Here is a 140,895-nt window from a genome sequence, read left to right on the forward strand (position 1 = left end):
ATTTCACTTCACTCCCTATTTGCTTGCATGATTTCCAGGAAGTCAGATGTAATTCTCATCTTTGCTCCTCTATAAGGAACGCATTCCACCCCCTCTTCCAAGATTGTTTCTTTACTTTGATTTTCTGAAATTTGGGTGGGATACACCTAGGTGTAGTTATCATGTATGTTTTGCATCCATCCTTAGTGTTCTCTGCGTGTTCTGGGTCTGTGGTTGGAGTCTTGGGTAAAAGGAACTGCAGTGAACAGGCCTTTGGTAATGCAGTGGTGAGATGCAGGGGAAGGGAGCGCTCTGAGCCTATGAGGAAGTGTCAGTCTGTTGGTAAGCCTGTGTCCATGGGCTATGAACTTCACGGGGCAGCTCCCCGCTCCCCGCCTCCAGGAGGCGGGGCAGGATGGCTAAAGGGGTCTGGGGTTAGGTATTCCCCCCGCCCCTCTCCCCGCGCGCGCGCGGAGGGCGGAGGGCGAGAGGGAACTGGAGTTGGGTATTTCCCTCTCGCCAAACTGGTTAGGCTCTGATACTAGTGAAACCCAGCAGGTTAGTCTTTGGAAAAATAATTTCTCCTAAGGGCAAGACTTGTTAAGAACAGCGTGCTCTAGGGTGTTTCAAAATGGCCCCTTTTGGCCGTGGAAGCTACAGAGAGTTTTAGAGAGATGCAGATGGAGAAGAGGTTGCCATAACAGACCACGGATGGATGTGGGGCTGTAGTTGCCCAGATTGTCTGTCTCAGGACTCTGGTGTAATTGATACTGTAGTGCTCCCCCTGGAATCAGACTGAAGTTAGACTTCCTCTGAGCTTGTGATCTCCTCCCCCATCATGATTGCCTGATGACCCGATGGGCTTCCTCAGAGAGCACCAGCTGTGGTCATTCTGCCATTCGGTTGCTGGCTTTTATTATATCGGAAGACTTGGTAATTTTTGAGGGGCCCAGGGTAAAACAGGGAGGAAGGAATATGGCTCCTATCAGAGCTTAAACAAATTGAAACCAAAGTTGGCATGAAGTGTTTAGTCTTAGAAAGTCAAGGTTTCTTTAAGAGATGGTTAACTTCCTCTTGTCAATACAGGCACTAGTAATAGGAAAACTTTATGTGGTTGTTATTTGTTTTATTTTGTCTTAATAAAAAGGGTGGATTTACAAAAAAAAAAAAAAAAAAAGACAAAATGGGCCCTTTCCCCTCCTCCTGCCTGAGCACAGGGCATTTTTCTCTGATGCTCAGGCTGAGGACCTTGGAGGGCTCCTGGAGATCAAACTCACAAGAGTGGGAGGGTTACCCTGGGACCGGTTCCCCGGAGTTATTAACTCTCAGCCCTGTCCACACAGCCTCCAGCAATTCGCCAATCACAGCTCAGGTTGTCCTACCCCAGCCCTGGTTCTGTGGAAGTTGTGATTCTCCTATCCACCTGTCAGTGCCTCCAATTTAGAGAGTTCACTCTTCCTTTTAGTCCTTCAGAGTCTCGTTTGAAAGGTCTTTCCTCCCTGGTGGGCTCAACTTCAATTTTTGTCCTCCCAGCCAGCGAGTCACCTGAGAGCTCTGCCCCACCTCTCAGATGCTGTTTTCAAGTCGGCAAATAAAAAGAATATTAATGTAGCTTTTATAGCTGTTTTCACTAGAACAAAACAAGCTAGCCTATCATTTTCAGAATAGAACCTACTTCACTGGGTTTTAGTTTTGGTAAATATTTAAGTGATTTTTCTAGCATTTCTAATTGCTTATATTTTAAAATGGTCTGATTGTTCCATAGTGTCTTGTTCATTCAATATAGCTTCTGCACTTAAAATATCTCTAAAATTTTAAGCAGATGGTCTTTATTCTATCATTCAGTTTTCTATTGTCTTTGGTTCTTAGGATATTATTTCTCCTCTGTGAAGCCTTGTGCCTCGTGTGTTCTGTAATTTTTGATTGCAAACTAATCTTCACCAAGAATCATTATGTTGGAGTTCTTGTATGGTTTGTAGAAATTTTCTAATAGACAAGTCTGCATTTGCCTCTGGTAACACTGTAGGGGTTTACTATCTCCAACCAATTTTAATGTTAATTTCAGGGTTGTAGGTAGAGGGGGAATGGGAATTGCTGTGCACAGTAACAGGATTTCTTTTGGGTGAAAATGTTCTGAATTAGTTTTGATGCTTGTACCACTTTATGGATAGACAAAAAACCACTGAGTTGTGCACTTTAAAGTGGTGTCAATATTATTTTATGCATTTTTATTTTATTTTATTCATTAAAAACAAAAACATCTAAGTTCATATTACCATTCAAATAACATAAATTCAGACTGAACATTCCCCCTGCCCCAGCCCCAGCCCCAGCCCCACAGCAGATGTTTTTGCTGCATCCCTGGACCTGTGGATAGTGATTTTTAGTCCCTCTTTTAAAGAAAAAGCAATTCAAGTTTTAATTTTAGCTCTTGCCTTATATAAGCCTTAGACATTTGTTCATGTCCTCAGTGGGCATTAAAATCCCAACCTCAAACTCTTATGTCTTAAGTCTAATATCCCTTTTATTCCACCATACTCTTTCTTCCTTCTTATCATTCTAATTTGAATTATCTTTTTATTTTTGGTTCTGGGATTTTTTTTCTCTTGCTCTAGAGCTGTCTCTCTGGGTTAGCTAATTATTTTTAAACATTGTTTAATATAGCCCGACCAGTATGGTTCAGTGGTTGAGTGTCGACCTATGAACCAGGAGGTCACGGTTCCATTCCCAGTCAGGGTACATGCCTGTGTTGCAGGCTCGATCCCTAGTCAGGGGCGTGCAGGAGGCAGCTGATCAATGATTCTCTCTCATCAATGTTTCTCTCTCTCCCTCTCCCTTCCTCTCTGAAATTAAAAAAAATATTTTAAAAAAATTGGTTAATATAGCATATTATCACTATAGGACATACATTGAGTTAACGCGTTCCCTATTTTTACCACCACAAGTAACACTGCAAGAAACATTCTTGCGGAGTCTTTCAGTTTGTTTTTTTTTGTAAGGTATAGTCACAGAAGTGGGACTGTGGTGTCAAAGGCATGTGCATTTTGAATGTCAGTAATTATTGCCAGATAATTTTTCAAAAATGTTGTAGAATTCCCCACTCCCACCAGCATGGGTGAGACAGCACTGGCCAGTGCCGCAGAGTGGCAGCAGCCTTCTCTCAGCTTGGCCTGAGACGGAGGGTTGAAGCGCCTTAACCTGAGGGAGTTTCCGCGGCGTTTATGGGTGGTGGAGGTGGAGGTGGGGGAGATAGAATACCTCAAGAGGGATATATTGTTGTTGGACTGCTTATAATTGGGCAGGTGGTTGAATAATTAATTTTGAAAAGGGAGAGAGGAAAATTTAGGAAGTTTGTGAAGCAGGTCTTATCCGTTGAAGAAGGTCTAATTCATACTAAAGATTAGCATGTCCATCTTTTAAAGTATATGCTGTATGTCAAGCCAATTGGCCCGTAAAGATAACTCCCAGCCCCCATTAAGGTGGTCCCACCATCTGTTCAGTTGTTCTGGAATTGCTGGAGCTTCGATTCAGTTTTGTTCAGTCTAACTCTTCGGATCCACCTCTCAACTTTTATCCCAAAAGAAACGGACTTTGGTAACTGTTCTCTCTGGCTGAACATCTCCCTGTCTCCGCCCTGAGATGCCGGCTTTAGTCTTCTCTTCCAGCCTTTGACTGTTTGGGGATGTGACCTTTACATACTCTCACTTGGCCACCCCTAAGTCCCACCCCTGGCCCACCTGTGATGGGCTGGAGTTGGAAAAGAATAGCCATCTAGTCATTGAAACTTCTGAATTTTCTTTTGCTGTGATGGAAGACAGTGTTGGGAGTTAAGGAGAAGATGCGTTACAAAGATGTGTCATCTTGAGAATATTCACATTTAACACTGACATTGATGTTTTTGAATCCATGGTAAGGAATTGGAGAGAACGGAGTAATGGGTTTTAAGCACAGAGGGTTTATTAAGGAAAAAAGTTATGTCAGGCAATGTTTTGTAGCTTATTTTGATAGCTTTTAAATGAGAGGAGACGCAGTAGATGTAATGTGCTTATGTGTTAACAACACATTTCAGTGTTTGAAAATTTTACTGGTAAAACTTAAGATGCCTTGGAATTAGAAACACAGTCACATGGTTCGCAATCTGTTTGAAAGGCTGTAAATTACAAATGATATTGTTTAGCAGTGGGCTGAGAGGTTTAACAGGTTGTAGAATGAAAATGATTGCTGGAATCTATCATTCTTAAGAAAAAATGTCTAGGAATTTCAGGAATCTCTGAGCAGGATATTTATGGGAAGAGAAATAATTTCAGATCCGTCCTCTTAGAAATCTTGAGGTGCTGGGTGAGCTGACTTTTCAACGAGGAGACAGTGTTTTATGGAAATGAGCATTTTATGTTCCCCTGCGGCAACCAGCATGGCTCACAGCTTGCTCCATAGGAATTCTGTGGTGGTTGGTGTTTTCCTACTCTAAGTGTTGTAAGGATTTAGAAAGCTTTTTCTTATAAATTAGCATTGTTTATATTCCAAAGCCTTATGGTTTGATATATATTATTACATTCATTTTCTTGAATAACTTTTGGGATTCTTTGCCTATTGTTCTGATGTTATTTTCATAAAACCCACACAGTTTTGTTATTCAGGCAGAAATTTCCCCCAGACATGTAAATGTTTGATTGATTCCCCCCTGCCACCCCCCCCTCCCCCGAGAATGTAATTAATCTGGTTAATCTGGGTGTGTTTTTGAAGGAGGTTACAAAGCTTTTATAGATCCTGCCTTAGCTTGGGTCCTACAACAAAATATCAACAAGTGTTTTGTGCCTTAGACAACACGCGTTTATTTCTCACAGTTCTGAAGGTTGGAAGTCCAAGACCAAGGAGCTGGCAAATTTGGTTCCTGGTGAGGCTCTCTTCCTGACTTGTAGTCAGCCGCCTTCTTGCTGTCTGCTCACACGGTGGAGAGAGAGCTGTAGTCTTCCTTCCTCTTCTCACAAGGACCCTCAGGTCATGGGGCCCCACCCTCATGACCTCATCTGAATCGAATTCCCTTCCAAAGGCCCCATCTCCAGTTTGATTGGATATAGAATTTAGGTTCAAAATTATTTTGTCTCAGAACTTCAAAATTATTTCTACACCATCTTCTTTTTAAATATATATTCTGAAATAATTTCAAACAATGAACCATTACAGTAGTCCAGTGGGGCCTTGACTTACGAGTTTAATTCATTCCGTGACGGAGCTAGTAACTCAAATTACTCGTATGTCAAATCAAAAAGTGGACGAGTGAGACACGTGATGCTGGGCTGATGTGGTGGCATTCACTGTGACGTTTGCTGTGCCAACTAGTGGTGGGGTATCTGAAGCTGGCTCGTAACCCCCGAATTTTAGCTCGCAACTCAAAGCAAAAAATCAGCCGAGAGTCGGCTCGTATCTCGAAAAACTCGTTAATCGGGACACTCATAAGTCAAGGCCCCACTGTATAAGGAACTTCATATCCTTCACCCAGATTTACCAAATGTTCGCATTTGTTTATTATTTTATTTTTGTCTTTATCCTTTCCTATTTTTTCTAAACTATTTGAGAGAGAGTTGTAGATACTCATCTCCTTGACTTCTAAATACTTCAGCGTTTTCTAAGGGCAAGAATATTAACTTATATATAACCACAATGCCATTATAAAATCAGGAAATTTAACATTGATACTATACTACTATCTAATCCTCAGACCATATTCAAGTGTTTCCTATTGCCATATAGTTAAATTTATAGCATGTTTCTTTCTGGACCAGGATCCATTTTGCTGTTATCTCTCTTTAATCTTTATTCTTCATTAATCTGAGTCAGTTCCTTAGTCTTTCTTTGTCTTACATGACATTGATATTTTTGAAGAGTATAGGACAGTGCTTCGGTTGAATCTCCATCCATTACATTGTATTCCTGCATCCAGTGTTGTTGGTTAGAATTTGGAGGTGGAAGGACTGAACAAGGGTGCAATTAACATAGCATAACCCAACCTCACTCTTAAAAAGCCAGGGAGATAAACAAGTCTACTTTTGGAACATCCAGTACCAAAACTCCTCCAGGCCTGTTCAAGCTCAGAATCCCTGGAGATACCATTTAGCAGCTCATTTTGGGGAATTTACTGCTCTTTCAAATGGAACACGAGCTGGGAGAGTGATCGCTATGTTTGGTGCTATCTCAACCAATCTCTTCTCATTCCCACGTTACAAATCTAATCTCTGAGAGGTTGTCTACTGACTTTTGTCAACCACACTTGTAGCTGTCAATAGCAACTATGCTCATATCATATAGAAAAATACCAGTGGCCACAGTGTGTCTCCAGTTATCACTGTAGGCCACAGTAGTATCAGAAGAGAGTTAGAGTTTCATGACTTGACTTTATGAAGAAGTAGAAGCCTTGGGAGATGAAGAACTAATGAAGGAAGGCCACATAACTTATTAGTGCCACAGCCACATCTTGAATTAATATCCTGACTTATTATTTAAACTTGAAATGATCCAGTAATCCTAAGGAAATGACTATTTAGCAGTGAAAAGAATACAGTGGCCACATTAATTAAATTAATACTGAAAAAGGGGGAGGGGCATAGTTCATGTCTCCATGACTAAGACTCTGTGAATTTGCCAGCATTAAAAAGGCCAGGTGAGTGATCTGCATAAAGTAATATTGAAGGGCGCTCTAGGAGGTCAAAAAAAGAGAGACCAAGTGCAATTCATTATTCGAAGAGCATCTTAACTGTCAGCACATTAAATTAAGGGGCCAGTAGCAAAGAGGTCCTTCCCAGTTAACAGCCACAAATGTGAGGGGTCAGGGGGTCTCTAATTCAGAGGTAGGACTCTAGCCACATAATCGTGGAGATTTATTGCTCTCCAGCGATGAGTGTTATGAGATCTAGGGTCAACATCCTTCACTACATCTGCTTTTGATAAGCTCTGCAGAGTTAGTTATTTATGTCAAGAGTTCTTAGCCCCAAGCAAAGTGGGGGTGGGGTGGGGTGAAGAGACAGTGAGCAGAGAGAGGGGAAGGGCACCGAGCTCACAGGGGTCAGAAGGTTAATACTCAGATACAGGGCTCCATCAATGTCTGCTCAAGGGTTTTCCTGGTTACACATTTACGAGCGTAATGTATGAATTGAAAATGATGATGGGCTTTCATGTCTGTGGAATAGCTCTGGGAATTAAAGCAGAGCATTGCTGTATAATTGTAGAAAATATTCTTGTGTTTCAGTGGAAAACTATGCCTCATCTATAGCGTGTCCTTCTGAGTTGTCAGATTCTAGATCTGGTCATGGTCTCTGAGCTATTTTACAATGCTTTGTAAGTTGCAGGTAAGTGGTAGATATGTAAATTCCGTCCTGGGTGATAGTGATTATAAACTTTGTTCTATTTGCAAGTCTTTCAACATACCTTTACTCTATACAAATCTGTGCTTTTTTGACTTTTCCCCTGGACTGGTTAAAACATTTTCAACTCATACATTATGCTGCTCAATGTTCTCTCATCATGTGAGTCAAATAAAATATTTAAAATGTGTTAATTTTCATATCTACATGAGAGTCAAGATTTTTACCTTTTCCTGACCAGTATCTTTCTTTTTAAACATAATTTTCTGTGGTTTTCTTTGGGTGTGTTCTTTTAAAAATATATTTTTATTGATTTCAGAGAGGAAGGGAGAGGGAGAGAGAGAGAGCAAAATCAATGATGAGAGAGAATCATTGATTGACCACCTCCTGCATGCCCCAACTGAGGATCGAACCTGGGCATGTGCCCTGACTGGGAATCAAACCATGACCTCCTGGTTCAACCACTGAGCCACACCGGCCGGGCCTGACAGTATCTTTTAACAAAATCCTCCGAGCTTGGTTGTTTGTGGCCCAGTTCAGCCCCTCTCCTCTTCCTTGTTTTTCTGAGGTCGGGTTCTGCAGATCATCGCTCTGGAGATTCCTTCCCTGGAACTTTTAAACATCAGTCATTTAAAACAAAACACAGCTGAGACCTTTATTTTTCTTTTTTGATGCTGTTTTCAGCACTGTTGGGTTTATTGATTTAAAATCACAGGACTACAAATCTAAAGTACTTACCTGCTGAACCAGGTGTGCATCCAGGAGCTGATCGAAGTTGGTGGTGGTAGGAGAGGGCAGTGGGAAAGAAAATGTCAGGAAACTGGAAACAGAAGAGGTTCTTTATATATCTCACCCCAGTGCAGGCATTTCAGAGCAGGAAATGGCACAGTTCATGGCAGACCCAGACCTGGCATCCATATTTCCTGGTTGGCAAGTCTGCCCTTTTCTTCAGAAGGAGAGGAGAGGAGAGAGAAGCCTTAATGTTTAGAAGCCCTCCTGTTGTGAGCAAGGAAGTGTCCCAGGAAGCAGTCACTCACACGTGCTTATGTCTTCCCACAGCTGACTTTATTGGGGGAGACCGGCCCAATAAGCCAATTGAGTCACACACAGGAAACACACAGAGTGGGGGAGCTTACGGGATAGAAGTGAGCCGAGTGAGTTCCAGTCATTGGTGGCATCCGCAGGTGGACAGGTAGGTGCCCCCCTCAAGCCAGGTGGCTACGGCGGTGGCACGTGTCCAGTGGAGTGGAAGTCCGGCAGGAATCTGAGAGTGACCCGTGGTACAGCCACGCTCAAGGGTTGTGTGGTCAGAGCTCTGAGTTCTTATAGCCCAGAGGGGTGGAGGTTCCACTCATACGGGTGTCCAGATGGAGTCCTTCTCCAAGCATCCAGACTTGTGGTTTTGGGCATTCTGGCCTCTACTAAGGTGTTCCCATGTCAAGACATAGTACTTGACAGTGGTCATGGCTGACAGTGACTCCATATTGGTTTGTCTAAAGTGTCCAAAAATTCCTCTCTGCTTTTGCTCCATATACCCCCAGCTAGACCTCCAAACTGTCCAATGCAATGACTGTATCTCTGACGCCTTAATCTGAAGACAACGGCCATAGGTGACTGAAGATGAATGCAAGTTCCCTTTCACCTGCCCACCATGCACACCATCTTGAACAGCAGGAAGAGAGGGATGGACCACAGCTCCAGAGAAGGGCCTGTGGATAAAGGGCCCTCCCTTTGTCCCTCGCTGCTTTTCTCATGAGCTGGAGGAAACATGATGTTGAGTGATCTTGGGTGACTCACAAAAATTCTCAGACTCTTCTGTACAAGACGCGGTGGGTACAGACAATCTTAAGGCTCATTTCTATTCAGACATGGTAGGAGGTCTGATGGTCTGTTGAAGTGGGAAGCAATCAGCTATTCCTGTGGCTTTCTTTGGAATTAGATACCTTCAGTTTGGTCATCCACAAAGGATCCGAGGGTACTGCTCAATGTGATGGAGTTATATGCAGGATTTCCTTGGCTCCATAGTAGTCTGCATGGGACATTCCTTGGGGCTTCTGCCCACTTTAAATGGATTGTCAATCCTAGGTCACTTGATTATATTTCTGATCCAGTAAAGTTTTCTTTATGGGATGTTGGACATCAATGAAGAAATTTTGGTGTCTAACAAAAGAACATACTCAAAGTTTGAATATTAAAAAAATTTTTTTGAAACGTATGTCTTCCCTAAATGCTCTTAAAGCTAATAAAATAATTATTAAGTACCGACAGGAAAAGTTAACTTCACACTCAATTTCTTTTCACTTTGTCTCAAAATAGAATTCAAGCAAAATACAATCTTATATAAAAATGTCCATCTTCCAACCAAAAGACACAATGAAAATTAAGATTAAATAATTCCATTCCTTGGAGTACAGTTTTTTTTAAACTTTCAAAGTATTTTGCAGCTGTTACCTTTTGGATTTTAAAACAACTGTGACAGCTGTTTTCATTTTTAGATGAAGCTCCAAGAGGTTAAGTGACTTAGTCAGTCCCACATCTGTTAATGAAAGAGTCAGAACTAAAACCCGCTCTCCTGAGCCCTAATCTTTTCCTCTTTATATGGCACCATCTTACTTCCATTAGTTAGGAATGAGGGTTTCCTTTAATCATGAAACTCTTTCCCTTCTGAAAGATATTAAAGTAAAGGTATATAATTTCCAAACACACACACACACACACACACACACTCCAAAAACCAAGATGTAGATGATTTATAATTTATTACTTAGATCAACTTCCATTTTAGAAAAGACAGAAACAAAATATATAATTCATATTTACAGTATTTACATTGGAACATATTTACACCATAGATATTAAGTACAAAATAGCATAGAAAACTCTAGGACACAAACAGTAAGGACCACAATTCCAGCAGAGAATTCTCTGGTTACGTTTCCCCTTACATGTCAAAGTGCATTAGACTAACTGTTGCCCAACCATTTCGCTAATTGAGCCCGTTCCTCTTTCATCTTTTTAGCTTGATGGTCTCTCCTACAGAGCCCTTGTTTAGTGTAATTAGTAATTAATCTGCCCACACCACTCTCTTGGGTTCACCTTTGATCCTTAGGATACCTATTCCGTCGCTGTGGTTCAGGCCATTGGCCCTTGTGGGTTTCCAGATGGCAGCGCCTTCTACTCAAAGGAGCCGCTGGACTCGTTTGCTAAAGTTCTCCCCATGTGGGAGCAGTAAAGCTACGTATTAAGGAATAGGCTGATTTGTTCAGCTACATCGATACAGAATATTCCAGTTGTAAAGACTGTCTAGCGCTGCTCTTTATAATGCCAAGGCTCAGAGAGGGTTGACATTTAGTGCACCAGTAGCAGAACTGAGACTGGAGCCTGGGTCTTCTGACCCCCATGCAGGGCCCTTACCTGGTGTCCCTCTGGCTGGGATGGAGTTGTTCAGAATTCCAGGTTGCAGGCTACCTAGATGCGTTGAAGTGGGAGGCAAGCAGTTTCAGAGATATGGGTGTGGGTTGGCTGGGGCTCGGCTCTCTACTTCAGAAACATTTGCCTCTTGTGAAGCTATCTGGCCATAGGTCCTGAGGCAAACCCCGCCCACCTGGGATGTTTTCCCTGGGGTTCACGTTTAGCCTGGAAGTTATTGAAATGAAACGAGACCCTACCATCAAGGGGGGAAAAAAAGCTATCTTGGGCCTGGTATGTTCAGGCAAGGCTAATTGAATCATGGGTAATTAAAAACCAAAGTCAGAAATGGGAAGGACACAATAACCCACAGAGAAACACGTTTTGTTGAAATAGCACCTGATCATGGGAAGAAACGCATAAAGGTGGAACTTAAAAGGACCCGTCTTTTAATGTCCGCATCTATCCGAGAGCTTGCTCCCTGCTTTAAGCAAAGCACTTTCCTGTATCTTCATAAGTAATTACCAGCCTTCCCAATACCAAAGGTGATTAGAAAAATAAATTGAGTGCACCAAAAAAATCCAAAATTAAGAATGATAATAGAATAATAGTGATAATGGTCACAATAAAAAGAGAGACAGTACTTAAAACACCAACATATGTCAAAAGGTATTTACATATATAAAGTTCGCTACAGCACAACATCCATAAAATGGGGGTGTGAGATTTAAACATTTCTGAAATTATCTGGAAGCTGTGAGAAGCAAGGGAAACAGTTCCATTATCAAACTCATTACGGAAATAAAAGGCGGTGCATTTAAACATTGCACCAAATAACAAGAAAATAAAAAAGCTTCAATGAAAGTGTAAAGGTAACACAAATGCATAAAATCCAGTTGCTGCAATGAACTGGCTGGGGAGATCAGCCTGGAATTGCCATGGAAGTTTGCAAAGTACAGTTGGGCGGAGAGGAAGTGTTGGGGATACGGGAATCAGGTACCTTGCCCCTCGCATTGTTTTTCTGGTGAAATATCTTTTCACTGAATCACTGAAATATATGTTTCTTAGGGAGTCATTGAAATTCTTTGGAGCCTTTCTTCAGATCATCCATGGAAGAGGCCGCGGTGCTCAGTGGAGTCTGGCGTCACAGAGGGCTGCTGGAGGAAAGCCATGGTCTGAGGCACAGGGGTGCTGCCCAGGAGGTCAGTATGAGAGACTGAGTCTGAGGGTGGGACCTTGGGAAGCTCACAACAGCCATCATGCTCCTGAGTCACATCGAAGCGGAATGCGTGTCAGAGGCCGGAGGAGAAGCTCAAGACGCCCCAAGAAGGCTTCTTCCCGCCATGGCCAGCCATCTGGTGTGGGCAAGCCGGGAGCTGGAGCCCTGATGGTCAGAACCGTGTGCGTTTGGAGAAGCCAATGTGAGTGCCTCCGGCCCTGGGGAGGGACATTCCAAACAAGAACACTTCTGAGAGGCTATTTCAGAAAAGACACCTGACTTCTGCTTCCAACGTGGGGACATCTCGGTCTAGGATTAGGTTACTGTTTGGGCGGGGCACCAGCCAGCTCCTTTGAGTTTGTGTGCCAGATAATGTCGTATTTCTCGGCCAGTAGGTACAGACGAATGCTGCTCTGTGCTGCCTCTACTCCTACTTGGTGAGGGTTTGTAGGACATGTTTTTGTGAAGTTCACGCACAACCATGTTCCCAGAGACAACACGTCCCCCTGCACGAACCCGTGGCAGTGCCTTCCAGTAGCACATAAAACGCAGGCGTTGCTTTCTTTTCTCTCCAACACAGTTACTATAAACCCTTTCGGCCAGGTGACAGCTACAGAACCAGGTAGATTCTTGACAGTTGGTCATTCTAGAGCACACACTGACTGCCAAGGCCCAGGTGACAGGAGCCCTGCAGACCTCTCTCATTCATGGGAAAGAAACACTGGGCGTCTTGGATGGCCCTGGAACGGGCTTGCTTGGTTTTGGGCTAAGCTATACAGCAAAGAGTTGGTTTTTAAGAAAAAGATTAGCTCCTCTATTTTATGCCACAAATACCTGGCACTGGGTTTCTCTGAAGGTCTCATCACATGTTAGAGACCTCGCCTCAGATTCCATCGATTCAGGAACGGGAGGAAACCCAGCGGATCTCCGAAGGAAAAGAGAAAACCAGCACCGGGAACTCTCGCTCTTCCTTGTTCACTGCAGCTTTCCATCCAGGTTTGGTGGGGAGGGGCCTTTATCAACTCAGGCCTGAGCCAGAACATATCTTTAAATGAGAAATAAGTAGGACCTGTGTGGTGAAAACAAAACCAACCAACCCCTGATAGGCATGAGGAAAAGTGCATTTGACCTACAAAAATCAACGAAAAGTTATTGAATGATAGTATCCCCCTTAGTCTCACCCTTTCATTTTAAAGACACTCTTTGCACGATAGCCCTGGCTTCTGCTGAGATGCAGCATTCCGTGGGTCTGTACGAAGGCGTTTGCTGTGACACATTGAACTTAAAACCAGTAGGAAACCCTGGAGGCTTTGCTTATGACCCTGAAACCAAAACACAAGGAAAACAAAGCGTTTCCTCACCAGTCGGTCTTCATAACAATGTTTTACCAGACTGAGAATAGAAACTAAAGTAAAAGTAGGCATTTCTCTTCTTATGGGGACATAATAAGATAATGATGCATCCTTTCTGTTTACATGGAAGTCACCAGGAGCGTTTGATCGGAAAACAAAACTATCAGAGGAGATGGCAGATCTATCTCCTCAAGGCACTCCTTCTGGGAAGTGAGCTAGATTGATGCTCATGGACTGAACTGAGAGATGGGGACAAGGACAGAGGGAGCCACGTGGTCTGAGAGTGAGAAGTAGATGGGGGGGGAGAACTGAAAAAAACACACAAAAAACAGAACAAGGGCAGATGCAAGATAACGAGGGGAGAAGCCCTCAGGGGGTGCCAAAAGGAGAAGGGGTTGGCCAGGAAGACAGACATCTGAGCTGCTGGCCTGGGGGTCTGAGCCCTCCGGGGTCAGAGATAGCCAAGAGGCTTTGGGAGCCATTTGGGAAAGCACCAAAGCGGCAAGAAGGTAGGCACCTCCCAAACGCTCCCCATCTGCTGGGCCTGGTGGGCGATGGAAGAATGAGGCCCCCTGAGACCAGCCACTGACCTGCTGCCCAGGATAGGGCCTGTGTTAAAATGACCTCTTCTTGGTGACAGGCACCTGGGAGAAAGGGGTTCCGGAGGGGGTCAGGGTGGGACAGCCATGCCTGTTGTGGGGGGGGGGGGGGGCGGTACCTGGGGTGAGGGGTGGGGCTTAGCACCAGGTTGCCTTCACGGGAGGCACTTTGACCAAAAGGAGAGCTCAAGGGAAATAACTTTTTAAAAGTCAGAGGAAAAATATAACAGTTAGCAAAAAGAAGACATCTTGTATAACATTAAGACAGAAATGATAGAGCAACTTAAACCATTAGCAAATTATATGCAGGTAAATGTTTTCTTCCACAAAAAACTCCCCACTGCCCTCAGTATGGACAGGCCCTAACCAAAAATAATTACCTCCAGGGAAAAGGTAATTAATTAGTGCTTTTCTCATCTGGGGATTCACCTGGGAAACCTTTTCCCTACCTCCTACTCCACACAAGCAGACGAGATAAGCTGTTGACCTTCCTTAGGCAATTCTGAAAATTAGGTTCTGACTTACAAAACAACACCAAGAAAACATTTAAACCTCAATGAACTGCACTGAGGTTTCCTGCATGACGATTTTTCGTCAATGAAATAGAACTTTTTCTACTGAAATACTAAGGCGATGATTGTTAAACCCAAGGTGAAAGATGGACCACCTGGGGTCTCGCCCACAGTGTCTGAGAGGGCACAGGTGGGGAGGATGAGGAGGGCGGGAGGCTGCTGGGGAGGGGGAGGCAGGCCCCGCATAAACAGCACACACCCGTCTGATGCTGGAGCCAAAATGGGAAACATTCTCATTCAACCAGAAATACGGATAAAGCAAGATTTTAAACATTGCCGGTTTTTCACTTTTAGGGAAAAGAACAAAAAGGCCCTGTGGACTTGCCAGGGCAGTCCTCACGTCCCGCCCCAGATCAGCCACCATGTGTCCTTCGTGATGCGGGGTCCGCAGTGTTTGTGAACGTGGCCCTCTGTGTGCACACACGAGAGCCCCCTTTGAACCTAATTTTGCCAGAAGTTTTAATGAACCATTTTTCAAGTTACTCCAGTTAATTGAGGTTTGACTATGAAAAGCAAGGCTTTTTCAGAACAGTGAACACGAACCCCCATGTTGTCCAACCTTCGTACAGTACAGTTCTCTCGGGTGTGCCAAGTCATGTCACGGAGATGTTCTCCCATCACCTGTGGGGCTGGGGCCGGCAGAACCTGCCTGAGGCCACAGAGGAGGGAGTGGAGGCTCAGAGCCTGGGAGGCCCTGCCCCAGGTCGCTCTGCAGGGGAGGGGCCGAGGGTCAGCGTGCAGGCCTCCTGCCTCCAGGCCAGAGTGCTTCCCCGCTGGCCGAAGGCACTGCAGGCACGTTTATTTTGGCCAACATTGTAATAAAACACTTAGTCTTTGGAATGAGTGGAGTGTAAGAAAAATCTCTTAGCAGGCGGTTTCACTGCATGTCTTCCAGGGAAGTGAGCCCAGGGACCGGCGGTATCCTCTCTTAGAAGGGGCTGTCTCTTAGAAGATGGATCTGTCTCCCTCGATGGTTGCTGGTTCAGAGTGGGTGGCTTGCTGGCAGGTGATGAAAACCATTTGACTGTATACAAATGCCCAGGATTCTGTGAGTCATCGATAGTCCTCAAGCCCATTCACTTGTGTGTCATGTCATGTAAGGATGTGGGGATGGCAAGGAGAGTTGGGCAGCTGGTTAACTGGGCCGTAAAAAGGCCAGCGGCACCCACTGTGCCCCACGTCATGTCTGGATCACCACTGGATCCATTAGCCATGACTTCCGCCACATCCAGTTATGCACATGCGCCCGTGTCCCCACAGGGGGCTGAGATGGACCCAGGCCGTTTGTCCGCAACCTGGATGAGCTATTCCGACTCCGGTAAAGAGGCTGCCGTCCCTACTTACAATACACGTCCAAGGCGGGAAAGAGGTGGAGTTGTCAGTGAAGGTGGGACTGTGATTGACAAGCTTTGTGAACCAGACACTCTGAATGGGAAAAATAGTGAACTTGTTCTAATGCGTTTTCTGTAACCTACGGGGCTGAGAAAAGATGTGGATTTAAAGTGAGAACGTGGGCCCTGGGGACCCAGCCTCCCCAGCCTGGAATCGGCTGAGAGAGGATCCCTCTAAGGGTGAGCTATTCAGGAACACCCAGGGCCCCTTGTTCCCGCCTCCTCTGTCCCCCTTCCCTTTCCATGCAGGTGTCATTTGAGTTCTGATCTTAACTCCCCACCAGATGAGACTGGAGGTGAGAACAGGGGGTGTTTATCTTTGTTCCCCAACAATAGGCACCTGGCCCCGACTTCTCAGGCCCTGGGTAAACAGGTTGTAGCTCTAGGGAGCCAGGAGTCATTGCTGGGGCTTGGCCTGGGGGCTGGGGGAGGGCTGGTGTGTTGGGTCACGGTTAGTGTGACCTTACCTCCTGGTTTGCCAGGTTGACTTCTGTTGTCAGGGCATAATGATTAGTGCCTCCTTCACTTGCGAAGTGTCCTGGACTGAACAGGAGAACACGGCCACCCTACGGAGGAAGAGGGCAGAGGGTGGTCTGCCCGTGGTGGCCACGGGAGAAGGAAGGCAGTGGGTGCCTAATTTCCAGGCACTGTCCCTTCGACAATCTTGCTAAAGGCAGGTGGTTTATTCGAGATCCTCTTGAAGATACTGAATGTAGATTGCTGCCTCTCCATCGGTGTCAGCTCAGTCCTGGCTGGGGCGTCTCAGGGCACCAGACTGGACGCACGAGGCCCTTGGCTCTGAGGACCAGACCAGGGTTCCAACCCAGGAAAGAACGTTGCGTCTTCCTCTCGAAGACTGATGTTCTCTGCTTTACTAGCTTGGTACGCTCATCCGCTTGTGACATTTGAAAAGCCCAGCGAGTCAAAGGGTCAACGGTGGCAGCACCAAAGGGAGTTAAAGGAAATCTGTTGAGAAGGAGTTGGGAGAGGTGGCCGGCCTCTGGCCCCGCCTCCTGGGGAGACTGCCCAAGGTCAGGACCTGGCAGCTCCTTTGTCAGAGAGGTTGCTCAAAGAAAGGCAATTCTCCACGAGGAATGGGCACCCCAGAGCCCTGAGACGGCAGCAGCAGCAGAGGGCCCAGCAGACAGCTGGGGAGACAGGGGTGCAAGCCTTGCTCTTCGGGCTGGGCTCTGGCTCTTGGAGAGGGCAGACGGCCATGCTCTCCTGAGGCCACCCTCTGGTCACCCCCTCGAGCCAGGCCCCCGGGAAAGGTTCGGCTGGCGACCCTCTGTCCAGGGGCAGCTCCGTCCTCTCACTCCTCCAGGGAAAGGCGCTTCCCCATGGCTCTGGGCGGACTGGCTTCACTTCTTGGCAACTAACCACGGACTCTGGCCCTTGAGGGAGTATAAAGAAGGGAATGTTTCAGACAGAACCCTGTGGGTGATTGGCCCATGGGGGTGCCTCCCGGGCCGGGTGATCCCACAGAATCGGCTGACCTTGGCATAAGTCCAGCACCCGCCCCCCCCCCCCCCCAATTTGGACCTGCCCTCTCTGTCCACTTTCTTCTAACACAATTCCATTTGCCGTCCCCTGATTTGAGGATCATCCCCTGGCCCAGGATCATGCTCCCTGGCAGATGCTATCAGGGAAAGGAGCATGAGGCAAAGGAGGGGACTGCCTGTGTGTCAGCCAGCTCCTCCCTCTGCTTTGTAATCCCTGCTGGCCCACTGGGCTCGCTCTTCACTCTGGCCGTGCTGTGTTCTCTTCATTCCGGCCATGCTGGCTGCCCGTGTCCTCATGAAGCACTTAGTGCATAGTCCTCGCCCTGCTGGGCATCCCAGCCAGCTCCTGTGCCTTAGAGCCCCGTCCTCCCCTCCCCACTGCCTGCACCTAGTAGTTGCTCAGTAAAGTAGGTCGATAATTCAGCAGGTCGTAGGTGTTTATGAGCCCGGACCATGGGCTGGGGGGAGACCAGAGCTAGGTCCACTGGGAGCCTAATGAGAGGAAGTCCCTCCCTCTACGAGCGCACTGTCTAACACGGAAGCCAGCTTTCCCGTTCTAAGGGACTGCGGAGGAAGCAAAGAACACAGAGTTCCTGGTTGTTCCAAGGAGGGAACTCATCCAACCGAGGAGTCCAGGAAAGTCTCCCCAGAGCTGTGGTGTCTCACGGGGCCTTGAAAGGAGGGTGGCATGTTGACAGGCGAGAAGGAAGGGCATCCCTGGCCAAGGCCCAGCATGGCACAGGCGCGGAGGATGGGAAGCAGAGGAGGTCCGAAGGGCCGGTGAGTGGACCCGGCAGCCCCTCGGGGAAGGCCCAGCCGGTGCTGAAGCCTTGTCCCCAGCTCAGTTCTGCTTCTATGTCAACAGGCCTGGGCTATTCTCCAGGGGCCGAGCTCTTCGGGGAGCCAGAGGGTCCCTTTGTGCGGAGAAGCCTGCTCGGAGTAGAAGGCCCAGCTCCTCTTCCTGGCCTCCTGCGCCTCCCTCACCGAGCGAGCAAGGAGCCTGCTGATTCCAGGGAGCGCCACGCTCCAGACTTCTCCTTGGAGAAATGAGCGGCGGTTCCCTGCCCCTGCCTGCCTTCTCTGCTCTCCATCTCCGTGCGCGGCTCCTCCTTCCGATCCACGCACAGGCCTGTCCTCTCCTTTTCAGGGCTGTGGAGTCTCATGTGCTCCACGTCTCAAGTGCCTGAGAATGTGTCCCGGTGCAGGGCAGGGGTGAGGCCCACCGTGGAGTGTGAGGTGGCGATGGAGGGGTGCAGAGAGCCTGAGATGAGGGAGGCTGGTGAACGGGCCACGGCAGCACAGTGGCCCTGACCTTGATAGGAGGTTGGGGACCCCCTGTCAGTCTGGTGGTTAGACCTGTAGCTCAGTCTCTGATGAATTTGGCAGCCGGACACCGATGTGAGAGGCACCCTCTGTCAGTGCCCTGGGGGCGCTGACCCGTCACCTCCTGTGTGGCCAGGGCCCCCGGGGACGCTGCTGGTTAGAGTCAGGAAGCACACGCATGCCGCACAGGTTTGCAATGCCAACTCCATGCATAATAGCATCAAGCCAGGAGCTGTAGGGGAGGGGCCGGAATGCTGCCAGGAGCTGAGTGGTCAGTGCAGTCTGAAGGTTTCGGGGAGTCAGAGGCCACTCAAGACAGCGTCCTCACTGGACACGCTGGACAATTGACACCTGGAGTAAGTTGCCTGCTCCGGGTATAGTGCAGAAAGGACTAGAGCTGAGCCTCCAGCTCGCTGGCCAGTAACCACCTTTTTCGTGGACTAACTCGACTCTCCTCGTGTCCGTGGCACTACCTTCTGCCCGGTGAAGGCAGAGCCCGTGAAGGGAGGCCAGCGTGGGCCTGGCAGGGAGGAAACACAGGGGGCTGAGCCGGTACGTGGTGTGTGTGTGTGTGTGTGTGTGTGTGTGTGTGTGTGTCCATGACGGGAGCTTCCTTTGGCTCACATGACTACAGAGGCACAAGTTGATGTGAGCCACTGTCACCCTCAAGGCACTGGCTCAGTCTTTGTCAAGCCAGGTGTTTGCACGTCTCCAGGTAGAGTGCTGGGCAGCACGTCCCCTGCGCCAGAGCACAGAGCGCGGGCCAGGGAGGGAGCCAGAGGAGGCAGCGGCTCTCAGGGCCAGGGCCTTCCAGACGTCACCAGTCGGGGGGTAATTTGGCCCCTGGGGCAGGGCTGGGCTCATGGCTTTCTCCCTGGGCTGACAGGTCTCAACAGGAGGGACTGCATGTCCCCAGAAGGGCCTGCGTGTCTTTACCTCCATGAGCCCTCTCTGCCCCGAAACCCTGAGCGGCCCTTCCCTGATCCTTCCCTCCGGTCTGCACCTGCACGTCCTCCCAGCACCTGGTTGTCCCTTGTCCACTGGGCTGCTGGCGTGAGTTTGATCCCCACTACTCTGCCAGCTTCCTGCCACTTGCTTCCCTATGTCTAATCTCCCCGAGCCACTTTTGATGCAGAGTGGAGTTAAGGTCCAAGTGGAGAGGCCCGGGGGTCCCTGGAGTCAGGAGGGTGGGGCTGGGGGTGTGCAGCTCGCAGCCTGTGATGGGAGGAGGTCTTGGCAGAGGAAGCACCAGGCTACTTGGGGAGATAAGAAGCTTGTGTACGCAGGGGGAAGGGCCGGGGAGGGGGCAAACCTGTGAACTGCCACCCTCTGTGGAGGGCAGCATGGGCACTGAAACCAAGCAAATCATTTCTTTTTTCTCTGAGCACCAGGCAGCCTGCAGTGGAATGTGCTGAGGGCCTCTCTGCCCCCCACCTCTTTGGGGTTTCCTGCCACTTCCTCTGTACTTACTTTCCCTGACTCTGAATTTTCAACTTTTCTTTGCACACATTTCTATTTTATTAACTATACTAGAGGCCCAGTGCACGAAATTTGTGCACGGGGGGAGGGGTTTCCCTCAGCTCGGCCTGCACCCTCTCGCAATCCTGGACCCCTCAGGGGATGTCCGGCTGCTGGTTTAGGTCGGATCCTGCAGGAATCCCTGTGGATCGGGCCTAAACCGGCAGTTGGAAATCCCTCTCACAATCCAGGACCCCTAGCCTCTGCCTGCCTGCCTGATCGCCCCTAACCGCCTCTGCCTCGCTCCCGCCATGGTGGCTTCATCTGGAAGGACATCCGGAATGATGTCCGGAAGGTCATTCGGCTGTCCGATCTAATTAGCATATTATGCTTTTATTATTATAGATTATTGCGAGGGACTTCAAACCCTCGCGGTATTAGCTGGGGGGTAATAAGCAAATGAACAACGGTGGGACTGAAGCGCAGCTAGAGGCTTCTGTTGGCCGAAGGGGATTCAGCTAACAGCTTCCCAGTGAATGCTGGGGTCCTCAGTGGGTTCCCACCAGGACTGAAAGGGGATGAGGCAGCGGGTCTAGCACAGCCAGATCCTCAGGGTCTCAGACGGGGTGAGGAAGCAGAGAAAGCGGCGAGGAGAGCACTTCAAGGTGGAGAGCTCAGCTCACGGAGCTGAGGGCGAGGCAGTGGGCTGCTCCCTCCGTAAAATAGAAAAGAAATTGTATTTTATGACTGCTCTGATGGGAAGGGGAATCGAACCCTGCCTGGGTTCATGATTACATATTACAGAGTAATTTTTTCTTCTTAAAAGAAATGAAAACTAAAGTATTTTCTCAGCTCCTGAAAGTACTTGGCTGTGACGAGTGGCGAGGCTGGCCAGCACGGGGCCATAGGAGCTGGTCAGTGTTACCCGGAAAGCGCTGCCCCCTGACCCTCGCCCTCGGTAGGAAAGCACCTGCGCCAGCTGGTGGTGTGGGCCTGGGTCCCTCCCTCCTGCCCTGTCACGTGGGGAGGGGCAGATGAGCTCCATTCAGTGCCATGGAGGTCAGCTCTCGTTCAAGTGCTCCACTTCTCAAACGAGGAAGCCAGGACTCAGAGGAGGAAGCTGTCTACATCCGAGTGGACATTTAGAGTGAGAAGGCTGGGACAGTCCCGGCTTCGGGCAGCTTTGACACGAGAGTTTGTGAGTGAGACCTCACCAGCAGCGTGGCGGGTCTCAGGACGGGAAGCCCACCTGTAGCAATCCTGTGACTGTGTGTGGCAGGTGTGAGCTTAAGTTTGCCTGTGTACCCTCTACAAAGAGAGGATATAGAAAGAAAAGTGAAAATGGAAGCACAATGAGAGGGTGTTTAAACTACTCAAGTAGTTTGTTATTGTCAAGACCTTCAGAAGCCCCAGTTTATGTTGTAAAGCGTCTGGCAATAAACTTGTGTGCTGCACCAGTTGATTCTTTTGTCTCTACGATAGGTTTCCTGAGACCTCTCCTAAGCGAGGTGCTATGAAGAGGCAGCAGTAAAACTCTGCTTCTTAAAAAACAAAAGCAACTTTAGATGGACCCAATCTGGCCCAGATTCGTGACTGTTTTCTGCCTGTTCTTTGTTGGAGTGAAATGGCAGCTGAGGCAAAGCTTTCAACTGCTGGTTGTGGGTGGACCTTACAGAGCTGCATCAACTCACGGCCACCAACAGCAATAGCTGATGCTAGTCACAAGCTCAAAGGAAGAAAAACAGAAAACTACCAACAAACAAAAGTAGCAAATAGCCCTTCGTAAGTAAGTCTGGGGGCTGTGGGGGAGCTGGGGGGGGGGAATGGTGGTGGTGGTGCATTCGTCACAACTGAACCCTAAGTGCTCGAATGACACCGTCCCGAACTTGGAACATGTTACAGTGGACATTGCTGAACGGAGTCTCCTCCCTCCTGTCGGACTTCACATCTCAGAACATTACACTTCCGGGAACCCTGCTTCTGGGACCTTCTGCTTTCACAAGAAGTAAGGTATTTAGTTTAATGACTAACCAGGATCATGAACTGCTATGTTTCTTTTTTCTTTTTTTTTTATAATGCAAATCCATAAGAGTTTCAAGGGCACTTAGACACACCTGGCTTGGCAGACACCACGGACCTTCATGTTTGTGTGGGTTCACACATGGGCTAGCCAGCACCTTCGTGCTGGTTGGCTCCCTTTGGCAGCAGAACACAGTAATTTATTAAGTTTCCATACTTAATAAGTGTGCACAAATATCATGCAAACATGTGACCATCTCAGAAAGTGTATTAGAGTCATAGACTTTTGTATAAAACATCTTGTAAACAAAAGAGGAGAGGTTGGTATTTTCTGTACAAAATATGCAGGTTTTTACTTTTTTTTTTTAATAATCTGTAAGATGCATCATACTTCGGGCACTTTCCAAAAGTAAAAACTGTATAAAAATAAATATTCTATGTACAGACACACACACAGGCCAATCCCAGGTTAGAGGCATCACTGCAAAACAAAAACAAACACAGAACAACGTAGAGTTAGTGCCAGTGGGTCTCTGGGTGTTTATCTCCCGTGTGTGAAAGGAGGCAGACCTTGTCCTGGGTGGGATGGGCGTTCTGGATGGGCAATGGGGGTTGAAAACCCTGGTTCTGACCGTCTGCACCCTGAGGGTGGGAACCCGCTTTCGCCTTCCAGTCCCTCCCCTTCCTGGCCACTAGAGGGCGCTTTCTGTCCGTGCTGCCTCTGGAGGCTGGGCAGTTGAATTCCTGACCATCCGGGACTGGAGTTATGATATGAACCAACAGACAGGAGGCTCTCTAGCTGCTCTTCCAAGACAATGGTAGCTCTAGATAGAGGCTGTTCATCGCCTGCAAAGCACAACCATCTCTATTCCCGAACCATCAGCAGCAACCTTGAAGGAGAAATTCTTACTCTTAGAGAGCAAGGGGTCTCACTCAACACATCTCGTACCTGCTTCTGTGGAGCTGTGACTAGGCCTAGGGCAGTGATGGTGAACCTATGACATGCGTGTCAGAGGTGACACGCGAACTTATTTTTTTGGTTGATTTTTCTTTGTTAAATGGCATTTAAATATATAAAATAAATATCGAAAATATAAGTCTTTGTTTTACTATGGTTACAAACATCAAAAAATTTCTATAGGTGACACGGCACCAGAGTTAAGTTAGGGTTTTTCAAAATGCTGGCACGCCGAGCTCAAAAGGTTCGCCATCACTGGTCTAGGGGGACTCGCCGCACGAGGAGGCACAGCCGGAGGGACAGATTCTTGGGGAGGCATCGGCCTGGGGTGCTGAGCTTTCCTCTCCCTGGTGAGGGTGCTTTAGGTACCTGGGCAAGTAGGTGCTTCACCAAGGGCCTGGGGTCTTGGTTTCACCACTTTTACCCAATGCCATGAACGAATGAGATTTGGGCATTCAGCATAGAGGACCATACTTAGCTCATTGTCGGTATGATCCTGCTGCCACGGGAACAGGACCGGTTTAGCTAAGCACAAACTCTGGGCCATGCTGGGGGTTACAAGGAAAAGTCTTTGATGGGGGGGGGAAAGGTGGAGGTAGGCTGTGGGGGGACAGATGGCAGTGTTATTGTTGCCAGGGACCAGGCTAGGTTTCTGGATTAGTATACCGGTGGCCCAGGCCTGGCTGGGGAGCTCTGTGTGTCGGGGGCCGTGGCTGAGTGGGACGGTTGTGTGCCAGGGCACAGCCCTTTGAGGTCAGATGGCTTTGATGATGGCAAAACCCAAGGCAAGTGTGAATAAATGACAGCTCCATGTTAGAAACTCTGGGCCACAGGTCTCACGTGGAAGCATGAAGCTCTGACACTTACATTCAAGGGAAGGGGCGAGCGGTGAGCTGGCCAGGCTCTACGTGGAGGCATAGAAGCCATGTGGATTTATAGTTTAAGAAACTTAGATTTCTTACATCTGGATAAATGTCATCGTATGGCTTAAATGACCTCAGATGAACACTCTGAGAATAGCTAATGACGACTAATTTTAAAACAAGGTCTAGAGCTCCTTGGAGAAAAGGTACTGTATTCATTAACCATACAAAGCACACAGATGCCATCTGTGTGGCTGCATGGAAATTCCATACACTGGGCTTGCTGGTGCCTTATAAAGCACGTTTAAATGTTCTCCCAGTGTGTGCAGTGCGTGGGATGCCCAATGGGCACCCTGCCTTTGGGATCGTCCCCTTTCCGACCCACACCTTACTGCCTCATCTGCAGAAAGGCCCGGATGGAAATGGTGCATGCGTATCACACGGTGGAGCACAGCGCCCAAGGACACCTGTGCCCCAGGCACAGCGGGCCGCTGGGAAGACTCACCTTGTTCCAGCAGCCCTGGACTGGTAAGCCATCTTCGCCCTGCGGTGCGGAAGGAAGCACACGGCTCAGACTCTCCGGACGGCCCATGGAGCAGGCAGCACAGGGGCAACAGGACCACACACTGTGGCGGCTGGTCAGGACCCGGCCCCTGCCTGCTCTTGTCTATTTCTTTTCTATTCCTGCTTCCTCCCGGTCAGGGCCTTGGGAGGAGGCAGGAAGCAAGTCCATCCGTCTTCCCATTGGCTCAGGTCACATGAAGTTACAGTGCGAGCCCACGAGGGGCTGTCCCGGCCTGAGGGTCGGTGAGCAGAGGCGACCTGAGAGCCATGGGAAGAACCCCCTGCTCTCTGCTCTGGCTGCACGAGAGCTGCGTGCTCAGGGGCAGGTCCCTCAGCACCGGCAACCTGCTTCCTCCTCTGTAAGCCTGGGGAAGGCAGGGCTGCAGGAAGTGCCTGCTTAGGTGCCGCCAGCCCTCCCATTCTCTTATTCTTTCCTCTTCCTCAGCAGTGGCCGGAGGAGAGAGGTAGTTCCCATCTGATAAGCAATAAGGAGGAGGGCACAGAGGGGCATGGCTCTGAGGGGCCTCCTGTGCACTGACAAGGGCTTGCAGGGAATTTGGGAAGAAGGTGCAGTGGCCAGATGGGGGTGAACTGTGCACTGCTGCTCCCTTTGCTGGAGGCACCCCCGGAGCACCGGCAGCCTCGGGGTGTCCCATCTTCTGGGGCCCTGCGCCCTGCCTCTCTGGCCACCCTGGGGGAATCTAGGGACCTCTGGGAGACAAGGTGGGAGTGGGAGGCTGAACCAGGCTAAGATCGTGTACTAGAATGGAAACCCAGATTCTAGAATTCCAGGCTCCAGGGCAGAGGAAGAGATGGACACAGGAATTTCAGGGGACCAGAGCCAGCGGTCAGCCCCAGGGAGATGGTGTGAGAGCCCCCTGGGCCCCAGACCAATTTCATCCACCCATGACGGTGCCTACACCTCTCACCTGGCGTTCAGCAGCTGGCCAGCCGGCCTGGAGGCCTAAAGTCTAGTTATCGTGTACTAAAACCCACGATCAGTTGCGCCTCCCACCCCCACACCCATAATCACACCGTGCAGGAGACAGCAACCAGAAGGAAAGGGGAGTTAGGTGCACTTCCACAGCAAAATTAATGCACATGACACCTCAACATGGGCTGTTATTGGAGAATATGCTAGTTTGCATTAAGGGTCAAATAAACGTGACCTTCATTTGTCCCCTCGGGGTGTGGGAAGGTCTGCAGGGGGAGGTGGTGCATTCCAGGGTTCATGACGACCGCATGCCCCTTCCCCAGCCCGCCGCAGAGCGCCGCTGCACACGGACTCTGGAAGGGAGAGGAGCCTCCGCTGGCCACAGTGGCATCCCATCGGCACATGGATGGTGGGGGTGGGGGACAGAGGGGCAGGTGAGGAGAAGGGCCAAGTGTGAGAGGAGCAGGGAGGCCAGGCTGCGGCTGTGGGAGGACGTGGCAGAGGACCTGGCTGATCGGAGGGACGGACATTCCACAGCCAAGAAAGGTGCCCGTGCACGCCGCATGCTCGGGTTCAACAGGCCGGGCCAGTGGGACGTGGGGGCCAAGCAAGGGTTGGAGAAGAGGGGACAGGCGGCATGCTGCTGTGTGTGCTCGTACTGTTCACCCTTGTTGGTGGTCTTAAAAGCTCCTTGAAGGGGCTCTATGGTCATCTCTTAGGTCACACATCGTATTTTAAAAATAATTTTCTTCTTCTGTTCCGAGATAATTCCTGTGTGACCCCAGGTAGGGTGTGGGGCTCCAACCTCCGGGGGAAGCTGAGGAGAACCGGAAGCTTTGATCTGTCTGCTTCCTCCGCAGGAATCGGGAAGGATGCTCTAGCAGGTCCCGCCTAGGGAGGGACTGGGCCCGCTGGGAGCAGAACTGCTGCCCTAGTCTGGGACATGTCTCCTCCCCGCCCCCCGCCTCCTCTTCTCTTCCTTAACTACATTCTCAACCTTTTCTCGCTCTTCCAGATGTTTCACTGATGAACCAGCTCCGATGAAAGAAAGGGGAACCCAGGGAGGGTCTTTTGGGACTTAAGCAAAAAGGACGAGCCCTTTAGGGTCTAACATCCTGACCCTGGACCAACCCCCTCTGTGGCAGTCATCAGGGCAGCCAGATAGAATGGCCAGGGCGCCTCTTTCTCGGTGTACCCTGTGTTTATAGGTGTGCCCACCTGCCCCACCAAATTGTGAGATGCTGGAGCAGGGGGGCTGTGGGCGGACTCGGGCATCTGTCTCAAATGTTGTGCCAGGTGCTCAGCCAGTAACTGCGGGGTGCAAAGGAAGAGAAGGCCCTGTTCCTACGAACCTGCCCAGAGAACCACTCTCCTAGTTTTCTCTCTGGTAGCAGATTTGTCTAGAAGCAGTTGTGGAAGGAGGATCAGGCACAGCCCACGCTGGCTCGGTGGGCAGGGATGGCCCCACTAAGGGGATGGGCTTGTGAGGCAGCTGCAGGACGAGGCCAAGAACGCATCCTGGCAAGCTTTGCATGCAAGAGCGGGTGCGGCGGGAGCCCCGAGGGCCAGCCAAGGCAGGGGACCCTTGGTGTCTACAGAGAGGAGAGGCGGGAGTGGAGACTGGATGGATGGAGCAGGAGGAGGTGGAGGGTGGTGGGAGGCACGCAGGCACGACCACACACGTGGGGAAGCCCAAAGTGGCCATGCAGGCAAGGAAGGGTGATGCCATACCAATGGGCACGGGGCATCCAGTCCGTCCAGCCCTGGTAACCCCGGTTCCCCTTTCTCTCCTTTAAAACCTCGGTGTCCCTGTTCACAAAACCAACCACGATGGTTATTCAGGTCAAGGCTGGCTAGCTCCGACGGTGGCGTCGCGAGGCCCGCCCTACCCTGCCCAGGATGCAGGGCCTCCGCGGTTGATTTGCGTCTCCTAAATCCAACCGTTACTCTTCCTTGGGCCTCCAGGAGACTTGAGCTTTGGAGCATGGACAGCAGCCCCCTCTCCCTTGACAGACTCACTTGGAGAGGACACAGATGAATGTCAATGTCCATGCATCAGGGTTTTTGGAACCTTCAAACGGGCTGTAAAGGCACTCGAGAGGCCGGCCGATGTGCCAGGAGGCATTCCTCACCGGCCTGTTTGGGAGGGCTTCCTGGGGGTGCTTGCTTACTGATGTTGGTCTGCAGATTTTGGCTGGGTGGCTGGTGGGCGTTGGGAGTCTGTGTATTAAACGCCACCTGTCTGGCCTGGCTTTGCCCAGTGGGGGCACAGGGTGCCCTCAGGAGACGCTAACCTGGGGGTCCTGCATCCTGATCGGGCGAGGATTCCACCAGCGTGAACTGCTGGCTACACAGGTGGCCACGGAACGAAGAAGGCAAATGCATGGCTCACAAATGCTACGCTGGCTCCCACCGCCATCCTGGAGCTAAGAGCTGAGGCCTTCCCCCAAATCCCTCTCCTCGGGCCTCTCCACATCCACACATCAATTGTGGTGCGGCTTCAAAGGGGAGGGATTTAGCCGGAATGACTTGCAGCTGTGGCTTTACGGCCACGCCAACGGCCGGCAAGCATTCCACGGGCCAAAGGCACAGGCCGATGTGGCAGCATCAGTGTAGCCATTCGGCTCTCATCCGACTTTATTTGCCTTCTTTGTTTCCAGCTTGCAAACCTCAAGGGAAAACCCAGAACAAGGCAAGTGACACATGCAAACATACCAGCGGGCAGGGGGCGTCTAACCCGGGCGCTCCTTGGTCTCCCTTATCCCCTTTAGGCCCTCTAGAGCCTTTCTTCCCCCTCTCCCCCTGTAAATGATAGTTAGTCCAAGAGAAAAAACAACATCAAAACTTTAGCATCATTCATGTGTTACGGTTAGAGATAGACATCGAACAAATTAAAGAGGGGAAAACAGCTTCTCTCAATTAGGATGGTCTCCCCAATAGGATTTGGGGTCAGAACTCACTGCCACCCCTCTAAGGACCTGAGGGTTTGGCTAAGGCAGGTGGGGGGGGGGGGAGGTGAGCGAGACCTGGGAACAGGGAGCAGGAGGGCTCGGAGGTGGAGGTGGGCGGGGGATGCAAATGGAAGATACTGGTGGGCAGCTTTGCTCATACTGACCCCAGAGTATAAACAGGGGGACTCCCTTCCTTCTATTTGAGGGTCCATTTTGAAAGATTTTGGCTTGACAGCGTTTGTCCAAATTGGTTTTCATCCCTTTTATATCTATTAGGAGGCAAGGTAACTTTTATTTGGAGCGATGTGTGTGCATATGCATGTGTGTGTGTGTGTGTGTGTGTGAACACAGCATGTATGAATGTGTACATGCACATGGTTGTGCGCATGTGCGCATGTATGAGTCTGTGCTAGTATGCACATGTGTGTCTAGGGCTCATGGGTGGCCCCTGGTTCTCAGCGGGGTCCTTCTATTCTGTGTCTCTTGTCCATCCTGGTCTGAAGCCATAGGCAGCTATTTGTAAACAGACAAGTTGGTTCAAGGAATTCATTTGTTTCTGAAAAGCTTCAGTGAGCACTGTCTGTCTCAGTTGAACCCCATTTTGCGTGTGCCAGAGTCACTCTCCGTTTAAAGAAGGGCTGTGGGGGATTCTTTGTAATGAATTAGAGTTTGTATTTTCGCAGGTTGGAGGGCCAGGTGTGCCCCGGCAGCCTTCCTGGGAACGCCTGTCCCCTGCGATTGTCTCATGCGTCCACAGTATTGCTCCAGGGCCACAGACCTCGAAGGAGGGCAGCACACTGGTCAGAGCAAAAGCTTACCGCCAAAGAGGCTCTGCCAGTTATCAGCAGCGTGACTTTGGGAAGTTACTTAACCTCTCTGAGCCTCAGTTTCTTCACCTGTAAAGTGCGGGTAATAACACCTGCCTCAGAACTTTATCTGAGGCCTTTGTGTATGTGAAGTGCTTAATACTGGCACGTGGTAAATGCTCAGTAAACGATAGTTGCTTCGTATGATGACAACCACAATTACTGCTTCTTGTTGGCTGGTGTAAGGTATGGCCTCGTGTGTCTACTGTGCCCCTGTAGTGGAGGGTAAGGGTTTGTTAGAGGGAGCCAGAGGATGAGAATGTTTCTGATGTTTTCCAGGATCTTTGGACATTCCTTAAATCTCTTGGTTCCCGAGGTTCCCTGTAGTTGCCAATGCGTTGTTCTGAGTGAGTTTTCTAAAGTGCAAATGTTTACTTAGAAAATGATAAGGGTTTAAGAGGGCACGTGTGATGCATACCAGGCAGAACTGCATTGGCTCTGAGACACTCCCACCAATGAGAACGTCATGGTGTGAGTAGCCCCCATGCAGTGGACAAGCAAAGCCACTGGCCGTGGGTGGGAAGCCCACGTGAACTTTCTCAGGGAGGAGACTCCCTTGCCCCTTGGGTTGGGCCAGTGGACAAGTGAGCACAGTTTCCCAAAGACTCGGGCTCCAGGTCCCAGGTGATCGGCCTGTGGGTAACGGAGGGTGTGCGGGTCCTGCCTTTCAGGATGGGTGGCTGACTTGCATTATGGGCATCATGTTCTAAGGGCACAAGAAATGGCTTTATATTGAGTGCCCTTTGGAGACACTAGAGTAGTAACTTCGCCTACACCCTCCTGCTCCCAACGAGACGCCGGCAGAGAGAGGATCCCAGCTGGAACAGGGAAGGCAGATAAAGCCAGCTGCAGAGGTTCCCTTACACAAAATTAATGCATATGTAAAACCTGCTTCTAGAGGAAAGAAATGGAAGCTGGGGGAGTGAAAGGGGTAGGATGAGGGAGATGGGGTTGTTATAATGTAGTGCGCAATATAGGGGGGTAAATATTGAGGAAGTAAAGGAAGGAAGGGGCAGGCCCAGGCCAAAAGAGATAGTAAGGAGGCAAGGGGGCTTGGGGAAGCAAGACACGCACACATACACACACATGCACACACATGTGCATGCACCCCCCCCCCCCGAAATGGCACATCTCAGAGAGTGACAGTAGCCGCACTACATGCGCGCAGACCTTTCAGTTGGCTGTGGCTTGCAGGCAGCTCCACCTTCACAGCCAATTGTCCTGGTGCCCAGATTGCCAAATTCACACCCCCTTTTATCCTCGATGGACTTTTTCGTCCTCAAAGTGGCTCCTAGGCCAAATTCGCAGGCTGTGAAGGGACACGAAGGGTGTCCTTAGTGGCAAGGACAGAACGTTCTTTGCACTGGCAGGTGTGAACCCTCAGAAAACTGCCTGTGAGGGGCTCTGAGCCTTGCCCACCACCTCGAGGACCTTCCTCCCCCCACGGATGGGAAGAGGCTCAGGACCGTCTTCTGGCGGACACAAAGGAGCAGCGCTTTAAGGTTGCATCTCAGGCCGCCGTCCGATAGAACAGCGGGCTTCCGGTGCACCCACGGGGACCCCTCTGATGGGGTCCCCGGCATGGGTGGTTGAGTTTGGGAGCAGCCCTACAGGCAGCCACCTTCCACACCTGGTGGGGCAGGGGCTTAGAGCATCTCCAGCAACAATGAGACTTCTAACCGGACTGTCATCTAAGCCCTTCCGGCCTCTGACCTTGACCAAAGTGTTAATTCTGAGCTCCCAGGCATCAGAATAAAAGCTGTCCCTAGCCACGGTGCAGATCCTACTTGGGCCTTTCTTTGTTTTGAAGGCTTTGTTTCCAAGCCCTCACACCTCCCCTCCAAGACCTCAGAGGCTGGTGGCGTAAGGAGGTCTGAAAGAGGAGGTGAGGTGTAGGGGGACCCTGCCAGGACATTCTGGCGTCCAGACAGTCGGATCTCTTGGAGGGAGAGCATCAGCTGATCCTTGATTGCTAACTGAACAAGCCAATGGGCTCTTGGCCACACTCAAAAGAAGGCTCATGCAATTGGACCCTCTCTGGACTTTACTAAGTGACATTTGCTCATTTATATACGGGACGGAGGGAGCGTGCAAAACCTTAGGAAGGGGAAGTGGAGAAGAAATATTTTCCCACTGATTCCCGGGGCTTTATTGCCTCATTTGGTGGCTTGGGTCCTTAAACATCAGCGTCTCCAGCCTCCACCTCCCCTCCATCTGTGACAAGGGCGTCTGCCTGCCCTGCCCCCACCTCTAGAACCACACAGTCGCTACGTAGGCTGGTGCTGCAGCCCTCAAATAGCTCAGTGCCTCAAGCCAACTGAAAGCGTCTTAAGAAATTGGTTTAAGAGGTTTTAATTGACTATAATAACGAAAACCAGAACAGGTTAGAAATAAATTAGAAAGGAGGTTAGTGTGCCAACAAGAAGGTGGAATGATCAATTTTTTTAGTGGCCTAAATTCTTGGATGCCACAGCAATGAAGGTGGGCTTCCCAGCCGGCTGTAACAGGCCGGCACACGTCTGGGAGTAGGTCTGTCTCTTCCAGTGGTTTCTAGACTTGGTCTTCCCACGGACAGTCTGTACGGCAGCTCTTCCTGCTCCCTCGTGTTTATAAAACATATGGGACAAATCGAGTTGCTTTTGGCCAGCTGCCAGAAAGGAGAATTTAGGGATATAGATGTGCTCCAAAAATGCATCCTAAGTTGAAGAGACTGGAATCAGTGCTAGATTTAAGCGTATGGATTCTGGCACTTTCTGTTCATGATCATGATCACCAGTACTCAACGCTCAGCTGGAGCCCACCTGCTCTGCCTTCAGCTCTGTGGGGATCCAGTGGATTTTATCATCGTCCTGGGCCTGTTTCTCCATGTGTTCCTCCCACTCCTCTCCTACCTCTAAGATCCTTGGCTCTTTTGACCTATTGGACAGGGGTGGGGAACCTTTTTTCTGCCCAGGGCCATTTGGATATTTACCCCATCATTTGTGGGCCATACAAAATTATCAACTTAAAAATTAGCCTGCTATATTTGGCCCAACATGTAACTAACTCACCTCTAACGTCTTGGCAGGGCCAGACCAAATGATTTTGCGGGCCTTATACAGCCTGCGGGCTGGACGTTCCCCACCCCTGCACTAGAAGATGCCCTTGGCCGTTAGGGGGTGTGGGTCACACTGAGACTCACTGTGATGGGCAGCAGGTGAGATATTCTAGGAAGGACCTCAAAGGTCATCTCTTGGTCAGACGGAATTAAATGGTCCCTGCTGGGACCAAGTGTGTCATGTGTCATATACACGGCATGTGTCATATGCCATGACATGTCTGTGGGTGCTGTGGGCATTTGGTAACTGGGTCCTGGTGAAGATGGCAGAAAGCAAAGGGAGAGCTGGGGGCCTCTGAAGGCGCGGGTCATTTCCTAGTCCTGCTGGCGCTTTCCAAGAGAAATAATGGCTGTGCAAGGGTTGGCTGCTCACCATAGCTTTCTGCTTGTTCTCAGAACGGGAATTTATTTTCTCTCTCACCAGTGGCCTGGGATGCCTGGCAAAACTGTTTCAGAGGCTAGGACTAGGCAACGCTGCATTTAAAAACATCATTTAGGGGCCCATTATCAGGGCACTGTGGAGAGAGCTGGGCACGTGACCCCCATCACTGAATGGCAATGCTAATCTGATGGCCACCGTGGGATTCTGTCTTCCCTTGTCAGGCGGAAAAATACAAGCTTCAATTTCAGGATCAGGCCCCAGGCTCCCTGCGCGCCACAGATTAAGCCCCTCACAAGCAAGCCTTTCAATTTACAACGATTTATCAGGAAAAACTGTATTTGCCATGTTGGGTCAGGAATCCCCAATTGGTCATTCCACCACATCATGAAGACATTAGTAACCAGAGCCCAAGGGTGAGGGGTCAGACTCACCCGGTTTCCTTTGTCCCCGGGTGGTCCATGTAAACCCTGCAGTAAATCAGAGCCATGGAAACACATTAACGAGAAAGCATGGGATGGCCGTGCAGTGCTTCCTCCCAGGCTCATAAAGTTCTTCTCTGATGCCTAATTTCTCCAAGACAGATTTAATTATCCCCATTCTACAGAAGGGGGATGAAGGGGCTCAAGGAACTTAGCCTCGGGATAAATCATGAATTATGGGCAAAGCCAAGAGGGTGGTTCTGGTTTTCTGCTCCGCGGCCAACGTCCTGCTGTGTTCTTCAAGATCACTCAGGCTGGGGGTGACGTGTGCTGAGGACGGTCTGGGGAGGGAACTCCCTGCAGAGGAGGTGTTTGCATGGCTCTCCAGCCAGGTTCTGGCCAGAAAAGTGGCTGCAGAGCTCCCCAGGCCCTCTCTGCGAGGCGCACGCTGCCCTCCATGTCCTCAGCGGGGAAGTGAGCATAGGCCAAGGCTGGTTGGGGCTACACACTTAGCCAGAGCAGAGCCGCCTGGGCAGCCACGCATGGACCATGAACAGGTAGATGGACAATCTTCAAGTGGGTGGGAAGCAAAATTCTGGTTTTCTCAGGCAATCAACTTTTTAAAACAAAGCAATGGGAAAATCTGCTTCAATCATGAAGCCATCCCTTGGGAAAGCTGCCCTCTCCTTCTTGTAGGATAGGATTTGGATTTGATTCCGCCCCCCTCTCCCTGCCCGCGTCCCCCCGCCAGGACAGGGCCATGGCACATTCACCTGTGAACCCCCTTCCCCCCGCACTGCCCCACTGCATCGGACACGGAGCCTTGTAGTGGATGGGGCTCATGATGTGTTTGCTGCATCCCGGCAGATGGTCCACACAGTTGAGGACCTGGTCCCCCTGCAGGGATGTTCCAGCGTGTCGACCAGTTGGCTGTTGGCAGCTTCTTCTGCCATAGAAGTGCGAATTCTCGCTTAGCGCTGGAGTTCTTGCTGTAGGTGCTGTGACAGTTTCTGGGGGACAGGGTGCGTGAAGAAAACCTTTGACCCCGTGATACTTACCGGAAGCCCAGCTGCTCCCGTTGGTCCTGTCATCCCAGGGTCGCCTTTGCTGCCCTGGAACAGGAGACAGAAGCCACTGAGCCCTTCTGGACGTAGTACCAACCTGCCACCAACTGCTTTCTGGTTTAAACCCGGGACATCTCTCCAGTTCCCCCAACCGCCATCCAGGAAGCAAGGTCTGAGCGAAGGGTGGCGTTACTGGTGTGGACTCTGTCCCGGGAGGCGGCTGGAGGCCCCTCACCCTCCCTCCAGCAGAGCCTGTCCCCCAAGGCCTCTGGGAGGAGGGAGCAGTGTCCTGGGGGTCCTGGCTGGCCAGAGGCAGAAGCAGGGGAGGAGAAGGAGGGAGGAAATGGGCGTGAACACAAAAGCAGAGAAAAGGAAACAGGAGAAAAGAGCTGTGATTTCTTCCTTAAAGCTGTCAGGCCGCAGAGCAGCCACCCTGGCTGAGGATGGCACTCTAGGAGGGACAGGTAAGGATGGAGAATGTGGGCTGAGCGGTGACCCTGGGGCCGTGGTGCCAGGGCTGAGGGCCTGAGGCTGAGGGGGGTTTCCAGGCTCCCGGCTCCCTGAACACTCACCCTCTCACCCTTTGGTCCGGCTGGGCCTGGAACTCCAATTGGTCCTGGAGTGCCCTGGGGAGGCGAAGGAGAGCAGAGGTGAAGGTCCTGGGGCGGGGGAGCCCTGGGCACCCGCCCGACGCCTGGAGAGGAGCAAGGTCCAGTGGCCAGTTTTCAGGGTTGGCGAGGCCAGGCTCGTTCAGGGCAGTCGTCCGACTGAGCCGTGTTCCTGTTTGGGGTGGGGGCCTCGGGGAGAGAGCGCCTCCCCTGCCCCAGGGCCGGATTGAGGAAGAAAAACCCCTTTCACTTCACAGCCAAGCTTGCCAAGGCTGAAAACGGTAGGAAAACGGTTGCTTAGTTTGCTCCCAGAAGCGCTTGGGAGGGAGACGACACCAGCCCAGGGATGGGGGCCCGAGGCTGGCACCCCTTTGCTGTCACAGCTCCACATGCAGCGGGAGGGGCTTCATGCCACGGAGACCGATGCAGACGCGCACACACAGAGGCAGGCGTGGGAGGGTCATTCAGGCATCGCCCACCCACCCGCCCCACTGCGGCCGGCCGGCCTTCAGCCTCTGGCCGGCCCTCTGTCCCCACTCCCGGGCCCCAGGGAACAGCTGGGTTGGAGAGTGCGTCAGTGTGCCTCGAGGCCTGGTCTGCCCACACTGGTGGGAGGGGAGGTGTGTCAGAAGCTCCTCACCCAGGGCCTCGGGGGAGTGGGGGCCGCTGGAGCTATGGGAGCTGCGTTGCTTAGAGACGGAGCAGGGCTTGCTGTGGTGTAATTGAACATCTCCCCCAGGTTCCCAGTCACAGCCGGGCTAGATGGAGTCTGTGTTGCAGAGCTTCCCATTGCTCGGCCTCAGTGTTTGTGTGTCCTGCTCGGACATGAGGGGGTGTGGGCTGGGCCTGTGGACAGTCCCCCGTGTTCCAGGTGCAGCTGTGAAAGGCGGGGCAGGAGCAAGTGGGGAATGCTGATTTACTTTATGGGGAGGGCAGCTGGGGAGGGGAAAAGGCTATTCTCGGGGCTCCCTTTGCAGCTACCAGGGAAGGAGGAACGCTGTGGACATCAGTGACAAGAGCACATCAAAAAAGATCAGAGTGATGGTTCAGCCCAGGACTCCAGAGTCACTGGCTGGCTTCCAGTCCTGCTCGAAGGCTTTGAATTCTGCGATACTGCAGACGTTTCTTGGCCTCTCTGAGGCTCAGTTTTCCCACCTGTAAAATGGGCATGACAACACGAGTGTCTGGCTCTCAAGCCGCTGCCAGGTTAAAATGGATGAACACATGTCACGCATTTGGCGCCCAATAAATATCAGTATTGGCAGGGCAGAGTTACTTTTCCCATATAACTTTGCCTTTAAGGTTGTGATAGTGATTTTATGAAAAAATAAATCCTCAGGTCCAAGGGGACAGAATATATGAATTTGTACTGCTGCCCTCTGTCTGTCATGAAAGGAGGAAGTAGCTGAGAGGGAAGTCTCAGGTTCTCTGAGTCCAGCCACAGATCACCTGCCCAGCTCTGACTGGGCGCCTGGGAAATGCGTGCTCGGGGCAAGGAGGATGGAAATGGAGGACCTGTGGTGGAGGAGCAACGCCGTAATAATGCTCAGAAAGGGGCACCTTCTCCATTTATGAGAGTCTATAATTTTAACTCCATAAACACGAGGTGGGGAGAGGCCCCTGGGAGGCCGGTTGCCGGGGTGATTTGATATCTCCCTCTACCCTGAGCGTGTGTCCTCCCTCCTCAAGTGAGCCCTGCAAATTCTCCTCTTCCCCCAGGTGTCGCTCCAGCCAGCTCATTAGAACCTTGTCTTCTAGGCAGACCAAGCAGCTGTGGCCTCAAAAATGTCCTGCAAGGTCAGAGCTGAGATCGGCTGGCAGGGGCTGGGCACACACGCAGCTCTGGTTATAGCTGCTCCCGAGAGGGAAACCCAGCCTCCTGGCCCCGATGGCCAGTGATCCCAACACCATGGAGAGGGACAGGCTTCAGCTGGGAGTGCCACTGCCCTGAAGCCCTGATGGGAGCTCTGGGAGGAGGACTGGGAGGTGAAGAGGAGGCGTTTTTTCCTGACGCTTCAGTTGTTAAAAAAGAGAGGATTCAGGCACTTTCCAGTCAAGAGTAGGTGATGTGTGTCTTTTGGAATCAGGAAGAACAAAGAAAGGGGGGGCCCAAGTGTCCATCAATTCGCTCTGCATAACCCCCCTGTTGGAATGGATGACTGTGGTGCAACAGGAAGTGCAGCATGCCCACAGAACATTGAGCTGGGACTGGCCAGTGTGCTCCTAATGCTACACCTGCCCCCACCCGTCCATGCTGTCCCCGCCCATTACATCGAACTGGTGGCTACGCAGAACTAGGAAGCCCCTCTGGGCAGACAGGACATGGACAGAGCTCACAGGGTAAAGACAACACGGCGTGACGGGCACATACAGACACTGTTGTGTTTGGGGGGGGCTGGGCTCCCAGCCCACACTCAGCATTCGCTTAGGAAGAGTCTGCTGCTGGAGTGGGACTCCCACTCCACACCCAGGAAATTCGTATGTGAGGCCCCAGGGTGCATACTACGAGCAGGAAAGTTTAGATGAGGGCCAGCCATCTTTGGTCAAGAGGCCAGAAGAAGCACTTCTGAACAGAGCACAGGTGGTACCTTTCTGGTGTCAGTAGTGGGATCAGTCATGACTCACTGGGAAAACGAGGCCACAGTGGGATAGACGAGAGGGAGCACAGGCTGGGGTGGGGCGGGGTGAAGGGTAATGGAGAAGTGACACTCACCGGTGGCCCAGGTCTGCCGTCCAAACCTGAAGCTCCCTGGACAAAGGGAACAGTTTGACCAAAAGAAGGGTAAGGGAGGAGCGGGAGGGAGAAAAAGGGATCAGGGAGGGAAGAGGTGAGTGAAGCAGTGACTCTGGACAGACACAAATGCTGGTAATCAAACAAAATGGGAGAAGTAAGCTTGGGAGGACAGGTAATGGTATTCACATGGAAACCAACAACAACATGGAGACACTGAATGCAGTGTGGCCGACTGCTGAGCAGGCTGGGTGGAGATCAGTGCATGTGACTGTTCTGATCCTCTGTGCCCCCGGCTCCCCTTCCTCCTTGGATCCCCTCTCAGAAACCCCTCCCAAAGGGTGGCAATGCTCTGAGGAGAGGGATATAGAAAGTGAGTTCATGGGAAGGTGCCTGGAACCTGGGCTGGTGCCTCTTTCCCAGGGCCAGTCTCACTGGGGAGAGACAAGCCTACTTGAGGGGTGGGGACCTGGTGAGGGTGGGCTTCCCAGCCATTTGCAAACCTGTTGAGACTGGACAACATGGGGGGACCCTGAGAGGCTCTTCACTGAGTTACAGCACCTGGTTTTGAAACCTGAGTTGATGCTTCTACTAGTACCCAAGCAGGTGGGAAGAGTTGGCCCTTAAATGACAATACTAATGATGCCTGGCATTTCTCTGGACCTTCACAGTTGGCAGATCTCAACACAAGCTCAGTCCATTTGTGTTATCCCAGATGAGGGTTCTTTTACAGAACAGGGCTTTGGGCCAGATCCCCAGCTGATTGGGACAGAGGTCTAAGGCCAGGTATACCCTGGAGTAAACTGGCTGAAGGTGGGATGCTCTTAAGACCCACTCACTATGCAGTGCCCGGTGTTATATGCGGTGGGAATGGGAGCTCTTCCTCAACCATGGGCTATAAATCTACCCCCGAGATCCACCTCGGAGAACCAGGGGAAAATTATCGGATGATTCCAATGCGACAAGCCAGGGAGAAGGAAGCAGGACACTCCAGTTCAGTAAGGACCGAGTTGTTGAAAACTGCTTCCAAATGGGCCTCGGACTTAGGATTTAAAGGTGGAGGAATGCCCCCAGGAAAGAGGGCAGGGAGCTGCTTCCTCCCGGGGGAGGGGCGTTGGATGTAGGACCCTACAGAGCCTTGCTTCTCAGTTTGAGGCCCTACATACTTCTGGGACGATCTTGACTCATAGCCCAGAGAGCTGTGGTTCTCAACCCCAGCTGCAACACCAGAAGTTCCTGAGGCGGATGTGAAATGATACCAGTGCCTGGGTCCCACCCCAGGCCAAGTCAACCCCAGTCTCCAAGAGTGAGGCCGGGGTAATGGCAAGCTAGAAAGTCCAGGTGGCCCCAATGTGCAGCCAGTGTTGAGAACTACTTGTAGAAGGCAAATAGGAAGAAGTCAATAGGATATGCCTGGAAAAGCGTGCTGCTAGAATATGGAACATAATATCGAGGTGAAGCCCCCAAACAGAACATTAGCTAAATATCCACAAACTTTGTCTCTTCATGTTAATACGGGGTTACCTTGAGAGGTCTGGAGCCCGGACTGGAGGTTTTCAAGCCCTGTGTGCGCCACTGACATATTCTGTATGGTCAGTAGTGCTGCAAGTCATTTTGGTTGAATGTAAGAGACTAGGGAGATTTCACATGAAATGCCAGATCCTCAAAAGTAGAAAAATGAAAGATAGACGGGCCACCGTGTCTTTCCTCTGGCATTTTCTTCGTGGATATGACTTGTTTGGTCTCCCTGCCATTTGCATTTTGGCGGAATTCTCCATGTCCACTAGGGCTGTTGGGGCCAGGAAGGTGGACAAGGAGAAATTCATGGTTGAGTGGGGGCAGGGACGCTCTTTACTAGGATGGAGTTCTTAATCATTCCAGATGCAGCTTCAGACATGGGGAAATGCCTGCTAAAGTCATCAGTTTTCTGTAGTCTGTCAAGCGAATCAGCTCCTTAAATGCTCCTGCATTTGATGCACTAATAGGAGGTAGTTGTCTCTTTTGCTCTTGCTTTTCGGTTGCTGGGATTATATTAGCCAGACCTTCAAGCTCTGCCAAGCTGGGGTGATTGGGCTCCCCATTGTCCCCCTGCTCTTTACGGCTTCCTGGGGTGGGAACTGGCCTGGCGCCTGGACAGAGGAAGCCCTAGTGGCCGGAAAGAGCCCCTTGCATTGCAGTGATCAGATGGGTCACTGAAATCCCGTCCAGCTCTTGATAAACAAACCAAGAGCAGTGCCAACCTCACTGGGTTTGAGGGAGGGTGGAGCCCAGGGTGGTGGGTTGTGCTCTCCTGGACAAGGTGACCAGCCCACCAGCCCACCGAAGCTTGGGGCAAAAGGGTTTGTCCAGGCCACACCTGGAAAGGCCTTCCGAGCGAGCCCCGTCCGCTGACCTGAGGCCTCTAGCCCTGGGCAGGCAGAGATGAGAGATTTCAGGGAACTGGGATCCAGGTGGCCTTAGCCAGTGGGGACAGGAGAATCTGACCTTTTACAAGCTTTTCTGCTGTGGCCAGGGCTTAAGAGCAGAGATCAGGGGTGCTCTTGGGGCCCCTCCCGGGAAAACAGAAGGGTGATGGAGCAGATGCCTTTGTCCCGCTGCTCCCAAGTTCTCCAAGTGTGGCCCCTGCGAGGGCACTTTTGTTGCTTCTGAGTGAGGCACTCATAGGGCCCAAGGCTGTGCTTAAGCCACCTCTGGCTCTCCAGCTGGGTGCTCTTTGGGGTCGGGGGCCCTGTCTCATTCAGCTTCATAATCCCCCCCCACTGAGACCAGGGCCTTGCCAGAGCAGGCCTCAGTAAGAGAATCAGAGCCCAGGGTCTCGCCCAGGTGGGAAAGCAAAACCACACGGAGCGCTGGCGTGCCCGGCACCTTCAGGACCCCCAGCTGGGCTCCTCGCAGCCGTCTTGCTGGGCCCCCAATACTCACGGGCAACCCCAGGGGGCCTCGGTCTCCTTTTTCTCCCTGGACACCCGGCTCTCCTTTTGCCCCATCGAGTCCTGCTTCCCCCTGGAGGAAAGGGAGATGCGGGGGGGGGGGGGGGGGCGGGAATTACAGATGGGCACGACTCAGACAACTCATTCCTGAATTCTGAGGTCCTGGGGACAGGAGTGGGTGCAGGGATGGGGAGGGAGAAGGGGACGGAGGAGGAGGTGGCTGGCCCAGGGAAGGGGTCAGCTGGGCTGCCCACCTCTGAAGCACTTGTCCTCTTTTCTGCCCTCACTGAGTCCTCTTCCCCCACCCTGCCCCCAGCACCTGTCACATGACCTCTTCTTACCTTTGGTCCAGGAATGCCTTGGAGCCCCTGCATTTGGAATGAAAACAAGGTGCTTCAGAACTATATTTCTGGTTAAAGTAAAAAACCTTTGTCCACAAGTTGGACCACAGACGTGCAAGGGCTCAGGGTGCAGAGCCTGGCCTGGGTCCCTGCCCCGGGGAGGCAGGAGGTGGTTATGCTTGGGGCTCCCTAGGGTGGGGTCTGAGCGAGGCTTCCCCAACCAGAGACAGAGAGAATCTTTCTGTGTCCCTCACAGCTGAGCAGGAGTCTCAGGAAAGACTGAGAGGAAACACAGCAAAAGTTGAATAAATTAATATATGCAAAGTGCTTAGAGCAGTCTGGTATGTAGTAAGTTACAGTAAATGTTGGCTACTATCGTTATTACTACTACTACTACCTCTACCAGTGACAGCAGGTGACACAGTGCCTGAGAGAGGCATGAACCCCAGAAGCAAGAACGAGCATATGTTGGTTTGGGTGCTTGGGAGTCCTCTAGGTCAGTGGTCGGCAAACTCGTTAGTCAACAGAGCCAAATAGCAACAGTACAACGATTGAAATTTCTTTTGAGAGCCAAATTTTTTAAACTTAAACTATATAGGTAGGCACATTGTTATTAACTTAATTAGGGTACTCCTAAGCTGGCCTTTGCTAAAAACGTCCTCAATCTGAGGGGTCGACCTCAGCGAACGTACCCCCACTTCTTCTAACCCCACTTCTTCAAAATAGACTCGCCCAGGCCGAAAACCGACTTCTGCGCATGGGCCACGAAGTTTCAATCGCACTGTAGGTGCGCGCCCACACGTGGTATTTTGTGGAAGAGCTACACTCAAGGGGCCAAAGAGCTGCATGTGGCTCGCGAGCCACGGTTTGCCGACCACTGCCCTAGGTGCAATGCAAGGGGGTCTTTTTAAAGGCCTTTTCTTATCTGTAACCATGGAAAGGCCCTCCAGTGGGGCTTGTTTTAAATGGTTCACTTTCTATTTTAATCCCAGTCTTCTTACTGGTTGGTGAGCAGGAAGAGGGAAGAACAGGATCAGATGTCTGAGGGCGAAGGTCAGAGCTTAGTGACAGCGACTTCTGCAGAGCAGTGGGACCTGACCCCGGGCCGCCATGCCAGTCAGCTGTTTCCAAGAAACCAGGCAATGCCCAAGCTGCTTAGTGCCACTGGAAGGGTGTCTGTCTGACATGGGAGGGGAAGAGGAGAGGTCTGTGGATGAGAAAAACCCCACCCTGGGAGGAGGAGGTGACTGACCTAGGGCTGAGGTTGAGCCCAGTGACTCCCTGGGGAGGGGACATCGGGGACCCAGTCACCGGGGACTGAAGCATTGATGAGCCCTCCAGACTTACCGGAGGCCCGGGAGGCCCCTCTGGCCCCGGTGGCCCAGGAACCTGGAAGTGAGAGGGAGATGGTTAGCCCACCGCCGCTGTTATGCTCTAAGTGGCCCCGCCTTCCGACATGGCCTGGGGTCTGGCTGGAGACTGCAAAGCCGAAGACGGAACTGCCTGGCACGCAGTCTCCAAAAAAAGGCTTAGAACATGTCACAAACTCATGGCAGCTCATCAGCCTTCACAATGTTATAAACAAACGAACTATTGCTGGCAAATGTCCTTGAAACATCTACCCTCCTTAGATTTTTTTTAAACTAGAAAATTTGGCGGCACTGAGTTCCCGTTCCCGCCTGTCAACAAATGCCTGGAGCTGAAGGGGAGCTTTCCCCTCCAGGTGGGCCATGAGGTCTTCCATCCGACCCAGGCCCCACTGCTCCCTCTTGTATTTAACCCAAACCTCGGTGTTTTTTGTTGCATACCTGGCCCTTGTAGGCATCTGAATTTGAGACCCTTGGCTTAGAGGAGCAGAGATTGGTTATCTGGAATTGGGGGAGGCTGAGATATTGCCTCAAGTCCCCCCAAATATGTAACAGAGACTGCTGGTCTCTGTTTCCCTTCAGGGCAGGTTGAAGTAGAAGAGATGTGGATGGGACAGTGCAGTTGGGGACCCCAGGGCAGTCTTCCTCCATAAAGGGGATGGTATTCGGTGCAGGTTCTGTCTCTGATGAAGATGGACACCCACTTGTCTACAGCAGCCACCCAAGAGGTGGAAGGAGACCTGCCTGCTCCTCTCTGAGCTGGTCACCCCACTTCGGCTTTCGGGCTCTCCTCACCTCCCCAGGGATGGAATCCCCTGGGTGTGACCATGGTGGAGACCCTCTGTCAGGCCACCATCGAGGAAGGCCCCACACTGGGCAGATGGAGACCCTGACATCGCTTGGACCTGTGGCCCTTACAGCTCGAGGATATACAATCTCCTTGCAGGGAGCTCAATCTTTGGAAACACTACTTAGAAAAAATTACTGCTTTTTCTTCTTCTTATAAATAAATAAGTCATGTATCCCGATTGTGGTAGTGGTCATACAAATCTATGCATGTATTAAAATTCACAGACGTGTATGCACACTTCCCCAAAAGTCGACTTACTATATAATAATTAAAATATAAAAAAATTTAAAGTAATGCAAACCCATTAAAGTATTTTATAAATTTAAAAAAAATTGAAAGGAGGTGAAGGAATGAATATCTGAGTACTGCTAATATTTTGCTTTATTTCCTTCCACTCTTTTGATGAATAAAATATATTTGAATATATGTGCATACTTATATATCAATATATATTTCATTTCACATATATACATATATATATACACACATATATGTATATATATGTATGTATAACTTGATTCTCTGCTCTTTTTCATTTAAGACAAAACCCGCTTTTCCATTTTTTGAGTGTTGCCCACAAGCCTCCGTTGCATGTCAACGTGCTATTCATTGAGTGCAGAGTTGCTACTGAGCCAGGGCTCGGAGCAGTGCTTGGCACAGGGACGCTCCCAACATGAGGACTATTATTACCATCAGCATTATTACCAGAAGGTATTTAATCACTTCCTTCTTGTTAGAAATGTAGGCTGTTTCCAATTTTTACTTTAAATGCGCCTGGAAGGAACACTTTGGGGGATAATGCCTTTCCTGAATTTCAGAGCATTTCTGTAGGAGCCTATCCATCTGCAAGTAAGCGACATACTATACAATCAGGTCTGTGTCACTAATGCAGACGGGGCTTGGTGACACTGAAGGTGACAGGAGCCAGGGGACTTCTTCAGGGACTGAGAAGGCGTGGCGGTCTCTCCCTTAGCTCCGTGGTGGTGTCTGGGGGCCCAGGTCTTCCCGCCAAGCACCCTCTCCCTTATGTGTCCTTGGCCTCTTGCTTTCCTGGCTCTTTCCCTCGATGCTAAAGATGTGAACCTGGCTTCTATCCTCTTATGCCGCTGTTCCCTCCTCTTCCCTTAATCACCACACCTCTCAGAGAATAATGCCTCCCTCTCTGGCAAGCCCTCCTCTGCAGCTTCTAGGCAAACTCCTACAGAGTCTTTGAAACTCGGCTCAATGACCCGTTTTGGGCATGCTCACCAGTCTCCCTGAGTTGGTGCCATTCTAGTACCCACTCCTGGGGACAGTTTGCTGCACAGGCTCAGCCCTGGGAATGAAATATGGTGGATGCCCAGTGAATGCCACTGAGGGACTTGATTAATGGGGAGACCGTGGAGCAGCTGGGGGCTCCATGGCTGGCCACTGCGGTGCTCGGTGAACGTTCCCCTCCTCGCCCCTTCCTGAGCAGGGCAGCTCTGAGTTTCATCCTAGGTCACGGAAATTCTGCCCACACTGGAGAGACCAGGTGTGATGAGGTTCCTGCCCATGAACCCCCGGGACACACAAGGCAGAGCAGGCACCACCTACCTCTACTCCTGGGTCACCCTTTTCCCCAGGTTCTCCTTTCTCCCCCTGTGGGCACAAAACACCATGGCGTGGATGCCAGCACTCAGGGGAGCCTGGGACAGACACACCCTCAAACCTGTGACAAACCAGACCGGAGGTAGACTAGGCCCAGGCGTTGGCAAGGAACACCTCAGAGGCTATGGGAGTGGTCAGCCTGAGGGACGGAGAGGGGGCAGGTGGCCAGTGACCCCTGCTTTTAAGAACCTGAGTTTTCAGCATGTGGGAGGAGAGGCTGGCATTCTCTATGGGTCCTGCAGGGCACAGGCCCTGGGGTGGACCCACAGAATATGGCATACGGCAAAGGCGATTATGTGACCAGCTTATGTTTATAGTTTACAAATGATAACCTATGACATATGTTAAGATTATTACACGTCACACACACACAGAGTTCTGTCCTGCCAGCACACGCGGAGAGACTCCTGCTGGCCTTGGCCATGAAGAAACAGGTTGCTATAATGTGAACTGCCTACTGTGGGGAGGGCCGTGCGGCAGCCTCCGGGAGCTGCGGGGCCGGTCCTGCTACAGCAGGAGCTGATGACGCCCGCAGCAGCGAGCCTGGGTGGGGCCCCAGCTCTAGATGAGAACGCAGCCGGCCGACACCCTGATGCAGCCTCGGGAGGCCCTGGGCAGAGGACCCAGCTGGGAGGGGCGTGGACTCCTGACCCACAGAAACCGTGACATCTTAAGTGTGTGTTGTTTTAAGCTGCTGAATTAGTGGTGGTTTTTAAAACGGCTACAGAAATGAATAAGGCTCCAGAGGCAGAGCGAGGGCCAATGGGGGGATGGTGATGAGGGAACTTGCACCCCAAATCTAGGAGCACTGCCTTCAGCGTGGAGATGCCCACCCAAGAAGGGGACGTGTTGGAGGCGATGAGCTGCCTCCTGTTGCAGCTGAGTAGGCGGCCGCAGGCCGTCCCAGGTGGGACTGGTTGGCCTCTGAGGTTCTTCCCACTCGTACGAGGAGGATTCTGAGTCTAAGGTCCTGGCACCTTTGCACTATGTTGGCTATGAAGACAGGCCGTCATGCTGTGGGCCTTGTTTATACTCAACTGCCCTCAGGAAATATCTGCTCATCAAGAGGACCCCCTCCCAGGCGGGGCCGGCTGGGGGTTAGTGCGGCCTCACTGCAGTGCCAGGCACCTGCTAGGCTGCCAACCACGCGAGGGGCACCCCTGCTCAGGTGCCCCTGTCCGCAGCTGCCGGCTGACCACCTGGATACCCAGCCCTCGGGCCTTACTGTAAATCCCGGGAGCCCGATGGGGCCAGGCAATCCTGTCGTTCCGGGTCTCCCTGGGCCACCTGGTTCTCCTTTCTCCCCAGTTGGGCCATCTAGACCCTAAGGACCAACAAAGATCTCTGTTAGTCAAGCGCAAGGTCGTCACGCTGAGCATCTGTGACCAAATGCGGCATGCACGCTGGCGCCTTCCTCCACGGGCCGGTGTCTAGGATGGTGACCATTCAGATGGGAGCCACTGATGCCAGAGAAGGCCCCCAGTCAAGGCAGTGGCCTGGCTGGAGTGGGCTATGACCCCGTTTTTGTACAAGCATTCTCCGTGGTGAGAGGGCTTCTGCATACTTTCCCAAGAGCCAGTGTTCTACCCATGACTTCCTCTCCTTCCCAGCATCCTAGCGAGGTTTGCAGGGAGGCATTCTTAGCCACTGCAGAGACAGGGACCGGGGCTGCCAGGCTCAGGGACTTTCAGGGGGACACAGACAGAAGATGACAGAACAGGACCCAGGTCTCTTGAGCGGGGACAGTGGCCTTGGTAAACCAGGGGAAACCAGGTGAGTCCCCTTCCCCCAGCTCCCAGGTTAGCAGCCCAGGCCGCAGGGCTGACGTCATGCTGGGACAGGGGGTTGGGGGTGTTGGGCGCATGCAGAAGGGGAAAGCTGTCCAGACCGGCCTGGCACTTACCGGTGAGCCTGCCTGCCCCGTCTCCCCTTTCTCGCCTTTCTCTCCCGGGCTCCCCGGATGTCCGTCTTCTCCCCTTATTCCTGCAGGCCCAGGCTTTCCTGGGGGGCCTTGGGGACCAGGAGGGCCCATGTCTCCTGGTTTGCCTCGAGGTCCCTTTAGGAAATATCAACACGACTCATTAGATACACGAGTGGAGGACACAGGAGAGAGAACGTGAAGGAATGAGTGGCCTACAGGACTGGCTCTTCTGTCCTTGGCTGGACCAGGCAGAGAGCTTGTCCGACTCCCTGTGGGAACCCGAGGGGCCTCCGCCCCCAGCCCCAGCCCAGCCCAGCCCAGTGTGGCCTGCTGGCTTCTCCGAGGCCACAGCGTGGGGCTCAGCAGGACATGTGCAGGCCGGGCCTCCCGTCCCCTCCTCTCTCCCTTCCCCACAAGGTCCACCTTGGGCTTCCTGCGGAGCCCCTGCCCATCACCCCCAGGGCCAGGACCAGCTTCAGAGGTTTGTCTGGGGGTGTCTGGTCTCACCTTTTCTCCATCGTGGCCTGGAGGGCCTGGCAGTCCAATCTCCCCCTGGGGCAGAACAACTACAGGTTACTCTCCAGGCAGAGGAGGGTGACAGCTGCCACCGAGCGGCCCTTCCTGTGCCAGGAGTCCTCAGGAGGCACGGACACGCATGGTCTCCGTTCCAGGGTGAGGTCCCCAACACCGAGCGTGTGCTCGGCCCCCCGTTAGTGAGGAGTGGAGCCAGGACCGGAGTCTCAGCACCCTGGCTCCGAAGTCCTCGTTTAGCCCCAAATCACGCTGCCACCGAGGGCCCTGGACACTCACTCCAGGGCTCCATGGGAGGGGCGCCTGCCTCTGTGTTCCCTGCAAACCCGGCCCCTCTGTCCCCGCGCCCCACAGGGCACTCCTCTCACTTTCACACCAACCCATGGCCCTTCTCTAGCTCAGAGAGGGTGATGAGGGGGCGTGGCCTCTGTCTTGGAGCCCAGGTGACAGCCAGCTGCACCACCAAGGCAAAATGCTGTAGGCGCTATGAGAGAAGCGAGGAAAGGACAGTGAATTCTGCCCGATAGATCAGGGGGGGCTTCAAGGAGGAGGTGAGCTTTGGAAGGTAGGGAAGACGGGAAGGGGTTTCAGGGTAGGGGGCCTCATGAGCAGAGGGCAGAGGGGCAAACGTGCAAGGCCTTCTGAGAAAAAACACAGGGGCTGGGGCAGAGTATGAAAGGGAGCCAAGGCAGGCAGTGAGGATGGGTGAGATTGGGGATGAGTTCAAGGCCCTTTCCCTGGTGGCAGGTTGGGGTCAGTGCTGTGGGTGTGGCTGGGGCAGGGTCTGTGGGGCAGGCTCCGCCACATCAGAGGGGTTACAGGTGCCCAAGACAGGCAGCCAGGGAAGAGCGGCAGAGCCCAGGGTGGGAGGAGTGACGGCAGCTGGGGTGTGGGTGAGCCTTGGTGCATTGGGAGGAATTACAGGCCAGAGCGAGGTGGTGCTCTGGGAAGATGAGAGGGTCACGGGATGAGGGGTGGCCACGGGGTCCCACGCTCAGAGTCACATGCTCTGTAGGGTCAAGACAAGCGTTACCTTCTGGCCTGGGATCCCTGGAGCTCCAGGTGGGCCGATCTGCCCGGGAAGACCAGGGGGCCCCTAGGAAAGAAAACAAAGACTCAGGAAGGATGTTCTGAGGAGCAGGAGTGGCCTGTCACCAGAGGGGGATAGATACAGGCTGGCGCAGAGAGAGCAGGCATTTTCACACCTTCTATCAGTGGCAGGAACACTGTTTTTGCAAAGGAGACAATATGGGGACTTCACAATGTACAGGCGATAGGCACGGAGTGTGTCTGGTTAGAGGAGGTGGTGGGATGCAGAGCCGTGACCAGCAGCCTCTGTCCTCCTGCCTCTGAGGCACCGCTGCGGCTCCTGCGCTCCCAGAAGACACATCTGACCTCCCGGACAGTGACTTAACAATGTGTCCAGGAAACAACCAAACGTCAGCCACAGGGGAAGGTCTGGAACATCGATGCGATGGAGCAGTGAGGGAAGAACAAGGACTGCACCCACCATGCCAGGGTGAGGCCCCGACACGCGGCGCTGAGCAAACGCAGCCGGATGCAGACAGCGACACACGCGTGCTCCCACCCCTAGGAAGCTCAGGGAAGACACAGCTAATCCGTGGCGACAGAAGCCGAGTGGTGGCGCCGGGCTGGGGCAGGTGTGGGACTGACCCCCAGGCCCATCCATGGAGGAATTCTCAGGAGTGGCTGGGGTGGTGGATACATGTGTACGGACATGTTGGTCAAAACTCAGCAAACTCTACACCTAGAAGGGGTACATTTTATTGTTTGTAAATGATACAAGGCTGTTTTTAAAAGAAAAAAAAAAAAACACCCACGTGTTTCCAGGAAAGTTTTGCTTCCAACAGCTATTTTGAATAATCCATTCTAATGTTTCCCAATGAAGCTCATGGATTCCAGAATCCTGTGGTTAACACCAGTTTCTGGGACTGGGGCGTCCTGTGCTTGGCGCTTGGTTCTGGGTCCGTGTCGTCCCTAAGCGTGTCTGTGGCACATGGCCACTACAGTATTGGGTGAAACAACACGCCAGGAGTGTGAGAACTTGGAGCCCTCCCCGTCCCCTCCACCTGGTGGTGGAGTTTGAACTACAAGTGTTCACTGCAGGCGGCCACTGGTAGGCGTGTGTGCAAAACCCAGGCTTGGGATGCACTGGCTTTCCAGGTGCAGGTAATAAAATTGATTTGTAGGAAATGCAGAGGGTCGTTACTCATGTTTCAAGGTTATGCACTTTATCAACTGAAGGTGGAGAAAAAGGAGAAACACAAAAGCATCCTCCTCTATACCCCTGTTTCCTTGACAGAGCTGCAACGGGAACCCAGCATTTATACTGTGACAAGTATACTCTGCCTGGTAGATCAGGGGAGGCTTCAAGGAGGAGGCGCACAGCTGAATCAGCGAAGAGCCACTCCAGCAGGCAGCCATGATCCAGGCTGGGGACAGCTCCTGAGACCCCCTGTTCAGACTTACATCACCCTCTGCCCCAGCCCTGCAAGGCCAACCCTAACCCCAAAAAGCCCAGCCTGCCTTGGTGAGGCAAGACCTCCAGGCCTTGCTTCCAGCCTGCCCTTCCCATGGCCCTGGCATTGGTGCCCAGGGAAAGTGAAGGAAGAGGAAGACTGATGGTCAGGGTCAGCATCAGGTTCTCCTAAGAGACCACCACCATGCAATCAGGTGAAGGGCAAGTCAAGAGCCATCTGTCGGGTCTCCTCGGCCCAGTCACGGACCGTGGGAGCTGGGCCACTCTAAGGAGTGGGCTCCGTGCCTCCCAGCTCCACGCACCCGCACCCCTCTCCCAGAGGTTTGTGATCACTGGGCAGGGAGCACCCCACATCTCACTGAATGCTGCGCTGAGGCTGTCCTATGACTACGACAAGCCCTCAAATAGCCTGCGACCTTTGCTTCACTTTGCCAACGAGGGAGGAAGCAACATCCCTTATGCTCTCTGGCCGCTGACTGGGAGCCTCCCTTGCATCTCCCTCTTGTCCCAGCACCTAGATTTCAAGGTTCCGCTGCACCGCCCTTCAGACAAACAGACAGCCTAGCAAACTATAGAATCACTAAAAAAATAATTAGACAGAAATTGTTGGCATTATAAAAGGATGATACAGCTCGTAAATGGAGTCACGTCGTTAGAACGTTTCATTTAAAGGAGCGGCTCTCCACCTGAGGCCGTTTTGCCCCGAGGGGGCATTTGGCAGTGACACATTTTGGTTGTCATAACGGGTGGGGTGCTGCTGGCATCGTGTGGGTGGAGACCAGGCGTATGCTGAACACCCTGTGACCCACAGGACCCACCCCCCACAGCTCCGAGCAAAGAGGACCGGCCCCAGCTGTGGACAGTGCTGGGGCTGACGAGCTCTGCTTTCAGGCGCGGTGTCATAGGAACTTGAAATATGATAAAATTGACGCAAAAGGCAGACGTGTTCCAGGAAGACATGTGAAAGGGGAGTGTGTGCTCTGAAGAAATGGGGCCCCCAAACCCTGGATGGGCCAACACCCTGCAGGGTGCCAGGATGCTCCAGGAATGGCTCTCAGCTACCCAGAGCCAGGAGAACGGGCCAGATGGGCCCAGGTGGGGAGCCAGGCCACCTGGATGCCAAATGAGCGGGCCATTTGCCCAGAGGCTGCGCAGTGGGACCCAAACTGCAGGCCAAAGGAGGGGAACAAGGGAGCCTGGCTCAGTGGCCTGGCCTCAGGGGCATCCTTCCAGGTGTGCAGCTCCCTTCTCAGGCCTCCTTGCAGCAGGAGGCCAGCACCTCCCCATCTCTAGCCCCAGGCCAGCCCCACGCACCTGGAGCGCCTCGTTGATGCTGGAGTTGCACTCCACCGCCTCTCCTTTCCCTGGCTCTCCCTTGGAGCCCTGCAAGACAAACATGACCTCAGCCGCCGGGCCAGCAGGGAACTGACCACAGCTGCCACCCGCTGTCTGTCCACTTGACCGTGGACAGCACTGGCTGTGCCTGGCTGCACACAGGTGGGTCCAGGGCAGCAAGAGGGGAGCCTATCGGAGACCCGAGCGCTCTCAGAGGGTGCCTGGGAGCTGGACTCAGTGAGCGCCTAACTAGATCAACCTGGAGAAGACTGAGCCCAGTCCTGGCTGCAACGCCAGACCTCTTATCGGGGACCATCAAGCTCTTCTCCTCGCCCCTCAAGACCCCAGGGGCCAGCCACTTCACTCTGTGACCCCAGGGAGGTGAGATGCACGTACCTTGGGGCCAGCTGGTCCCTGTTCTCCAGGCGCTCCAGGGTCCCCCTATATTGCACGACAAAACTGGGGTGAAATGGGGATAAAGCTGGGTACAGAGAACCTGATGCCTCCAGGTGGGCCACGCGCTAGGGCCACGGGGTGGCCAGGAGGTTCACCCTAGCTCAGCCACGAGGACGCAGAGCTCCCTGTGCCTGAAAGTGCAGGCTCCCCTCTACCTGGAGGCACCCCCCTCCTTCCCAGCTTGCGCTGAGAGGTCTTCTTTCTGTCCTGCGTTAGCTGTTAGTGACTCCACCTGTGTCCGTCTGCCACCTCCCACCCCCTCAGCCAGCACCTCCTTGGGCGCAGAGATGAGCCCTCTGGTTCTCCTCATTTCCATTCTGCTCAGGAAGCAAGGGCTCTGAAACCTTTTGCCAATTAATTGTTTGGGTCAGTATTTGCCATGAAGAGCCCATGCAGTACTTTTAGGGGCCCCTCTGTTTGTGAAAGATCCAAACTGCAGGAACACGGGAGGGGTGGGGAACGGAAGGTATTAGGAGCCCCCAGCCTCCCTGAGCGGGGGACGTGAGGGGACTTTTTCCTGTTGGAAACAGGACAGAAGGGTGGGGAATAAATGAAACAGTGCTATATATTGTGAGAACAAACCATACTTCAGTTGTTCTGGGATAATGTTAACATTGAGGACAATTAAAAAAAATAAGATAGAAAGTGAAAATAAAGGAAAAATAAACCCTTTAATGTAACAACTCTTGAGGACACTGGAGGTGGAGCCCATAGAGCGTCCAGCCACTGCCACCTCTAGGTCACCTGCCCTCCGCCTCCCGCCTCAGCACACAGCACCCACCCGCCCCTGCATGGGGAGCAGCTGGCGGGAAGCGGGAGTCCCCTGTACCAGTGCTTAAAAGCTAACAGAGCAGGGGCTCTGGGCCACTCCCAGCCCCCACGTCTGGCCCCTGGGCCAGCCTTTGCATGACTGCTGCCTCGGGGGACAGACAGCATCAGTCCCAGTCGGTCAGCCTGTGCCCGGGGGTCCAGCCGCAGGGGTGGCCACACTGCTCATCTCTGAGCTGGGGCTTGAACTCCCAAGCTGACCCTCATCCTGCAGCTTTCAGATCTGGGGCCTCCGTACCTTGTCCCCCTGCTTTCCGGGGGGGCCGGCCTGGCCATGGACACCAGCTTCTCCCTGGGGAAGGAGAGAGATGGGGTGAGGGCCTGCAGGGCACCTTGGACAGCCGCTCAACGGGGCAAGATGGTCCTGCTGTTAATGTCCTGGCTACTGTGTCTTTGGGCCTCCATGTCTTTCTCTGCTGGATTCTGCAAACTCGCCCCATTCCACCTATCTGACTCCTACCCACGCTTGGGCCCAGCCCGGGCCTTGCCTCCTCCTGGCAGCCCTTCTTTCTACTCCCTTCCTCCTCTGAGGTCTGTACTCACCACTGGCTGGTGTCCACCCCTTGCCACCCACCCTCCCCCCCAGCCAGGCCATCCTCAGTTCTCAATTGACATGCATGTGCTCAGTTCTGTCTTGGCCCCAAATGTGGATGCCAGCAGCCCTTGGTGGGTCATTTTGGAGCCTGAAACACTTGCAAAGGCACAGCTCACCCTGCCTGGGATGGGGTGGTGGTGAGGGGGGGTGAAGACCCTGGGCCTGTGTGTATGTGGGGGGACACAAGGGGAGTGCTGGAGGCCTAGGACAGGAGGGGACGGGGAAATGGGAAGAGGCCCATCCCAAACACGTCACTTATTAAACATGTGCCTGGACTTGGAAAGAGGACGAGATTTCAGGAACAGTCTTCTAGCTTCCCCTTTCTTTTGTCCCAGGGCGTGAGGACAATAGTGACCAGGTTTCTCCGACCCTAAATGAAGGCCCCAAATGTGCCAGCTATTCATGCCCTGTGGGGTCAGAGGGACAAACTCCAAAACGGGGTGTCTGGGAACCTGGTGGCAGGGCCACCTCTGGCAAAGCTGGTGCTCATGTCAGGGAGGCTCTGTCCCCTGTCCTCTGTCCTCTGTCCCCTAGGGCATGGGCACGGGGAAGGGGAAGGCACGTCTGCCTGTGCGGTTCCTCGTGCTCCCTGCGCTGTATTCCTGCGAATTGTGGCTCTGTCTGTCCTGCCAGATTGCAGGCCAACCCTGGGAGATTCTCTGCAGCCGGCTGCCCATGCAGGGTCCACCTTAGCAGCCCTTGATAAATGCCAGTCAACGGGGGGTGAATGCGTGTGCTGCTGCCAATCACGTAATTAATCTTTTCCTTATGAGCTAAGAAAGGGACCCCCTCACCTCCCCATGCTGCTAAAATAAACCAAGGAAGCATCTGCTTTGAGAAGCCCGAGTCTTACCCCTGCAGTTTCCACAAAGAGCAAGGAAAGGGTGGGCAGCCAGCTGTCTCCCGGCCACCATCCTGCTCCCCGAAATGCACCAGCACAGGCGGGGCTCAGCAGCTCGCTGGCCTGAGGCCTATTCAGAGCCCAGCGGAGGGGCCTTTCTGGCTGTCCTAAGGCCCTGCAGTCGCCAGCCCCTGACTCAGTTACATCATAGCCATTTGAGGCAACGGGACCCACCCTCTGTCCTGGGTGACATCTCTCCTGGATGCCAAACAGCTTCTGCTTGGAAATAGGAGCTCAGGCCAAACGACCTTTCCAGAATCCACGGGAAAACCACACACACTAGGGAAGGCAAGGTGCCCAGGACACAGAGGCCCCAAGAACTGGCTGAGGGAAAGGCCTCAGGCAAACATCTTCCGTGAGCACGATCCCAGGGGAAGACTCACCTTTGGCCCTGGGGGCCCGGGGAGCCCTGGGGGGCCGGACTCCCCTCTGCCTCCTCCAATGGAGTTGCCAGAATCGCCTTTCTCTCCCTGGGGGTGGAAAGGAAGACTTATTAGTTCTTCCCTCACAGTTCAGGCTCAATTTGGTAGGAGGTGGGGGTGGGCATTAGGGGGCTGTGGGCTCCAGGGGCCTTCAGAAGCCTGGCCTAGTCTGATCCAGCCGCAGGTTCTGAGGAGAGAATAGAGCTGGCTGTTGAAGGGGAACAGGCCGAAACAAGAGACCTGTCAGAACCTGGGTCTGGAACAGTGTTTCTCAAAGGGTGTTCCATGGGCCCAGTAGGCGTGGCTCAGTGGTCACAGTTCGATTCCGGTCAGGCCACATGCCAGGCTGCCGGCTCGATCCCCAGTGGGGGGCATGCAGGAGGCAGCTGATCAATGATTCTTTCTCATCATGGATGTTTCTACCTTTCTCTCCCTCTCCCTTCCTCTCTGAAATCAATTAAAAAAAATACATATTTTAAAGGGTGTTCCATGGAACACTTCTTCAGGGGGTTGAAAATATTTGAAATGTGAAAAAAAGGGGTCTGGTGGCCAAACAACGCTAGGGAAGGCGGAATGAAATGAAGCCTTGAGAGCTCCTTCATGCAGCGTGCTCCGAGCTCTGACAGGCGACAGTGCCTGTCACTGTTTAAGGGGCCCCTTACCCAGCTCTCCCACACTTACCTGACCTCTAGTCTTTTCTCAAGTGCACTATCTTATGGAGCTCATGTACCACTGAACACATTTCAGAGCTGCTGCAAAGACGTCTGACCAGGTCATAGCCATTGAATTCTTTGAATCTGGGCATTGTTTGGCCAATCAGGGCCTCCCATGTGGTACCTCTTTACCCCCCTCCCCTGGGAGGGAATGTGGGCGGGGATGGACATCAGACCTCTACACGCAGCTCACCATGCAGAGCTCCTCAATACCCACCTTCTGCCCCAGGAGGCCAAGGCCCGCGGCGCCCTTCTCACCCTGCGGAGAAATGCAGACAATGTGGGTTAGAAGCCGATCCTCCAGCATGGGGGTGAGGCCTCACCCCGCCAGCGCCAGGCCTTGGCTTTCCTCTCTCCCACCTCCCTGCCCCTCCTGCGCTGTTTTCTGAAGGCCTCCACTTCCTGAAGGGCCCCCAAGTGGCCCAACTCCTTCTTAAGACCACTTCACACTGGGGACAGCCTGCATCAGTGCTCCCCTCTCCCCAGGTGGGCTGGGCCCTCATCACTCGTGCGAGAGGGGAGCCAAGAGCGCGTAGGCCCTTTTCGGGGGACGAGCAGCGTGGAGCCAGGCATTTGGGTTGCTCTTCCTTTTAACCACCGTGCTCTTTCCATGTCCATGTTCATCAGGACCAGCCACTAGAGGCCCCTGGTCTCCAGGCAGAGCCTTCTGACCGCCTCCTCCTGCCTCTAAAGACAAGACCAGCCCGGCCGGCATGGCTCCGTGGATGAGCATCGACCTATGAACCAGGAGGTCACGGTTCGATTCCCAGTCAGGGCACATGCCACGGTTGCAGGCTCGATCCCTAGTGTGGGGCGTACAGGAGGCAGCCGATCAATGATTCTCATCATTGATGTTTCTCTCCTTCTCCTTTCCTGTCTGAAATCAATTAAAAAATATTAAAAAATAAAAAAAGACAAGACCATCTAACAAGGACATCTCTTTGGAGGAATATTTTGAGAAGCTTGCCTCCTGTTACGGATTGAATTGTGCCTCCTCCTCCCCATTGTATGTTGAAGTATGAACCCCCAGTAGCTCAGAATCTGACCTTATTTGGAAGTGGGACAGTGGAGGTGTAATTACACGGAGGTGTAACTAGCTACGTTATGAGGTCATGCTGGAGTGGGGTGGGCCCCTAATCCAATATGACTGGTGTCCTTATAAGAAGGGGAAACTTGGACAGACATGCACACGGGCGAACCCAAGTGAGAGTGAAGGCAGAAGCGGGGTCTATGAGCCGAGGACCATCGAGGATGCCAGCAAACCTGGAAACCAGGAGACGGGCCTGGGCTAGATGCTCCCTCACAGCCGCAGAAGGAGCGCCCTGCTGACACCTGCACCTCAGACCACTGGCCCACATGTCTGTGGGTTGAGCGACAGTGTTTGTGGTCCTTTGTGGGGCGCCCTCGCTAAGGAACACCCTCGTAGCCAGCTCCTTCCTGAAGAACTCTCCCCCTGACCTGGACCACAGAGCCCGCCTCAGTGCAGAGAGGGAGGCTGTGCCTGTGAGCAGCCGCCCTGTGTCGGCGGCAGAGCTGGTCTCACAGGCAGGTCTCCTGAGGCTCCACCTCCGACCCAGTGTCTCACACCAGGAGCCCCCAGAGCACCACCAGGTCAGCTCCCCTCTCCGCAGCCTGAGGCTGGCTGTCACGTGTGTGGTTACATAAACTGAGGGTCCTGGGTCATAATTTGCTCCGACGTCGCACTGACTGGTCCAGCTGGATCCACACAAGAAGCCACACCAAGTCACTGGGGGTCATCCCCTTGTTACCTGTCCTTAGGGAAGAGCTGAGTGGCACAGGGCCTGGAGCTGGCCAAGGAAGGGAAGGAGGCTGGGCGAGTGCCCACGTGACAGGAGGACAGCAAGTCTTGGGAGCCCAGCAGGCCCGACTCTGCCTGGGCTGTGCCTTGGCGGGCATGCCCTGAAACAGCCGGGAAGGGATGCAGTGCCGTCTGCGGGGGCCCTAGGGGTGGGGACGGAGCGAGGAAGGGCCTCCCTTCTGCTGGGTTCTCTCGGGTAACCCATGGCTTTCAAGGAGGGAGGGTTGCTCTCGAGTGGAATTTCTGCAGCTTTGCAGGCTGTTGCCGCACTGCCCTCCTCCTGGGGGTACATGCACCCATAGCACGCGGCAGGCAGCACCCCAGCCACGGGAGGGAGAGGTGGGCAGGGGGTGGGGGACCAGCACTCTCAAAGGCACAATATCCTACCCTCTGCCCCCTCTTTCCCGGCAAACCTGGGGGCCCCGGCTTCCCTGCTGCTCCTGGGTCTCCCTTTGGGGTAAGAAGAGAAAGTCATCCTAAGAGGATGGAGGTGGGGGTCATGAGGGGGATAATGGACAGCGATCATGGACCGGTGTTTCTAGAACCCTAGTCCCATAAGATGCTCCTCTGAAAAAAAGGAGGCCCTGGTCAAAAAAGTTTGACATTCTTCACAAGATATTACCTTTTCAAAGCTCTCCAATGCACATTTAGCATGTTAAAGGCTCTGAAAAGGCCTGCACGAAAGAAACCCGTGCAATATTTTTAATTCCCTTTTTCCCAAACATACTTGACCATGGGAACTTTTTTCATGTTACATCCCTTAATGAACTAGATGAGAGAGACAGCCCCCAGGTGCAGGGGACAGCTGCTCCTGGCTGCTGGAGCAGGTGTGCAGGCAAACCGGCCGAGCTGTCCAGCCAGAATCCAGGAGCAGGGAGGCACTTGCTGTGCAACCCTGACAAGCAGGCCCCACCCTGGCAGGTTGTCCTCTGCTCATTCAGGTCCCCAGCCCCAGGCCCACCTCAGGGGGTCAGGAGTGAGAAACAACAGCAGCCCCTCCCACCTCCCCTGACACCTGATGCTCCTTGCAGCCCAGACATTCCCTGTGTCAGTACCTTGGCTCCTGGGGTTCCCGGTTCTCCCTGTGTAGGAAAAAAAAAGATTCAGGTAAGGAGATAAGAGGGCCCGAGAGAGCGGGGAAGGAAGCAGGAACCGATGAGCAGAGCTACTCTGGGGGGAGGCGAAGCACCTGGCCAGCTCAGTCTTTCCTAAGCCTAGACCTCAACCACAGGCCAAAGAGGCCTCCTGGACCACCCCCTCTTCTCCACCAGGTGAGGCGTGTGGCTGGTGTGGGTGTCAGTGAGGCCCCGCAGGAGAGGGAGAGGTGCCCCTGTAAGCGGACCTGCCGGAGAGCCACACTGAGCACTGCGCTGCTGGGTGTTTCCACCGTCCGCCTGCCAACCACATGGCAGTTGGGGTGGGTTCAGGAGGAGGAATCCAGCTCCCCTCCCTGAAGCTTTGCAAGCAAGTAGCTGTGAAATTCCAGTGCGAAGGAAAGCTCTGGCTCCAGGGCCTGGCAGGAGGGTGAGACCTGTAGCTGAGAATGGTAACCCTTTCTGCTTCCTTGTAAGCTTAGGTAGACACTGGCTGTTCAAGTTATGTGTGTGTGCACCTGACATTGGCTGTTCAAGTAATGTGTGCGTGCACCTGACATGGGCTGTTCAAATAATGTGTGTATACACCTGACATGGGCTGTTCAGGTTATGTGTGCGTGCACCTGACATGGGCTGTTCAAATTATGTGTGCGTGCACCTGACATGGGCTGTTCAAATTATGTGTGCGTGCACCTGACATGGGCTGTTCAAGTTATGTGTGCGTGCACCTGACATGGGCTGTTCAAATTATGTGTGAGTGCACCTGACATGGGCTGTTCAAATAATGTGTGTATACACCTGACATGGGCTGTTCAGGTTATGTGTGCGTGCACCTGACATGGGCTGTTCAAATTATGTGTGCGTGCACCTGACATGGGCTGTTCAAGTTATGTGTGCGTGCACCTGACATGGGCTGTTCAAATTATGTGTGCGTGCACCTGACATGGGCTGTTCAAGTTATGTGTGCATGCACCTGACATGGGCTGTTCAAGTTATGTGTGCGTGCACCTGACATGGGCTGTTCAAGTTATGTGCGCATGGATCTGGCAACAGTGCTGCTTCAGGAGAAATGTTTCCCAACCCTGTCTGCCCCCTCCTTGGTTCAGGGCCTGTGAAGCCCTAACACTGTCCTCCTCTCTCCATCTCTCCCACGTTACCCCTCCGTGTTGAATGACAGCGTTTCACTGACCTTCATCCCCGCCACGGCGATGCCAGGAGCCCCCTGGCAGAGAGAAGAAAAGGCGTGGAGACGTTCTGCAGTCAGGGGGAGCGTGAGGAAGTGGCCAGCCTCCCAGCCTCCCCTTGGGAAGATGCGAAGGTGGACTGCTCACGCCTGTGTACCACCCAAACCCACGGGAAAGGAGGGGTGCTGAGCTTGGCACGGGGAGGGTGGGCCCGAGGAAGAGGCTCTGTGCAGCACAGCTGGGTGCCCAGGGTCCCACCCACCTGCTCAGCACCTAGGCCAGTGATGGCGAACCTTTTGAACTTGGCGTGTCAGCATTTTGAAAAACCCTAACTTAACTCTGGTGCCGTGTCACATATAGAAATTTTTTGATATTTGCAACCATAGTAAAACAAAGATTTATATTTTTGATATTTATTTTATATATTTAAATGCCATTTAACAAAGAAAAATCAACCAAAAAAATGAGTTCGCGTGTCACCTCTGACACGCGTGTCATAGGTTCGCCATCACTGACCTAGGCTGTGCTGGGGGACACAGTGGGCATCATGGCAGGATGCCCACAGGTGAGCTAGGTGGGGCATCCCTGGGGTGAAATGAGGGAGGGCTTCGTTGGGACAGGAGAAAAGGAGGAGGAGCTGGGGGAGGGGAAGCAGGGAGAGCCCTGGGGAAGGGGAGAAGAGTAGATGGAGATGTCACCACATACAGTGCCCCCAGTGGGTGTCAGCAGGCTTCTCACAGGAAGCTCTCTGGACCTACTTCCTCAGGGACTGGGGAGCAGCTGGCAGTGAACCCCATTTCTATATCAGCTCAAGACCACTGACTTTTGAAGTGCATAGGCTTCCAAACACACTGCTTAGTAAACCCCCCGTGGAGGTGATGCTAGGGGGCGTCTACCTCACATGGGTCTCAGGACTGCAGCCAGAGCTGGGGTTACACAAGAAGATTATTATGGCCCAAGGATGCCCAGAAGGAGGCCTGGCCATTTCAGAAGGGCACTGGTGCATGATGGGGCCAAACAGGAGCCAAACAGGACCAGCCCTGCCTGGAAGGACTGGCTGCACAGCGAGGGGCGAGGGCCTGGCAGGATATGCACCCCCAGTCTTCACCGTGGGACGTGGGAAGGAGGAGCGTGGGAGAGAGGCCGGGGTGGGGGAGGGGCTGCCTGGGTGTGCTGAGGGGCAGGTACCTTCACTCCGTGTTTGCCTGGCATCCCCGGCATGCCCCGTTCTCCCTGAAGGAAGAAACAGAGAAGCGATGAGAAGAGGACCAGACTCAGGGCCCCGAGGATGTCCCTGAGAACGGCTGGTCTGGAAGCGCGGGACCGTTGAGCTCTGGCAGTCAGCGCAGGCCACTCAGCTATCTGAACTCGCACAGGGGCCAAGGCATGTGTCACAGTGAGGGAAAGGCCCCCGGAGAGAGCGGCCACCCCAGGAGCCGAGTCCTGTGGGGACGGGGTGGGGGGCAGGGAGCTGTTCAAGATCTACTGCCAGCGGGTCTGGAACTCAGTGCTGCAGGTAGGAGGGGCCCTGGGCCACGCACCGACTGCACATCCTCCCTCCCGCCCCCGCCTGGCACTTCTTGCCCGTTTTCATTCCAGCAGCCCTGCTCCAGCGGGACCTGGGGGCTGAGCCAGACCGGCTCCCGCATGTCATCTCCCTCTGGGGCTCCTTTTCCTCCAGGGTCCTTGGGTCTAACTCCTCCCACGGGCCTGTGGGCCTTGGCCCCACGTGGCAGAGGGTCTGCCTGTACTTGGGTGGTGGGGGACTGGAGATGAACCAGGCGCCACCTGGCACCTTCCAGAGGCAGCAGGACAGCTGTCGCTGCTCCAGGATCTCATGGGTGTGTGCTACCATCTCAGCAGTGTCTCCAACCGCTCGTACCTCCGTGAAAATGCCACATGGATGGAGGGGCTGAGCTCAGGACACACCAGGAGGAGAGGGGGTAGGGATGCCAGCCAGTGGCAATGGGGGCTGCCGTGTTAGGGTGACCAGGGGAGGAAGAAGAGCAGCTGCTGTCTCCAGGAGTTGAACCCCAACTGAAGCCCCAGGCAGGGCCCAGAATGCCGTGCAGCTACAGGTGACAACGGCCGGCCCAGCTGCAGCTTCCTGTGTGTGAAGATGGCCATGCCCAACCCCACCCAGCCCAGTTTCCTCTCTCAGGCCAGCGGCAGGGCCACAGGCTTCAGGCAGAGGGCGAACCTGGTCCCACCTCAGCTGTCCTCACCCCTCGCTGCCATCTGACAGGCAGTCCCAGTCACCCCATGCTCACCAAGGACAGAGATGCTTCTAACTCTCTGCTCCAGGACTGAGCCCTCCCTGTACGTAAGCTGGACAATAACACTCCCACTCAGAACAGCCGCTGCCTGGCACTGACCGGAAAAGGGGCCGGGATCCTGAGCATGGCTTTCCGTCCTCGCTTCCTTCCCAGCCTCATCTCCTCATAGCCTGACACCTCTTACCTGCTTCCCTGAAAACACCACCCACTCTCATGACTTCCCGTTATTTCCTCAACACCCCACTCATTGATGGTCACACACCATCTGCTCTGTGGAGCCGTTTGCTATGCCCGAGCCCAGTGCTGGTTCCTCAGTGCAGAAGGACCCCATGCATTTGTAATCTGAGCACAAAACCACGTCGGCCTGGGGTGCCTCACCTCCATTCTCTCGGGGACAAGTCTCTGAATTCTGCTAAAGGCTCAGAATCTTTAGCTCCAAACCCAGGAGCCCTTTCTCATCCTCACTCACCAGGATCCCTGAGCCACAGGCAGTGACCACAGCAGATAAGCCAGTGGCCCAGGTCTGCCCTAGCCACCTAATCCTGGGGAACCCCTCTTATGGGAAAGAGCCGAGAAAGGCATGGCAATTTACTGCATCTGCCATGTGTCTGGCACCGGGCTAAGGGCTTTTCATCTTTCTACTCACTGTCCAGGAATCCACTCTGGAGTGGGAGTGGATGTTACTCCTGCTTCACCGGTGAAGAAACTAGCTCAGAGAGGCCGGGTACGATTGTCAAGGTCATGCAGAGCAGGGAAGTGAACATAGGTCTTTTGTCTGCCAAAGCCCAGGTACCCATTTCTCCAGGCCAACCCCTGCGTTGGCTGGGCTGGTGTTCTACCTGCTTCTGTTAAACACCCTCTGCAGGCTGAAAGCAGGCAACGTCCTCTTTGCTGGAGGGCCCTGGGTCTGTGCCCCACAGGCATGAAGGAGTGGGCCAGGCCTGTGAGGGCAGCTCAGCCCAGAGCCCTGGGGTGGTCTTTAACCATAGGTGCCCAGAGAAAAGCACTGGGCAGGGCCCTGCCTGCCAGTGCGGGTCTGCTATGTGGCCAGCAGAGGGCACCCCAGGACCTCGTCAGGCCTCCAACCCCTTCCCAGGAGAACCAGCTGAGGCTCTTGTCACTCTTTCCTTTAGGACCAGGAGGCCCTGCTAACATGCCAATCAACCCAAATGGGTTGACTCAGCCTCTAGGACACCAGACAGAGTCCCTGGGGGGTGGGGTAGAGGTACAAGTGGGAGGTCAGCTTGGGGGGTCCCTGACTACCCAGGGATTTCCCATTTGTCCTGCCCTGCCCTGCCCCTGTCTTTCCCTCCATGCCCTGTCTCCCCTTCCCACCTCCATGTTGAGGAGCTGATGGAGTCAGGAAAGGCTACCTGTGTGACTCCAGATAAACCCTGTTCTCTCTCCGGGCCCAGGACCCCTACCTGCAAAGTGAGATTAGATGCTTTCCAGCCACTCCTGCTCCCCCATCTTCTGCATCGCCCCCAGCCCTGCCTGTGGGAGACCCTTAGGAGGGAGAGAGGCCACGGCCAGGGAGGGGACACTGGGTCTGTCGGCAGGTCCAGGACAGGGCTCCCTGGTGGAGCAGGTTAGCTCTGGGTAACACTGCGGCTCTGGGAGGCTCTCTGCCTTCTCCTCCTGCCCCCAAGAGACAGACAGCTTCCTGTGCCTCAGCAGGGAGGAGGGTGGGCTCCGGGCGCCCGTCTCCCGTCTCCACAGGAGCCATGCAGAGCAGGCGCTGGGAGTGAGGGCTTCCGGCTAATTGGGCTGGTCTTCAGCGCATGTGGGTTTGTCTGTAAAGACATAGCCATGCCCTCCAGGGAAATCCGGCCCCTGGGAGCCTCCTAAGGAGGCAGCCCTCCTCATTAGCGTGGCTGACCTTTGCCCCCTCCCTCCCTCCTGGGTCAAGTCTCTTAATTCTGCAAACGACTCAGGCTCCCTTGATCCCCATTCTCAGGGCCTCCCTCCCTCCCAGCCCTTTGCCGGGCAGGAAGCAGGGGCGCCCTCCGCTGACCCACCCTGCGGGCTCAGTCCACGCTCATCAGCCTCCTTTCTCCAGGGCCTGTCTCCACGGGCGTGCGCCAGCCTGACCTCTGAACTGGGGACGGTGCTGTCCTAACAGAAAGCGCTGGTTCCTGGACGGTGGCCGAGGTGAAAGAGGGGTGAGAGCCACTGTCAAGGACTCGGGGTGGCTGTGGCAAGCATGCCTGTCTGCAGGGAGGAGGCAGCCAGCGGTCCGAGGAGGCCCATGCCTGTGCACACAGCTTTCCCTGGTGGCCCGTCTCAGCGAGGGCACATCTAGAGGGTCCTTTCCCGGCTTTCTTCTTAAAAAAGTTCCTTTTAAGAGGTTAAGTTTGGAATCGTGCTGAATTTAGACCCACTAACTCACCGCTTACCTTAGGTGGGAGGGAGCTCCCATAGTCTGCCAAAGCCCCCCGCCCCTTTACCCCGCTATCTCTGCCTTCCCAGGTCCTCCCAACCGGGAGCCTCTGGGTGGGTGTCAGCCACTGGGTCTGGCGTCCTCCAGCTGGGGAGTGGGTGCCTGGGTGTTACAAAGGCTCTTGCCCCAGGGGCACAGAGCATGGGTGGCACAGGCTGCTGTGGGACCAGGCTTGTGACCCACAGGCGGCGCCGACCCCACCACCTGGTTCTTTAACTGTGGTGCCGAGAACCAATGCCTGATGGCCGGCCTGGGAGGGGTGGGTTCCATTTGTCGTGGCTAAGAAAGCTCTGGGTGAGCACAGGTGGGTGGGTGGGTGGGTGTGTGTGTGTGGGGGGTGAGGGTGCCCTGAATGACCTTGAGGACCTGTCCCAGCCAGGACTTCACAAGGTCACTGACTCTCAGCTGGGCCCTGCCTGCGCTCTCACTGCAGCATCAATAGGTTCTCTATGCTGGTCCTGGCCTCCAGGTGAGGACCCATCCTTTACCCAGACGGCAGGATGGAAGCGAGCTCCCTGGAGCACAAGCTGGCCTTGCTCCCGTCCAGGGGGAGTGGCCTCTTAATTGGTGATTTACTGTTTGTGGAACAAGCGGGGCAGGGACTTGGCAAGAAAACATAGTCTGGAAGGAGGTGGGGGCTTCAAGGTCAGCTCCCCAGCCCAGCAAAGGTCAGGCCAGAGAAGCTCGGGGAGATGAATGGACCTCCCTAACGCTGGGTGGGGGGCCCAGGGCCGAGGCAGCTCCACACACAGACTCTTTGTTCTCTGCAGGGAGGAGAAGACCTGTCTGAGCGGGGAGTGGAGGGCTGGGGGGAGGCCAGCAGGCAGCTCTGGCCTCAGGCCTGGACCGGGCCCTTTCCTGGGCTGGAAGATGCGGGTGAGGAGGGCCAAGGTCTTTCTCTCACCTACAGCGTTCCCAGGACTGCCTTCCGGGAAGAGGGCAGCTCAGTGCCCTGTTCCTGCTCTAGCACCTCCGGAGCAGGGAGGCCCGGGGCCACGGAAATGCCAGGCCCTCCGGTAATTGGGGCTGGCAGGAAGTGATCTGGGGAATTACCGGGTCAGGCGCCCCATCGAAGGCCAGGGCTTTGGAAGGGCGGCTGGCTTGTAATCTCGATTTGAGATCGGGTGATTTTGTAGTTAGTTCCAAAAAGAAAAGTCAGCTCTAATTAATCCGTGGACTTTGGAGTGCAGGAGAAATGGGGCCCAGAGAGCGGAGGCTGGGGCTGGAAACCGGCAGAGTGGGAGCCCGTCAGCCTCAGATCTGGAGCCCATGCCTCAGCTCCCTGATCGGCCTCAATTTAAATGGCCTGGCTGTCCCCACTGGGATTTCGCGGCTTTGAAAGAGTGCTGTCCCCATCCCAGACGTTTCTGTATCCATGGCTTCATCTGGACGAAGCACTCTGCCTGTGAGCCCGAGAGAAGCCTGGGGGTGCGCAGGTCCTCTGGGGGCCAGAGGGGTGCAGGAAGGTTCCGGAATAGCTGCAGTGTGGGGCTGAGCCAAGCTGCCTCCTCCTGGCTCTATTGGAAGCCCCGGGACCATGCCAACTCCCTGCAGGAATCACCGAGGCGAAATCGGTGCCAGTGGAAAAAACACCACACTCCTTTGGTTCTTCAACTAAAATGCACCGCGCACCCCATGCTTTCTGCCGTCGACACTCCACGTACTGCTCACAGAGAGCCGGGGGGCGCAGAGAAAGGCCCGGATCCAGCCACCACCTTTCCTCACAAGAAGGAAAAGAGCTCAACACTCACCTCCTTTTCTCCTAGTGGAGGGAGACCTGCCTACTGGGAACCCTGGGGACCCCCAGCTGTAAGGCCCAGGTGGCAGTCATTCAGAGCAAGGCTTTGGGTGGGACAGACCTGACTCCACCACTTCCTGGCTGTGGACCTTCGAGGGTACACCTTCATGAACCTCAGTTTGTTCATCTGCCAATTGGGGATGAGGATAGAACGCACCTCAGAGGGTTGTTATAAAAATCTAGTAAGCTGATGCGTGCCCAGTGCCTTATTCACAAACTGGCATGTTGAAGAGGCCCCGTAACATAGCTGTAATAATGCTAATCGCCATTCTACGGGAGTGTGTCCACCACATGGCCCCTTGCTCTGACCGGCAGATCAGAATGGACACATCCTCTCGTAGAAGGACTGAGACGGGCCGCGTGGCTGAGCTTCCACTCCTGACAACCCCCACCTCAGTGTCCTAGCCATCCAACCACAGGGCTCATGGGCCTGCTCCCCTGGGAGTCCCTGTTTCTGGGGAGCCAGGAGCCTCCAGGAGGGGTGACTGCAGTTACCAGCGGCTCTAGCACGAGGTTCTCACATCCCGCCTCCTCTGGTCTGAAAACGCACAGCCCACAGCTGTGGAAGGGAGCGTGCCCGCAGCCACAGTCCTTCATGCAAACCCGGGGACTTAACACCCAGACCACCACATGCGTCAGACGCACCCCCCCTGCGGAGACAGACTGACCAGCTCCGATTGCTTAGAGATAAGCCCTCACTGGGTTTGTGATCCACATACGGTCTGACAATCCTCGTCAATCCCCTTGAAAGAGAGCCAGGGTTGTAATGTTTTAAACACACTTTGTGTCTTGCAACATATTTAAAGGAGATTGGCGTCATAAATTTGGATCAAATAGGTACCACATGGGCGCACAACAATACTCGCAGTGTCTGGGCGGCGGGGCTGGCCCTGAGCGGGGCTGGGGCAGCACAGGGCCCTCTGGCCACACCGGGCTTAGATCCTGAGGAGCTGGGGCAGAGCCTGCCCTGCTGGCAGGCTGGCCTCTGGGAGGCTGCCAGGTTGGGTCCAGTTGCTGGGGAGAGGGGGTGGATGGAGCTAATCATTAGCAAAGTTCATGGGCTGAGAAACATCTCTGCTGAGAGCTAAGTTCCACCCCATGCTGGAAGAGAGGCCTCCCCACATGGTGTCACGTCGCTGGGGCACAGCGATCGAAGCAGATGCGGAGGGTCCCTTGGTTACCCCGCAGGTCCCCCTCACAGCCTGGCCCCTGGCCCAGCCCTGTGTTCCCACCTGGAGTGGGGAGCCAACTCGTCTCAGCACCTGTAATCAGGGGCCTCCTTCCCGTGCCTTACTCCAAGCAGAGAGCAGAGAGGGGAGAAGAGAGTAACAGGGAAATGATGGGCAAAGGAAGGATGCTTGGGGGTGGTCTGACAGAGAAAGGAAGGGCGAGGAGCAAGAGCTGAGCAGGGGAAGAAGGGCCTTCTCAGTTCCTCGTAGATCTACAAGGGGTGACGCTTGTGCCCTGGCTAGGTGGCTTGGTTGGAGCGTCATCCATACACCGAAAGGTCCTGGGTTCGAGTCCCCATCAGGGCACATACGGGAGGCAAGTAATTGATGTCCTGTTCTCACGTCTATGTTTCTTCTCTCATCTCTCTCTCTCTCTCTCTCTCTCTCTCTCTCTCTCTCTCTCTCTCTCTTCATCACTTTCTCTAAAGATCAATGAACATGTCCTTGGCTGAGGATTTAAAAAAAAAAGTGGTGATGCTTGTCACAAGCCTGATGCAGGTGAAGAAAGACCTGGACAAAGGCTGGAGGAGATTCACACTCCTTCCACAGCCAGGGGCGCTCTCTATGGAGATGGAGCCGACTCTGTCCCCAGGAAGCCATGGTTTCCCTGAGCAGGAAGGGATTTTAATCCTGTCTCCCATCTGATCTAGAAGCTGCTCAACACATGGCAGACCCTACCCGAACCCCGCCGGTGACAGGGAGCTCCCTGCAAAGGTACCCGTCAGCACTGGGACAGTCCTTCCATGTGGAGCCTCTCTCGCAGCTCTGAGCTGTCTCTCCCCAGAGCAGGCTTCCTGGGGCCAGGAGCTTCCCCCTGTCAGCAGCACCACAGCGGTTTTCTTGCAAATGCAATGCAGTCAGGGTTGAATGATCTGTCCCACCGTCTGAGCCCAGGATGGCTGCCCTCATGGGACCAGGGCCTCTATCATCATGATACCCCAGCCCTAAGCGGAGTCCTCTTAGGACAACAATCCCCCAAGCTCCTTTCTGGGTGAACCAGACTCGCAGTTGGCAGGAGAATACAGACACGGCCATGGCATGGTGTGGATGCTGGATGTGGGCATCACCACGATCCTAGGGCCACCTCTGCTGGCCCTACAGTTTCTCACTCCTCTGCTTGAAAGAACTGGTGTGGCCGCTAATGGGAAAACCGACCCTGCTCTGCACCAGGAGGCAGTAAATTTTGTGAGTCTGTGCGAGTGGATGGAGACAACCGCGGGGGCTATAATTTCCACTTCCTGACACAATGCAAACTTCTCAGTTTATGCAGAACTAATTACAGAACTCTCAGGCCTCGCCATCTCACCCACCAAACGCCCATAAAATGATCCGGATTACGGAGTGTGTGGAATGTGCTTCTCAGGAATGATTCTTCCCTTTCCACACCCCCGCCTCCCCTCCCCACCCCCGTGTGTCCCCCTTTCCGTCCTGCCTCTTTCCTTTCCCTGGATCTCCCTATAGAGCAGCGGTTCTCAACCTGTGGGTCGCGACCCCTTTGGCGGTCAAACGACCCTTTCACAGGGGTCGCCTAAGACCATCCTGCATATCAGATATTTACATGACGATTCATAACAGTAGCAACATTACAGTTACGAAGTAGCAACGAAAATAATTTTATGGTTGGGTCACCACATGAGGGACTGTATTTAAAGGGCCAGAAGGTTGAGAACCACTGCTCTAGAGGCTTCCCAGCCAGGGTCTGCAGGCCGGATGGGCTCCATGTAGCAGGTGGTAGCATGAGAAGGGCCCAGACCTGGACATGCAGCCTCATAGGGAGGTTTTAGGACCAAAATGATGCAGGCCACATTGAAGAACAGCCTGGCAACATGGCGGGCATTCAGTAAGTGGTGACTTTTAGTAAGGTTATTTTTGTTTTCATAGTTACTGAAAAGACCACCACTGGGCCTTGGTTCAAATAGTTTCCCTGTCTAAAATGCCATTTCCCTTGAAATTTGCTGATTGAAGGACCCCAGTGGGGATTGAAAATGGCCACAGATGCTTTGCCACTCCTCCCCCAAGAAGTGGAAGCTGAGTCCCCTCCCGCCGCTCACATGACTTGGCCATGGGACTTGCTCTGATCGACAGGACATCAGATAATGTGAGGCCAGTGCACCGGGACTCGCCCATTTTGAACACTGCCCTGGGCCTGCTGCACTGTAAGGAAACCTGTCTAGTCCACTGGGGGCTGAGATGCCAGTGGAGGGAGAACAGAGGCAGCCCGCCCACAGCCAGCGCCAATCACCAGACATGTGGAGGCGGCCGTCTTGGCCTTTCCATCCGTCATGCAGTGTGGATGTGTGAATGAGCCCAGGGGAGACCAGCGGTGCTCTCAGATGGCCAACCCACAGAATCATGAGAAAGAAATCGTCATTTCAAGCCAGTATGTTTGGGATGGTTCGTTACACAGCAATGGCTAACCTACCCATTCACCAGGACCGAGCTCATAGGCTGTCACCTCCCAGAAGACTTTTCAACTCCTGCCAGCCGGGACGTAATCTCTCCACCACCCTGTATTCACACAGCCCTTTGTGATGGCAACAACCAGCACAGACAACCTTCACCAGGGTTATTGGTGCAGGAATCCCATCTCTCTGGCCTGTGAGCTGCCAGAGAGCGGGGCTGGGACCCTACCCCATCTCCCCAACCCTACTCAACATGGAGCTCTGCCTGGAGAGCCAGAGGCGCCTGGGTACAGATTCTGCCACCAGGTTGGCGGGGGAGACCCTTCTGGGTCAAAGGTCCAGCCAGACCACTGATTTGCCCAAGGCCCTGTCCCCTCCTCAGCCTCCTGCTTCCCCGAGTGGAGACATGACCTCTGTCCAGCCAACCTCACATGCATTACTAAGCTCACGCTGGGTGAGTGTTTGTGCAAAATTATGCTTGTGTGCACCATGGTGAGATCCCACTTGAGTTACTGCTGTGGGGTGAGGTCTTCCCCTCCCTCCACTTCTTACCTTCCGGCCATGGTAGCCCTGGATCCCTGGGTCTCCCTGGAGGCGGTGGGGAGAGACAAAGAGAAGATGGTGAGAGGGGTTTTCCTAATGCCCAACCTCAGCTCCTGCTGCTCCCCTCACATTCCCATCCCTCTTCCTCCCCACGTCTAAATCCTCCGACCTCCACGCGCAGCCAACCCTGGAACAATATCAGAGGCTGTTCTGCTCCTCAGAACAAGTCAACTTGGCAGGAGACCTGAGTTTCAGTTTTGGTTCCACCACCGATTCTCTGTCGAAAACTTGGACCCGTCACTTTGCCCCGGGCCTTCAGCATCATTTGTAAAATGGTTGGGCTTCGCAGCTTCTCATCCTCAGAGGCTGAGGTTCCCCGCTTCAGAGGGAGAGTCTGTTGGACATCGTGAGCTCCCAGATACGGTTTCAGAAGAGACCAGATGACCCCGAAGGTCCCTCCAGTCTGACCCCTTATGAAACACTTTTATTGGGATGTTGCGACAGTGTCCTGGGCATCAACCCTGAGTTTCCAACCAGACTGTAAGCTCCTTGGGGGTGGGACCAGCCATAGGACTTGGTCAGCCGAGCACACAAATGGTCCATCCTTGCCGGACCCAACCAGTTCCCAGGGGGGCAGTGGTTTGGGAGTGAGTCAAGCCTGATCCATCTCTCAGCTCAGCTCCCTCTCAGCTCCTACGCAGAACCCTTCAGTACTGCCTGCCCCTCCTCCTGCGGGGAACTCTCCCACCCGCTCAGTGTGGCACCCCGAAGGGCCCTCACCTTCGGTCCAGGAGGCCCAGGAAAGCCCTGCGGAAGCAAGAGAAAGGTGAGTGGAGGTGGGTTCCACAGGTAAACAGTTGAGGTTGGCCATGTTTACAGGGGATGCCGGGGCGGAGCGGTGCTTGAAGAGCTCTAAGGGGCTCTGGATGTGCTAGCGAACAGATCGGAGGCTCCTGGGAGGGTGTCTGAAACCTGCCGAGGGCACATGGGGACACCAGGCTGGTGTCCCTCTCCAGAGCCATGTGGTGCCGTGGGCATCTTCTCTGGGTTTGCCCACTGGAAAATAGGTCAGTGGCATCATGTTAAGTCGACAGTGTGGTTTGGTCCAGATCCCCACCCGCCCACCTCCTAATTGGGACCCCTCCCTGGAAAGCCGGCCTTGCCCAGCAGTCATGATTTTGCCTTTGGCCCTGCCAGCCTGCGGGGGAGCCCTTCGTCTCCGTCCCACCGGGCGCTGTGACCATGGCAGCCCGCAGTGGGGAGGTGGCGCGGGCCCAGGGCCTGCAGGAGCCCGAGGGAGAGGCGAGGGAAGAGGTGCTGTCTCCACACGGTGGTGGGAGCGGGTCTGGATGGCAAACACGGGCTTCAGAAAACCCTGATGCTGGAGTCTGGGGTGTTTCAATTGGTTTAAAAACACACTGTTTTTTTTTTCCTTTATAAAAAAACCTAACAAAGAAAACCATCTGGCTGGGGTTCAGGGAGTGGGAGCCCAATGTGTTTGGGGAGGGCAGCCAGTGGGTTTTGAGCACTTCTTTGGTTTTCCCAGCTTAGTTTGGTTCAGTTCCCTAAATTTCACTTCCTTTCAGGTTTTCCATTTTCCCATCTAGAAACCCATGAAAGTGAGACTAATCTCCTTCCCTGAGGTCCTGGGAGAAACGATGGAAAAATTTAAAATCCGTGCAGGGGGTCAAACTGGGCAGGAGAGCCAAGCCCCAGCAAGCTAGTTCCACACGGCTGTGCCCCCTTCCGGCCAAGCCGGGTGCCACTCAGCCGGAGCTGTCGCCCAGCCCAGGGGACCCCACACTGAGCCTCAGCATGGGCAGCTGAGGCGGCTGAGGGGCTAGGGGTGAAGCCAAGAGACCCGGATGGGACTGTGCTCATTGAGGGCCATTTGGAAGGGAGGTCGTGACTCAGCAATTTCTCCTGGGGGCTCCTTCCCAGTGACAATCAGGTGTGCAGGCATTCATGTTCAAGGAGACCGATCGCCGAAGGGACTCATTAACTGCTCTCAGTAGGCCCGGCAGCCCTAAGAGCCATGTCCTGGGAGACGCCTGATGTGGGAAAGGGCGTGCTTATGATGGCAAATGGGAAAGTAACAGGGTACAAACTGCTGTATCAGAAAGAACATTATCAACCTGGAAATGTTCAGGTGCAGATATATCTAACACGGAAGGACTCTCCAAAATGGGAATGATGCTGAATTCTGAATATGGGAAAAGAGACCATGGAAAACCTTTTCTTTGCCTATATCCCAAACGTTTCCTGATGAATGTATGAGGTTTCAGTCATAAGAAGGAAACCCAGGTTTTTCTGCGTGTTAGCCACATGGGAAAACATTATTCAGCAGACTTTGTCCTTCACCCTGTCCCTCCAGTAACAGATGCCATTAGTCTTAGCTCTGGATTGAGAACCCATTTTCTCCAAAGAAGTCCAGATGCCTGCTGGGTTGTTCTCCTGCCCTGCTGCTTTTTTTTCGCACTAAATTGGGTTGAGAAAGATCCAGGGCTTAGCCAGGGCTTGGGAATGGATGACTTGGTGGCCACTGGGCTTAAATAGCCACCTGTGTGTGGTCTTGCCTGGAGGTGGGGTGCCTGCTAACCCCCCTGGGCCGCTGCCAGTCCTCAGGCTCGATGCAGGGACCCCTGGCTGACCTGGCATCCAGGTGGTGGCTTAGAAGTGGGAAACCTGCACACACCAGAAAAGGCATGTGTGTTAGGGGTGCCAGCTGGTGGGACAACCCTTTGTCAGAACTCACTGGCCCCAACTCAGGTTCTCCTAAGCCCAGGGGTCAGGGAATGGGCATCAGAGGTGGCCCTGGAGACGTTTTTCCCTTTCTGCAGGGCTGGGGGTAGCCTGTTAGTGACTTCCTCCCTAGAAAGCAATGGCTGGAGTTGAGGACATGGCCCCAGGAGGTGTGTTTTCAGAATCGGAGTGCAGCAGGTATGTGTGGGAGGGATGGGCAAGCTCCTTGCATAGGCCACCCATGTGCAATGGCCTTGCCAAGATCCTTTGGCCATTCGGCTGGGACACAGGTTCCTGTTGGTTATGCAAAGTTTGGATGCTTCCAGAGACTTCTTAGAACAAACCTTGGGAGAAGAGGCCGTGGAGAGAGGGAGGGGGTACTCACAGGTGGCCCCATGGGCCCTGGCAGTCCTGGATGCCCCAGAGGTCCACTTGGTCCAGGGGGGCCTGGAGGCCCTGGTGGGCCTTGGATGCCGGCCTGGCCCTGTTCACCCTGAGATTCATGGAAACGAGTGTTAGAGAGAGACCCCAGGCTGTAGAGCGGTTCCCGCCCCAGTGCCATGCACCCGTGAAGGCCTGCGTGGGCTCTGGTGGGGAGGCGGTGGTGGCGTGATGGCGAGGCTGCTGCAGAGGTGACTACATGCAGGGACTGTGGCAGCAAGGAGACGGCCAAGACATTGGGCCCCTAAGAGGAGGGGCTTCCAGAGAGGACTTGCTGTTCCCAGTGTGACAGCCCTGCTGCGGTGGCAGAGGCAGAGGGGTGAGCGAGGTGACCCCCGGTGGAAGGTCTGCTCTCAGCCTGGCCAGGGCGCCAGAGTCCCCTAGGCAGCCTGGGACTGGGGCCTGCCTCCGCTCAAGCCGTGTGGCAAGCCACGTCCTCTCTCTGCATCCTGGCCTCTCAGCTGCTGAATGAGAACAGCGGTCCCTCCTTTCCTAAGGCAGCTCTTTGCCATTTTGGATGATCTGGCCCAGAGCATCAAATCCGATCCTTAGGTCAGAGGTCATAGACTTTTGTTGGGCTCACTCAACAACTGGGCAAGAGATTTTAAGTAAAAAAATTGGATTGATGGGTTCTGATGAAAAACTGGGAGCCCTGGCAGCTAGGCCCACATTCCCGGGGGCAATCATGGCCTGGGTCGAGGAACGGCGCCCCCTTCAGGTGGGGCACGAGTTCTCCAGTTGCATGAGGATGATGAGGGCCTGGGAGGCAGGGGCAGCTTCATGTTCCCTCAGGAGGAGAGAGAGCCTGGGGCTGGGGACCGGTCAGAGTTATCCTAAGGGAGCGCTCCAGGGATGCTCTTGGCTCAGGTCTTGTGACAAGGGGCCCACCCTGCAGACAGACTAACACAGAACAGCCTGGCAGGTGTGGGAGCCCCAGGCTGGGCTGCAGGGGACGCAGGCGGCCTGAGTTCCAGGCCCGCCCACCCTGCTGAGGGGGATCTCAGCAAGCCTGTCTGATTCCTGCTTCCCGGTATAAAAGGGGAGCTGATGATGCTTCCTGCAAACTCTACAGCGGGAAATGATGATTGTAAACAGGAGTGCACAACCCAGGAGGAGAACTGTCAGATTTTAGCACAGCGGTTCTCAACCTGTGGGTCGCGACCCCTTTGGCGGTTGAACGACCCTTTCACAGGGGTCGCCTAAGACCATCCTGCATATCAGATATTTACATTATGATTCATAACAGTAGCAACATTACAGTTATGAAGTAGCAACGAAAATAATTTTATGGTTGGGTCACAGCATGAGGAACGGTATTTAAAGGGCCAGAAGGTTGAGAACCACTGTTTTAGCAGCTCCTGCTTGAGCCATCTCTTAACTGGGACACCCTAGGGCAGGTGGCACCCGGCAGAGCTACTCTGGGCCCCGGGCTTCATCCTGCCACACCCGGGAAGCTGCGTGAGGGCACTGAGTGCTCCCAGTGGAGGAGGCAGGTGCAGAAAAGGGTCACAGGTCCCACTTTACAGAAAACAGGCTCAGGGAGGTTGAGTTCCCTGATCAAGGTCACATGAGAATTCAGGGGGAAGGCAGGACCCCAACTCGGAACTCCAGACTATGCCTATTCATTCCAAATAAGCCCCCAGCAAACACTGCTCATCGCCCAACTTTTTACAGGTTGGAAGTGACGTCCAACACCATCTGCTAAGCACATCGTCTCTCTTATACAGTGTCCTGTTTCAACTAATATTAGACCCAGTGTTTAAGTATCATACAGAGCCTGTCAAATCAATATTGGTTTATTGATAGGAAGGGGACAAACCTTTTTATGTCCCACCATGGCTGACGGGCCGAAGCTGCAGCAGGCAGAACAGGGGCCGCTACCCGTCTCTCTCTGCTTTGGAAACCAGGCCAGGGCAGCACAGAGAGTTCTGGCTCGCCCACCCCTTGCTCTGGAAAAGGGAGGCAGTAACATGCCTGGGCCCCTCCCGATTTCTTCATCTGAAAGGTGGGGATGATGACGGTTGGACCGCCACGGGCGGCGGCCGGTGTGGGATTACATGAGATGATCCACGTAGAATTCTTACGACAGTGCCTGGAACCAGCGAGGGCTCCACAGTAGCAGCTAAGGCAGCTGAGGCAGCTGAGGCCCGGAGGAGGCCGCTTGGGTTGAGGTGAATGGCTGCTCTGAGAGCAAGGGCTCGGCTCTCCTGGGGTGGGGTCTGGCTCTCCTGGGGTGGGGTCTGGCACGGGTGGGGGTGGGGGACAGTGGGGCGGGCCGGGTGCTTCTCTGAGCTGCCAGCGGGCCCCCTGAAGAGCCATGCTTGGGGTAAGCACTCGGAGCACATGGAGGCTCTCGAGGGTTTGGCTGGTGTAAGGGGATACACAGGCTCAGGCGACACACCCATCACGTGTCCCTCTGTATTTTTAGTTGTTAATTGGAGTGATTTTTTCAGCCTTGTTCTACCAGGTGCCTGACATGCAGGCCTCTGGACTCCTGAGTCAGGGCAGATGGTGGCGCCAGGCCATGCTGTCAGGCTCACAGAGAGCATCTCTGAGCCCTGTCCCTCCCAGCATCCCTGTGGCCTTGGGGGTACCCCCTGCGCAGTGTAAAGAAGGCTAGGGGTGTGGGTGGCAGCCGCGGGCTGCCTGGCCTGGAATCGAGCTGCAGTGCCTTAGCCTGAACCCTGGGTCTGAGGTCTCTCGTTCTGTGTGACCTGGTCCTACCCAGCCTCACTGGGGTGGTAAGGCAGGAAGAAGGAATCCGTTGCCCACAGTGATTACACCTGTTGATTGTGGGCTACATTCCCTCTGCAAACTCCCTCCCTCCTCAAACTCAGGTTACAAGTGATCAGATGCTGAGCAATCTGCATTTCTAAATATAAAGGGTGTAGGGCCAACGGAGAGAGCCCTGGGTGGGTGGGGGGTCTGAAGATCTGCTGCCAATTCCCATCCTGCCTCTTGCTGTCTGGGGCACAAATTCCCTTCTCTCTGAGCCTCAATGTAACCTAGCAATGACACTGTGCTAGGAACTCGTCTAAGTACTTTGCATGCCCAGCGACCCGAGGCAGTGGGAACTGTTATTGGCTTCATTTTACAAATGAGAAAGCCGAGGCGCAGAAAGGCTAAGTAACTTGCCCCGAATCACAGAGCTGGTAAGAGACAGAGAGCCTGGGTGCCCTGCCATGTACTGTGTGGCGTTGGCCAACGCACTTAACGCCTCTGAGCCCTGACTTCCTCATCTGAGAAATAAGGATGACCATGCCCGGGTCAGGAAACTTGAGCGGCTGAAGTGGAACCAGGCCTGTGGCATGTGGACACGGTGGCTGGCAGCACTGACGGCTGTGGTGGTGGCTCCTGTGGGTAGTGATGGGCAGTAGGAGCTGGGGGTCTGCTGGGCCGGGTGGTGTGTGTCTCTGGGTCTATGGCATTGACCGGTCCATTCCTGTCTGGTTTAATTTAACCAAAAGACAGTGAGGTTCTGTCTTGTCTGTAGCCCCCGCTGGCCTCTCAGGCCCAGGGACTTGCAGAGCCCCCGGGGAGGCCCCAGGAGGACTGGGCAAAGGGAGATAGTCTACCTGGAAGGTCCGCCTTTTAATGACTGGGGGTGGAGCCAGTCGCACTGAATTGAGGAGAGGCAGCAGCTGAGGAGAGAGATGAGTTGGAAGGCCAGAGGGCAAAGGCCAAAGGTCGCAGGTGTTCAGGAGGATGCCAAAAGTCACCAGGAAGGCAGGGCGGCCAAGAGGGAACGGAGGAGAGATAGAGAGAAGAGAGATTAGCGAGTGTGAGGCACAGGGAGGGGAGGCACGGACCCAGCACTCCCGAGGCTTAGGGGGCGCAGTGCTGAGCTTGCCCTTGGAGGGTACACCGTCCCTTAAAGGAGGAGCGGCCCTTGGGGTGTTGGCCAGCAGCATCCCCCAACAGGGAGAGCGGTCCTCCTTGCCTGGGCCTGCCCTCGGTGGCCACGCTGGGCCGAAAAAGCCGCCTGACACACAAGCCAACATTGCACTGCTGGCATTCCTGGTGGTGGACAGGGGCTGCTGGGCTGAGGGCGGGAGACTCAGAGGCTCTGGTTACGCAGGAGCCACAGGACCAGCTAAATTGGTACTTGCAGCCAGTCTGGTGTGTGGCTGCCTCTGGGTGCTCTTTTTGGTTGAATGAGAAAGGCCGATGTCAGCGAATCTGGGGAGGTGGTCGAGGGCAGTGCCAAGCCCGGTTCCCGGGAGCTGAACCGACTGAGGGTGTGGCCAGTGTGGGCATAAGATAAGTGCTACCCAGGTCTCACCCTGGGGCTGGCCGGCTTGGAAAATAGAGGCTGGACAAGGATGTCCAACCACTTGTTTGGGAGAGGCAGCTTGCCACCACAGTATTGCGTGTGACTTCCATTTCTGGACAATCTTGCTGCTTTCAATCTCTCTACCCATGCAGCTGAGCACCCACTGGCTCTAGCCAGGGGTGGGCAAACTTTTTGACTCGAGGGCCACAATGGGTTCTTAAACTGGACCGGAGGGCCGGAACAAAAGCATGGATGGAGTGTTGGTGTGAACTAATATAAATTCAAAGCAAACATCATTACATAAAAGGGTACGGTCTTTTTTTTCAATAGTTTTATTCATTTCAAACGGGCCAGATCCGGCTGGGCTAGACCCAAGTGAAAACAAAGATGGCATCTAACCAACCTTTTGTTTGGAAAGCATTTTAAGTCACACGAGGCCCCTGGGATGAGTGTTAAGAGCCAGAGGCCACCTGGGCTGAGAATGTGCCCAGCTGGGGGTGTGGGTGCCTAATCATGGTCTTTCTAGGTCATGGCCGCCTTCCCGGGGCAGCTGCTGCACCCAGAGCCCTGCCCCCTCCCACCAGGGACCCGAGGACGTGCAATGTTGGCCTCTGAGTCCAGGAGCCTCTCAGCAGAGCGGGGCCAGAGGCCGCCCGGAAGAGAACCTACAAACCTTCAGGGTAATTATCTGGTTGGAGTGCAGAGCTGCTAGAGAGCCGCTTAGGTACTCCTGGGAGGGAAGGGCAATGGAGGCGGTGAGACAGGGCCGGAGGCAGAGTGAGTGCCGGGGCCGCAGACACCGCTCCCCCGCTCCCCCGGTCCCCGTCCCAGGGGACTCCATCCCAACCTTCCACCCCTGCTCCCCTCCCTGCAGGTGCTGCAGACTGCAACAGAGGCAGCGACCAGCCTGGATCCCTTGGCATCTTGTGGGTGTGGAGGCCTGCCCCCCACCATGCCCGCAAACCCCCAATCGACCACTTGCCCTAGAAGCCCCCTGCTTTCCTACCCACTTCCAAATAAGCAGCAAGTGCCACTCCCCACCCTGCTCTCACCCCTGCCTGACCTGGACCCCACACTGCCACGGTCGTAATGCTGTGTTTTGCTGCACCCGGTGGCCAAGGTGCTTCTGGAGCCTTCTGCCCTGCCCTCTCCCTCCTCTTACGCTGGGTTTAGGGGCAGAGAGCCCTCTCCTACCCCCACCCTCGTGCGTTCGCCCAGGTCTGACGAGACCCTCCCAAAGCGCCTGCAGTTGTGTTGTCTTCGGTGCAGGGGGAAGCTGTCTTTCTTCCCGGCAGCATGACAATCCTGTGAGCCCATCGTTCCAAATAAACGCAGCTGACCTTCTATTATTGTATCAGGATCAGGCTGGCCGGAACACCAGGGCCCCTGCGTCCCTGGAGCACATGCCACTGACAGGCTGGCTCTGCCCACGCGGCTGCTGGCTTGCAGCCCCTGCCCAGGCCCAGCCCAACCTTGGCCTCCATGCCAATCCTGCTACTCATGTTCAAGGCTCCCCGTGCCTCTTCCTGGCCCAGGAATCCAGGGGCAAGAGTCTGATTGGCAGGACCCTGCTAGCAAGGCCCTCCTGGTGGCCCTGCGGAGCCTGGTGCACTCGAGTCTGGCTTGTGCTTGTCCCCACTCCCTCATCCCCTGCCCGACAGGTGGGCGACCAGTGAGCCACGCCGTGTGTGTGTTTCTGGGTACCATGAGGCTAAGGACAGGGGAATGGCACCTAAAGATGCCTTCCAGGTCTGAGAGCGGCGAGGCTGATCTACAAAACCAGGGGCATTTCCAGGTCTCTGGGCCTCTCACTGGAGGAAGCCATGCACACCTTAGCCCTCCCGCGTCTAGAACGGCTCTGCAGGGCGGCTGGTGCACTCTGCACGCTTTGGGCTGTGCAGCCTGAGGGAGAGCCCGGGAAAGGAAGGAGCTGGTAGGGTGGGGGAGTGGCAGACCACCTCAGCCCCCCAACCCCCACTCTGCTTGTAAAGAGCCCAGCACCGCTTCTTCAAGAGTCAAAGCGGAGACTTCACCCTGGAATTGTACAATCCGCCCCCAGCTAGCTCCTCCCATTGAGTCTGGGTCATCTGAAACATGACTGACCCCAAAGTCCCTCTGATGCGGCCAGGAAGGCAGCCAGACATACACGCAGTCACACGCACACAGACACACAGACTCGCACAGCCACACGGCCTTTCGGAGGCGGCGATGTGCAGAGGGGAGCAGCTGGCGCTCGGAGTCACAGATACACACCTGCTGGGAGACTCGCAGCCCGGACAGCGCGGGGCAGATACACAGACACGCACGGACGGACGGACACGAGCTGGAGACCGCTCTGCACAAACTCACACTGACCACAGGCACACTCCCGGGCCAGACAAACACACGGCTACCCAGGGCCCCACTCCGGCTGCTGACCGCAGGGGGGTCGTATGCTCCTGTTCCCAAGCTCTGTAGGTGCTGGGGGCCCAGGGAGATGAGGCTGATCAGTTTTAGGGGTTCACTTACCCGGTGCGGGTACTCTCCACACTGACCCTGAGGGGAGGGGAAGGAGAGGAGGGTGTTAGGCACTGGCTGGTGGCTGTCCGTCAGGGGCACCTCAGGGCTTGTACATACCACGCACACTCATCACCCACCAGACCCCCTCTAGTCCTGGACTGAGCTCTCTGAGGTGGGAGAACTAACCCCCCTCCCCTCCTCATCCCACCCTGACTGGCAGCATGGAAGAAACCCCGGGGCCTGCCTGGATGTGGCCCCATGGAGCCTGGAGCAGGACTCCACTGCCATGTACCACCTGCCCTGACACCTCAGAGATGCCTTCTCTGAGCTGGGGGTGCCAGGTCCCTGTGCCATCCGCCTGGGCAAGCCCCGTAGAACCTCCATCAGAAATTTGGAGAGTAAATGTAGGGGCCAGGCAGAGGCCAGGCTACTGGTTTACATACTGACACCTCAAAATCCCAGCAGCTCCTGGTGGTGGGTCAGGAGACATGTGAGAGTGGCAGGTGGGAGGGGCTGAGAGAGGCTGAGGAAGGCCAGGCGTCAGGGCCAGCGCCGACCTCCCTTCCCCGACCCCAAGAACAGAGCAGGAGCCAGAGCAGCTTCCCTTTTCTCCCTTCTATACCAGGCACCACGGGGGCGCCCTGGTTCTGATAAGAACTAAAGTTTAAAAATAACCACTCTGGACCCCTTCCTACCTGCTTTTTTTTTTTTTATGTGCCCCACCTAAGATGAAAATTCTAGAAAACCTCCAGCGGGCTTACCTTTTCTCCTTTTTCTCCTTGGGGCCCCTATGAAGAGATGGAGAGGAGAGCGTTAGAAACTAAAGCTGAAAACACAGCGGCCCAGAGCCTCTCTGCGGGGGGACATTGGGGTGAGGTACCAACCGGCTGTCCTCGGGGACCCGCCAGGCCCTGTGGGGAGGAAACACACAGGTCAGTGGGCGCACAGGAGGCAGGCAGGCCGGAGGCGGCCCCGGCAGGGGTTGTGCTAGAAGCCCGGCTTCCCGGCGCTTCTCAGAATGCCCGGGTCGCCAGGGCTGCCCCCCCACCCCCACCCCCACGCCTGGTCTTCCCGTGCCGAGATGCTCTCGGGGTGTGGCCTGTACCCCACATCTCAGCATCTTCATCTGCCCGTGGGCACGGCTAGCTGTGCTGTCCCCACCTGCATGGCCGAGAACAGATGTCGTCCTCATTCATGCCTCCCACCGTCATCTCTGGGCCCCTGGCTAGCAAGGAGGCTGCGTTTGCATGTGACGCCTGCCTCACTCACGCCCATCTATCTCATGGCTTTGGAGGAATCTCTGGCCAAAGAGAGGAAGCAGGAAGTTGACGACTTAAGCCAGGTCCGGGGCCCCTTGGAGGAACATAAGGACCTTGGGGTTTCCTTCCAGGATATCTTGTCAAAGCCTCAGGGCTGAGAAAGGCGCCTGGGCTCAGGGTGGACCCACGTTCTCTGAGACACAGCGTCTAGCTGGCTCGTTCAGGGGCCTGAGAGGAGCCCATGTGGAGGCCTCACGGCTGGCATGGAGGGAGTGGGGCGGACAAGCACTTCCGGCGTTGAGGACCCACCCTGAGGCTGGCTTTCAGTACATGCTGAGCTCACACCCCGCTCCCCCCGCCCCACCCGCCCCCCGGCCCGTGAGAAAGGTGCTCACGTCAGCTCCATCTCCCAGACCAGGCGAGGGAGACAGGTTCGGCATGGGGTGGCATTGGGACGTGAGTCCAAGTCTGTCTGACCATCCGGGTCCAGCTGTTTCCACTCTGCCACGCTCTCTGAACTGGGCTGGACCTCGGGAGGCAGGGCCTGGGCTTTTAGACGTGGCTGAGCCCAGGCAGTGCCCCGGCTACTGGGGCCTGGGGTCCCTTCCGGCCACCATCCTCAGGGCCTGAGGACCCACCCGCTGGGCCCACCTCTTTGGGGCTTGACGAGCTCATGCTTCCCAGGACAGTCCTTCTGGGTGGGAGATGAGCCTTCTCTTGCCCCGGGCTGGCCAACGGGACCAACCAGCAGACTGGGAAAGTCCCAGGTTCATAAGGGGAGACAAGTGGCCTTTAGGGCAATCCATGTGGCACCCCAGCCCATATGGCTGACCAAGTGTTTGGTATCAAGAGCCACAGAATATGATGCATCTGGCAGGAACCAGACTGCAAGTGACCAGGCCAGAGAGAGGAGCTAGATGGGAGAGGGCGGGCCAGGGGCCAAGAAACAAACAAAGGTTCGGGATTACACAGGCTCGCAGGAGTGAGTCCAGACACCCCACATGGTGGTCCATGGGGCAGAGGTATTTGGTTGATCCTACACAGTTTTATTTCACTTAATTGCCAACATTTAAGAGCAAGGAGAGCACAACAAAAAACTGGATTTCAAGTTTCTTTTAAAAATTTCAAGGTCCAATGACACATGACACCCGTTAGCTCCAGCTGAAAGCAGCTGCCCCTTGAAGGCAGGTCACGGGTGACGTGCTGGCTAAGGCGCTTGTGGTGCCTCCTGTGTGCCAGGCACTGTTCTCAGCACTTGGTGAGAATTAACCCTTGCCACCCTTAGACAGCCCTGTAAATGGTGGGACAAGTTGTGAGTTCAAGAGTCCCGACTTTCCTTTAGGGCACCAGTGGGACCCCGATCCTGTCTACACCTTACAGCAAGTTCTTGGGGCTACTATGAGGTGGGTGGGGCAGAGGGGACTGCCTTTTAACAGGTGAGGACATGGGTTAAGCACGTGAGGGTGAGCCTCACCCGCTGTGTTGGGTGCCCAGCAGAGGGAGAACCAGCTGGAGAGGAAGGCGAGTAGGAGACGGACAGATGATAAGCAGACCAAGATAATTACACCAGACAGAGCGTTGGATTAATAGCTCGGCGTCCCCGTGCCAAGTCCAACAGGAGTCTAATAGCTCTGTGGCCTGTCGGATTTTGATGGATGACTATGAGGCAGATAAGGCATCTATCACACCCGTGTGGGCTTCAGAGAGATGCGTGGCCCCGCCCTTCCCTGAATTAGCTCTGACCTCTGAACAGACAGGTTAACTGGGGTGGGGCAGAGCGACGGCAGGAAGGGGAGCCCCATAAAAGGGTCCTTTCCTTCGAGACAAAGGGTCCTGGCAGCAGAAAGGAGGCGTGGTGAGGGGGTAGGATCTCCCCACGTGGGTCTTCGTCCCAGCTCTGTTACTGAGAAGTTGTATAGCCTTGGGCAAAAGACTCAACCACTCTGTGCCTCGAGCTCCCCTTCTGTCGAGTGGGAATAGTAAGTCATTATGAAGATTACAGAACGGTGCTAGTTCATGACCATCATGACTACTTCCTGATGCCAGGACTATTATGGTAGTGCCAGGCCACCAGGAAGGAATGACCCAAACACCTGGCATCCAAACCCCTTAAGCCTCGTCCACAAGGTAACATGGAAGTTTATTCCTGCCTCGGTCTCCATTACTTCAGACATGTGCACAACATTCTTAGGAACAGGGTGAGGGCAACAAGAAACGCATTTGCAGTGGAGATGGCTGGGACAGAGAGGAAAGCTGGCTGGGGGACCTGGGTTCCAACACCAGTTCTTCCACCCACTACCTCCAGTATTGCACTGCCCTTCTTCCGGATATTTTAAGGACTTTCCTGCCTCAGGACCTTTGCACAAGCTGTTCTTCCATGTGCTTCCCATTCCCTTTTCTCTTAGTTAGATCCTCAGGAACACCTCTCTGCCCCTCAGCCTGGGTGAGGTGCTGTAGTACTGAGGTTGCTCAGGGTAACAGGAACTGCCTTTTCATGGCACTAGTTACCAAGGCAATCTGTTAATTAAGTCAGGGATTATTTAAATGTGTGCCTCCCAATTACACTGGGAGTTAAAGGATGGCAAGGACAGTGCCGTCCATATTCCTGTCTGTATCCCTAGCACCTGGCACAGGGTCATGCTGAGGATTAAGTGAGATAATGTATGTATAGTTCTTAGCTTCATGCCACCACGAAGAAAACCACAATAAATGTTATCTGAGTCTAAGTCAAGCGGACAGGCTGAGGTCTGAGGGAGCTGAGTTGCAGGCCTCCCAGCTGACATCCCTCCCTCTTCGTTTCCATCTACGAGGTGATCTGCCTCCCTCAGTGGGCAGGGTTCTGGCCTCCCAGGCCCTGGCAGTGCCCCAAGTGTGGATGGAGAGTTTCCTCACCTAGCACTTGGAGCAAGGTACCAGCCTGAGCCCGCTGGGCAGGGAGACAGGAGCCTGCCCTGTTGCTCTCACACCTGGCACAGCCCCAGGCCTGGCCGCGGAAGCTGGCTGCTCACAATGCAGATGTGACCAACCCGGGAGGCAGGGCAGATCCCAGCCGGGGCTGGGCCCTCTGCTCCTAATGGCCCCTCAGCCCCTCTGAGAACCGGCCCCTCCCCTAGAGCAGACAGCTCCTGCCAGGGGCAGACCTTTTCCTTCTGCAAGAAGCGGCCTGGGGAGGGAGACAATACAGAGAGGAAATTCTGGTTGAAGGCTCTGCAGAGGCAGAAGGGGCTGGAGGAAGGTGGGACCTCCAACGCCTTTTCCGAGGCTGCTTTTGCCCAGAGGGGCAGGACTGCCTAGAGTCTGGAGCAGGCAGAGGAGGCCGGGCATGAGGAAACCAGGCCAAGGATGAGGTGCTGGAGGGCTCCCTAGACCCCCAGGATGAGCGGTGAATGTAAGCTCAACCCCGAGGGAGCGCTACCTCTAACTCCGTGTGACATTGGCCAAGCATGGATTTCCCCTGGGCCTCCCTTTCCCCATTTTTCACCTGGAGAAGCCCCCGCCCACCTCTCCGCCCTTCACTGATGTGGGGCTCTAGGGGGCTGCACCGTACACAGCAGGGGGGTGGTGGTGATTGTGGTGGCTGCTACTTCGCGTCCCTGTTGCCCCGTTGGCCAGGCGGTGCTGGGCTGACGCCCCACCCCTTGAGGGAAGACAGGAAAGCTGGGGTCTTACCATCTCTCCTTTGGGTCCGGGGTAGCCCTGGAAGGAGAAGCACATGAGAGCCCGGCACATTGTTTGCAACCCAGAAGCCCCCTTGCTCTGCCACACGTGGCTCCTCCCTCCATCGCCAGGTCCCGGGAGGTGAGTGGACATGATGACCACAGCCACCCCGTGCTTAGCTCTGGCCTGCAGAGGGGAGTGACCAGGCGGGCAGCCAGGCCCCTCATCTGAGAGGATGCCAGCTGCCCAGGGAGAGAGTGGGTGGCATCTGAGAGCGCTGGAAGGCTGAGCTGTCCCCAGGTCGCTCCTTCCTAAGAGTAGGGAGCGGTCTCCTTTCCCCGTGAACATTGGTGTCATTCAAGCCAAAAGACTGAAATGGACAGGAGAGTTCAGGATGGGAAGCAGCCTCCGTACAGACTCCGACGTGTGTGTGTGTGTGTGTGTGTGTGTGTGTGTGTGTGTGTGTCCACCAGATGGAGCCCCGGGAGGATGGGAGGCACAGGAGGCGCCCTGGCGGTGCTGGGAGCAGCAGTGTGAGCGCGTGCCAGGCTCCTTTAGAATTAGTTGTTGGGCCCTCCCACCGAGCCCCCTTCCAGGAGCACCCAGCACCTCCACATTCTAGGGTGGCTCTCGCTCCAGACGCCAAAGGCCCATCTTGGCGGCTGTGGACTTGTGCCCGGTGGAGGCCCCCTGGGGTCAGGGGTAACCCAATCTAATGGCCCCTCCTCCCTTCCCACCGGCAGCAACTTCCTGCCCCAGGAACGGTCATTCTGTCCGAAGCTTCTTTCCGAGGAATTGGGGTCTTGCCGAAGGACTAAGGGACCCCAGGTTAGTGACCGGGACCAAGTGAGGGCGAGGAGCCTGAGGCCCATGAGGGTCTACTCACCGGTTTGCCATCCAGCCCGATGGGACCCTGAAAGCAGAAAGAGGACAGATGTGAAGGCCCAGCAGCCAGGTCTCCTGCCCAAGAGGCTGCCTGGGCAGTGGGTACGACCCCACCAGCTGGGGTTCGAGTCTCTGCTCGGCCACTGACTGGTGATGTGACCACGGCTAAGCCAGTGTCCCAGCCTAAAAGGGGTCAGACTAATCGGCCTTCTACCGAGGGTCCTGGTGAGGAGTGGGTGAGGTGCTGCCTGGGAGATGCCCCGCACCAGGACCCGCTGCGGCCGTCACCATTGCTAACACAGGCCTCGGCCCCAGCCCGGCGGCCAGCGGGCAGTGTGGTCCTAGGCAGTCTGGCTGGCCGGCATCAGGGCCTGTGGGAGAGAGCTGCTCCTCTGCCCTCTCTCTTGGGGTCGTCTTGGGCTCCCAAGGAGGGGTCCCAGGGCATCCAGACGGCCACCTGACTGCCTCCAGGATGGAGGCTGCCTCCCTGCATGCATCATCTGTGCCACACTCCAGGGCCCAGGGTGTGCCAGCCTGTGACTGCTCTCACGGCTCCGTCCTGCGTCCCTCCTCTCCATGCCCACTTCCCGGTCCTCACCTGCACTGTGCTCTCTCCTCGGCTGCTCTCGGGAAAGGCTGGAGGAGGGGGCCCTATTGACCGGGGTCGGAAGGGCAGGGCTGGCCCCGCATGAAGGTCACCCAGCCAAGCCCAGGGATCCCCGGAGCCACAGCGGACCTCAGCTCTCCCCACTTACCGGGAATCCAGGAAACCCTCGGGTGCCCGGCTGGCCCTGAAAGGAATGGAGAGGAGTGAGGATGGTGAGGAGGAGACGAAACTAATCCTCAGCCCCCTGGTTCACCTTTGCTCCCAGAGGGGCCTGGGCACCCTCCCGCTCCTCTGTGATCATCCACCTTGAGCTGGCTGCGCGGGGGTGGGGGGGGGGTGGGGGGGGTTGGGGGGGATAAAGGTAGCGGCTCCTCCCAGGGCTGGGGGGGGGGAGGGGAGGGCCAGCATCCTTTGGGTCTTCCTGGGAAGTAGCCCCCTGAGCGCCTCGCTGCTGTGGACACCCTGAACCTCAGCATATAAACAGGTGATGGAGATCGAGGACATCGGGGACTCCGCTGGCACGTGCTGAACCCCTGACCTGTGGTTTTCCAGGTCCTTTATTTACGGTCATGACTCACGGCCACTTATCTAAGGACAGCTTGGCTATCAGCGGGTTCAGAAACCTGGCCTCCGAGATGCGTGTGTTCAGGCCGGACTAGGGGTGCTTGCTCACTTCCCTCTTAGCAGGCCTCTTCTAGTTGGGCAATTTTGGATACCCCCATCTTTGCAGGATCAATTCGTGCCCACTCTCCTGGGGGTTCAGAGGAAATAGATAGATACTCAGTTGGAGACTACAAGCAGGTTCACTGGTTTATGGTCAGTCATCAGGACCAGAGATGTGCCCGGCCAGGTGGGAAGCAGCATGAAGCTGTGCAGATCCAGGGCTGGGGGTGGGGGTGGGGGGTGGAAAGAGGGCTGATCGGGAGGTCAAGGGTCACAGAGAGCTAAGACGCATCAGTGCTGTCGCTCTCCTTCTCAAGACCGATAATGGCTCTTGTCTACCCACACGCCATTCATGGCCATCCTCAGATCATCCGCATCTTCCATCCTAGGTCCTTTCCTCCCTCATCTCCCCACCGACGCAGGCAACGGGCTACCCTGCCTCCCCCAGACACACCACCTCTTTCCCGTGTTTAGTTCTCAGCTTAGAGCGCCCCCCCCGCGCGCCCCCCCCCCCCCGACTGAGATGGCCACAGTCTCTTCCCAAGCTTTAGCTCTTGAATCTGGCTGCCTCCACCAACCATGGTGTGTGACTCTGAGCAAGTGGTCTAACCTCTGTCTGCCTCAGCGACCTCATCTGGAGGATGGGGATAGCAGTATAGCCACAGGGACATTGAAGCACGTTCAGTCATGTTTGCGAAGCCCTTTGAAATGGCAGCTGCCACCATCGGCCGATTGTGGGGTTGAACTGACTCTAGAAGCACCTAGGCTGCTTTTGCACCTGATACTTCTTAGGACCCAAGGAGGCGTGTCCTTGCCAAACAGTAGCTTCAGAACCAGACCCTATCCAGCGGAAGATTTCTCCGGACCCGTCTGCTGTGACCCCGAAACATCACAAGCTGCTCCGGAGGCATGGTTGGCGGGATGTGGACCCTGGCCCTGCGAGTGCACTAGCCAGGCAGGGGGTATCCGCAGGCTCAGGACGGGCTTCTGGCAGGCATCCCGGAGGGCGAGCGGGAGGAGATGCCGCCCATCTATCAGAAGGGCCCTGGCTTCTCTCCTCTCAGGGATAAGTGATGCTAAGAATAGCAGCAAGCAGAAAACTCGGAACCCGTGCTCTGCGACCTCTGAAACCTCCCACTGTAAACTTTGGGCTTCTCTGAACGCCGAGAGGAAGAGGGAGAGGTCAGGAGGAGAGGGTTCCAAGAAGCCTCTTCAAGTCCCACTTGGGCTAATGTTTACAGGGTGGGGACGGTCACATGGTTCGCTAATGACAGAGCCTGCCTGGTAGCAGGAGGCGTCTCTCCAACCCAAAGCCAAATCCAGGGCTGACCAAGGGCTTTTTAGGGACCTTGGGAAGAATGTTGTCATTGACCAAATGGAAACTGGGACTCTCCTTACAGAAGAGGTTAGTTCTGGGGAAGGCACTTGGAGAGGCTTGGAACTGGATTTTCATTTACAAATTCTATACTGAGGTTGGACAGCTCTTCCGATGTTTATTGCTGGCCCTATTTATTTGTGAACAGCCTGTTTGTATTCGTTACCAATATTTTCTACCAGGTCAGCGGTTCTCAACCTGTGGGTCGAGACCCCTAAGACCATCGGAAAACACATATATAATTACATATTGTTTTTGTGATTAATCACTATGCTTTAATTATGTTCAATTTGTAACAATGAAAATACATCCTGCCTATCAGATATTTACATGACGATTCATAACAGTAGCAAAATTACAGTTATGAAGTAGTCACGAAAATAATTTTATGGTTGGGGGTCACCACAACATGAGGAACTGTATGAAAGGGTCGCGGCATTGGGAAGGTTGAGAACCACTGGACTAGGTTGCTTGTCTTTTTTCCCATTGATTTGAATAAAGCTCTTTGTCAAGCACAGTGACTCTTTGGTAATCACGCTGCAAGCATTCTTCCCATTGGCATTTGCCTTTCTAATGAACTACTTTGTGCCAGATGGAAGTCTTGCATTTATGTTGACAAACTTATCCATCTTGTCAAACAACAGTTTCTTGTGGCTTCTGGGTTTTATGTTGTGTTTTGAAGGTCTTTCCCACGTTAAACATGAACCCGGCCAGCACGGCTCAGTGGCTAATCGTGGCTCATGAACCAGGAGATCAGGGCTCATGCTGGAGGCAGCCAATCAATGATTCTCCTGTCATTGATGTTTCTATCTCTCTCTCTATCTCTCTGAAATCAATAGAAATATATTTTTAAAAAATGATAAAATGTTTGCTCATGCTTTGTCCTTGAATTTTAGGGTTTTGTGTTTTGCATCTAAGTGTTTAATTCATTTGAAATTTGCTGATATAACAAGTGAGGCAGATACTCAGCTTTTTTCGTTAGTTTTAAATGGCTTTTTATTTTTTTCTAAGAGGCTTGTCCATTGGCCCAACATCATTTTCTGAACAATCTATGTTTCTCTCTGTTATAAAATCAAGCCTTTATCACAGACCAACCTACCGGTGCATTTGGCTTTATTTCTGGCCTCCCCTCTGTTTCATGTGCAGTGATACTTGCTCTGTTTTTATGACACACTTTGATATCTAATAGAGCAACTAGTCCCCTCTGCACTATTACCCTTACTTTTTTTATCAGAATTTTCCTGATAGCCTCACAAGCTTCCTTTTTCCAAATGAATTGAATATTGTTTTGTTGGCCTCTCAACCCCATAAAAATTAACTTGGCCCTAGCTGGTTTGGCTCAGTGGATAGAGCATCTACCTGCAGACTGAAGGGTCCTGGGTTCAATTCCGGTCAAGGGCACATGCTTGGGTGCTTGGGTTGTGGGCTCAATCCCCAGTGCGGGGAGTGCAGGAGGCAGCTGATCAATGATTCTCTCTCATCATTGTTTCTCTCTCTCTCTCCCTTTCCCTTCCTCTCTGAAATGTGTATACACACACACACACACACACACACACACACATAAATTCACTTGAATTCAGGTCATATTAAAGTTATGGATTATAGATTTGTAGATGGATTTATGGTTCAATAGTGTATCCTTCTAAAGAAGAACAATAAGAGGGCAAGCTTTCCATGGCCTCTGAAATCTCTTCCCTTAACTTGAGGTCAGAGAGGAGAGGAGCCATGTGGGTCCCGCTGTTGGGAAGTGGACCTTACACTTGTTGACTCCTCCATTTCTTCCTCCTACCTGCAACCTGTGCAGGCTAACGCCGCATGGACGGCAGGATGTTCTGGTTGGAAAGAGCTACCAGGACTCTCCCTTCTCTTCGATGTGACTCCTGAAAGAGGCTGGGCTGTGGCTCTACCCAGAGCCTGACACATTAACGTTCCTCTCTCCAAGTCAGCGCTGCCTTTCAAATAGACTCTGTGCTGGTAACTGTCTGGGGTGGGGGAGAGTGGCGAGGAGGGCCTGTCTTGTACAGCATTTGCAACTGTCTGTGGTGTAAATGCTCCCACCATGGCTGGTTTCAAGCTCCCAGTGTGCTGGCACTGAACTGGGAGGGGTGTGAAGGACTGGCTCTAGTGAGCCAGTGTGAGCCAGCTCAGAACGCCAGCCCTGGGAACTCCAGCTGCAAACAGAGGGCCACTCCCTTTGGGATAATGCAAGGACATCTCCAACTCATTACGCTCAGATTAAACTCACTTCTCCCAGCAAAATCTGCTCTTCCCTCCGGGTATGGCACCCCATCTACTCTGTTACCAAGTCAGAAATACGGGATCACCTCGGCCTCCTCCTCCCTCAATCCCCATTTTTATTTCGTTCCACCAATTCCACCTCCAAAATATCTCGCCAGCCTCGCACTCCCACCAGCCCCAGGGACTGTGCTCCAGTCCGGGTCTTGACTATTGCAGGTGCCTTCCAGCCAGGCCTCCACCTGCCGCCTCTTCTTAGCGGGGCATCCGGAGATCTTTCTAAACTGCAAATCTGATCTTGTCCCTCCTCAGCTGAACGCAGCCCCAGGGCTCTCGCCTGCCCTCAGGAGAAAGTCCGACTCCTCAGCATGGCGCCCGCCCGGGCCCTTCCTGGTCACAGCCTTGCTCATTGCCGGTCTCACCTGGCTTTGCTCTGGAAGGAACTTCCTCATTTCTCCAGTCGTTTAGAAGGAGCTATCCCGCCTCCGGACTCAGGGCTCCTCCCCAGCCTGGTACCCGAGTCACCTCTGCTCATCCTCGATCACAGGATTTAGTGATTCCTTCCTCCCAGGAGCCTTCCCGGCCTGCCCCCACCCAGGTCAGGTGCCTCCTCCGTGTCCCCACAGCTCCCTAACCGCCCGGGCTGAGCAGTGACTGCATTGTAAACACTAGGGCATTGCGGGTCTCCTGTCAAGGGGCCAGCAGCTGCAGCCAGGTTTGCCTTGTGTGCCCTGCCTAGCATGCAGGAGGTGCCCAACACATGTTAATGGAATAAATACACCACGAAACACGCAACATGTGTATCGGCCTGATGAGGGTGTCTCCTTGTGAACAGCAGCCTGCCCCTGGATGGAGCTGCTGAAAATAGAAGCGGGGACAGCCTGTCTGACCTACCCAGTCTCCAGGCAGCCCGCCTGGCTCCACCTCTCAGCTCCCAGCGCTCACCATCGCCCTGCCCTGGCTGCTTAGCTCATCACAACTCCCTCCCTTGGGCCTAACCTCGCAGTTTCCTCTCTGACCCCTCTCCTTAGACTGTGGGTAAAAGAGAAGACTCCTGCTTTCTATTGTCTCTCCCCGTTGAAGGCAGGAGAGTGGCAGGCTGAGCTTTCCCCATCCATGGAGCTATAGCCTCAGGCTCCCAGAAGCTGTCACCGGAGTAGAAGGTGCAGCTCCCCTCGCCCTCTCATTGTAAATAGCAGGTCAAGAAAAGCACATAGCACAATGGTTCTCAACCTTCCTAATGCCGCAACCCTTTAATACAGTTCCTCATGTTGTGGTGACCCCCAATTTCATTGTTACAAATGGAACATAATTAAAGCATAGTGATTAATCACAAAAACAATATGTAATTATATATGTGTTTTCCGATGGTCTTAGGTGACCCCTGTGAAAGGGTCGTTCGACCCCCAAAGGGGTCTCAACTCACAGGTTGAGAACTGCTGACATAGCAGAACATGGAGCGGGTGGCCTGCTGCTGTGGTGGAAGCCCTGGATGCCAGGGTCCTGGGTTCTAGTCCTGCCCTAGCCTCTATGTGTGGGACCCTGGCCAAGCCCCTTCCCCTCCCTGGACCCGTTGCCCCTTCTCAGAGGGCTGTGCCTTCCACTGCTGAGGTCCTTTCCACCCTGACAGTTGGTGATTTTGATTGATTTTAGAGAGAGAGACAGGGAGAGGGAGAGAAGCATCAATGTGAGAAAGAAACAACAATCGGTTGCCTTCCGTATGTTCCCTGATCTGAGATGGACCCACAACCTGGGTATGTGCCCGACCAGGAACCAAACCCGCGACCCTTTGGTGTACGGATGATGCTCCAACCAACTGAGCCACACTGGCCAGGGCAGTTTGGTGATGTGATGGCAGCCCCGTGGCTCAGGCATTCTTTGAGAAAAGCAGCCAGGCCTTCTCTCCAGAGTCACCGCATCTTCCCACATCAGCACCACGTCACCCGCTGGTCCCTACGGGAGCTTATCTACATGGAGTCCTCTCTGACCTTCCCCAGCCCCAGCCGCTGGGCGGAGGGAGTAAGACACAGGACCAGGCTAAGCACAAAGGAGCCTCTGAGGGCGGGAGGTGGCTCGGGCCTCCCCGGGACAGCAGTGGGTGTGGGATCAGGGACTCTGTGGGTGGGTATTTGCTCCAGGGGCTCCCAGAACCAGGCTTGTGCCCTGGAAACTGGAGCACCCCCTCCCGGCGGGAGTGGGCACGTCCTCCCCTTTGGCTAGAAACAGCAGGGCCACCTGGCAGCTGCTGCAGTTTTGTAATCTAGAGGCTGTAATTTAGGTATATTTAGTCAGACCACTCGCTACCATCCACAGCCGCCCTGAGGCCTGCCTGGCAACCGCGTCACTTGTGGTGTCTCCACACCCAGAGTCAAAGCCTCCACCCCAAGCCCTTTTCATTAACTCCCCCATCCGCCCATCCTCCCCCCACCCCCCAAGAAAAGCAAAGGCCACTCACAGGGGGGCCTCGGGGCCCGATGATGGACATCCCGGCATCTCCTGGGGCCCCCTGTGGAAGAGAGAAAGCAGAGAGGGAGAGGGAGAGGGAGAGGGAGCCGGGCGCAGGGGCAGGAGGGGAGAGGGTGGGAAGGGAAGAGTCAGAGGGAGGGGCTGGCAGGTGGGGAAGGAGGAGCATGCCAGGGTGAGGACAGAAGGGCCAGAGGATGCACGGCAAGAGGGAGGTCAGGGGAGAGGAGGCCCAGGATGGAGGAAGCATCCAGGAAAGTTTGAGGAGAGCAGCGGGCCGGCGGGAGGGACAAAGCAAGAGGAGATGTAGCAAGAGCATAGAATGTGGGGACCAGGAAAGGGCGGTAGGAGCCCAGGCCCAGAAATTGGAGAAGAGGATTCAGTGCAGTGGTGGGCAAGAGGGCAGCACGGGGAGGGGGGGGGGGGCGGGAGGAGGGGAGGGAGGAAGGGGAGGAGGAAAGGGGAGGGAGAAGGGAGGAGCACAGCTCAGCCATGGCTGCTCAGGCCCCAGAAGCCCCTCCCCACCGCCCTCCTCAGGACCTCTTTGACCTGCCCCTGTCCCACCCAAGTGTCCAGCCCCCCGGCTTTCTTCCCCACCCCCACCCCCATCCCCAAATACCCATGGGGCTGCCTACCCTGCAACTGAGGGGCAGCAGCCTGCCCCCTGGATGGAGCTGCTGAAACAGAGAGGGGGACACGACACACACTGGCCGTGTGGGCCCAGCACCCTGAGCCTGAGGCCGAGCTGCCTGGAACTTCCTAGTCCTGGCTCAGGTGACACAGAGGGGTCCGCGTGGTGGGGAGGGCACAGAAGGAGGATGGAGGTGTATGGAGCAGACGGGATGAGAGGTGATGCTCTGACAGAAGGACCCAGGCAGTGCCTGCTGGGAGGCAGGCAGGAGGCTGCATCCCACTCAGAACTGGGACGCGCTCTCCCTGCCTCTGGGAAGGGTGACTGCCCAAGGCCCAGAGTCAGAGCTGCAGGCACCGGCACAGGCAGCCTCAGCAGGCGGGTGCGGGGGAGGGGGGGCGGCGGGGGGGAAGGACCCACTCGCTAGGAGGCTTGGGGCTCAGCCCAGGAATCCCAAGACCCCAGCCTGACGGTGTGGAAGCTGTTAGGAAACGGCGTGAGAGGCTGAGGGCCCGTAGGCCCAGCTGGCAGCTCTGCTCCCCGGGCATGCCAGCGGGAGGGCTGAGCTGGGGCCTCTGAAAGCCCCCAAGAGTCCACGGGGTGGGCGCAATGGCCCGGGCGGAAGGGCAGAGGGGAAAGTGTGGACTCACCTTCTCGCCTGGTTGGCCCTTTACTCCCTGGGGCAGCCACATGCAACACAGGGTGCAGGGGAGAGAGAGGGAGGGAGAGAAAAAGAAAGGATGAGAGAGAGGCGCCAACACAAGAATCTGTGTTAATGGCACAACAACCAAACAAAAGAAATCGCCGTGAAATGAGAAATAAAACAAAACACAGATGCTGACACATGACAGGTCCCGCCTCTGGCAAGCACCGCGTGTGCATGGCTATTGCCTCAGCCCTTGGTCTGGCCCCAGCCAGCCCAGCCCTTCCAGATAACAGAGGCCTTCTCCAAGCCTGCGTGCATGTGAGAGAGAGAGAGAGAGAGAGAGAGAGAGAGAGAGAGAGAGAGAGAGAGAGAACACATAGGTTGGAAAATCTGCCTGAGAAGTCATGGCCCATCTGGGTGGCCATGGGGAGACTTTCCCAGGGACTGCGTTGTGGAGTGGAATCTAGTTGGTGTGAAGGTCTAACTGAGCACCAAGCACAGCAGACACACCAGGAGTCCTTAGGGCTGGCCAGGCAAGATGGCGGGAGAGGAGTTGGAGCAACATGGGAGGACAGATAGTAGGACACACACATCTGGGAGGATGGAGGATGGATCTGAGATGCAGAGGAAACTGGGTAATGGCCCAGGGTCCCTGTAACCATAGTGACCAGTGGATAGGCAGCCCCACTGGACCCTAATCCTTAGAAGCCAGTGGTGCCACCCCTGGTGAACCACGGGACAACTCCTCAGGCATTTCACACCTCCTGGCCACCCTAGTTCTTATCAGGTGGCTCCTGCCAGGACTACTACTGGGCAGCCAAATGGGCCCATTGTCACATTTAAAATAGCACAAGCAGCAGGAAACCCTCAGCTTTGTGGGGAAGGAAATGGGGAGACCTCCTGTGGCTCTGCCTCCAGTCCCACCACTGTGGGCAGGACTAGGCTCAGAGGGATACTGTCTGGGGGAACATGCCCACAGGCCCCAAGAAGGAGGGCAGGAGGGCAGCAGGAGGGGCAGGCCCTGAGGGGCAGCAGGAGGGGCAGCTCTCATTGGCAATCTGCCCAGCAGCCTGGTGGCTGCACTCTGAGTGGAGTTTCCGAAGCTTACCTGCTAGGCACAAAGAGTTTAGAGTCTGACTGTCAGCTTGGGTACAAAAGCCAACTCCACCCCAGCCCTGGCCTGAGCCTCAACATTCCCATTAATAAAGTGGGATCCCTCTTGGAGGGCTACAGTGGAGACTGTGCCTGGCTTAGGCCCACCCACAGCAAGCCCCTGAGAAAGGCTGGCTTCATGTCCTTTCCCTGCTCTCCACAGAGCAGGACCCAGTGCAGCTTGGGGGACTCATGTCTGGAGTCAGAACGGAAGGAGGGAGCCAGGGCCAGTGCTGTGGCCTGGGAGGTGGGGGGAGCGCCCATGGCTGGGCCCTGGGGAGCTCAAAGCTCTGTGGCCTGGAACGCCACTTGTCCTGACCCTCTGAAACGTCCTGGATCCTAGACCTAGGTCCTGAGGCGCCACCCTATGATCAGACCCTCCTTAGAGCCGTGATGCCAGTGTTGGAGAGGGGAAGTAGCATTGCCAGGGTCAAGGGCATAGGTCTGGAGTCAGGCTGCCTGGAGTAAAGCCCTGATCAGCCACTTCCTGGCCATGTGACCTTGGGAAAGACACAACATCTGAGCCTCAGTTTCCTCACCTGAAAAATGGGGGTGGAAACGGTGCCTACCTCCTATGGTTCTAATGAGGACCGAGTGAGCAATGCACGGAGGCTCTTAGCACAACGCCCGCATGCAGTTGGCACTCTCCAGCGTTAGCTGTGGTCTGGATGCCTTCGCTCTGGGCACCAGGCTCCCATTAGCAAGCAAACTTGCACAGGAGGCCATACGCAGGCCCCCAGCCGACCAGCCCGGGGGGTGAGGCGATGAGGAGAAGCACGTGAGTAACAGGGAAGGAGGACAAAGGGTAATCAGGGAGCACCCGGGAGCCAGGCTGAAGGCCAAGGCTGACGGCAGGAGGGGAGTTAGGGGTCAGACAGGGTGGTGGTGAGGCCGGGTATGGCCATCAGGGCCCCGGGCTGCCAGCCCGAGTCTGTCCTGCCCTTCCTAGCCGCTCAGAGGCTGGAAGCCACCAGGAAAGTCCTCGCACTGGGACCTGCAGGCCCAGGGCCGGCCTCCCCACCCCTGAACACTCTCCTGTCAAACACTCCTGTCTCCCTTTCGCCATCTAATTTTCAGCAGGAACCATTAGTGTTTGACTCCCAGCCTCCTGGTGAGGGTTTGGAAGCGCTGCCTGGAGCAGCCCCGCCTTCACCATCTTCTAGGCTCTGTCTAGGGAAGATGCCTCCAGAAGCCGCTCCACGTGGTGTCCAGAGAGCACCTGGAGGCTGCATTTCTCTCCCTGCCCCCCGCCCGGGTCTTTTGCTCCTCTTGCGGGGAGGGGGGAAGGGGGCTGGGGGTGGTGGTGGCGGCTGCAGGAGCTGCTATACATCTGAGGGTGAGCTGCCAGCCTCGGGGGTGGAGAGGGTGGGAATCCTCACACTATCAAGAGGGGTTTGGGCCTCACCCTGTCCTCCCAGGGTGATGCGCAAAGAGCTTTAGTGATGCTTGTTCTTGGGGTTTCCCTTTGCTATGGCAGCTCTCTGGAGAGTAAAGCCACATTGGAAGAGCTGAAGGGTTGAAATAAAACTCCTCTCCTCCTGGCCTGTCCCTCTGCAGCTGACTTGGGCGGGGTGGGGGCGGGGGGAGGGCGAGGTCCAAATCCCCTGCCCTCTCCTCTGGCTGGGGCAGGCAGCATCTTGTCACGGTTTGGAGGACAGGCCAGCGTGGAGAAGCAAGCAATGGCCACCCAAGCAGGTAAAAATGCACCAACTCACCACACGTCCGGGCATCCCAATGGCACCTTTGTCCCCCTGATGAAGGAGGCAGAGACAGTTAGATGCGGCTGGAGCTGGGCCAGCACGTGACGGGCCCCCTGTGCACCCAAGACCTGGTTTGCATGGGCAGCTGGGATGGTGCCCAGGCATCGTGTGAGTGAACTTGCCCATCTGGCCCCTACAGACTGTTCTGCAAGCAGCCACCCTATCGCTATCTGCACGCAGGCCCGGTGCTGCGGTCAGAGCGCTAATGTGGGAGTCTGGTCCGCAGCCTGGGTTTCCCTCTGTGTTCCACTAGGGGTCCAAGGCTCTGCTTCCCTTAGATCAGTGATGGCGAACCTTTTGAGCTCGGCGAGTCAGCATTTTGAAAAACCCTAACTTAACTCTGGTGCCGTGTCACATATAGAAATTTTTTGATGTTTGCAACCATAGTAAAACAAAGATGTATATTTTTGATATTTATTGTATATATTTAAATGCCATTTAACAAAGAAAAATTAACCAAAAAAATGAGTTCCCATGTCACCTCTGACACGCGTGTCATAGGTTCGCCATCACTGCCTTAGATCCTTGTCACACTCACTTCCAGGCACAGAGCAGGGTGAGTGGCAGCTCCCATATAACATGCGTGAAGCACTTTCCTAGATCTGCCTTTGCCAAAGCTGGGGAGCAGCGCCCACACTCCCCGGCTCCTCCCAGGCCCTCTGCCCTTCCACACCCCTCCGCGCGGCCACCGCCAGCACCAACAGGAAGGACTGTGAGCCGTGTGGATGCGGCCGCATCACGAGCTGCAGCTGCCCAGGGGGAAATGCTTTGTTTTGTAGCCAGGGTTACATCTTCTCACTCTGGAAATCTGCTTATTAAGTTTTGTTCCTCCCCCTTTTGGTAAGAAAACATTTTTTTGCAATTACACGTGTGCAGACATCATAAATTCTGGGGTGGGCCTGCGTTTGCTAGGAGCCTGCAAGGATGGAAAGCAGTGGGGGCCAAAACTCAGGTGGTGTTTGTCCTGCTGAGCGGGCGAAGCTGGGCTGTGGACTCTCCTGAAGGTGTGGGCATTTCTGGGTGATTCTGTGTCTGCGGACTGCATGGAGGCAAAATGCCCCGAGGGACAATTAGCATCCCCAAAATACACATGGACGCACCAGAGAGTAGCAGTTGGCTCTGAAATTAGGCTCTGGTGACGTGTGCGTTGTCAAGACCAAGGGCATCTTGAGTGAAACGCTGCCCTTGGCTGTGTGGCAGGGCCGCGGCGTCGGCCTTACGCATGGCCGTCTCCTTAGCCTCCCTGAGCGTCTGCACCTCGCTCATGGGCTGCGGGGCGGCGGCCCTCAGATGTCCTCTCTGGAAAGCTTCCTCCCGGTGCTGGCACCTGGGGAGTGTTGCGTAAATGGCATCCAGGGGGAAAGGCCAGCGGGCCAGTGGATTTGGTGAGCATGTTGATCCTTCCCACGTTTTGCATTTCACAACGGGCCCGCGTCAGCAGGCCTCCCGCGGGTCACTCCCAGGCCCCTTCATGCAGACGCAGGGGCAGGGTCGTGAGCGGTGGCTCAGTGGCCCTTTCTGCCGCGGGCACCAGGCCCACTGACCGTCGGGTGTGACATCCCCGCGGCCCACTCACTCTCGGGCTTTTGAATGTTATTGCAGGATGTGTGTTTTGGTTTCTTTTCATTTCTTTTTTGAAACTAATGTTCTTTGCAGTCCTGGCCATAAAACGCTGGGGTTCGGGACAGGCGCGGAATGGCCAGAGGCTGGAAACTCTGTGCAGCAGCCCCTGCTCTGTGAATTGCCCCCAAATGCTTTTTAAAGGTGGACGTTGTCAGAAAAACAAAGTCTGCCCACGTTCCCCCAGTCATCTGATTTCCCCCGCCTTGGGTTTCATGGGACCGATTCACCCGTCCTCCTCTGCTTCGAGGCTCGGACTTACTGGGCGAGCTTCCATTTTCAAGGCTAAATATTCTCCCACATGCATTTCATTAAGAAAGTCATTGCTGGACATGGATTCTAGACGCTGGTGGATTAGCCACGAGGTTACAGTATAATCCATGTCCAAAGAGGAGTAAGTGGGGTAAGAGGGATGCACACGGGCCTGGAATTCAATGGATGTGGCCTTCGGCGCAGGGAGAGAGGGCAACCTGGTGCCAGCCCCGGGCCACTCGCCACACCTCGCCTCCGCCCCATGGCTGGCTACGGCGTCTTGCCGAGTCCCTCTCCACCCAGGGGCCCGCAGTCTCCAGTACTCAATGCACATGTGTCCCAGCCTGCATCCTACCGAGCAATGCCTGTGAAGACGTTAAAGACGGTTCTCAGACACGGAGCATGGACCACAGGAAACAGCGGTACGGAATGATGTGTGATAACGTGGGCTTCCAAGAGGTTTACAATGGAAGCTTGGCCCATTGGACAAGGGATGTCACCTCTCTGTGTCTTAGTTTCCTCATCAATAAAATGGGCATAATGATACCCATTTCACTGAGTCGCTGACACATCAAACGTATGAAGAGTGATTGGCATAGTGCTTGGCACGAATTAAGGTCTCAATGAGAGCTGACTATTAGTATTATTTCTGCTTTTATTTCAAAGCCTCCATGGTTACTTGGTACAGCCTCTCTAGCTTTCGGATAAGGTAACTGGGGGGAAAACCAAGTTTTTGAGTGAGTGTACTCTCACCAGAGGGCCTAGGACAAAGCAGGGACAGTGGTCTTACTCCTAGCTGGTGTGCAAGAGGCTGCCCCTCTCAGGCCTCCATTGTAGGGCCATCAGTCTGGAAGTCAGATCCAGCGTGGGAGGGGCTGCATGCTGTCACCTGCCTGTCTGGGCCCAGGAGGTACCAGGGAGCTTCCCCCTCAGCTACGGGCCAGAGAAGCTGGAGAGAGGCCGCTCGTCCCGCCACAGCTGGAGGAAAGCAGCCACCCAACCTCATGGCGCTTGGACTGAGGAAGAGCATGTGAGACAGACGCAGAAGAATAAACGAAAGCTACTCACCGGGAGGCCGGGTCTTCCAATAGGACCCTGAAATAAAGGGGGAGAGAGAAGTGTGTGAAGGCCAGGGTATTGTAATACCTGCCCCACCAGCTATGTGACCTGGAGTCGCTTCTGCTCTATGAGCCTCTGTTATTTCGTGAACGACATGAGGGGAGGGCCTTGATCACATTCAAGGATCACAGTCGAGCCAGGCTGACAGCTGGCCATCACAGATTTCCCTATCTTCCTCCAGAGAAAGAGTCAGCCCTTCTTCCCTCAGTCATCTGTTTCAGCCTCATGGTTCCCACCATTAAGAATTCTCTGTTACATCCAGTGCAGGCATGGCCAACAGATGTCAGCATGAGTGTGGACCCCAACGGGCTGAATAAAAACACTATGGTAAAAGGCCTCCTAATTGATTAGCAATGTCTGCCATGGGCATGAGGGGCTGGGCAGTGGTGGCCACACATTTCGTACCCCTTAAATGATTCCTGCTGCTACCGAAAGCCACCTTCCCAGGCTGTGTTCTCCAGCCACTGGCGGTCCTTGTGCCCACAGGAACATGGGTCTTTCGACTGGAGTACAGAGCCACCCCAAGAGGGGTCCCTGAGACACAACCAGGGGGCAGCAGGCAGGCGTTGCGACTAGCTGCCGTCTCCCTACCCCTCACCTCTGGCCAATGGCATTCTTTCTTTGCAGAAGCAGAGAAAACAGGGCTAGGCGGTGATTCCCACCCTGGCCAGCTTCCCATTTCCTCCTCATCCTGCCTGCGGTTTCAGCCCTGCTGAAAGATTCAGGACTCCTCTGTGTCAGGCTGAGAATGTGGGGCAGCTTCTGTGGCTCTTCCCCCTCACTCGATGGCTCTGGGGGTGCCCAGGTGGGCAGGATTACAAGGGGAGATTCAGATGCAACCCTCCCATTTGCTCCTGCACTGCAGAGCCCACAGGAGGGGCAGCGCCCTCTCTGGCTGGGAACAGAGCTCTCAGAATGCTCGGTTCCTGGTGAGGGCAGGCCCTCCAGGCAGACGGGCAGGGACCCCGAGCTGAGCCACCGGGTGAGCCCAACAGTCTGACTGTGGGGACAAGTGAATGGGGAAGTCCCGTGAGTGGGGAGATGAGGACTCTTTTTGGCTTTGTCCAAAAAGGGGGAGAGCAGCCCAGTTCCAGCAGGTGGTCTGTCGAGGTCTCCGGTGGCAGAGTTTATTTTGGAAGATTGATGGCAGGAATTGAGGTCTGTCATCCAAGACATGTCAGGATAAATCACCCCTCCTTTCAGGGAGCGCCACGATTTTCTTCCCTCCCTGTAATTGGGAGGCAGGGGGCTGGGGGCCTCGCCAATGCGGGTGCATGGGCTCAATGCACTGCTCGGGAGCACGTGGAAGAGTAAATCATGTCTTACTACGGACTGGGCCTGGGCCGGTACTCGCGCAGGCACGGTCAAGAGGAAGAAAGGATGGAAATGCCTTCTCTGCGGGGGGATGGCACCGGCTGCTTTCAGTAACCTTGAGAAAGATCTGATGCCAGGGCTGGGCCCTTTCAACTCCCGCCTCCAGCCGCCCCTGTGACCTCGGGGCCTTTTGTTGGGGTATCAAATGCTGTCCTCAAGAAGACACGCTGCTGTTCTCTGCATCTATTACTTCGGGGGCCAGTCTCCTCGAACGCTTCTCAGGTTCTCTGGAAACGCCTAGGCTCCCCGCCCCGCCCTTGGCCTTCGCGACGCCAGGGGAAGGAGCCGAGGTGCTGCCTGTGATGTGTCTCCTGATCTAACTGCCGACACTGCTCTCCTGATAGCAACCACCACTGGTCCAACGTGGCGCGGCTAGAACGGAGCTGCCCACACGGCGGGGCGGACATCACGTCCTCCGGACCCGTCCGCACGGAGAGCTGCTCACTGACCTGCTCACGGAATGGGCAGGAGGCCTCCAAGGACCAGCACTGAATAGAGGTGCTCTTTCTTCTCTTAATACCTGGTGCTTCTTTGACTCCAGTTCTTTAGGGACAAAGGAGCTGGGCGAACAATGGAGCCTGCCAGCCTTTCAGATTGAAATTGGGACCTGCTTTGGGGGCCGCCGCTGTCTGGCCCTGCAGGGGTGCAGAGGTGCGTGGAGAGCAAAACGGCGGCCCTCTCCCCCGTGTCAACCTGCTGGAGGCGAGACAGGCCTGGGAGCCAGGACCAGTGGAACTGGGAACGAGGCAGAGAGCTGAAAACTGGGCAGGCAATTTACAGCAGATGCAGAGGGTCACCTCCTAGAGAACCTCTAGGCTTCAGTTGTATTCCAGCTCCAGGCCCAGAACAGCAGCAAAACCGGGGGACGACGCCAGGACCAGCTGCAGTGACTAAGGAACCCGGCCCTGGTGCCGACCCATCAGTAGAGACCAGGACCCTGAAAGCGCACCCCTGGAACCTGATGCATATTCTGCTGACACCCTCCCCTGAGACCTCCCCTAAGATTCCCCGCCTGCAAAGGAGAGATATAACCCTCAAGACAAAGGGCCCAGTGTGAGCTCTCTCTCTGGGAGCACCCCCCCCCCCCTTTCCCTTCCTCCTCTTCCTCCCCCACAGGCGTGCGTCTCCTAAACTCTAAGGGACCCCAGGAGACTTGCAACCAGGGCAGCAATGGGCAGCGGCGGCTCAATCCTGGGCTCACCCCCTGAACCTGTCTCCAAGGTCCCCTTTTCTCTGACTTCCCAGTGAGCAGCCCCGCCCCCGCTCACTTATTTTCTGTGACATTTTTAGAGAATCAGAGCAGCCCAGCCTAGGTTCTCCTGTGGCTTCTTCTATGCTAGGCCCCTCCTGTTCCACTGCCCCCAGCTGTAATAAATGCACCCTCATAGTCACCTGTTCTCATGCTGTGAAATTTTTCTTGCATGAAGTCAACAACTCACACACTATGGGCCGGCCCTAGGCAGACCCACCCAGGGCCAGGTCCCCTGTCTGTAACAGAGGGGCCCTGCAGACTGCTCTGGAGGGTGTAGGGGCTCCCCGGGAAGACAGCAGGGCCAGCTGTCCGTCCCCCCGCCCAGGGCCCGGTTACCGGCAGGGAGCAAGGCCTTTCGGGTGTGCGAGAACAGGCTGCGGCTGGGGTTACTTACAGGAGGTCCTGAAAGAGAGAGAAAATGCCGGGTCAGTGTCGCCGAAGAAAGCGTGGGGAGGGCTGCCTTAGAAGCAGCGTCCAAGAATCCTTCAGCTGCGGGGTTTCCATCTGGTCTTCGATGCCTGTACTTCCCTGGCCCACTTTCCCAGCCCACTTTCCCCACCATCATCTCTTCTCCCTTTATTTCATCTCCAAATGCTCATTATTGGGTGAGAAACCCAGAGACCCGGGCCCCAGGCGCAGCCCTGCTGGGCCCTGACGTCCCGCCTCAGCTTCCCACCCCACAGAACGGGCGCCCCGGAAGCACCCCAGCTCATCACACAGCCTCTTTGCGGAACACCGGGCGGTGGGCCCCCAGGCCCACTGAGAAGATCAAGGGTGTAGGGAACCAAACGGGACTGATTATCACACGCGTGTCCTCTGCACGCTTCCACGAAATGCAGTGGGAAAGGAGCAGGAAGCAGCAGGAGTGAAGGAGGCTTCTCCTTGTGTCCCCTGCCTCCTGTCTGTCTGCCTGTCCTGGTTTCTGTTCAGCTGTGAGTCAGGCGTCTGCCATCCTGGGTCACTGCCCACTACTCCTTTCTCACCGCCCACCTCTGCGCTCCAGCCCCACTGCCCTCCACGCCCCTCTCTTTTCTATTTCCTCTCCTCTCCTCTCCTCTCCTCTCCTCTCCTCTCCTCTCCTCTCCTCTCCTCTCCTCTCCCCTCCCCTCCCCTCCCCTCCCCTCCCCTCCCCTCCCCTCCCCTCCCCTCCCCTCCTCTCTCCTCTCCTCTCCTCTCCTTTCCTTCTAGTTGCCTCCACAGGCCTCAGCAATAGCCCCATCTCTTACGGACAATGCCCAAGAATGACAAATTCAAATGTTCTGCAAAAGGGGGCAGGAGGATGGGTGGGGCGGGAAGGTAGGGAAGGCATTTCTGCAGAACATGAGTCATGAAAGCCCCAGGGCCTGTGGGATTCCCAGCTGGGCTGGTCCGTCTGCCCAGCCCCTGGCGACCTGGGCACGGTAACACAGCTGCTACTCCAGTTGCTTCTTTCATGCTCGGCCAATAAAGACTCCTTATGTTTCCTTTCCCCTTCTCCTCACGTTCCCAAAGCGGCTTCCTTCTCCCCACCTTCATCTGCCAGCTTCTCTGTCCTGGTCCCCATCCAGGAGGAAACAGCCTCTTTGATGCTGGCCTCTGTCAAGCCATCGTGTTAAAGGGGAACGAAATGTTTTAAATTAAAAAAAAGAAAAAGGCAAGAGGTGTAGTGCCTGGGTGAGGCGGCCCCAGCAGCCCCAGCAGCCCCAGCAGCCCCGCAGGCCAGCGCGGGGTTCAGGACAGCAGCAGGGAGGGAGGCTGAGGAGGAGGGAGCATCTGGGACCCATTAGACCGAGGGGCCGGGGAATGTCACCCAGAATCTGAAAATATCCCCGGAGGACCGCCTGCCAGCAGAGCCAGCCCAGCTGGAAGGTCCGAGCCTCCGGCTGGGGGAAGTGTCCTCATGGGAAGCAGGCTGCTGACAAAGTTCGGCCCACAGCAAGTTTTGGATGGTTTAGCCACATGCAGGCCAGATGCCCCATGCCCTCCGGGTCTGACAGGGCCCTGGTCCTCAGTGCTGGCTCTGGGGAGTCCCTGGTGACACAGCAGAGCTCGGGTGACGGCCCTGCCTGCTGTTGGCCGTCTCGGCTGCATGGGTACCTGCAGATGCAGCCGTGCAGCCGACGTGGGATTTGGCACCCTGCCGGGCCCCAGGAGAGCCATTTGCTCAGTCCCCCCCCTAAGTGATATAAATTCTCTGGAAGATTTCCCGGGTTTTTATATCCACCACCAACATCATCACTGCACACATCTCCACGGCTCCTACTCCCTGTCAGGAAAGTTCTATTATCCTTAGCTTGCCGATGAAGAAACTGAGGCACAGAAATGCTGAGTTACTCCCGCAAGGACCTGCCCTACTGTACCTCTCTCTACGCCTCTCAGTGAAAGAGCAACTCAGCTCACCCCGAATTGTATAGAGCCGTTCCCTCTCCATACCTCTCGCTGCTCCTCTCTCTAGACCCAGCCTGCCCACCCCTCTTTTCCTGGCTCCTGTTCTGATGTGAGGGAATTTGGCTCCTTCCAGCTCTCCAGGGCTGGTGCTCCCCCATCCGTCCTCACAGACTTCAGCAAAGGGAAAGCACCTATTTGTCAGTTAATTCTGCACCGTGGAAGGGCAGAGAGATGGGGGAGTTCTAGAAAAGATGTCTGCTCTCATAAACATTCCCTCCACACACCCATCAATGAGACCCTGAGGGTCCCCCTTGACAATCTTTAGCCCCCTTGGGACAATCTACCTGTGCCCTGCCCTGCAGCTTTCATCAGACGTCCAGGTTTCGGAGCAGACGATCACCTGACACTGTTCATTGCCCTGCAGCACCAAGGTGCCTGGGGAACCGGTGGCTTTGAGAAACCCAGCAGTGCTTTGAGGCCACTGGTTGGTGTCCCATGCGAGTCACTTGCTCAGTAACATGGCTGTGGACTGACCTGTCTGCCTGGCCACGCACCAAAGGATATAACTGTCCCAAGCATGGCCAAGTCCGCATTGTACAGACGGGGGGACAGGCCCAGGGAGGGTCACTGCGTGGGTGGGTGACTGGGATGGGAGCAGAACCCAGGTCTCCTGACTCACTAGCCGTGGGTCTTCGTAACAAACACCACTCTTATGTCTATGTAGCTGACCCTGCAGGGTACAGCCCACACTGCCGCCTCCCGAGGGAGGAGGACCCACCCTGGCCTGCTGTGTCAGGGAGGATCATGAAGGCTGGACCAGTTCCCGGAGGCAGGGGAGGGGGGAGGGGCGGCGGGGAGAACAGCCTGCAGTGGGCCGCAGGGAAGGGTCCCCAGCAGCTGCCTGGGGTGCAGAAGTTCTGCCCAAGATCTTCCTCTGTCACCCAGCGCCTTGGTGAGGACACCTCCTCCTGGTAAGCAGCAATGTCCTTCCTAAGTGACATGTAGGAATGGATTCCCAGGGAGGATCCTGGGGTAGTGTCTGGGCCATGGCTTTCTTCAACATTTTTGTTCATTCGTTCATTCATTCATTCAATGATCACCTACCATGTCAGTTTTTGTGCTGGGCTATGACTACATTAGAGATGACTGAGGCGCAGTCATTGCCGTCGAGAAAGGAAAACTTCATTTTTTAAGCACTGACTATCTTCCAGGCCTGATGCTATCCAGAGAGGAATAACTCACTTCCTCTGGTTGAGAAGTCAACGGTTTCCTATGTTAGAAAGCTGGAGAAATTCCAGGGAAGAGAACTAAAATGACAAAAGGATTTAGAGGAGCAAGGTTTGCTGCAAAAGGACTCATTCATTCAATCAACAGCATTCAATGAGCGCCCATTACGTGGCGGGTGTAATGCTACCCACGGTCATAACAACAGGACATTTACTCTTTACAGCCACCAGGTGAGGCTGGCGCCATCATCTTCATATCACAGACGAGGAGCCAGAGGCTCAGAGGGTAAGCAACCTGGCTGAGGTGGTCTCCCTGTTTAAGGGTCAGTGTCTGGGGTTTTTCTTTTTCTTCTTAGGTTTAATTTCCATGCAGCAGAGCCTGGATTTGAACCAGGTCTCTCTTGCCCAGAAGCCTGTGCTCTTCAGCTAGACGTCATGAAGGTCATCAGGGGTGGGATGACCTTCCAGGTAAGCTCTCACTCCCTCCCCCAGGGCGTGGCCCTGCCCAGACCCTGGACCCAGTCCTGGTCCTGGTTAGGAAAGGGAAGAGTGACAGGGTGTGCCCAGGTTCGACGTCATATGAGCTGTGATCTGACCCTGCTTGGCTGCTGGGCTCCCAGCAGATGGGGCCCTAGCCCTGACCCACGCTCCTGGTGCTTGCTGCCGGGCTGCTCGGAGCTGACCACCTGCCACTGGGCTCTGCGCGTGCCGGCCCACTCATGGTGCCAGGACAAATGCTCTGCGTCCAGGGCTGTCCTTGGAGCGGGTGACTAACAGTGCCTGTCACGCTCCATCTGCTGGAGCAGGGGTTCTCAACCCGAGGTGATTTCGCCCCCCGACCCCCCCAAGGGACAGTTGGCAATATCTGGAGGCATTTTAAAAGTATATAGTTTTATTGATTTCAGAGAGGAAGGGAGAGGGAGAGAGAGACAGAAACATCAATAATGAGAGAGAATCATTGATCAGCTTGCCTCATGCATGCCCCACACTGGGGATTGAGCTCGCAACCTGGGCATGTGCCCTGACCAGGAATCGAACCATGACCTCCTGGGTCATAGGTGAATGTTCAACCACTGAGCCACACCAGCCAGGCTGTAGGCTTCATAGGTAGATGGCCTGTGCCTCCCCAGGAGGGGCCTTTTTATTTTAAAGCCCTAGCTTTTGAGAACTCATTATGGGACTGGCATCCGAGTCTCTGTCTCAGCATTGTCATAAACACTCAGATGGACTGAGCACTCACCAACCACCACCAAGAGCCAAGCACACTGTACATCAACTCATGTGCTCTTCGCAGTAGTCCTGCAAGGTAACACCGCTATTACTCAAACCTAACAGATGAGGAAACTGAGGCAGAGAGGCAAGTTACATGGTTATATGTCTAGAACCCAGGCATACCTTGAGCCCCCAAACTATGCATCATCTCACTGAGTAGCAACAACCACCCTGCAGGCAGGTCAGTGCTGTTATCGTTCCATTTTACGGATGGGACTCTTGAGGGGCAGAGGGGTTAGGTAACTTGTCTAAGGCATCGTACAGCTGCCTGGCGGCAGAGACGGCATTTGGAATAGATGGCCCCTAAAGCTCTCCTTTCTACCCCCTCACAGTGACTGCTTCAGCTGTGAAAGCAAATAAGCGTCAACAGAACACAGGTGGTAGGTGAGAGGGTCAGTTAGATTGCTGAGAAAGGAAGTCTGCAGTGAGTCCTTGGAGGAGGATGGCTTTAACCACAGGCTAACTCCAGATCGCTCCCATCTCTTTCTCTTTCTCTTTCTCTTTCTTTGTCTTCTTCGTCTTTTTTTTTTTGGTTTTGTTTTGTTAAATCTCACACAAGGGTATTTTTCCCCACTGATTTTTAGAGAGAGTGGAAGGGAGGGAGAGGGAGAGAGAGAGAAATATCAATGTGAGAGAGACACATTAACCAGTTGCCTCCTCTAAGTGCTCGGACTGAGCCTGGGGATTAAACCTGCAACCCAGGTATGTGCCCTTGACTGGGAATCAAACCCAGAACCCTTCGGCGTGCAGGCCGACGCTCTAACCAGTGAGCAACACTGACCAGGGCTCCCATCTCTTTCTTAAAGGGGGTTCCCAAGCATACTCAGTGAGGGCTAATGGCTGACACCACCCAGACACTGCCTGTCTGAGCAAGAACTATAACTCATGGTCTCGTTATCCCTCCCTTTACTTGGAAATAATGAAATAGAAACCCGATGTGACAACTTGGACCGTTAGTTTACGAAATTGAGCTCCTGCCCAGAATCGTAGGTAAGAGCATGGGCTTTGGGACCAAACAGCCGCAGTCAATCCCTGGCCTTTCTACTTACTAGCTGTGTGACCGTGGACAAACTGTTCAACCTCTCTGAGTTCCAGTGTCCTTTCCCGTAAAATGGGGATAATTATATATCTACCTAGTTGAGTTTTGAGGAGTAAATGAGAGAATACTGCTAAAGGGGTGAATACCATGCCTGGCTTAAGAAAGCACACTCAATAACTGATTGCTAGGACAACTCTTATGGTTATGAATTTGGAAATGATGACGTCCTATTCTAACAGAAGAGCAACCAACACAGAGAGCTCTTTCCCATGTGCCAAGCACCATTCTTAATGTGATACGGATAAGACCAAATCCAATCCCTACAAGCCTTGTGAGATGGACCCCTTTTACAGATGAGAAAACCGAGGCACAGAGAGGTAGGGGTCCTGCTTGGGGTCGCAGGCTGGTGAGGGACGGGCTGACTCCAGGGCCCAGGCTGGTAGTCCCCCTGCTGCCCTGCATTCAGATGAGCCCCCGAAACCCTGGAAACCATGAGAAACAAACAGGCAGGGGGCAGGGTGAGCGGAGATAAGCAGAGCAGGATGGCCGGGGCTGGTGACCGCTGGACACAATAGCGCCGATGGAAGGCACCAGCTCGGGACTGGTGGGACAAATTACGCATTTTCGTGCTTCCTTGGGCCCCTGACACTTCCAGGTGGGGGTCAGAGTCAGAAGCCCCGAGTGAGGAAATCTCAGGGGTAGGTCTTGCTGGTGGAGATTACAGGCCACTTTTGCAGATTCAGGCCAAGGGCAAGCATTGTTCTCTGGCCTCCCGTTTCCTGGACAGCCTCCGGCACAGGACGGAGGGGGCACAGGACAGAGGGCAGGGCTGCCGGGCAGATGGGGAAAGGGGGCCTGGGGAGATGCGGAGAGGCCCCCTCTCAAGCTGCCCCAGTGTGGTCAGGTGGAAAGCAATCAGGGCCTCCCCTCTGTCCTGATAAGGATCTGGAGTCTCACTTGAACTTGTCACCCTTGAGGGAATCTTCAAGAAGCAGTGAGATATCTCCAAGGAGAGTTACTTCCTGCCCCACCCGCACCCCTCGCAGGGTCCTTCCCAGGAAGCCAGCAGCTGAGCAAGGGATGCTCCCTTGTCACATCCAAAAGGCACAAACAGTTCTCGGCAAAAGTCTCAGCATGTACTCTGCCGCCCCCCAGCACCTCCTCCAGGCACTTGGCTTTGACTTATCACAACCCCCTGGTACCACGCTCACTTCTCTCCCAAGTCCCCCAAATCATCAATTAGTTATCGTTCTCATTTCTATGTGCAGATGCCAATTCCATGTTTTTCTCCCTGTCTTTTCTGTCAGATTGTAAGATTTCTATGGGGTGTGGTCATTTGTTCTTTAGTCACTACTCCAAAAGGAGTCGAGGGAGTTTTGGGTGCTGCAAACTCCGGCGTCTACAAGGAGCCAGGCAAGTAACATAAGTGAATGAAGCAGGCCAGGTGTAGGGCGATAGGGCATGGCAGAGACTATGGCAAAGTGCTAAGGGCTGGCTTGTGTTCCGAACATGGAGTTACCACCCATCAGTTCTAACCAAATGCTGCCAGGTGGGGATGAAGACCCACTGTTCTCATGTCTTGAAAATATTCAAGAAAAGACCCAAGTTGGGTATTTTATGTAAAATCTTCTGATTTTTAAATGTTGTGACTAATTTAGGAAAATGTAAAAACAAGCCAAACAAAGCTACATTTGGTCCTCAAACTGCTAATTCACAATACACAATCTCTGGGGACCTTCCAGGCCTGATCTGTTCCAATTCCACAGCCAGGAACTACTGGCCCAGAATGTGTGTTCAGAAAATCCTTGCTGAATACACGGCTGAGTGTAGGGTGGGCCCACTGACTAGCACCTAAATCCAGGATCAGGGGAGAAACAATGTCGTAACCGTGGAAAATGAACTTGTGCTTGAGAGTTAGCTTTCACTAAGTGTGGGATTGTTTGGTTATACCATCTTCAAGCGTGTTCACATCCTCCCCTTTTTACCTCCTTCCTTCCAGTAGATAGGCACATGCTCTGAATGAGGCCCCAGCCTCAGGATGCCAGGTGAGTTAGAAAGCTGAATTTTACTCAGGCCTGGAGGTAAGGCAGGGTTATGTTGAGCAGTGATTGGGATTAATTAATAATTAGTGAGGTACTTCATTATCCCACTTGAAGTATACACAATTAAAATTATATACCATGAACTACTAATACTTGATCATAACACAGAGTGTTTTAGTTTATAATAGCATAATCAAGTGAAAAATTTGCTTGTCTCTGTCTCTCAAGTAATCATGTCTCCAGCAGCTGTATGATTTGCCCACAAGGCCAAGACTAAGGTGTGCATATATAACTGTGGGCCAGGGAGCCGTAAAGAAATACATAGCCTCATGGACAGCAGCCTAGCGACTCCACATGGGTCCTGTTCCATGCCACCTGCCTGACTGATGCCACCTGCCTGAAGGGCACCACCAAGCCTCACTGTGGCCAGGATAACAGCTACCATGTGCCAGGCAGTAGACTGGGCACTTTCTATTCACGATTCCTAATCTTATAACACACCTTATCTGCAAAGTATTCTAATTTACAGATGAAAACTCCAAGGCTCAATGAGGTTAAATAGATTGTCCAAGGTCAAACAGCTCACAAATGATGGAGCTGGGATTCTCACCTGGGTCCACCAGACGGCAAAGCCCACCCTCTTTCCCCACCAGGACGCTGCCTGGAGAACTGGGAGCACCTTCCTTACACGGGGCAAGGTTGCACAGGACCCAGGATTCTCCAGGGAAGCCCTGGCAGGGTTAGGACGAAAGCCCAGAGGTCAGAGCCTTACTTTTAGAACCAGGCTACTCTGGGAGAGCAAATGCCTGAGACACATACCACTTCTCCTCTATCCAGGCCAGTGGCAGACATAACTAATCTATTTCAGGGCCGCTTCTTGCACTTCTGGCAGCCACAACAAATCAATAGAGCTGGCCCCTCTGAGGAAACATATTTGCCATCCCTGGGCAGGGTCTTAGCACAACCACAAGTAAAAGGACGTTCAAACGGAGGCTGTGAAAATTCTAACCAGAGTCTGTGGCCAGCAGAGAGATACAAGCCACTATCTTTTGAATGGAGAGAGGCTTAACCATGTGACAGGGGAAGGAGCAGTAGGAAAAGGAAGGGGTGACGCGAGGCTCTGGAGTTTAAACAGCGGCCCAGACAGGCTGGGGGGAGGGCCCGACTAGCATGGCTAGGTATGACCTCACGTGGACTTGTGGGGGCTGTGGGGTCCCGGGCTGAACAAGGAGCCAAGGAACTGGATACATCTGAACTGAGAACAGGGAAAACACTCTGGATCTTCTATTTGGCTTTGCTTTTTTTTTAAAAAAAGAGTTTGTTTTTCTGACATTTATTTATTGTTAAAACAGCTCTTTAAGAACATTAAAGGACATGTTGGGAAAGAAAATCATCATCCCTAATCCCCCAGCCCCCTGCTCTCACACAACTGTTTCCATTTCTCTTCTTCCTTCTGATCCCGGGCCACACGCAAACCTACATTTGCAGAGTTGACACTGGCGTGCATTCGTGCAGCCTTCCAAGTGACGTTTGTTGAATGGCTGTGCAATATAGCACGGTGTCCCTATTTGTCGGTTACTAGATCTGGAAGTTTCCACGGTTTTTATACTTTACGCTACAATGACTATCTCTGTGCAACGGGCACTTTTCTTTGGATAAATGATTTTCTTAGGCTGAAGGAGTGGGGCTGTAAACTTGAAACCTCTGGTGCAGATGGTGGTGACTTTTTGCACTTGTGTTTGACCTCACATGCGTGAACTCCGGGAGTCTCCAGAGCACTGTGCTTGGAGGCTAAGAAGGTTGCTGCAGATCACCCAGCAGAGAGGCCTCCTTGGAGAGCACTTGTGTTTCAGGCTCCTCGGCCAAAGCTCCTTTGCACTTAGAAGCGGGGTTCAGGGGCGAGGGTGGGGGGCCGCAGACTGGGAGGGGGTGGACGCAGAGCCCACAGGAAGCGGGGCAGCAGCACCAGGAGGAGGGTGCAGCCTCTGTGCGACCCCTCCTCCAGGAATGTCCCTTCCCCACAGGGGGCCCTGCCTGACTTTTTAATTAAGAGAAGGTGCTGTTTGGAGGGGGCTGGCACCACAGGGAGACCAGGCTGTGTTATCAGGTGCTGATTCGCATGAAGTAGCTTATGGTGGAGAAACCTCTCCTACAGCAACTCTGCACTGAGCCCTCCACGCACCGCCTCCAGCTCAACAGCCCGAGGGGCGCAGCGGGTGGGAGAGCTCTCCACAGAGGAAAAGGCTGGGTGGTCTCCAAAGCTCTGGTCCCTTCTGCCTGCAGCCCCAGGAAAACACAATAAACACAAGCCTAGCAGCCCCTGCCCCGACTCAGGCCTGTCCCAGCTCCATCCCAGCCCTAGCTCAGCCTAAGCTCAGCCTGGTCACAGCCCCAGTCCCATCCCAGCCCCATCCCAGCCCTAGCTCAGCCTAGTCACAGCCCCAGCCCCATCCCAGCCCTAGCTCAGCCTAAGCTCAGCCTGGTCACAGCCCCAACCCCAGTCCAGCCCCATCCCCTGTCCCAGCTCAGCTTCAGTCCAGTCCCAGCCCCAGCCAAAGCCCCAGCCAAAGCCCCAGCCCCAGCCCCAGCCCCAGTCCAGCCCCAGCCTTGGCTGTGGAGAGTATATCTTGGCCTAGAACATCACTTCACTGCCCAGGGGGAAGGTTGTCGGTTTAGTCCGGCCCACTTCTCTCCCTCCCTAGCCCACTGGGGTCTCCCAGGATCGGGTGGGTATGACTACAGGCCACACTCTGCATCACCACCAGTCCTGCCTGCAGCCCACCATTCAAGTCTGGGATTCCACAAGGCAGCAAGGCCAGGGCTTACACCCAGGGCTGGAGGCCTTCCTGGGCCCACACCAGCCCAGCCCCCTCACCTGGACCCACACCAGCCCAGCCCCCTCACCTGGGCCCACACCAGCCCAGCCCCCTCACCTGGGCCCACACCAGCTCAGCCCCCTCACCTGGGCCCACACCAGCCCAGCCCCCTCACCTGGGCCCACACCAGCCCAGCCTCCTCACCTGGACCCACACCGGCCCAGCCTCCACACCTGGGCCCACACCTGGCAAAGTCTTAGATAGTCAGCGGTCACTTTGGAGGCCTGGCTTTACGAGCCTGGCACTGTCTTAAGCTGGAGCTGGGGCCTCAGAGTTCAAAGAGACAGAGTGAGTGCTGACCTGTGACCCTGGGCAAGTAACCCTCTGAGCTTCGGTGTCCTCATCCCAAAAGGAGGCTAAAACAGCACCTGCCTTATAGGGTTGTTGTGAGAATTAAAGGAGGTACTATGTGTGAAGTGTTTAAATTGGTACCTGACACACAGTAGGTGCTATGTAAATATTAGCTTTTACATTGCTATTTTTCTTTCTATTTGCCATCACCCCGACCTGCCCTGGGCAATAAACAATAAACAGAAATAAGTAAGTGAGGAAAATTCAGGCACAGACACCTGGTATGAAGAGGTTAAAATATAATGTAAAAATGTAAAGAAGGGGGGTTGGAATTTGGGGAAAATGCAAAGATGCTTTGGCGTGGGTGGCAGAGGAAGGCCCTTCTGCGGGGAGGATGTGGGAATCAGAACCTGGAGGATGAGAAACGGCCAGTGTGAGAAGATCCCAGGGACCCCCTTCTTCACAAGCAGCAGCAAGTGCAAAGGCCCTGAGGTAGCAACAAGCTTGGGCGTCTGGGAAACAGGAACAAGGCCCATGTGGCTGGAGCTGCGATGTCTAATGCAGTAGCCACCAGCTACGAAAACATTTACATTTACATTACATAAGAAATGCAGTTCCTCAGTCTCACTCACCACATGTCAACCCGCGAGACCCGCATATGCCTGTGGCTTCTGTAGTGCACGGCACAGGTATGAAATATGTTCGGAGCTGTAGAAAGTTCTAGCATTTGTGCCCTTGAGCGTTGGGATACAAGGAGGGACTGACATGAGATAAGGCAGGAAAGGCAGGCAGGGCCAGACCTCAAAGTATCTTGAAGGCCAGAGCCAGGAGCTTGGCATTTGTCCTAAGTGCGCTGGGAAACCTTTGGGGTGTCCAGACTTTGGTAAAATCATTTGGCGTAGGGGTGGAAGGAAACGCCTTCTTGATCGCCTACTCTCTGAGCCAGAGGGATCCTCAGCAGCAGCGCTGAAGGAGAACAGACGCCTCCCTGAGTCTGACAGCCCTGCAGGTCCTGAAGAGTTTACAGAAATGCCACAGGATCCCCGGGACCTGGCATGTTCCCGAGGGGCACAATGCATGCAGGGAACGCACAGGTGAGCTCGGGTTCTGAGGCCACAGGCCATGTGCTGGCACCTGTAGAAAGACCCCGGTGGTGGGTGCTGTGCTCTGCCCGCCAGATTCCCCTCTCAAGGGCTGAAGGACGTAGTCCCCCAGCTGCTGAAAGTGCTGCCAACACACCGCCCTCACTGTCCGTTCTCATCGGGAAGTGCCTGGAAGAGAACCACCTGGTCCAGGGTCCCCTTGGTGGTCTGGCGCCCACGCCCAACTTGGGACAAGTCCGCAGGGCCATGTCAGCCCCGGAGCTACCTGGAGGGTCTGCTGAGGCCTTCCTTGAAGCCACACCACAGCTCAACGTCTCCCTTTGCCCGATCCCTTCCCTCCCCACACTTAAAGTCATCTTCCCGGGGCACCCCGTCTGCCTCAGCCCCTCAGCATCACACGGCCTGTCTCAGGGATAAAGCAGTCGCCATGGTCCTGGTCGCTCAGTTGGTTAGAACATCACCCTGATATGCCATGGTTGCTGGTTCCATCCCTAGCCAGGGCACATACAAGAAGCAACCAATGAATGCATAAATAAGTGAATAACAAATTGATGTCTCTCTCTCTCTCTCTCTCTCTCTCTCTCTCTCTCTCTCTCTCTCTCTCTCATAAAAAAAAAGTAGTCACCATGATGACAACAGTAAGTCAAGCAACACCCTGACCAGGGGCAGCTTCCTCTGCGTGGTGGTGGCCACTGGACACATTGCACATGCCCCCTGGGGTGAGAAATCACATTTCCTGAGCGTGCCCCTTCTGACGCACAGTTTGCACATCCGGTCCCAGGTGCCCTCGCTGGGCCCCTGAACGCAGGATTGTAATTCTCATTCTTCTGGAAGCAAAGCCCAGGCTCTGAGCGAGTCCACGACGAGCCCAATTTCTCACAGCTCCCGGAGGCTGAAGCTGGGGTTTGAACCCAGTCCTTGCTGATTCTGGAACCCACCCCCTTGTCTGTACTGTGCTGTGCAGCCTAAACTCACAGAGTTCCAAACTCAAGGATTTCATGAGTCAGCGCACACATTCCTTAAAGGAATGTGGACATTTGGATCTCATCTTGCTTTTGCCAAAGCGACGCTCTCCTCCCAAGGGGGCCTTCATGGTGCAGCTACAGCTGCCTCCTAATGTCGTCATAGTCACTCCTTTCCCAGGCTCTACAAACACTGCTTTGATGTGATAACAGCCCCTGATGGAGACCAGGATGGCCATCCCAAGCTATTCTCCCGACCTGTTAGTCATTGGGAGCTGGCTGGGGGACTACTATATCCCAGGCCCTGGAATTCAGGGAATCTGAAATCCTCCAGGCAGCTCACAGTGGGTTAGGCTGGAAAGAGGCCAGGAACATTGTGATTTCAGCAGATGGGGAAAAAAACAACCATAAAAGTGTCACCTGGGCCCAGCTGGTGTGGCTCAGTGGTTGAGCATCGACCTATGAACCAGGAGGTCACCGTTCGATTCCTGGTCAGAGCACATGCTTGGGTTGCAGGCTCAATCCCCAGTAGGGGGTGTGCAGGAGGCAGCCGATCCATGATTCTCATCATTGATGTTTCTCTCTCTCCCTCTCCCTACCTCTCTGAAATCAATAAAATATATATATATATTTTTGAAAAGTATCACCTGAGGATGACAATGGTGACCTGCCCTGGGACAGGTTGAGGCAGCCCAGGAAGATGTCAGGAGACTTCGTCCTGTGGCCAGCCCCTGAAGACTACATGAGACTATACAGTTGGCTTCTGAAGAAACATCCCATAGGCTACCAGGGTCAGAAAGTCCTGCAGAATTGGGGCCGGGAAGGGCTGGGGTCAAGATCAAAAGGAGATGTGACAAAAAAGAGAAACAGCATCCTCTCCTTATTAAAATCTAATGGCCCGGTGCATGAAATTTGTGCACACTAAAAGGGAATTAATTAGAGGAAATATATTTTTTTAAAATGTATTTATTTTTTTTATTGCTTAAAGTATTACAAAGGGTATTACATATGTATCCATTTTATCCCCCCGCCCTAGACAGTCCCCTAGCCTCCCCTATTCCCCAGTGTCTTATGTCCATTGGTTATGCTTATATGCATGCATACAAGTCCTTTAGTTGATCTCTTACCCCCCTACCTCCTGCCCCCCAACCCTCCCCTGCCTTCCCGCTGCAGTTTGACAATCTGTTTGAGGCAGCTCTGCCTCTGTATCTATTTAGAGGAAATATTTTAATATTGTTATTTGCCCTTTCTCTATAATAGATGTGTCAGAGATGAAAGAAAATTAGTAAAATGTATATGAAAATCTTCCTCCTGTCAGAGTCTGGGGCACGCCGCAGGACCAGAGTCAAGTCCCCCCCCACCCATGTGCACCTTGAAATTGCGCAAGACCCAGACCCAGCCCACTCCACCCCCATTGGGCGAGATCCAGACCTGGTGGGCCCCACCCCCGTCAAGGTCCCCCAGCCTGGCACTGGGAAGGGGCCACAGCCTCAGGTCCCCCATCAAGCCCCACTGGGTGGGGGGCACAGCCTCAGGTCCCCTGGTGTACCCTCAGGTCCCCTGGCCTGGCATTGGGGCAGGGGACATGGCCTGAGGTCCCCCATCAAGCTCCGCCGGGAGGGGAGCGCAGCCTCAGGTTCCTTACGGCTCATTACGGGAACCCCGCCTCCACTGTGGGTGCAGCCATCTTGTGATGGTGTGATGGAGTGAGGGTCAATTTGCATATCACCTCTTTATTATGTAGGATAAGTAAGAATAGAAACTTGCCACCAGGGGGAATGATCCTTCGATCCTCCCCAGTAAGAGAGTGGAGGACTGCTGAGCTAGGTCTGCCTCTGTGTGGGGTGGAGGGAATGAGGAGTGTGGCATTGCGGCCTGGGGCCCTGGGAGCAAGCATTGAGAAGAAACACAGGCACTGGGGTGGGGCTTTCAGACAAGCAAGACTATGCCATCACCCCGACCAGCCCCCTCTGACAGCTCCCCTTCTCCATACGGCCATAGGCAGTGTGGACATTTGTGCAGCCAGGCCTGCCACGCCCAGCCAGCACTGCTCTTGTGACATGTCGCCATGGGATTTCCTGCTATGACCACTGTCCCCCACCATGAACAACCCCTTAACCCCCTTGTCTGCCTAAGCTATTCATCTCCATCTCCCCTTCAGATCAGATGGACTGGAATTGCCTTAACAATCTTACCCAAAACAAAGAAAATTACCAAAATCATTTTTTAAAGATGTCTTAAATGAAAAGATTCTTAATTTACAAAGAACAGGCTTCTGATCCTAAACCAATGGAGAGGCACTTCCAGGCCTCGGCCCCATTCTCTGGTTGCTGCCCCCTCCTCAGATCTGTCCCCACTTCCTCCAGTGGCCTCCCCGCCTCTGTGACTTAGAACCCATTGGGCCTAGATGTCCCCACTCTGGAGGGGTGGGGGGAACGGAGACGAGCTAGGACAGGGAAGGAGAGTGGAGCCAGGGCACAAGGAGGCTGTGCTTCCTGCCCCGTCCACGCACCCTGGGTCTCAGAGGCCCTTTATTCCTGTGGGGCAGGATCCAGCCCTCTGACCCTATTCTTCTCATCCTGCAGGGAGAGGGCCCCTCCCTCCCGGGGGCCAGTCCCAGCCCTCTGACCTTGATGGGAAGAACCTATTGAACTTTAAGTTTCTTGGCTGGTTTTGTGGGGCCTGCCTGATTGCTTTTTTTGGGTCACAGATAGGGAGGGTAAAGAGCGAGTGATGAAGTCCCTGCCCCCACCCTCCCTCTTTGGCGGGAGGCTCCTGTCCCTCCCTCCCAGGGCTCCTAATCCCTGCGAACGCCTGTCCTCACAGGCTGAGATGCTGCAGAGCCAGAGGTTTATACACAGACCCGTAATTTATTGGGAGGCTTAGGGCCAGGATGAGTCTGGGCCGCATTCTCTTCTGTCCTGGCTCTTCTCACCTGGGCTGGAAGAGGGGAGGGGAGGAGAAAGGGGAGAGAGATGAGGGGATGGGCTGGAGGAGGGGGCACGCATGTGCGGAGGGCCTACTCTGTGCCTGGTCCTGGATGAGGTGTTTACAGGGCGACTTCATTGGACAGACCACAGCAGGTCCCTTGTACCCAACTGATGTGTGTACGTGTGTGAGCCGTGTGGGCGTGTGTGTTTCAGAGATAGGACAGTACAGTGGCCTGGGTCCCAACTCTAGCCCTGACTTTTATGGGATGACCTTATACACACAGGGATGACCTTATATACACTCCTTCCCTTGCCGAGCCTCAGTTTCTCATCTGTGAAATGGGGGTAAGAATTTCTGCTTCCGGGGTCCTAGAGGAGCTGGAGTAAAGCCGCGCAGGTGCCTGGCACAGTGTGGGACACACAATAGGTGTGGCTGTTGTGAGGAGGAGGAGGAGGAGGAGGAGAGGGAGACGACAAGGGGGGGGGGCGGGATAGAGAAGGTGAGAAAATGGCCGAGGAGGGAGGAGGAGTGAGCAAGAGAACTCACCTGCTTGCTTCCACCTGGGGTGTGACCACTAGTTCTCTAGCCGCAGCCACTAGGGAAGCCCCAGCTAGGAATGACGGAGACAAACCAGAGGGCTCCAGGCAGCAGAGCTGCCGCTGGTGCAATGCCCAAAGGCCTGCACCCTGGTTTCCGCCAGCCCCCACTGCACAGAGGCCGGATCTCCAGGGATTTGGACCCTCCCGGGGCTCCTTGCTGAGAATAAAAAAATCACCCTGTGTCTTTAAGGAGGCGCCTGTGGGGAGCCCAGGAGGGAGGAAGGTTAAGATGATTAGCTGGTGCTAACAAATTTAGGATGTGGAAGAAGTCTTTTCTTGGCTGTCCATCAAAGGAAGGATTGAATGTCCCTGAGCTCGGAGAGAGCAGAAGGAGGGAGGAGAGGGCTGGGGGAGGGGGAGCAGGAGGGTGTTATGCGCCTACCAGCTGAGCCTTCTCCCTGGACAGGCCTTCCAGGGCACTGGGGGGGGGGGGGGGGTGCGGGAGTCAGGCGGGCTTGCAGGGCCTGTGGCTGTCTGTCCTGACTCTGGCCTCCACATCAGCCTGTCTGTCTGTCTGTCGTCGCCCCTCCCCCACCCCCCCCACCCCAGCTCAGGTTATGTCCAAGCAGCTGGGCTGAAAAGTGATCCTGGAGGAAGAAGGCCCTTCCTGTTGATTAGGAACCCGGACACTCTCCCCCAATCCCCTCCAGCCCAGCCAGACCCCCACCTCAGCCAGGCTCCCATGTCCTGGGGCCACCTCCCGCCCCTTGTCCCCGAGGAAGGGCTGGGCCACTCTTGAGCTAGGCTTCCCCTGGAACCAAGGGAAACAGTATGGCCTCCCAGAGAGATCACAAACCACTCGCAAAAGCCTTCATAAAAGGTTATTTCCGGCACGGGCTGGAAGGAGGGGGGCATGGGAGCGGCGCCATGTCCAGGAATGGTTCATTCAGAACGGCCGGGGCACTGGCTCTGGGCCAGGCCCTGTGCCGGGCACTGCGGAAACAGACAGCAAAGCACTGCTCCTGTCCCTGCCCCGTACCTGCCCTCAGAAATGGCTCCAGCTGGGGAAAGAGCAAAGAACACCATGATGCTAAAACGGATGGCCTGGTTTCAGAACTCGATGGGCAAAAGCACGACTTCTGCTCTCTCCGAGCTCAGGGACATTCAATCCTTCCAAATGCAGATTTCTAGGCCACACCCTTGGGGATTCTGACGCTGCGGGTCTGGTGAGGGACTAGATGTCGGCGTGTTTAAGCAGAGAGGATGATTCCGGTGCTGGTGGATGTCGGAGTTGAGGCAGGCTGTTGGAGGAAGGCTGACATGTAGGGAGCAGGGGTAGTGCAAACAGGGGTTTAAGGATGGGAGCAGGTTTCCAGAGGAAGTGACTGAAGGTGATTTCTTTTTTTTTTAATTTTAAATATATTTTTAGTGCTTTCAGGGAAGAAGGGAGAAGGAGAGAGAGAGACATCAGTGATGAGAGAATCATTGATCAGCTGCTTCTTGCATGCCTCACACTGGGGATTGAGCCCGCCATCCGGGCATGTGCCCTGACCGGGAATTGAACTGTGACCTCCGTGTTCATAGATCGATGCTCAACCACTGCTCCGTGCTGGCTGGGCTGAAGCTGATTTCTGCTGGGGAGGGGGCACCGGACTGAGGGAGAGGACCAAGAAAAAGACCAGGGTGAGCAAGAAGGGAGGTCTTGGGAGCATTCAGGAGGAGTTTAATGTCTCTGGCAAGGGAGGTCTTGATTGGGTTTGCAGTTTTGATAGACCTTCTAGCTGCAAAGTGGAGAATGGGTGGAGGGGGCCGGACTGGAGGAAGGGGCAGTCATGGCGGTGAGAGTAAGACAATGGCGGGAGGTGGGGAGGAGGGGACAGGTATGGGATATGCCAAGGAGGCTGAGTCTGCAGGACATGGTGCCTGGTGGACGGAGGAGCGAGGGAGGGGGAGGAAGCGGTGATGATTCTCAAGTTTCTAGTCTTGGTAGTGCATGGAGGGCTGCTTCTCCCCGAGGCTGGGATGTGAGACAAAGGAGCTGGTCCCAGAGGAAAGTGGGCATTTTGCTCGAACCCAGTCCCTGGGAGCCCCTAGGCGAGTCGTGGGCCATCCTAGTAGAGATGGGCAGCAGGCAACAGAACTGGAAGATCTGGAGCCCAGGGAAGAAAAAGGGCTGGAGATGTAGATTTGGGAGATGGCAGAACCCAAGTCTGTGGCTTTCAAGTTTTTCTAGTATTAGAGTCCCAGCTGGAAACCACAGAAACAGAACCCTTCATGAAACAACAGTTCTCTTACTACGTGCAATGCACTGGGTATTTTGTACTTCATTTTTCTTCATTTGATTTCATTTAACTTAATAACAGTGCTGGTCACAGCCCACTAAATTGATTTCACTGATAGGTTTTGATCTGCCATTTGAAAAACACTGCTCTCCATGGGAATGGAAGTCAGTGGGGTGAATAAGGTTCCTAGGGAGAGGGTTTAGGATGCAAATGTAGGTTCCCCAATACGGAAAGGCCCGGCGGAAGATGAGAAGGCAGCCAAGGCCCCTGTGAAGGAAGGAACCAGAAACCTAGGAGAGAGAGAAGTGTCTTGGAAGAGAGGAGACATTTTGGAGGAAAAAGGGGGTTAGCAGAGAAAGGCCATGTGGCATGAGGCTTGAGGAGCACCCAGGACCCAGCAGGGCATGGCCTAGTGGTCAAAGGACTCTTGATCCTGGATCAGCTCAGGGAGGGTCAACACAGGAAGCGGCCTCAGAGGGACGCTGGGACATGCTGCAGATAGGGAAACTGAGTCCTGCAGAAGGTTGGGGACTTGCCCAAGGAGACCTGTGGTGCTCTCCTTCCTATCTCAGCCCCCTCACCCCTGGCCTGTGAGGGCTGCTAGCTTACCCCCGTTACCCCATCTCCATGGAGCGCACGCGGCCTCTCGGGGTCTTAGGAGAGATGTGTTTCCTCATCCTCGCTCGTGCTGGAGATCTGCTTGGAGCTGAGGAGGACACGTATGTTGAGGATCAAGGGCCTTTGTTAGCTCCGCTGAATCATGATATGCTGAGGGCCTCCTATGTGCCAGGCACTATGCTGGGCCTAGAGCCCAGGGCTTCCTAACCTAGCCTAGCCAGTTCCCCTTGGGTGGGAGGTGTCCACTAAGACCTGGAGAATGCGTAGGAGAAAGCGCAGCCATGAGGCAGGACAGGTTGTTAGGGGCCGGGGAAGAAGTTTTAGCCCCCACTTTCCACAGATTCTCCGGGACTGAGTGGGCCATTGTCCTGGGCCTGAATGTTGGCAGGTGTGGGGAGCTGGAGACTGGAGGTGCTTGGTGGCTCAGAGGCTGCCAGAGCCCCAAAGACCTGGGCCACAGCCCCTGCTGCATAGGCCTCATCCTTCCCCTCTGGGGCCGAGAGAGTGTCCCTCCGGTGACTTCTCCGTCCTCTGATGCCTGCCCTTCACTGGGGAGAGTGTGGTCTGTCCAGGCTGGCACCTTCCTGGAGAGGAACTCCTGAGCCTTCCACGGAGCAAACCAAGATGCGTCTCAGAGAGGACCTGGGTGCCATCTCACCACATGTCCCACTTTGCAAATAAGGAGACCGTAGGACAGAGGATCATATACCTAATTAGGCATGAGACCTAACCACAATATAGTTCTCTTGTAGGCCTCTCCAGTAAACTCCTACTCATCTCTCTAGATCCACCGTCTTCTTTTTTTAAAAAAAATATGTTTTTATTGATTTCAGAGAGAGGAAGGGAGAGGGAGAGAGAGAGAGAAACATCAATGATGAGAGAGAATCATTGATCTGCTGCCTCTTGCACACTCTATTAGGGATCGAGCCTGCAACCTGGTCATATACCCTGACCAGGAATCGAACCGTGACCTCCTGATTCATAGGTCGATGCTCAACCACTGAGCCATGCCGGCCAGGCAGATCTGCTTTCTTTGGGATTCCCAGAACGGAGCCCAGGCCTCCAGAGCCAAACTACTACAGACAGTCAATCAACCCAGAAGCTGAGGCCCAATTCCATTTACCTCCCCAGCGCTGCTGTCACTGGTAGTCTGGACACCCCTCCCTCCAGTCTATATTCACCCGGCATATGCACTTCGTAGATTCAAGCATCTGTTAAGGCAGGTAAGGCCTGGCTGGCCATGACCTCCCTGACCATCAGTTGAATCCTCTGGCAGTTTGTGCAGCGTGACTGCGGCAACAGTGGCCAGTGGAGGAGATGCACCCATCAGCCACCGCGTCTTTGCAGGAGGCTTTTGGTCACAGGCTCTGCAGCTGGAGAACATAAACAATTTACTCGCACTGCATTTCTGCAGCCCAGCCACGGGAGGACTGAGCCTTGCTTGGTCCAGCTCGTATATGTGCAGACCCAAGGAACATAAAGGCCGCTGCTCTGGTGTAAATGCTGCTGCCCAAACCCTGCTGGGTCGCTGTCAGAAACCCTCGCCCAGGAGGGCCCAGCGGGCTTGTCAGGGTTCTTTCCTCCCCGAAGGAATAAACCCCGAGTGAAGCAGACCCTGGCGGCCTGGCGCACACTGCGGTCAGCATCTGGGCACCCACAGCCTGTCCTGACCGCAGGAGACAGGTGTAAAGACGTCTATGGTCTCACGGAAAGCCGCATCACAGTGGGGATAATGTTAGTGCCCAGGTAAGCACAGGCTGACGAGGCGGGGAGTGGGGAGGGGGAGGCCAGTCCGAGAGATGCAGCCCTGAGGGGGTGGCTGCAGAACATGGACACCGCGTGGCAACTGAGTGTGAGGCCTGGTTCTGGTTCCTGCTGCTGACAGCAGCCAGCGACCTTCTCCTGACACCAATCTGACCAGCGCATGGCTCTGCTCAGTACCTTTCGGTGGCTCCCCATTGCTTTCAAGATAAAGAACAAAACCTTCACATGGTCTACAAGGCCTCACGTGTTCCAGTTCCTGCAGACCTTCTGAGCCTGGTCCCCTCCCACCCCCTCCCCCACGCTCCCTGCTCGGGCCACACTGCCCTTCCTTCTGTCCCCCATGCTCGCCACACGCCTTTCCATCTGGGAGTCCTCCCACATGCTGTTCCCTTTGCCTGAAGTGCGCGCCCTGCCTCTTTGCCCGGTCAGTTTCCACTCCTCAAGGGTAACTCCACCAGGGCAGCCTTCCTGGACCTCCCTGACCCTCAAGATTTTTTCCTAGCTTTTCATGGGATTCTGTGTCTATTTCCCTTTGGTAGGGCTGGTCACCATTGCAATTTTACATTTGCTGGTATGACTGATGGAGGTCCCCTCCCTCGCTCTGTGAGGGCGTGGCAGAGGCCTGCCTTAGAGTGAGTGCTCAATAATACAGCGGCATGCAGATATAAATGAATAAATAAAAGGATGCTATTGTGATTTTGTGCAAGGCCTGATACCTTAAATGATGATTTGTAGAGTGTCTTCTCCACGCCAGGTATTGGGGAGGGTGCAGAGCTGGCTGAATAGAGGGGAGATAGGCATGCAAAGAAATCACGATAGCGTAGGATTAGATGATGCTGGGGGGACAGGCTGGCTCTAAGCAGGAAGTGTTTAGTAGAGGCATTTGGTGGGGGTGGCCTGGGGCTGGGAGGACTTCCCTGAGATGGCAACTAAAGCCCCATCCAACGGGTAAGCGAGAGTTAACAGGCAGAGATGGAGAGGGGGCATCCCGGCAGAGGGCAGAGCAGGGCAGGGTGCAGCAGGGAGGGACTCCTAGGACGGCTGAGCTATAGCGAGGCCAGGAGCTGTGCTGGGGAGAGGGAAGAGACGGCCAGATGGGCCCAGTTGGACTTGATTGTGAAGGCGCTGGCGCCACTGTGGGGTTTCAAGCAGAGGGGCGGCAGGGGCCTGTCCCCCTGGGGAAAAGGAGAGACTGGGGCCCCTCCAGCTCAGGCGCCTTAGGTATGAAACCCACGGGACAGAGGAACATGGGCTGGGGTAGGGAGGCCCCAGTCTTTGCTGCCAGCAGAAGCCTCACGGGACTGGTTTCCTCCCTGACGTCAACTTAAAGGTCACACAGATCCCAGGTTTGCTCGCAGGAGCCACTTAGGGCTCGCATTTTTTGCTCCTACTCAGCCCCCTCTGGGATCCAATGACATTCCCAGGCTAGACCACCTCGTGGGTAACCAGCCCTGAGCCCCAGAGGCGCTGTGAGAAGCAGGACTTCCTTTAATTTGTCCTAAACTTACCTCGCTCAAGTTTCAGAGCGGGGGCATCATCCTAGGGTTTCGGAGTGAGTGGAGACGGGATGCACCCGGCGCTGCCGCAGCGGGAAGGGGAACTCAGGACATCCTTGGCTCCGGGAGCCGGGGGCCGCTGCATCTCATCAGCCCCCCAGCCGTATTCCCACCGCAGCAGCACAGACAGGCTGTCCCTTCCTCCCCCCAAGCCCAAGTCCCTCTCTGAGCCGGACTGGCGAGGCAGGAGCTGAGGAGCAAGAAGTGAAACTAGGCGTTCAGCGGACTGCTCACTCTGGCACACAGAGGCCACAGCTGGTGTGTGTAAGTGACGGACATGTAAATGACATGTAAATGACAGGACCCCTAAGACACCAGGCTCCTTCAGTGCCGCTGACTGTCCCTCCAGCCTCTGCTTCCAGTCCCGGCCTCATCCCGCCAGGAAACCTGCCCCCGCCAGCACCTCGGGGTGAAGCCATTCTGCAGCTCCAGCCCCTTCAGAGCCCAGACCAGGCCAGGGCTCCAGTTAAAACGCTCCAAGTCCTACTCGGCTTCTCTCCGTCTCTCGCCCCCACAAGCAGTCCATCAGCAAGGCCTGCCAGCGTGACTCCAAACATGCCCCCAGTCTGTCACCATCGCCTCTCACCTGGACACCTTCCACGGGCGCTTTTCTCCCCGCCCCTCTGCCCCCCACCCACCACCCCCCAAGCCGGCAACCCCGTTCTCAACCAGCACCAAGAGGAACATAAAAGGTAATCTGAGCATGTGGCTTTCCCTCCTAAAACCCTCCGGTAGCTTCCTGGTTCACTGAGGGCAACATTTACAAACCCCGAAGGCCAGAGTCATGGGAGGCACCACAGAGCTGGCCCAGGACCTCCCCGCTCTCTCCCTTCCCCTCATCCCATCAGGCTGCTCGGACCTTCTTTCTCTTCTTCACGCCCGTTTCTACTTCAGGGCCTTCGCACCCTCTTGCTGACTGGAATGCTCATTCGCTATCCTCTGTTTCAGTTATTTAATCGATGTATTTAATAGACACTTTATCGTGCTTTATGGTATGCCAGGCTTCACTCTCCAAGTTCTACACCATTTGTTAACTCTGCATGGTTGGCTCACTCAGCGAGGCTGCCATGGCCCCATTTTACAGAAGCCAGAGCTGAGGCCGGAAAGGCAGGGCCACGCAGTGTGCACAAGAGCCGGGGCTCCCCAGCATCTTCCAGGGCAGCTCCGAAGCCTTTAGGAAGGCCTGCATCCAACTGAGATCACATCACGTACTTCATTGATAGGTCCGTGGAACTTTGGTGAAACAATGAATTACAAAACCAGCTGAGGCTCAGAAAGGGTAAGCCGCTTGCCCATTGAAACACAGCTGGATCCCAAAACTCAGCTGGCTGACCATCCTGCCACTGGCTACTAGAGACATGGCTAGGTGACCCTGAAAGCGCCTCTTGCCATCTCTGTGTCTTAGACTCTGTCTGTGAAGTCCCAGTTCTTGCTGGATCCTGTCTAGGTCTGTCTGGCTCTCACATTGGGTAGGGGAGGGAAGGGAAAGGAACGGAAGGGAAGGGAAAGGAAGGGAAGGGAAGGGGAAGGAAGGGAAGGGAAGGGGAAGGAAGGGAAGGGAAGCGAAAGGAAGGGAAGAGAGTGGCCCCTTGCAACATGAGGAAGGGGCTGCCTGGATGCCTCGGAGCAAGGGCAGACCCCACACTGCCCTGGGCACCGTGGATGGAGTGTAACCAATCCAGGGTCACCCCATCCACAGGGCCCTGGCCTCCTGTGCTGGCCGGATGACCAAGACAGGAATAAAGAAAGGCTGGAGTTTCCCAAGGCCAAGAAAATGACTCATACCCACAGGGGATTTTAAGGTGGGCAAATGCTGTGACTAACATCCAGCCCCACTGCAGAGCTGCTAAAATGAGCATCAGAAATGGGTTTCCAGCCCGAGTTTCCTTTGGATAATAAAACCTGGCTTCTTCTCTGTATGTCTATTTCTTTTAAAATATTTTTTAGCAGACGCTTTGAGACTGTTGTTCTACGGAAACATGATCCTACTGTGTAGATGTCCATTCCACAAGGGGGTGGGCACGGAGGATGGAGGAGAAGTGAGAGTCAGGGCCAATTTCTAACTCTCGAGAAAGTAAAGAAGTAAAGAAGAGAGGGAAAGGGAGAAGAAGCTGGGAGGGCGCAGACAGGACCGGGTCTGACTTCATCCCTAGATATAGCTGTGCGGTGGGCGGTGGCACCAGGGGCCAATCAACTCTAGGGAGGTGGCGGCATCTCTTGTCCTGTTGGAAGGACGGGCTATCTTACAAACAGATGAATCCAGAACCGCTCGCCCAGCCTGGCCCGAGCTCTTGGCCTCGGGAGGCATCAGGGCGTGGCGTTGGGTGGCACTGGCCACTGGGCTGTCTCACATCCCTCTGCCTGGCCTCAGTCTCCATCACACTCCTGCCTCCCTGAGACACAGTAGTGGCTCTGGGACCCATTCTGGGGACACGGCATGCTGGAAAGACCCCCGCCATTCCCATCTGGCTGTGCAGGTTGGAGCACGTTCCCTCTTCCCTCTGAGGGCCTCATTTTCCCCAACGGCAAAAGGGACAGATTGGATGACACCAGAGGACTTTGCATCTTGCTCCTCCAGTTCTGAGGCGCCTAGAGGGGGACACCCGTGGGACACACCCTGGGCGCTGAACCCCACCCCCCTCCGCCCCATCCCCATCCCACAGGAGGGCTCTGCTCTGACATGGGCACGAGGCGTTTGCTGGGCTGCACGGAAGATCCCCTGCACAGAAAGGGCCTGCCGCTGCCCAAGGTGACCTCTGTGGCCCTTCGGTGTTGCAGTCTGGACCTGGCAGCTATGAGGCAGGGGCCTGTTCCGCTTCCATCCCTGCAGGACTGAGGCTGGGAAGGCAGGAGCTCCGTCCTCATTTCTGGTCAGGAGCCAGAAGGAGGCCACCATCTCTCCTCAGCATACAGACCCCCCACGCCTCCTCTCTTAGTGCCTGGCTCGCACCTCCTTGCTCCCCAGCGACGTTGGGGAACGCCTGCCAGATGCCAGCATTATCATGGTCAGGAATGGGAGCTGGATTCTTCCAGAGCTGAAGAGACTGTCCAAAGTCAAGTTCTGTCTCATGCTTGGGGGAGAAGAAGCAAAGCGCCAAGAAAGAAGGACCCGTGGCTGCAAAAACTCAGGCCCGCGGGGCACCGTGGACCATACAGCCTCCATTAGGCAAATGGACCCTTTTATCCAGAGGCCACGCTTTCGGGAGAAAGGGGCAGGTGACCTCAAAAGGTACCGTAGCGGGGTGTCCATCTCCCGCTGTTGTTTCTCAGAGCCAGCGCACATCCAGTCCGTGACTCGCCCACCTTTGTCACTCCGTTCCCTGGGACCAAAGCAGAGCATGGAGCCCCGGTCAGTGCCCTGAGGGCCGGCCGGCGAGGAGGGACGCAGGCAGGGGACTGTTGCCAAATATTTGGAACAAGAGGGATGCGGAGGCCCACCGATCAGAGCCCACACGGCCGTGAGGAATGGTCAGGCCACCGTGGGATGTGGGTGCAGCCACCATGTCCAGGCTCAGGAGCTCCACGAGGGAAAGGCCCCTGGTCCTCAGCTAAGGGCACCCGAAGAGGACATGCAGCTGCCCAGGCCCTGGCCCCTGGGCGTTCCTGAGCCTGGAGGTGCAGCCCGAAGAGCCCTCCGTGCGAGCTCATGGGCAGCCGGGAGCACACGGCCACTCTGCCCGGTCCACTCTGCCCTCCGGAGGTCTGGGACCTGCACCCCTCCCCGCTGGCCTGTCACAGTGTGCTAGGCCCCTGGAGACAGCTTGTAACTCTGTGGGGAACTGGCATCTGCTTAAAACTGGCCACCTGTGGGGCATGTCCTACTGCTCCATGCCAGGCTGGCTCATGGCACTTCCTCCCCACTGGGGCCGGAGCCCTCTGCCCAGGAGCCCTCTGTTGTTGGCCTCTGCCCAGGCTCGACCCTCATCCCAGCCCCTAGGAGCCCCCCTGGGCCTCCACTTTCATCATATTCCTGCCCCGTCGGAGACATTACTGCAATGCCTTGCCTGCCATACCTGCCACACATCGACAGATGGCAAAGGCTGGGTGTGTGTATGTGTGTGGGGGGGGGGGCGGGGGGGCTGTTCGGGAGGGAGCATCAGGCTGAAATGGGTGTGTGAAGTGAGCTGAAAAGAATGACAGGCAGGCCCTGGGCTAGCCCTACTGCCACTCAGCTCCTGGAGGGTCTGACCCTTCTGACATGCCCTCCCCTGCCTGCCTGCCCCGCCAACCTTGGCCCGCCCCCTCCCTGCAGGCCACTGCCTCTGTGCTGGGGGTCTCTGCTGCTTCTCTCCCTGGCCCTGGAGCTGGGGCCTTCGGTACAAACGCCAGCCTTGCAGGCCCCATCTTGGTCCCTGGGTTGATTGTGGCCCATCCCACAGGAGCTGGGGCACCCACTGCCACCCCCTGCAGGCCTGCCCCCACGCTGGTCCTCGGTCTCTGCTTTTCCTGTGGCTCCCTCGCCCTGGGCTGTGAGCTCCTCCCAGCTTCCCGAGGACAGGCCTGCCACAGAGGGGGGCTCAGGAGTTGTTTGCTGGGTCAGTAAGTTGATGAAAGAGGCAGAGACAGACAGATGGAGGGAGAGCGCGTCTATGTTCTGACGCGGCTCTGGTTTGCTCCGAGTCAGACTGCTGGGGTTTAAATTCTGGCTCCAGCGCCCACTAGCTCCTTGGCCTTGGCCACATCACATAACCTCTCTGGGTCTCAGTGTTCTGATGTGCAAAATGAAGATAATAATAGTATCTGCCACATGAAGTGATTATGAGGATTACATGAGATAATGCAGCAAAGTGCATCTAACAGTGCCTGGCACAGAGTCAGCCCTCCCGACACGTAGCTGTGATGATCACTTCTCACTAATGTCCTCCAGACCAGCATCACGGCCACTGCCAAGTCTTCCCCCCGGAGCCCCGGGCACCTCCGGCCGAGGTAGGCTGTGCTGTGCAGGGTGCACATCAGAAGACGGGTTTTCGAACGTACCTGCTGATGTTTTGGAGCTGGTTTTCAGTCCCAGCCCTGCCCCTGCCTAACCTGTATCCTTAGTGAAGGCCTGAGTGTCCGGGTCCTCATCCGGGAAATGGAGTGACGAGGATGGAATGAGGCCTGCGAGGTGTGGAGCAGGCGATCATGCTGGCTGCCGACAGAGGCCACCCAGCCGTCTTGACGGTGGCAGAGGAAGCCCCAGGGAGAAACTGAGGTGAGATTGGGGGCGGGGCAGCATGAGCGGGTGGGTGGCCAGGGTGCCTCCGGGAGGAGCGGAGAGCTGAGTCCATTGCCCAGCATGTCCACCTTCTAGTCCAGCCGTGGGCAAACTACGGCCCGTGGGCCGTATCCGGCCCGTTTGAAATGAATAAAACTAATAAGAAAAGACCGTACCCTTTTATGTAATGACTAGAGGCCCGGTGCACGAAATTCGTGCACTGGGTGTGTGTGTGTGGGGGGGAGTGTCCCTCAGCCCAGCCTGCCCCCTCTCACATACTGGGAGCCCTCAGGCATTGACCCCCATCACCCTCCAATCGCAGGATCGGCCCCTTGCCCAGGCCTGACACCTCTGACAGAGGCGTCAGGCCTGGGCAGGGGACCCTCATTTCCTCCCACCACTGGTTCTGCCCCCAGCCCAGGCCCCTTCGATTGCTGGCTCTGCCCCTTGCCCAGGCCTGATGCCTCGGCCAGAGGCGTAGACCCCCATCACCCTCCGATCACCTGATCAGCCCCTTGCCCAGGCCTGACGCCTCCGCCAGAGGTGTCAGGCTTGGACAGGGGACCCCCACCTCCCCCTGATCACTGGCTCTGGCCTCCGCCCAGGCCTGAGGCCTCTGGCCCAGGAATCATGCCTGGGCAGGGGACCCCCATCTCCCTCTGATTGCTTGCTCCACCCCCCGCCCAAGCCTGACGCCTCTGACCCAGGCTTCAGGCCTGGGCAAGGGGACCATCATATCCCCCCAATCCCTGGCTCCGCCCCCCACCCAGGCCTGATGCCTCTGGCCAGAGGAGTTGACCCTCATCACCCTCAGATCACCAATCACCGGATCGGCCCCTTGACCAGGCCTGAGGCCTCCGGCAGAGGTGTCAGGCCTGGGCAGGGGACCCCCAGCTCCCCGCGGTTGCAGGCTCCGCCCCTGCCCAGGCCTAACGCCTCTGGCTGAGGCGTCCGGCTCGGGCAGCGGGGACCTGCAGCTGCAGTGGCCCCGCGATTGAGGGCTCCGCTTTAGGCCCAGGCAAGGGACCCCTAGCTCCTGGGACTGCCAGCTTCCACTGTGCCCAGCTCCCACCGCTGGATCCACCCCTACTTCCTGCTATCACTGGCCAGGGCGGAAAAGGCGCCTGATTCTCTGATCATGGCTGGGGGGCAGGGCAAAGGCGGCCCTGGGGCCGCCTTTGCCCTGCCCCCCAGTTCTTAGCTCCCCCTTGGGTTTCCAATCACTGTCAGTGGCAGGGGGGCTCTTCCTGCTTTCCCTTTCGCCTCCCTGCATTGTGCCTACATATGCAAATTAACCGCCATCTTGTTGGCAGTTAACTGCCAATCTTAGTTGGCAGTTAATTTGCATATAGCCCTGATTAGCCAATGAAAAGGGTAGCTCGTACGCCAATTACCATTTTTCTCTTTTATTAGTGTTGATGTTTACTTTGAATTTATATTAGTTCACACAAACACTCCATCCATGCTTTTGTTCCGGCCCTCCGGTCCAGTTTAAGAACCCATTGTGGCCCTCGAGTCAAAAAGTTTGCCCACCCCTGTCTCTTATAAGGGTCAGGGACCTTGCTGTTTACTGTCCCCTCCCTCCAAGTGGCACCCAGGTGGTAGGACTTGCTTTTGGGACTCTTGGGGGTAGAGTGGGTAGAGACAGACCAGGGATCCTCCACTGAGTCTGGAGCAGAACGCCCTTCTGCCCTCGGCAGCCTGCGCCAGGCTCCCAGCTCCGCAGCGCAGATGGGACCAGGGCTCCCCATGTGCGCTGCATGGGTACCTCCAGCCTGGGTGCCTCCAGCAAGCTCTCCAACAAGATGCAGCCGTGCCCTCTCTCCGCCCTGAGCAGTGAGCTCCGCAGCCAGCCAGTTCCATGTAAGGCTTTTCTCCTCTAAGGCCACAGCCTCAGAGCTTCCCTCTCCCCACTCGCCCCTCCAGGGCCCTCAGCACTTCCCCAGGGACATCCTGCAACCCCACCGCCCACCCCCCAGCTTGTCCGAAGTAGAGCCCCGCCTCCTTCCTCCCCACCCAACTCCCATCTGCTCTGTGCCCGGGGCACAGGTGCTGGCACTCAGAGCCTTGGGCTTGAGCCCTGGCTCTGGCTCTTAGCCATGGACCTTGGGCGATCCTTGAACAACTCGGAGCCTCAGTTTCCTCATCTTTGAAATGGGGATAACCACAGCCCTACATCACAGGGTGCTTGATGGAATATAAGCCATATTGTATGCAAAGCATGAGGATGACGCCATCTCTTAATATAAATGCAAGCCATGATCCCCCTGTCCGTCCAGGGCAGCCATCAGGTAAGCCACGATGGGCACTTAAGTACATCCAAGAGCCATGGAGGAAGACACAGTCTGATATAACACGCTTTCTTCTCAGGGTTCGCTGCTGGCGTTACTGCCAGCTCTCTGCTCTCCACCTGGCCTCATAAAGCTGGGATGCAAGGGCACGCAAGGTCATGTCATAGATCAGATTCGTGAGCACAGTGGTGGCTCACACGCCCTGTTCCTAAGGGTGTGGCCTACGGCAAGCCTGTCCACCATGGTGGTAACCAGCTAAGTTTGCTGGAAGCCTTCAGTCTGTTGCCGAGCAGCCAGCTGGACGCCGCTGGGAGGCCCCGAGAGTCCCGAATTCTAACTGGTTGGGTGAAGTTCCACGTACAGATTCTTTGAGGTTATCCTCACTGATCCATTCCATAAAGCCATCAGACATCCTGACACCCAGTGGGTCCCCAAGCCGTCCGCCAGCACAGGGAGCTGTGAGGGCTGCCCCCTGTCGGCCGTGGCCTTGGAAAGGGCCCAAGTCCCGTGACTCTCCTGGTGGTTCGCTGTGCAGCTAGAGAAGGTGCAACTCTCCCCAGTTACCACCAACGGACGCTTGTGAATGTTTACTTAACAATGGAGGACGGTCACGGCTGCTTTAACAAGTACATCCATGATCACGGTGGCTCCTCTGGGCTCACAGGCTCGCACTGCCTCACCCCCCCCCCCCTGCCCACACCTACCACGTGGCCAACACTTGCCAATGAAACCCCTTCCACACGCTGCTCTAGGCCTCCTCTCAGCAGAACTGTTGCCGCCTCCTCCTGGCTCCTCTGCTTGACTCGAGTTCATCCTCTACCCCGCAGTGAGCACAGCTGGATGCTGCCACACCCTTTTGGGGAAACCTCCCGTGGCATCTCCAGGGCGGTGTTCAATTCTGCTCATGGTCTGTTTCCCGCACCCCCAGCTCTTCATTCCAGACTTCTCCCTGACAACATCCCTCCATGTGAGCTTGCTGGAGCCATTCGAGATGATCCCTTCTCTCCCAGGGTAGGGAGGAGTAAGAAAGCACATTTCTTAGGTCTCTATGCTTTTACTACACTGTTTCCTTTGCTTACAATGATCTTATGGACGTATTCTGTTCCTGGCGTCTTAACTTGTCTGTCGAGGTCTGCTTCAAATGCCACTTCTCCCAGGAAGCCTTTCCTGATTCCTCCCTTCTAAAGCAATCACTCCTTCTCTTGCATTTCCCAAATGTGATGCCCTGCTTTGGCTTAGCTCTGACCTAGCTCTGGATAGGAGGGACTGTGTGTGATGCTCCTTGTACCCTCACGGCACTGAGCATGGCCCTGGCACTGCTGTTAACCCATGGAAGGCCCAAGTCACATGCCAACACAGTGTCCAGGCAGCCTGGAGCCCTGACGAGCACACAGCCAGCTCACAGAGTCTGGCCACTGGTCCCTGGTCTGCCTCTGCTGGGTGGGGATAAAAGGGGTGGGAGGTGGGGGTTCGCTTTGGCCATAGTTTCTGTCCTCATGGGGCAGGTGCTAAGGGAAAGGCTCTGACAGGTAAGTGCGTGATCCACACGTGTGGAACCGTCACACTAGTGGCTAATCCTCCTGGGGCCTGGGGAACCTCTGTTGGCCTCTCTGAGGCTGGAAGCTGGACGGACAGGAGGAAATGAACACACAGCCAGTGCAGCCGTCACCTGTGAGTCCACCCAGACACACAGCTGTCCCTTGTGGTTGGAGTTCCTGCAAAATTCAGTCACTCCCAACCCCACCAACAGCTGCTGCAAACATGGCCCCTTCCCCTCACAGGGCACAGAGTGAGGCCGGGTGCCTGTCTCCGAATGGACACAGGGCACAGGCACGACCTTTAAGGAAAGCCCCACTGCCCAGGGCTCCTGCTCCAGGCTGTGGCTGGAGACAGTGGAGTGCAGAGGGGGTGAGTCTTTCTTCATAAAGCAGGGTTCCCAGGCCCGCGGGCCCTGAGCATCAGCAGCGATCTCAAACATCCCCTCCAAGGAGCCAGCCATCGCCCCACTTGTAATGAACGCTCCCTCCCCCACTGCCCACGGCCCTGTATTCATATCGTGCAGCCCTCAACGCAGCCTACCTTCTATTACATAACGGGACTGTGGGCAAGTCTAATTCCTCTCCCTCTAATGGCTTTCATTTGTATCGTACCCAGCAGTTGACCAAGAACTTTTGCAATAACCCTGTAAGACATGTGTGCGTAAGAGATGAGCTCATGGAAACTCAGAGAGGAGGTTAAGCGGCTTTTCCCATGTCGAAAGCCACACATGGAGAGCTGGGAGGCCAGCTCTGAGGGTAGGCATGCCTCGCGCCCATTCTGCATCTCCTGCGGGGCACTGCTGAGTGTGGAGGCATCCAGAATTTTTCGTCGAGTTGGAATGACAGCCTCTGACAGGGCAGAGAGGAAGCCCGTGCCCTCTGCAGCCTAAGCTATTTCCCTGTTGCATTGGGTGGCACAAACCGGTACCTCTTCCGGATCTCTCATGGCTGATGCAACGGGGTGAGGGCTGTAGCTTCTCCTCACAACCCATTTCACCAGAAGCCCCTTTCCACGCAACATAATTATCGTCATTATGACAACTAACGAATCGTTTTGAGCCGAGTACCTGTCAGGTCCAGTAAAGTGAGTACTGTCACAACCCTTCCCCTCACACCAGGTCAGAGTCATTCATCCACACTCCCATGACTAATAGGGAGCAGAATGGGATTCCTGGGATCTGACCCAGGATTGCTGGAGTCAGACGTGTAACTGCTGGGTTAGCCAGCCACTCCTCGGGCAGGTCAGGCGGGCACCCCTGCTCCTGAAGCCGGGCAACCATACCTCCCTGTAGACAGCCCAGCCCTGCCCAGGACCACCTGCCTGTAGGGGCCCCAGAGACATAGAGCAGATCCTAAATAAGACAAGGCTGTGGACAGTAGATACATGGCTTGTTTCCTTGAATCCTCACCTCTGGCCTTTGGGCGGGCACTAGCTCCTACAGCTCACAGTGGTGGGGACAGATGCTCAGAGAAGTTAGGGACCTTGCAGAGACCTCAGTGCTGTTGCTCCTCACCGTGGGGCCGAACAGCGCTTGGAGCATAACTCTGAGGGAGCTCAGAGAAAGGGCCACCAGCCGTACCTGGGAGTCATGGGAGACATTGCAGAGGTGGTGACACTGAGCAGGGCAGAGGAGGGGAAGGAGGCAGCCCAGTGTCAGGAGGGGGGTTGGAGTTGGAGTCCAGCCCGGCAGGGTTGGCCTCCCTGGGTCCTGGTAGGGCTGGAACTGTTGCTGGCAGCCCAGAGGTGGCTGAAGGCCCCACACATGGGATCTCAGCTCCAAGCAATCACACACCCTTGTTGGTGGGGGGTGCCAATTGGGTGCTATAGAGTCAGGCCCGGAGGCTGGTTCAACATGCTCTCACCCAAAGCATCCTCTCATCAACTTCAGAATTAAAAATGCTTTATGTTGAAATATTTTAGACATTCAAAAAGGTACCCTGTATATGTTCTTAATAATATAATGTATTATTCAACAATAAAAAAGAATAAAGCACGGGTACATGCTACAGCATGGATGAACCTGAAAACCTTACGCTAAGCCCACAGGAATAAAAAGATCAGCGGTTGCCTGGGGCTGGGAGGGTTGGGGGCAATGGAGGATGACTGCTAAAGGGCATGGATTTTTTTTGAACGGTGAAAATTCTCTGATTTTGATGATGGTCGCACAACTCTCTGAATATACTAGAAATCATCAAATTGTACACTTAAAATGGATGAGTTGTATATGAAATTATATTTCAATACAGTCATTACAAAAAATATAATGGCTGTAGCTGGGTGGCTCAGTTGGTTGGAGTGTCATCCCGTATACCAAAAGGTTGTAGGTTCAATCCTGGCTCAGGGTATGTACAGGAGGCAATCGATAGATGTTTCTCTAGCCCCACCCCCGCCCCCAAACCAATAAGACATATTGGGAGAGGATAAAAAAAATGAACTTGGGCCCTAGACGGTTTGACTCAGTGGATAGAGCATCGGCTTATGAACTGAAAGGTCCTGGGTTCGATTCCAGTCAAGGGCACATACTTGTGTTGCGGGCTCAATCCCCAGTAGGGGGCATGCAGGAGGCAGCCAATCAATGATTCTCTCATCATTGATGTTTCTATCTATCTCTCCCTCTCCCTTCCTCTCTGAAATCAATAAAAATATATTTTTTTTTAAAAAATGAACTTGGCATACTCATCATCCAGCTTAAGAGCAATATAGCCAAGCCCTCAGGGATCCCAATCTCTACTGCATCCCTGCTCCCCACTGAATCTGATGTTTATCACTCCCATGCATTTCTTCATATACTTATTGCTTTTGCATATATTTCCTGCACAATGTGTCATGTTGTTTTATATGTTTCTAATGTTATATATATTAACTGTATCGTAAAAGTTAATTGTAATTTTCCCCTTTCTCCCCATAGGATGAGATTCACCCATAGCATAGCTTGGTCTGGAGGTCCAGTTCATCTGTGAGATGGTGTATGGCATTTCATTGATGGAAGTACCTCGATTTAATGTCCACATGTCTCTACTCTTCCACTGGCAGATATTTAGGTTTTCTTTCCTTTTCTCGGTAGCACACGGGGCCGCGGTGAACACGCTTCCCCTCACACACGTGGGTGTGTTTCTCCAGGGTGTGCCCAGGAGGGGGCTTTGTGGGGGCCACCCCCTCTTTCCCAGAGACGTTATTCTTTAGTCTCTTCTCCTTACGCGTGAGAAAACAGAGGCCCCGAGAGAGGACAGCGCCCTGCTAAGTCCTTAGGGCCTGGGACCGGTTCCCAGTCTGGGGCTTCTGGCCCCAGCACTCTGCCTTTCCGGAACCCTCCGTTTCCTTATTTTTATTTCTCTACAAATCCCAGTGACCACCCGGGCAGGCCTTATCAGCACCGATCTAGGAGAAACACATTATCAGCAGCGTCCAGGAGGCTGGGGATCTGGAAGTGCTTTCGGGAGGAAACGGGAAGAAATTATTAACTTGAGAGAATTCCCCTGGAGGCTGTGAAGTGGGGAGCGGAGGGCCTTGAGGAAGAGGCCCTTCCAGGGCGGGGGCGGGGTGGGGGGGGGGGCGTCTGGGGATAGCTGTGGTCTCTGCAGCCCTGCTCACACCGGCTCCCAACCCCTCCCCACAAGGGCTGGGTGCTTCCTTACGTCCAGGGTCCTCTCCTACGTGCCAGCCAGCCCTCCTCTGGGGAAGCAGGATGCCTGAAATAGGACCACAGAGGCCACAGGACATGCCTTCATTTGGAGCCCAGGGTCCGAGCTGCTGACTGGCTGTCTGATTTCCAGAGCACACCATGCCCACACTGGTCTGGTTGTGGCTCCCGCCCCATACAGCCTCTCTGCACCAAATACCGTCACCAGCACACAGGCATCACCATCATCACAGGCATCACCAGGCACCACAGGCATCACCAGGCATCACAGGCATCACCAGGCATCACAGGCATCACCAGGCACCACAGGCATCACAGGCATCACCATCACCACAAGCATCACCATCACCACAGGCATCACCATCACCACAGGCATCACAGGCATCACCATCACCACAGGCATCACAGGCATCACCATCACCACAGGCATCACCATCATCACAGGCATCACCAGGCATCACCAGGCATCACCATCATCACAGGCATCACCAGGCATCCCCATCACCACAGGCATCACCAGGCATCACAGGCATCACCATCATCACAGGCATCACCATCATCACAGGCATCACCAGGCATCACAGGCATCACCAAGCATCACCAGGCATCACCAGGCATCACCAAGCATCACCAGGCACCACAGGCATCCCCAGGCATCACAAGTGTCACAGGCACCACAGGTGTCACTCTGCACGCAGAAGGCATCATGCCCAGGGGAGGCCTGAAGGGGCTCAGGCCGCATTAGGGATTTGAACTCGATCCTAAGTGCGATGGGAAGCGCTGACATGCTTAACTAGGGCGATGCATTAATTTTCAAAAGGCCACCTGGCCTCTGGGTGAAGAAGGGATTGTGGGAGGCCCGTTAGGGCTGCTGATGTGGGTAAGGTGGAGATGGTGGCAGCCTGAGCAGGAGTGACGGTGGTGAAGATGGAGGGAATCGGCGCAGTGGGATCAGTGGGGCTGGGTGATTGATGGGACGTGAGGACAAAGGCGGCCTCCGGGCAGACGCCAGGTTCCAGCCCACTGCCGGGCCCATGTGGTGATGGTGCCGCCCCCCAGGACAGGGAATGTTGGGAAAGGGTCAGGTGTGGGAGGCAGCCGCTGGCTTCAGCGCGTGCGCTTGGAAGATGTGGTTCGTAGGTGGGGAAGGTTCTCCCCGGCTGGAAACCCACAAAAGCTCCTCTCTGTAGGAGCCTCACTCTGAGCTGTGCTGTCAAGCGCCTGCAGAATTGAAATCAAATGGTTTATGATCGTGGCCAGGGAGAAACCTTTGCAGGTGCACACATTTTGGTCTGTTTTCACTTCTCATTTGAAGACAAATTACTTGTCCCAGTAGGTGGTTTTGCCTGGATTATACATTGAGCACACACGAGGCATTCTGTTAGCATAGTAACCCAACTGCAGAACTACTGAAAGGCTGTGGGAGGGGAGGGGGAGGGAGGAGCTGCAGGGATGCTCTAGTAGGCCTGGGGGGGGGGGGAGCGGGGAGGTGTGAAACAGGGAACACAGATATAAAACCGGCATGAGCGACTGTGACAGGTGAGACTTCAGTGCGTGGGCAGGGCAGGTGAGGAGCCCAATTTTACTGAGAGAAAAGGAGCACAGCGTCGCGGGAGACTGGCCACAGACTGGACTGGAGAGACAAACATGGGCTGATTATTGGGTGGGGGTGTATGAACACTAGGGAGTCATGGATGGTTCTTGAATGGAGGAGTGGCATCAGCAGGACCCAGCAGCTGAAGGAGTGCAGTGGGTGAGGGAGAAGGGGACAGCGACGGGCTGGTGCCTGGGTGCCTGGGAGGTGAGATGGGCCGTGAGACAGGACTGCAGAGTCAGGAGGAGGTGGTGGGGGGAGGGGAGAGGGGCAATGAAGCTGACACAGCACATGAAAGCCCATCCCTCTGGCCGAAGCAAAACATGGGCGAGTGGGCACTGAATAGGAGGGTCTCGTCCAGGCTGGATGCACTTTAAGGAACAGCCACGCACGACTCAGAATCACCCCAGCGATTATTTGCAGGTAGAGTGTCTGAGGTACCTGAAAACAGTCTTTCTTTGGTTTAAATGTTCTCCCTAAAGCAGCCATCAGCCCTGCAATCTTCTTTATTAGTGGCACCAGGGACACTTTGTTCTGCAGTCTCCCTTTTCTGGGTTAGCTGAGTCTGAAATACGGAGAGCCACAAAGGAAGGGGGGCTGTGGCTCTGCTCCGCTGAGCCCAGGGGAGGTGGGAGGGGCCCAGCTGGGGACAGAAGCTCTGGCCACGGGCCCTGCCCCTGTAAATGCAATGAGGCTGCTGGGGGCAAAAACGGGTGCCAGGGCAAACAGGGCAAGGCTAGACAGAGGCAGGGCTTCAGGACGTGCGGACACCAGCTCTCACCACCGATGGAAAATAACCAAGCCCCAGAGGCAGTTCCCGAGCGAACGTAAATGGAAACACATGAGAAAATGGAGCCCTGTTCGTGGCATCTCAGACGTTTTTGTTGCTGCAAGGGGCTTCCGCCTCTCCAAGCCATTGTCCACATCACTGCCAGTTCTGGCTCTAGAATTGGACCGGGTCCTATCCCTATTCCCCGAACCTTCTCTGATGCAACATCATCTCCCGCGGGTGACAAAGCCAGGGCACAGGCATCGCGGCCCACTGCTAGGCATTCGCAGCGCAAATCATTCAGTGTTTGCTGCGCCTTTTCAGCCTCAGAATCTGACTCAGCACAGCCCTCGGGCAGCCGTTACCAACCA

General features: G+C 54.7%; 1 protein-coding gene and 1 long non-coding RNA gene across 2 annotated transcripts; both read right to left on the reverse strand.

Annotated features, from left to right (window-relative positions):
* Positions 1–22,297: 22,297 nt before the first annotated feature.
* On the reverse strand, positions 22,298–84,664 carry COL13A1 (collagen type XIII alpha 1 chain). Its single transcript, XM_059661974.1, has 31 exons — positions 84,605–84,664; positions 80,561–80,587; positions 80,438–80,464; positions 79,686–79,712; positions 76,480–76,545; positions 72,849–72,956; positions 70,502–70,528; positions 69,731–69,766; positions 60,222–60,266; positions 59,039–59,071; positions 57,811–57,837; positions 55,154–55,195; positions 54,185–54,271; positions 52,544–52,597; positions 51,418–51,462; positions 51,001–51,069; positions 48,220–48,282; positions 47,163–47,207; positions 46,638–46,790; positions 45,960–46,058; positions 44,681–44,725; positions 42,236–42,277; positions 40,889–40,915; positions 40,540–40,620; positions 37,600–37,635; positions 34,851–34,904; positions 34,273–34,326; positions 33,227–33,262; positions 27,231–27,308; positions 24,507–24,545; positions 22,298–22,661 (listed from the first exon to the last, which is right to left on the reverse strand). The coding sequence occupies exons 1-31, from the start codon at positions 84,662–84,664 to the stop codon at positions 22,659–22,661; spliced, it is 1,635 nt and encodes a 544-aa protein (XP_059517957.1). The 3' UTR covers positions 22,298–22,658.
* A 1,567-nt stretch (positions 84,665–86,231) lies between these two features.
* On the reverse strand, positions 86,232–99,976 carry LOC132214878 (uncharacterized). The gene is made up of 5 exons (XR_009448368.1): positions 99,950–99,976; positions 96,965–97,000; positions 94,102–94,128; positions 92,813–92,863; positions 86,232–86,268 (listed from the first exon to the last, which is right to left on the reverse strand). It is a non-coding gene; the product is annotated as an uncharacterized LOC132214878 (long non-coding RNA).
* Between the last annotated feature and the right edge of the window lie 40,919 nt (positions 99,977–140,895).

Source organism: Myotis daubentonii, chromosome 13, assembly GCF_963259705.1.
Source record: "Myotis daubentonii chromosome 13, mMyoDau2.1, whole genome shotgun sequence".
Lineage (NCBI taxonomy): Eukaryota > Metazoa > Chordata > Mammalia > Chiroptera > Vespertilionidae > Myotis > Myotis daubentonii.

What these genes read in the sequence shown, in the direction of transcription:
- COL13A1 (XM_059661974.1), bottom strand. Translation starts at nt 84,664, where the DNA reads ATGTGCCGGGCTCTCATGTGCTTCTCCTTCCAGGGCTACCCCGGACCC. An exon ending in TTAAAAGGCGGACCTTCCAG is followed by an intron (nt 72,957 to 76,479) that starts GTAGACTATCTC and finishes CATGAATCTCAG; the next exon opens with GGTGAACAGGGCCAGGCCGG. An exon ending in AGGGTGACCCAGGAGTAGAG is followed by an intron (nt 42,278 to 44,680) that starts GTAGGTGGTGCC and finishes TCTCACTTCCAG; the next exon opens with GTTCCTGGGCCACCGGGGCC.